At 42.0% G+C, this 124,439-nt stretch overlaps 5 protein-coding genes across 17 annotated transcripts; 3 read left to right on the forward strand and 2 right to left on the reverse strand.

The window, feature by feature from the left end:
- Positions 1–6,584: 6,584 nt before the first annotated feature.
- On the reverse strand, positions 6,585–8,293 carry HELT (helt bHLH transcription factor). Of its 2 annotated transcripts, XM_085222412.1 has the most exons (4): positions 8,034–8,293; positions 7,854–7,958; positions 7,669–7,765; positions 6,585–7,580 (listed from the first exon to the last, which is right to left on the reverse strand). In XM_085222412.1, exons 1-4 carry the CDS (start codon positions 8,058–8,060, stop codon positions 7,162–7,164), a joined length of 648 nt encoding a protein of 215 aa, XP_085078538.1. In that variant the 5' UTR covers positions 8,061–8,293; the 3' UTR covers positions 6,585–7,161. The 2 variants fall into 2 exon arrangements, with proteins under 2 accessions (XP_085078538.1, XP_085078537.1); XM_085222411.1 differs by having other exon boundaries at positions 7,854–8,198.
- Positions 8,294–43,001: 34,708 nt separating this feature from the next.
- Positions 43,002–80,716, forward strand: ACSL1 (acyl-CoA synthetase long chain family member 1). Of its 5 annotated transcripts, XM_085222407.1 has the most exons (22): positions 43,006–43,182; positions 44,077–44,178; positions 52,373–52,600; positions 59,472–59,586; positions 59,985–60,049; positions 61,025–61,126; positions 64,052–64,151; positions 64,305–64,483; positions 66,617–66,649; positions 66,833–66,884; positions 67,606–67,679; positions 68,968–69,045; positions 70,884–71,018; positions 72,584–72,718; positions 73,570–73,665; positions 74,753–74,825; positions 75,489–75,577; positions 77,252–77,368; positions 77,916–78,059; positions 78,650–78,751; positions 78,830–78,901; positions 79,089–80,716. In XM_085222407.1, the coding sequence occupies exons 3-22, from the start codon at positions 52,403–52,405 to the stop codon at positions 79,227–79,229; spliced, it is 2,100 nt and encodes a 699-aa protein (XP_085078533.1). In that variant the 5' UTR covers positions 43,006–43,182; positions 44,077–44,178; positions 52,373–52,402; the 3' UTR covers positions 79,230–80,716. The 5 variants fall into 5 exon arrangements, with proteins under 5 accessions (XP_085078536.1, XP_085078533.1, XP_085078532.1 ...); XM_085222406.1 differs by lacking the exon at positions 44,077–44,178 and having other exon boundaries at positions 43,007–43,182; XM_085222408.1 differs by lacking the exons at positions 43,006–43,182; positions 44,077–44,178 and adding an exon at positions 43,686–43,759.
- Positions 80,717–82,368: 1,652 nt separating this feature from the next.
- Positions 82,369–94,046, forward strand: CENPU (centromere protein U). Its single transcript, XM_003205516.5, has 11 exons — positions 82,369–82,609; positions 83,518–83,635; positions 84,445–84,550; positions 85,411–85,498; positions 86,603–86,675; positions 87,744–87,861; positions 88,232–88,310; positions 89,228–89,275; positions 90,524–90,585; positions 91,506–91,662; positions 92,382–94,046. Exons 1-11 carry the CDS (start codon positions 82,559–82,561, stop codon positions 92,517–92,519), a joined length of 1,038 nt encoding a protein of 345 aa, XP_003205564.1. The 5' UTR covers positions 82,369–82,558; the 3' UTR covers positions 92,520–94,046.
- PRIMPOL (primase and DNA directed polymerase) lies at positions 92,821–108,185 on the reverse strand. Of its 3 annotated transcripts, none has more exons than XM_031553069.2 (13): positions 108,039–108,185; positions 103,756–103,940; positions 102,662–102,753; positions 101,609–101,750; positions 100,226–100,373; positions 97,999–98,214; positions 96,207–96,369; positions 95,056–95,150; positions 94,461–94,547; positions 94,277–94,385; positions 93,887–93,969; positions 93,757–93,803; positions 92,821–93,510 (listed from the first exon to the last, which is right to left on the reverse strand). In XM_031553069.2, exons 2-13 carry the CDS (start codon positions 103,933–103,935, stop codon positions 93,235–93,237), a joined length of 1,638 nt encoding a protein of 545 aa, XP_031408929.1. In that variant the 5' UTR covers positions 103,936–103,940; positions 108,039–108,185; the 3' UTR covers positions 92,821–93,234. The 3 variants fall into 3 exon arrangements, with proteins under 3 accessions (XP_031408929.1, XP_003205563.1, XP_019470209.1); XM_003205515.5 differs by having other exon boundaries at positions 97,999–98,286; XM_019614664.3 differs by lacking the exons at positions 103,756–103,940; positions 108,039–108,185 and having other exon boundaries at positions 97,999–98,286; positions 101,609–101,745.
- Positions 108,186–108,219: 34 nt separating this feature from the next.
- Positions 108,220–120,100, forward strand: CASP3 (caspase 3). Of its 6 annotated transcripts, none has more exons than XM_085222424.1 (10): positions 108,433–108,631; positions 109,574–109,849; positions 111,005–111,141; positions 111,675–111,739; positions 112,560–112,652; positions 114,079–114,203; positions 114,678–114,806; positions 116,694–116,869; positions 117,318–117,435; positions 118,571–120,100. In XM_085222424.1, the coding sequence occupies exons 5-10, from the start codon at positions 112,576–112,578 to the stop codon at positions 118,795–118,797; spliced, it is 852 nt and encodes a 283-aa protein (XP_085078550.1). In that variant the 5' UTR covers positions 108,433–108,631; positions 109,574–109,849; positions 111,005–111,141; positions 111,675–111,739; positions 112,560–112,575; the 3' UTR covers positions 118,798–120,100. The 6 variants fall into 6 exon arrangements, with proteins under 6 accessions (XP_085078546.1, XP_085078549.1, XP_085078550.1 ...); XM_085222419.1 differs by having other exon boundaries at positions 111,675–111,730; XM_085222422.1 differs by having other exon boundaries at positions 109,795–109,849; positions 111,675–111,730.
- The last annotated feature ends 4,339 nt before the right edge of the window (positions 120,101–124,439 follow it).

The following is a 124,439-nucleotide window of genomic DNA, read 5'->3' on the forward strand; positions in this document are numbered from 1 at the left end:
TTGGAAGAACATACTGTTGCAACCACTATTTATTTTTTTTGCCAGTTCCTCTGAAATCCCCATGATACTGACAATTTACTTCCACCTTTTTTTTTTTTTTTTACCAGTTCCTCTGAAACCTGAGGGAGATCAGCCCTCCATAAAATCAAGCCAGCCAGATGCATAAGGCTGGATCTGTGTGCAAATCCTTGCAGGTTCCATACCACCAACTGCATTACTCTTTCTGTTGGCATAAATTCTGACCAGCTGTTAGCTTGAGTTTAGTGTAAAATAGTGTGGAAGCTATGTGACAAGGAGAAATTGTGTCCGCATGATACCAGGCAGTCTTGTTTATAACTTTTTGCATCAGTGTCCTTTCCACCCAAACCATTTAGGAGTATTCAAGCTTTCTGAATAAACTTGACACATTAGTTAAAAAGAAGCTTGAAGCTTTAGATGAAATTAACTCCTAGTGTCTCATTCAGAACACAGTGTACATTCTGTTGAAGAAATCCTGCTAAAAATAAGCTAAAACCATGCTGGATGATGCTGAAACCAATGGCAAATTTCTCCTCTACTATGTACATACTTTAAATTCAGGATTTTCTGATTTTGAGTGCAGGTTGTTCATACATGGAGTTCCTGAAGCCTTTTGTTTCTTTTTGGCCATGTGCAAGAATGGGAAGGGAGTACCATAGCTGTTGTCATGCAGGCTTCTCGGAGGAAACCAGTGCCACAGGAGCTTCTGAGTATGATATTTTGACAACCAGGCTATGGAGAAAGGTACGCTGGCTTTCACTGAGTGGCTGATGGTTTTGTTTGAAATAGTGCTTGCTGGAAGGAAGTAGTAAAAACACATTCTTTCACCCCTGAAATTCTTCCCACCTTCTCCACCTCTTCTAGCAATACATGCAACAAGTACAATAGAAATATCTGTCATAGCATAAACAGCCTCTGGGGTACCCTTAAACATTCATCAGCTGTTTCAGTTCATCAGATTCATGTGCTACACCTTCAGTCTGCATAGCAGACACACAAGAAGAGATTTTTATTTTATTTTATTATTCTTTTTAATGAGCAACAAGTCTTATAGGTGAGATAGAAAAAGGTTTTAGTTGGCAAAGTTTCTGAAGACTGAACTTGATGAAACATGGAGAAGTATAGCCCCTCTGAAATACCTGTGCAGATAAGTAAGATTACATGGCAGGTAGCAGTGAGGGTAGGATTCAGCTGCCCTGATTTTTCCCCTGCCTGTATAATGTGAATCTGACCTATTGATACTGCATTCCCTTTTGATTCAAAAGAAGGAAAGACACATGTTCCAAGGCAAACCAGCTCATTTTAAGGGAAAGTCTGAAATCAGTCTGATCAATCACCCACTGGAAAGGCCTGTTTTTCCCTCTTGACTAGAAAAAGAGCTTACAGTGATTAATTCACTCTTGCACCTCTACCTTTGAAACATTTAATGCTTGATTAAAGTCAGCTGCTCACAAGTTTTAGTACATCTTTCTATTAGCAAACCACTGAAAGGTTTTTCCTTTATGGTATGATTTTGCCTTATGACAAAATAAGTTTTCAAAGAACCTGAATGAAAAAAACCCATTGGTCTCATCCCATCCCTGTTTGTTGTTTTTTGTTTTTTTGTTTTTTTTATTTGGTAAAGAATTAAACTCGCCAGCATCCTATCTGTGTATCAGTGGACCTACAGGCATGCTATATCCTTACCTTACAATAATGCAATTCTGATGAGGTACTAAATGGAGCTTTGTGCTCTAGAATATAATTGTCATTTTCCCAAAATAATTTATCTTGTTTTTTCTTTTTCTGTTTGCAGTTATGGTGACAGGAAGACTCTCTGAAGAGCCTTTAAGAAGCTACATGTTGGCAGCTGAATTTCACTCCATCCCAAATCTCCACAGCTTCCTGCTAGAAGAGGATGAAATTGACCACATGCTCTCAAAATTCATCTCAGTCTAAAAAGGCAAGTTAATTGCAAATCCATTTCGGAAAAAAAAAAATTATGACAAACAAACTAAAAGCAAAAAAATAAATTTCAAAACTGCTACAAATTAGAATATTCCTTTGAGAAGAATAACAGCCTTTGTATTCTCCCAACTGCTTATCCTTCTAGCTACCTCACATATTTATTTCTCCTATTTATATTCCCTGTCTATTGATTGTGGGTCATATTCGATACTGTATGTTGTTTTGTGGAAAGGTGGTAGAAGCTCCTTCTGAGAGCTTAAAGCAAAGCTGAAAATAAGACAGTTACTAACTGTATGTAACATATGTTATGTGTCTAAGAAAACGAGCTCTCTGAGAAGAAGAGGCTAAGTTGCTCTATGAAGCAGCAGATTGATTTCAGAAGGTGAAATATTTAAGCTGCTTTGCTGCTGGGAGCCTCCTCACAACAGAAGAGTGTTCCTTTGGCCTCACAGAGTTAGTTTGAATCCTGCACATGCATGTAAGAGAGTAGATTATTTTGCCTAGTTGTGTCATCTTTTCTTCTTGGGGGAACAGTTCATGCCTTCAGTACAGCAGGCAGTAGGGCCTGCTCTGCAGTTGTTCTGCACATATGACTTCCCTTTCACCATCAGAGTAACTGAGTGTAAGACCAAGGTAGGTTATTTATTTTCCATGCATCTTTGCAAACACAGGGCTGTGTGGCTCAGTTAGTAAATTGAGCACCAAGAGCCACTGAAATATGGATCACTTACCTGTTTGGTAAGGTCTCTGCTGAGGCAGCTCCATCATGCCTCCTCCTCATGTAAACAGCTCTAGCTTCAGGGGTCTAAGGAGCTAAGTATTTGGTCCAGAATATACACAAGTAGGTAAATAGCTTGTTTGTTTGCTTTAATATACTGACTTTCCTGTGGACAGTAATTTGTAACCAACTTAAGCACTGGTACCCTTAAGCAACATTTAATTGGTTTTCATGCATCTTAGCCATCTAACAGGTTATATTTGGCTTTCTACAACAAAAAATTGGTCTTGTTCTTTTTCCAAATACTTCCCATCCTTCTCCAGGCATCAAAGAGAATAATGAAACTCCAATAAAAGGTGGGTTGTTTTTTTTTTTTTTTTATCTCTCTCTTTTTTTAAAGAAACGAGAAGGTAATGTATGAATGAAGTGTGTGATATAAGAAAATTATTATTACATCCTTCTATCAAAAGAGGTTTTATAGTGGAACATGCAGGACTGGTGATTTCCTTAGAACTTTCCAGTATACATTTGTGTTGTATGTAATGTATGTTGTTTCAGGTTCTCCTGAAATGTAAAAATGTGTAATCTGTGCTTGATGAATCTCATTGATCCCTGTTAGATTTTCTCTTTTTGAAAGTGAAGTCGTGTGAGGTTTGTTCTGTAGGTTTTACCGTTATTCTTTCTACACATCTCTGAAAACCCTGCAGCAGATTTGGAAGTAAATTGTTTCTATCTTATCCTTTGACAGCAAAATTCTGCATGCTAACATTCACTCACAGCTATTGTGATGTCACTGTTGTAAGTCAGTAAGGTTGTACAGGTTGACAATTTGTTTGGGGGAAAAATTAACAAAAAGATCCATCCTGTATCTTAGCCTGCAAGGGTCAGTATTTTATGGCTGATTTCTGTGAATTCATCCTCTGGAATGGCACTAATGCAGCATATGTGGGAAGTTATGAGGCTCCAGTAAACCCACATTTAAGCAAGGAATCAGCACACTCTACTAGGAAATGCTGAGAAAAACAAAACTGAATCCAACCAAATGGTGGCAGAGATCCTATATAGGCTTGATGTGTATGTAGGGCCTCCTTTCAGTATCTAAAGGGGCTGTAAGAAGGAAGGGGACAGACTCCTTAGCAGGGTCTGCTGTGATAGGACAAGGGGAAATGGTTTCAAACTAAAAGAGAATAGATTTAGATTGGATATAAGGGGGAAATGTTTTACGCTAGGGGTGGTGAGGCACTGGCACAGGTTGCCCAGAGAGGCAATGGATGCCCCATCCCTGGAGACAGCCAAGGTCAGGCTGGAGGGGCTTTGAGCACCTGATGGAGCTGTAGGTGTCCCTGTTCAGTGCAGGGAGTGGGACCAGATGGCCTTCAAAGGTTCCTTAAACTCAAATGATTCTATGATTCTGTGGTACTACTATTTGTTTGCGCAGTACCCCAAGCACATGCATGTCCAGGAGGGAAGTAAGCTGGTGTGAGGACAGTAATCCTCCCTCCCTCTTCCCTGGATGGAGAAAGGACTCCGGCCCTGTCACTGTCTGGAGCTCAACTTCATGCTTGCAATTCAAAATTGGAAGTCTGCTATTTGATGTCTTGAGCCCAAGCCTTAGTCACCTTATGCCTTTCAGAGGGCTATCTAGGGTACACTGTTTTCTTTGAATTCAACAGAAGTGGCTTCATAGAGACAGAGTGATTATGAACATGGTCTCCCAAAGAAGAGGACCCAGGTTTTAGCCTCGAAGACTTCAAGCCTGAGACTTCAGCTTCCTAGAAGAATGCCTAAGCCTAGGCTTAGGGAGAAGGAGCCACAAGTTGCTGAGCCAGTGAAGGCACTTCCTGTCATAAGCTTGGCTGGGAGGGCTTGGGTTGAGCTGCATCCTCCTCTAAATGCCTGCACCCTTCAAGGGCTGACAGTGTGGGTGTGTGCTGAGGCTCACAGCTGAGCTCAGAGCCAGTGGGTGACTGAGAGTCTTCAAATACAGAACTGCAGTGTGAGTGGGTGTAACTCCTCCCACAGGCTCTGGGTTCAGCCCTCAGCCTCCACAACGTTCACCAAATACGTAATGGCTGAGTTGTGGATCCCATCATGCATTCCCTGTTCCCTTGCAGGATGCCCTCAGTAAGGAAGGTTTTTATTATTATTATTACATACTCATTTCCTAGAAGAGGACTGCACTTTTAAGTATGTATTAGTTATGAAAAATTAAATTGCCTTTAAATTTTTGCAGCGTATCTCTGAAACTTCAACATTTTTCTAGAAAGAGTATTTATTTCAGCCCAATTAACTGCAGTACTGCTGCTGAGATACATTGCACATTTCCATCGCTGTAGTGTAAAAATGAATGTTAAAAATGTTTCATACATTCAACTGGATTTGGTATTCTGAGTTGGAATCTCCTGTTACTCCTCTTTCCTCACGTTTGATGTATGTGATGTTGCTGTCTCTCACCTTTTTTATGAGTTTTGGTTTAATGTGCCACTGTGTGGCATATGGGTAGGTATCAGAGCTTTAACCTGTGTATGTATTAAAATGCAGTTCTTTTTGCTAGAAATAAATGTGTTGATGTCAGAGGGGATGGACACAGCAGGCACATCTGTGAACTCCAATTCTTGCAGCTCCTGCTCAGCAGAACACACCTGTCAGCTGGAAGGTCTCCTTCCCACAAACCGTTTCTGCAAAGAAGTTGCTGGTAAGTGCACAGCTGCTCCAGCACTAAGGAGCTGTCTCCAAATGAGGCAGCAGGGAAAGAAGCTGCAGTGGGTAGGGAAGGCTTTGCAACCAGGTGCCGCAGACCCTGGTGTGAGCAGTGTGATCCTGGTGGAATCACAGAGCCACAGAATGGCAGGGGTTGGAAGGGACGGCAAGCGATCGTTGGGTCCAACCTCCCTGCTAAAGCAGTTCCCTGCAGTAAGTGGCACAGGTAAGGCATCCTCTGTGCTTTAGGGGAGCAGGAGTGTGGTGGCATCCCATGGAGCAGGGACACCAGGAGTCACAGACCGACCGGAGCTGTGCTGCTGTGGGACGAGGGGTCGTAGCGGTACCCAAAGTCAAATAAAAGGAACCTTGTCATCAGCTGACAAGTTATCCTGAAATTACTCTGCTTGCTTCAGTTTGGGGGCTGTAGCCTGTGGCACGGGCTCTGTGCCCGAGGGTGGGAAGCACCCAGCGTGGTACTGCAGCCGTGGCTGTGCACGAGGGCTACTGCAAAGCCATGGGAAGAAGGAAGTGCTCTGCTCTGTGTGCTATGGGCATGCTCAGCTCACAAACCTGCTCTTCACAGTGAAATAAGCATGGCACGGGAACATTCCTGCTGGTTGTGGGCCTGTTCAGAACGTAAACTCTGAATGTAGAGTGGATGGATGCAAGCTGCTTGTGCGTCTCTGTGACCTAACCGGTGACGGTTTATTCCCACAATAGCTCAAATAAATCCTTCTGATAAATCAGTGAGTTGGAGATGTTTTCAGTAACACAACGTTGCGGAGATGAGCGTAACCTCACCTACTGCCCAGGTGAGTGACAGCTGCGTCAGTGTGAAGTGCAGAGCACCCGAGGCTGCGGGCGGGGGTGAGCCCAGCGGCGGTGTGGGGCCGAGGGGCGCGTGTGCGGGGCTGCGGGAGGCTTATCGCCGGGTCATTGTGCAGCCGGAGGGGTTTATCCTCAGCGGCCAAATGAAAACGGAGAGGACAAAAAAAAACATCCCGGATAGCAACATTCGAGATACAAAGACTGTCACGGGCCAGTGCGAGTTGGCAAAATTGTATGTAAATGACGGCAGTTTTGTCCGTGGTGGCCCTCTGCTAATCCCAGAGAGAAAATCTACTTAGCCGGGGAAGTTCTGTCTGATTTGGTTAACAGTGCCCGAAATGAATCTATTAATAATTTATACGTCCAGGGAAACACTGTATCTTTAATGCTACAATGCCAAAGGGGAAGAAGGGGTCACACCCGCTCAACGCTCGGAGCACAACTCGCGCGGTGTCCCGTTAGCACGGCGAGGGCGCCCGGGGCTGCGGGCCGGAGCTGTTCCCGCACGGCCCTTCCCCGCTCCTCTGCGGCGGCACTTCGGACAGGAGGCAAGCGCTGCGCACGGCGCGTTGCGGCGGCGAACTGTCCGTCCGTCCGTTCGTCAGCCCGTTTGCCTGCGCGCTGAGGCGCGGACGGTTCACGGACTGCGGTCATCCCGCGGCGCGCCCGGCTCGCAGCCCCGCACCGGGATGCGGAGTGAGCCCCGCGGGTGGTCGGCTCTGCACCTCTCCGGCCCGCCCCGCTTCGGGCAGAGCGCCGTGCCCCCCCGCCATCTCGGGCCCCGCACCGGGCCGCGGCGCGGGCGGTGCGTGCCCAATGCGGGGCGAGGCGCCGCGCCCCGTTGCTCCGTGCCTGGGGAAGCCGAGGAAGCTCCCCACGAGACACTCGGGGCCGCGGCCGTAGCTTTCTTCCGGCGCCGTCCAGGCGGAGTCCGCGGCGTCGCGGCCCTATAGCACGGCGGGGGGGTGCTGGCCGGGAGGCAGCCCGAAGGCGCCGGGGGGCGGCGGGCCCAGCAAGCCGAGGTAGCGGCGCTCCAGGCCCTGCGCGGACGGGAGGAAGGCGGCGCGCTGCTGCCCGGGGCCACCCAGGGCCGCGGGGGCGGGCAGGGGGCCGTACGGCCACGGGAAAGGCTCGGCGGGGCCCGGCGGGCGCTCGGGGTGCGGCGGGAAGGCGGCGTCGGGCTCCGGCTGCGCGGCGAGGAGCGGCTCGGCGGCGAAGCGCGCCTTGGACTGCAGGAAGGCGAGGATGCGGGCGTACTTGGTGTCCTTGGTCTCCATCCGCTCCACCGTGGTCAGGTAGTGCACCAGGTTCTTCATGCACTCGTGGTAGCCGTAGTGGAAGTAGTTGGCGAACTCGGAGAGCAGCTCTGCGGGACGGGGCGCGGCGGGGCGCGGCTCCGCTCAGCGGGGAACTGGGCCGGGCCGCCCCGCCGCGCCCCCCGCGCCCACACCTACCCTTCTCCCTGCCGCGGGGGAAGTCGGCCGAGTGCAGCGCCCGCAGGTACTGCACCGTCATCTCCAGGATCTCCGCCTTCTCCAACTTGCCCGAGCCCTGCAACGCGCGGCGCCGTCAGCCCGGCCCCGCGCCGCGCCCCGTCCCGTCTGGTCTCCTCCCGCCCCGCCCCGCCGCCCGCACCCACCTGCTTGGCCAGCGCCAGCGGCACGGTGCGGCCGAGCTCCGCCAGGCACCGGTTGATGCGGTCCCGCCGCCGCTTCTCGATCACTTTGTGGGACACGGGCGTCCTCTGCAAAACAGGCGGCGCGTCACGGACCGCGGCGGGGACCCTCGGGGCGCGCGGTGCGGGCGGCCCGGCGCTCACCCTGCGCTCCTTGAGGCCCGAGGCCATGGCGGCAGTGCGGGGCCGCGCCGCGGGGCCGCTTATAAAGCCGCCGCGCCTGGGGGGGACGGGGCCCCCACGGGCCCCTGAGCCCAGAGGATTAGGGCGAGCCGCGCCGCGCCGGGGAATGTATGCATTAAAGATCAGGGGCGAGCGGGAAGGAAGGGGCGAGAGCGAGGGAAAGAAGGGCCGGGGGGGCCGCCGGCCCGCTCCCCCCGCGTCCCCCCCCGCCCCGGCCCGCACGTGACGCCCACGAGCAGGGCAGGGCCGGGCCGGGTCGGGCGCGGCGTGCGGGGCGCGGCACCACCTCCCCGCGGCGCCGCACCGCCCCGCCGGGCCGCGCTGACCGCCTCGTGAAGCCTGTCCAGAGTCATTACAGTAATTAAGTAAGCCCTTAATAGGCTGTTCCGCCCGACGGCGGGGAGAGTCCCCGGAGCCGGAGTGGCCCCGTTTGTTCGCCGGCTTTTCTCACGCGCCGCGGTGACACGGGCGGCTTTATGAGTGCTGGCAGCGCGGCTTTGTGCCGGCGCTCCGTGCGGCGGGGGCACCCGGCAGGTGTGGGCCCTCGGCTGGCACACGCCCCCCCGTCCCGCTCCCCCCCCCCGGGGCCGCGGGCGGCTGCGGGCGGCCTTTGGCACACGACGCCGCTTTTTGTGTCGGCGCGGCCGCGGGCCGGGCCCCCCCGCCCCGCGCTGGAGAGGCCCAATTTGTAGCCTATTATCCTATAGGAAAATGTGCCATTGAGGAGCGTGAATGGTCGCATCGGGCCGAAATTTTAATAATGCGGGGCGAAGAAAAGAGGGGCAAATAAAGCGGGGCCCGCAGCTGGCCCGGAGCGCATTGTGCGCCGTCACCTGCGAGCGGGGTCGCCGACAGACCCGCCATTCATTTGCCTAATTTTGGTCAATTTAACAAACTTCGGGAGAAATTATTGTGGCATTGTCCGCCGGAGTAAAGCTTTCTGATCGAATTAACAGCGTGTTTTGATCCGGTAAATGTCATTAGAAAGAAAGAAACAATCGCGTTTAAAGGGGGGCTCCGCGCGGACCGCGCCAAGTGGAGACGCGGCGCGCACAGCTCACAAAGGGAGCACGGAACGGCCACAGGGCACTTTTGTACGCTCACATTGCCGAGGGGTTGTACACAAAAAGGCATTATTTCATACTTGAATACGTTTAATCCAACAATTGTCTATTTTCCGCAAACATATTTTCACAGCCTTCTCGGCTCCCCTCTCCGCCGCCCGCCCGCGCCCCGCGCTGCCGAGCGCACACGGCTTCCACCTCCTCTGCCCGGCCCGGCCCGGCCCGGCCCGGCCCGACCCGACCGCGGGGCTCCCCCGCACCCCGCCCCGCCGCCGGGCCCCGCGCCGCCGCCGCCCCGCGCCCCACCGTCCTCCCCCCCCGGCCCCGCAGGCCGTGCGCCCCGCGCCGCACCCTCGCAGCCACCGGTCCGGTGCCGCGCGGCAGCGGGAGGGGCGCGCCCGACTCGCTCCGCTGCTGGAACCCGGACCCGGTTCGGGGCTTTCGGGGGTTCGGGAGCCCGCGGGGAAGTCGCGCCTTCGGGGACGGCTCCGGGGGCGGCTCGGGGGGAGCTCCGCGCGTCGCGCTGCCGGCGGCCCGCCCGGGTGCGTTGCGCTACATTCAGTGCCGTACAATGGGATTAAACGCACACCGTTATCATCCAAATTAACCAAACTCTGAATGCCAAACGGGGGGCTGGGGGGGAGAGGGGGGGTTTCCCCTCTCTCCTTTTCTCCACGAGCGAGGACGGAGTTGATCCTCTTACTGTCTGTGTTAACCGCCAGCTGCGGGCACCTGCGGGGCCGCTTGTTACCCGGGGACGCTGGTTATGGCCCGGGCCGCGGGACACGGCCGCTCCGCCCCGGGACACGGCTCCGGGACACGGCTCCGGGACACGGCTCCGGGACACGGCTCCGGGACACTGCCCCGGGAGGCGCGGCGCGGGGTCTGCAGACGGGATGCAGCCCTGGGCCCGCCCCGGGATGGAACGAGGTGGCACGTTGATGGACGTGGCACGGGGATGGACGTGACTTCCCCTTTCCCGTCCCCATGCCGGGTGCAGACGGATCTGCCCCTGGGGCTCTTGCTGGCGCTGCTGCTGGCAGGCGACGTCCACCTTCTGGAGCCTGTGTCAGCCAGGGCTGCGTGCCCTTAGGCTGAGCTGCGGTCCTGCGACCTCGAAAGCTTTCTCTAACACGTGCCTGTAATTTGTAGCATCTCCTTCGCTGCCTCTTTTGCATCAGCAATAAAATTCCTAACATAGGTATAAAGCTACCAGATAGGGAATCCTATACAAAAATGTATGGGCATTGATGAGAGCAGCCAGCACTGCCACATCCCTCAAAGCCGCGCACCGCACAACAGCTGAGGCAGCTGTTACCATCGGATCTCCTTACCTATGGCACAGCTCAGGCTGTGTGTGCTGTGTGCTGTGCTGGGAGAGGCCCTCAGTGCTGCACAGAGGGTTTCCCTGACGGCAGCGGTGCCCAGAGGAGCCTGCTCGGTGCTGCCCACGTTGTTTGTGCAGAGCACACCTAGTGCTGGTGCTGTGCTGGGAGCAGATGGGCAGCATGTGCACAGCATGCCTTGTGTTAGTAGCCATGTGGGTATGTGCAAGGGCTGCTCCGAAAGTAATGCCTCCTGTTGTACGACCTTGGCCCACAAGGCTGAAGGCAGATGTTGGTGGTATGGCAGTAAAGGCTGAACCTTCCCACCAGTACTCTATTAGTTTGTTGCTGTGTGACAGATGACAGCAGAGGGCACTCTGACAGAACGATATCTGACATGGAAGTACATGTGGAGCAAAGGGGTGTCACTGAATCCCTTTACAGAGAAGAAAATGGCACCCACTGACAGTCGTCAACACTTGCTGGACATTTCTGGAGACTAAACGGTGGATGTGAGCACAGAGAGATGGTTGGTGGTGCTTTTCAGCAGCAGTGACAGTGACGATGACTTACCTCTGCTAGTGCAAATTGTCATGAGTGCAGCATGCAGACTCTTGTTCATTTCGGTGAAAATGCAGAGCTATGGTGTCTGGGTTGAAAAAGACTGTTTTGTAGCTGAGAATTTGCTCTATTAAATAACATTATTAAGCACTTTGTTGTAGTATCCATGGAAATAAATAGGAAGCATTACTTGTGGAGCAACCTACAGAGTTTCCATGGAAATGCAATGTAAATAGGAAGCATTAATTTTGGAGCAACCCACATATAATGATAATAAAATATCTACCCGTCCACTCCAGCTGTGGGCTGCAAGGTGAGAGTTTTCCCCTCAGCACAGCCCCATAGTGCAGGCTGTGCCAGGTACACCCAAGTCTTCTGCTTGGCAGATGGATGAGAGCCATGGACACTGCCTGCTCAGCTGCCTGCTGGGCCTGCCCCGTCCCACATCTTCACTAAGGTCTGACGGTGGAGCAGAGCATATCCTTGATAAAACTAGAGGAGCAGCTGATACACCAGACGGTCTTGTTGCCATCCAGAGGGACCTGGACAGACTGGAGAACTGGGATGATGGAACTTCATGGAGCTCCACAAAAGAAGTGCAAAGTCCTGCACCCGGGGAGGAACAACTTCAGGCACCACCCATATATGCTAAGTGAGGACTGGCAGGAAATCAGAAAACGATCTGGGAGTCTCAGTGGACACCAAGTTGAACACGAGCCAATGATGTGCGCTTGCCACAAAGAATGCCAACAGTATCCTTGGCTGAGTTAGGAGGTGGAGAGAGGTGATCCTTGTCCTCTGCCAGTGCTGGGGGGACACATCTGGAGTGCTGGGCTCAGTACAAAAGAGACCTGTACATACCAGAAAGAATCCAATGAAATGCTGTGGAGGTCATTTAGGAGCTGGAGCACATTTCCTGGAGGACAGGCTGACGGAGCTGCGCCGGCTCAGCCCGGAGAAGAAGAGCCTGAGGGGGATCTCATCAATGCCCATAAATACCTGAAGGGAGGGCCCAGAGTGGACGGACTCAGGCTCTGTTCAGTGGTGCCCAGTGCCAGGAACAGAGGCAGCGGGCACAAAGTGAAGCACAGGAGGCTCCCTCTGAACATCAGGCACCGCTTCTGTGTGGGTGATGAAGCACAGGCACAGGCTGCCCACAGGCTGTGGAGTCTCCTCCTGGGAGAGCTCCCAAAGGGGCCTGAGCTCTGAGTGTCCCTGCCTGAGCAGGACTGGGGCAGATGGGCCAGAAGGCCTTGCCCACCTCAGCCATCCCGTGCTTCTGAGTTGCCCTGATGTAATTCCCTCTCAGTTTAGTTTGGCATGAAGGAAACATATTTAAAATTTTTGAAGTTACAGATTCAGCTCTTTTGCTGTACTCTGAATGGGATGTAACTCATTTAGATTCGGGGCTTCTGCACCTGTGTAAAGCAGAATAAATGGGAGGAAAGTATGGCCTTTTTGTTTATTGTGCTTCACCGCATGTTACATTATAACTTGACTCATTAAAGAGTCATTAACAACCATTACACTTCTGACTACTGTGTAAACAATGCTAATTCAATGGGAATTCAGAATCTAATTCCCTATAGAGTCTTTTATAACTCCTGCGGGTGACTTTCTTTCTAGCTGAAGTGGAATAGCGGACCCCTGTGAGAGATGTATGAATTCTGAGTATTCCACTAATTGAGAGATGCCATAGTTCAAGAAAGCCATTATTACAGCCCCTCAGCACTGAGGCTTACATGTGGGATAGAGATTTGATGGGCTTCATTTCAGCACAGCAGTACCCCGTGGGTCAGCCTTTGGCTTCTCTTGCTACCCAAAGGCTGAGCAGGTCAGTGCTGCTCCCTGCTCCGCTGCCTTCCAAAACTGTGTCAGGAAGCTGGGAAGAACAAACGTGTCCACGACACCATGTATTGTGGTGTCTTTTCTTCACAAACCTGAAAACTTCAAGGACGTTGTATACAGGTCACATATGCTGGGACCAAACCTTCCCCTGTATGGAAGCACAGCCCTGAGTGCAGTCTGTGAGCTCTGCCTAGGGCACCACTACAAACCATGGCTATTGCTATCACTTGAGGCATAGTTACTGTCCTGGAGGAGTGTGTTTTTGAGCTGTCTCATCACTTGGATGGCTTTTGGCTCCAGCTTGATTTGTCTGCCCTTTTTGTCAGTCCATTTCTATCCACTAGAAGGCCTTGGTGATGCTCTCTGAAGCCTGCTATATGTGTATCCGTGGGTAAGGTCTGAGCTTTAGAGGGCTTGAGGCAGAAGCCTCCAATCGTGCTGCTCTGATACAGGATCCAGGAAGACTACAGTTCATCTCAGTCAGGGTCTGATTTGGGATTTTTTTGTGTCAGGTAGGAAGAGGGTAAGGAGCTCTGTTAGACCATTCAAAGGAGGGATTTGGGCTTGTTCAACCTGGAGAAGAGAAGGCTCCAAGGACACCTCACTGCAGCCTTCCAGTGCTTAAAAGGAGACTATAAACAGGAGGGAGATGGACTTTCTACATGGTCTGATAGTGATAGAACAAGGGAGAAAGGCTTTAAACTACCATAAGGGTGATTTAGGTTAGATATGAGGAGGAAATTCTTTACTCAGAGGGCAGTGAAGTGCTGGCACTGCTGTCCAGAGCTATGGGTGCCCCATCCCTGGAGGTGCCCAAGGGTGGATGGGCCCTGGGCAGCCTGAGCTGGTGGGGGGCACCCAGCCAATGGCAAGGGTTGGGGCTGAGGGGGGTTTGAGGTCCCTTTCAACCCAAACTATTCTGTGATTCTATGATTTTGGCATAGTTTTGCTGAGGCAATGATATATCTGGTCTTTATATATATAAGGTATGAATTTCTGCAGTGTTGTAGACACAAACAAACAAAAAAACCTTAATGTAGAGAGGATTAACGCTCGTAGCAAACACTTGTAGGAAGATTCATATACAACAATATATGCACTTGGAAAGGCTGCTCAGCCTTGTGCTCGTGTTTAATCCTCCCAGCACTGTGTGTAGAAGTGTGGAAGCACTGTGCTGATTGCTTTAAACCTCTGGCACACACCGCTTCTCAAACAGCCTTCTGATGGATGAGCCGTCGCTGTCCCTTGCCTGCTCCGCATGTGTTGGTTTGTGGTCAAGTCTGGGGAGATTAAGGGTTGGCTACTGCCCTCTAGTGATCCAGCTCATTTCACCATAGCCTGAGGTTTCTATTTCTCCTATCCAGCTGCTAAGATTTACCGTTGTTTGTGATCAGAGTCATGAAATTCCACCCAGAGAAGTGGTGGATGCCCCATCCCTGGAAACAGCCAGGGTCGGGCTGGAGGGGCTCTGAGCACCTGATGGAGCTGAAGGTGTACTTGTTCAGTGCAGGAGGTGGAACCACATGGCCTTTAAATCCCTTTTAATTTGAGTCCAACTCAAATGGTTCTGTGATTCTATGATACTACAAATTACTCCTGAACCAGAATTCAAGAAGTCTCAGGACTTACATCAGGTAATATGTCCTTGATGCAGGCACCAAACGGTATGTATCTAAAGGTACAGCTGTTAGAACCTAAGCATGCCATGTTGAGCATTCATATTGCCACTTAGGATAGTTCTCTCCCAGTTATTTGCAAGAGAATAAGCACAGTGATTAATTTATTGCCTATACAAAAACATCTTTGGGTCGTAACTCATCGCTTTGCCTTCAGAATTCAGTGGGGCAGAGGTTACAAAAGTTCTTGGCATCTGCCATGGGGCATAGGAGGAAATCAGCAGCAGTGAAGTGTTGTGCAACCTACAGATATTTTTGGAGGTATGTCTGAGCAATAAAACATTTGCTTTATCTGCTGATGGAGTTTCTTCCTATGCAGTAAAAAATGCCCCTCTTGAAAGAGTGTTTTGGATAGACCTTTATGGGATTAAACCTTGCAAAGGTGAGAAAACGGCTTGCAAATTTACAGGTTTAGATGATTTACATAGGAACAGCCAGCCAGCAAATGCCTTTCTGTGAACATGAGACTGTCAGACAATGGTGATTCACCATTCAGCTGAGGGAAGGGGAAGAGAGAAAATATAGGGGTGGAAAAAAGGGTGAGGGAAGGGAGAGTGTGTTTCAGAGAGCGTTGTTTCCAACTGAGCATCACATACCCCAGAATGATCTCAAATGGTCCTAAAAATAGCTTGGTACTGGAGATGGCATTTTTTCCCTCAATCACCATCTGAAGCAGCAGAACCTTGAGCCAGGCTGGCGTTGTGGTACTGGGTGATGTGGCACATGCAGGGAATGCCTGGGGTCTTCTAGCACCATGCTATTCTGCTCAGGGGGCTGCAATGTAGAGGTGGTTAGGAATCTGCTATATATGTCTACATGTAAGACTGTGTGCTTTTTGATGGAATAGGTGCTCTTTCAGCTGCTTGAATTGTCTCCGTTCAGTGCTCAGCTCTACAGGCAGAGAGCTGAGCAGTTGGAGATCTGCTGCTGAGGGGTTTTTGTTTTGCTCTGGTTCTGGAAAAAGCACATGCACATGCAAGGTGAGACAAACTGATCTCTGAACACGCACTGGAGGGTAGTAAACAGCTGAGAGTACCTCCCACAGCACGAGGTTCTAAGACACGCAGACTCATAGCAGCAACACTAAGCCTAGAACAAGCAGCAAATTCAATTTTTTTCACTGTTTGACATTATTCGTAGTGTCTTTTTTCAAGCGCTGCACAGCTGCCTGTTTTAGTCTGTTGTGCAGGGAACCTGCAGCCGGAATCTCCTCTAATTCTGCAGGGAGGTGGGAGCACCTCCAGGGCTCTGTGACTGCCAGCAGTATTCGGTTCATGAGTGGCCAAACAAAAGGTGTTTGTTTCAAGCTGACATGTAAACACAGCTCTGGACTTTGTTCTTCATTCTGCATGTTGTATAAGTTCGTAGCCTAAATTACAAAGCTAAAAAGCCAACCTTCTTCCAGGGAGCAGAGGGAGGGGATGGCCCTTCTGGTAATGGCTTAGCATGCTGAAAGTGCAATAATGCTGATGCATGTGGTATGGAAATAGCTGGCACTGGTCATCTTTCCAGGGTATTCTCTGCTTTCTGTGCACTTTGGCAATGCTCGCCTTTGTACCTATACCTGATGATCATCTGCTTTCCTCTGCCATGTTATCAATTCTCTGTGCTGGCAGTGGCCGAGTTACCCTGTGTCAATGTGAGGGTTGCCTACGCTGGGCCAGACATTATCATTCCTTTCTCACGTGTTAGTTCTGCATCTCCCCCTAGCATCTTGCCTTTTTGTCTCAGATCTCAGCTATTTCTTGTTAGAGGTTCAACTGAGCTCCTCAGTCCCAGCTGTTTGTCTCCCACTGGTCACAGCTCCTCTTACAGCTTCCTCTTTCTTTTCGTACTCAATAACATGCTGCTCACAGGTCTCAATTTCATAGGGCATGTTACTCTTCATTCATTGGTATAACATTTCACAGTCTGAGGTTTCATCTGCCTCAGTTAACTGGAAGTGCCTCCAAAGCACTTTTGGGCTGCCTGTTACTAGACGTTAATCTGCTTTCTGACAGCCTTCCTCTTTGCAGGGTCTCCGAATGGTGAAGTGTAGGTGACATCTCCAAGATGACTCTCCTGGTTTTCTGTCCTTGGCTGGCAACCAAGGCTGTGATGCAGCTCTGCATTGTGGTGTACAGTTCTAGGACTGGTTTTGCAGCAGCCACCAAAGCACTGTTTCCCTGCAGGAGTGCCTTGCTGTTGCTCTCTCTGTTGTTGCTGTTGCTTAGAATTGGGTGGGCAGCCCCAGGAAAAAAGCAGAGGTGCAGTGTCTCTAGAGGACCTGGGTTTGGAAGAAGTGTGGATGGACTGATATCTTTTGGTTGGTAACGTGTGGAACTGGCAAACCATTTGGAGAAGCTTTAGTTTAAACTCTGTACTTAGCCTTCTGCTGTTCCTTAGACACGGGTGATGTATTTTGCAAGGATAATAGAGTTGATCGTGCATAAAGTGGCACGATCCCCAGCGGGATGCTCAGAGAAGGCTGTGGTTTGGGATGCGGGCTGTCAGGAGAATGTTGGTGGCACTGAGTGGCAGTGTCTTCCAAAGGCTCTGACTGGGTTGTGTAAGCCCTGCCTGAGTGGGTTGCCCTTTAGATCCGTATGGGCCCACCTACAAAACACGATGTGTATCGTAATGGCTGTGCAGGCCCTGGGCCAACAGTGAGAGGCAGGCATGGACAAGTGAGAGTGTTGAAATGTGCAGATGTGAATAGCAGTGTGCAAGAAGAAGAAGATGCACGTCCCTGCATGCTTCTCAGTAAACGCTGCACTTGTTGTATTCCTGAGAGACCTGACGTTCTGTGTTTTTTTGTGCGCTGGTGTAGAATCCCCACATGGACACCCTGTGTGCATCATGGCATCGCTGTGAAAATGGGAGTCAGCTTTCGTAACCTCCTCCCTCCTCTACCCAGTTATCTCTTGCCCCAGTCATCCTCTCCCAAATAACCTCTAATTATCTGTGCCAGTGACTGCAGTGCAATCCTATTCTGTCCCCTCAGGGTACCTCAGCATTTGTGAATGGTTAACTCAGATCTCAGATAACTCACTGCATTCTTGCAGGAAGCCCAAGCCAATGATATTATTTTAACCTTTTACCTACTGAGCTTTTCCCATAACAACTGCAATTCCCTCTGCCCTAGGCAATCTAAGCAAAAAAGCTGTCTTCCCCCCACAGTGCTCACGAGGCTGTAGATAGCGCTGCTTCAAACAGCTCCATAGCTCTTGGACGAGCGCAGATTTCTCCAAGAGGCAGTGTCACAACGGGATTGGCAAAGAATGATGGAGAGACAGAATAGACCCGGGTTGCTACAGCAATCTGTTGAAATGCTGTGGAATAAGCAGTGTTGCAAGTCAGACAGAGGTGAGAGTGGAGAGGACAAGGCCAGGCCCAGCAGAGCATCGGCTGCTGAAGCCCCAGTGAGTGGAAAGGTCACAAAGTCTGCCTGAAGTATGGGACTGCACTGTGCCTCTTACCCGTATTCTAAAGACCCAGAGGAGGGAGTCCACCTTGGTCTACTTGTGCCCGTTCAGCCTGATTTATGAGGCCACGGTACACATCAGATGTCTTCTGCTGAGTGCTATGTTTAAAATATGGCTTACATTCATGCCAAGTTTCATGGACATGACCTCGTCTGCTCACAGAAAATGAGCAGGGTCTGATGAACAGCTGTGGGAAGGGCAGCTGAAATGTCTTGGCTGCTGCACACACAGGCCAGGGGGATGTGGCTAAGTACTTGGGGGATATCACACTGCAGAAATGAACTGAGCTGGGAGCTTTCTTTAGTTAACACTCTAGTCTGTGGACAATAGGCAAGAGTAACAAGTTACTACTGCAGAATGGGCTGATAGAAGAGAGGCACCGTTCAACTCTGTTAACCAGTGTCATTGCTTTGAATGCAGTAGTTGTCTCACCCAACACCTACGCAGGTATGTGGTTCTGAACGTTTGCAGGAACATCTCCCAGCTCTGCCCCAGCAGCTTTGGGTCAGCCCTTCTGCACACAGTCTGCGTCTGTGTTCTGGTGGAGCACCACACCACCAAGGTGTGCTTACACAGGTGTATGGAATGGGAAGTTGAATGGGCCACCAGATGGCACTCAGGAATCTGCAGCAGATTCCTGGAAGAGGTGTCTTCCCTGCATGGCCAGCCCTGCCCAACGCTGGGGACTGCCAGAGCCCATGCAGTCCCTGGAAGCCCGGCTAGTTCCTGCATCGTCCCTCACCAGCAGATCTGCTCCTAGCTGTGGGCACAGCTCTTCTCTGGGAGGACTGTTTCTCCTTGGATAGATTGTCTTGTATTTCTTCACCAGCAGCTTTCAGTAACATAGACTGCTGTGGCGGGAGAACTCTAGCAATGGCATCACTGATGCTTGTGAAAGAACAATGTTAAAATATATCCATAGTGCCCAAAAACACTATACTGATATACTGGGGTAGTTGTGCTAATTATATGTAATCTTTCAGTTTGATGAGAATGGGGAAAAGATGAAGATATGAACAGTTTGGGTTTGGGTTTTTTTTTGCTGAAAGTGATCCTAGATATGTACACTGGCTGGAACAAAATGCCTTTTTGCTTTCAGTTTGTTTGGAGTTGGGTTTGGTTTGAGGGCATAGTGTGAAACAAAATGGTGAACTCTTGTGCTAGAAGGAAAAAGGAAACACTGTCATTAATGAGTGGTGAGATGGAGGCCCAGAACTGCTGATGTTGATGCAAGTTCAAGAGTGCTTTTACTGAGCTGAAGGAGAAATCACAGTGACCAGGGGTCTGAATTCTCTGTCCAGTTTGGAATTAAAGCAGTAGTTGTTGAGACAAAATTATTTACAGCATGAAGCCTGTTGCCTGCTGGGAAAAATGTCATTCTGCTTACCCATCCTAAGGTACCTGAGCAGGCTTCTCCTTTCCTGCCATTTCACCTCAGGGTCAGTAAGATAGTTAAATAAAAGATACTTAAAGACAGAATAGGAAGGAAATCTCTCCTTACTTAAAGCAGTCAAACTATGAAGCGTTTTGCCACACAGTTGTTATTGTTGTATACTGTATTGTTTTTATTAGTCATTGTAGTACCTTGAAGGTCGCTCTGAGACCAGGCGCTAGTCCTAGGCTGGAAGCACGGTCAGCCCCTGTGAAGATGGGAGATTTCCTATCTGGTGATGTGGCAGGATGAATCCTTGCTACAGGATTTCTCCTGGAGATGATCACAGAGTCAGGTGATGGGTGGCAGGAAACTACTAGGGTTAGGTTAGCTGGAGAGAAGGCTTCAGAGCAGTGAGAACTAGTGCCATGCTAATGAGAAAGTGAATGTGAAGCCATGAAGAAAGGGGTGAAGTGTAAGGATTGCTTGCAGACCAGATCTTGTAAGGTAAGGATGTGCCCCATGGAGAACACTAGGGGTTGCCACCAGCAGCTGGCAGACAAAAAGCAGCAAATCGCTAGCTGTGGAATCAGAGAGGATACAGTTTGCAAAGGATGTCTTAAACTAACACCCTTCTTTTAAACAGAAGGGTTGAAAAAAAGGCTGAGAGTGGAATGAAGCTGTGATGATAACATACAGTTGAGGGATGGGTGGCTCCTCAAGCATACAGTGACATTGCTGTGGATGACTGTGACAAATTGAGAAGACAGAGAAAGAAAATTCTTGGATCAGGAGGCTGATGTGAAAGAGCTACCTGAAGTTCAGTTAACAACACACAGAGAAGAGATTACATCAGCCTATGTCAGGAGGATGGAGATAGTGTGGATTGCAAGCAGCAGCGATACAGCAGAGACTACCCACCTCCATGAGTGTGATCTCCTCCCTTTCTTGGATTTGATCTAGGGTGAGAAGTGTAAGAAAAACTAGATACTATACAGAATTTTCAGGTGAGAGTATATTTGTGTTTGTAAGTCTAGCTGCAGTGCTTGAAGGCAGAAACCTGAAGTGTGATTGAGCCTCTCTTTCTTGTCTCATTTTTGAATGTAGTCTTATTCTTTGAGCCAAAATGAGTTGGGCTTTTGCATCATTTGGGATCATTTTGGATTTCATCCACAATGTTTGGATTCAGTTTTGACCCATGTAGTTTTATGTACTCTGAAGCTTTTCCTGTTCACTTGCAACTCCTAACAAGAACAAATACTTTCCTTTTGTCTCTCTGAAACCATTCTCCTTTGACTTCTTGGGGAAAGAAAACCAAAGAATGACAGAATCGTTTGAGTTGGAAGAGATCCCTAAAGGCCAACTCCCTGCACTGAACAGGCACACCTACAGCTCCATCAGGTGCTCAGAGCCCCTCCAGCCTGACCTGGACTGTCTCCAGGGATGGGGCATCCACCGCCTCTCTAGGCAACCTGTGCCAGTACCTCACCACCCTCAGTGTAAAACACTTCCTCCATATGTCCAATCCAAATCTCCTATCTTTTAGTGTGAAACCCTTTCCCCTTGTCCTGTCACAGCAGACCCTGCTAAAAAGTCTGTCCCCAGACCTCCTTTATATACTGAGAGGCCTCTCTCAGGTCTCCCCGGAGCCTTCTCTTCTCTGCACAGACTCAGCTCTCTCAGCCTGTCCTCGTAGGGAGGCATTCAATTTCTGGGATCATTTTTGTGGCACTCCTCTGGATGCACTCCAACAGGCCCACATCTCTCCTGCACTGAGGAGTCCCCATCTGGACACAGTGCTCTAGGTGAGGTCTCACAGCTCAGAGCAGAGGGGCAGGATCACCTCTCTGACCTGCTGACCACGCTTCTGTTGGCGCAGCCCAGCATATGGTTGGCTTTCTGGGCTGTGAGGGTGCACTGCTGGCTCATGTCAAGATGTATCCTTAAACTCTCCAGCTTGTACTGATAGCAGGGATTGCCGTGACCCAAGTGGACACTTTGAGGTTTTGCTGAACCTCATGAGTTTCTCCTGAGCCCACCACTCAGCCTGTCTGGGTCTCTCTGGATGGTATCTCATCCCTCAGGTGTGTCAACGCACCACACAGCTTGGCGTTGTTCGTGCTGGCACCTGTGTAGATGCCAACTTTAAGATAAAACATGCTTGTAGTGACATGTAGGATGGCCTTACCTTTGAAAACACATACACTGAAATGTTGCATTCAGTTTTGGAACCAAAGTAAACAAATCAGATTATGAAGTGAATTAGAATTGGTTTTGCAAGAATACCCACGTACCCACATAAACCGTTCCACAAACCTACCCGACAGCACAGAAAAGATGCAGAGAATGATAATGATCTAGCACTCCCTTTCTCTCCTCTTTCTCAACCTCTCTTGTGATCAAATCTGACTTAATAAAATTATATCTGCTGATATGTAGTAAGCCAGCTGATCTTCTTTATGTGAATGCTTTGGTACTAGTGCATGATGTGATGCCAGCCTAAGTATTCTTAAATGTTTTTTTAAATGTCCACACCGGAGAGTTGAACAGATCCACCAAATGGAACTGATTTGAAAGCTGCTTAGTATGATGAGTTTGATTTCTTTGTACAGACCAACTTTTGGTTTTCAGCAGCAGCGTGTCTGTTTACACCACACTATGTCAAAATGCCTCGATAGTGATAAGTACAAACATATGTAAGCATGAAAATAGTGTCACACCCTATCAACTACAAAGCCAATCAGTATATCAAGGAAAACAATCCCCTCTAAATAATGGAGTAAATAGATGTTGTTTCTGGAGCTGTAACCTGTTTGGCAGAATCAATTGCCCAGTGGTGGACAGATGTGTGTAGAAAATGATGTCCTGGAGAAGAGGTGAGAAGGCCAGATGATCAGGTAGGGTGACCCTCCAGCTCACAGGTTCACAGGTTACATGAGCAGTGAGCATGCAAAGAGCTGAACTAGGCCTTGATCTGCTGTTACTGGGGTCAGGGAGCTTGCTTTGGTTCAGTACCTTGAGCCTCTCCAAGGGAGCAGTGTCCAAGCTCTTCTGCCACTGCTGTAAAATTGAATTTTGACCCCTCCAATGGGGAGAGCAAAGTGTACTACTCTGCTTTATCCTCAAAGCAAGCAAAATTCAACATTGTCTAGACTGCTGAGAAGTGCTGTGCACTCAGGACTAGCTATGTGCGATTGATAAACAAGGCTGCTGGAGCAAAGTCAAATCCCTGGCTGTAGGTAAGAAGGTAACAGGATTTGCAATGCTGGACTTCAGCACTTTGCTTAGGGGTAGTAATTAGAGTGCAGATTCAGACAATCTTGGTGGAACTCGGAGGAAATAAACAACGCTTAAGGACATTGCCTTTGGGACCATTTGTAGTGAGTGATTCCACATGTTTCTAAAAGCAGACAAGGCATTCAGATGGAATGTTTCTTTTCAGAGAATATTCAAGATCAAAAAGAAGTCACAAAGCAGTGACATAATTTCATAAACAAAACAGTCCCAGAAGGTATGCAACTTATAATAAAAGGATGTCACCCCACGTAACAGAAAAGTTGTCAACAAGTGGTCATCTACTGAAGTTTAGTTTTGTTCTTGCAACAGAAGAATCCCTTGCAGCAATCAGGTTTGAGGAAAATGGGAGCAGGATTCCTGAGAGCAGGTCAGGAGAAGAGGTGGTTTCCACTCACTGCTTCTGAGAACATTAGAAGAGTGTACAGAAGTTCATGTTTTGGGAAGTGGTCTGTGCCTAATTTCATCTACTGTTAGCCAATCCAGCCACTGAAAAACTCTGTGCTGTCCTAATTCAGAGTGGACTCCTAATTCAGGGTATCTTTATCCTTCCCACTCACTAATGGGAGAGGAATTTGAAAAACGTTAGTACCCCCGTGATTGGAAATTACCACCCAGCTCATCAGTGGTCTGACGTTATTTGTCATATAAATTCACTGAGAGGCTTGTAAGGAGCAACTGGAAAGATGCTCAGACATCAGGCCCTCCCTCTGCATGGTGAATGTTGTCCATGTACAAGGGCAATTTGTTGCCTTTCCAAGAACTAGAAGATAAAGAAGACTAAAGGAGAGCAATCAAAGTCATTAATCCTTGATAATAAAATAAATATTTATTCAAAACAGTCTTTTAAGGCTCTGCACAGTGTAGCCCACCAATGTGAAAATAAGTCCATGTTATTGTAACCATTATATGCATATTAAAATACTACTTACAATTGAAAACCTGTCTGAAAAAGTAATGTCGAGCTCGATAAATACAGGAGAGAAGCAAGAATTGTTGTAAGAGCTAGGTGTCTTCTCTTGAGCCAACTGATACTATTGGAAAAAGAAATTAAGCTCTCTGACACATATGTCCTTTACAAGTGAAACACAAGCAGCAAACCTCAGGCTAATTGCAGCCCAGAAACTATTGCTCTGAGCTAACTTAACCAGAGTTATAAATTAACCTTTTATTTAAAACAGACTGTAGAACACAGAAAGCTGTTAACAAAGGAAGAAATGATAATGTCATGAGTTCATCTTGAGTAGAAGGGATCAGATGGAAATCACCTGGGATAGCAGATGGCAAAACGATGGGCTGTGAAAGCACTGCCTCTCTGATTCTGGTGTATCTAGTAGCTACTGGAGTACTTAATTTTAATTAATGCATTCATTTCTGAAGATGTGTGGTAGGTCTTTTTATAAGGTCAGGATTGAGTAGTCAGATGTGGGTGAGTTATCCTGCAAAATCTTCTTTTTGCCAGTGATTATGTATTTGTGTATTGTTTTGATGGGTTATTTCTGTACATTTTGGTTGAGCACTATGAGTTGGGTTTGTGCATGTAACCTGTAGGATAATGAAGTATATTATAGGATGTATGTTCATAGAATCAATGGATTCTGATTAATGTGTAGCGAGAGAGTGCTTTTGGAGGCAAAACATATAGCCAAGCGCAAAGTATGCTGAAAGACTTTCTTAAGAGTTTCTTCAAAGCTTGTATGATGTTCTTCACAAGATGAGGCCTGGGCAGGAGGGCAAGGAACTACCACAGCAGGGCAGTTACAGGGTACTTACAGCAAGAAGGGGTTACTTCTTGTAACCCCTGAAATCAACATGAGGTGGCAAAGCCCATACAGCGGCCCTCTGATGCAAGGTAGTTTTAATTCAATAGCAGGAGCTGTGAAACAGGATTTATTGCATTGTGAAACCAGTCTCATATCTAAGGTGGTGACAGGCTGCTCTTGTGAAAACCTCTTGAGCAGATTGTATGGGAGCAAAGATGGGAGTAACAGGTGCTCTGGTGGGTGCTGGACCTCCTCTGCATGGTATCCTGCCCATGGGAGGGATGGAGGGCACCCCCCGGTGTTGCAGGTGAGGGCAGCTGGCCTCATTCTCTGCCCCTAGCTGTGTCTGGAGTACTTCACTGCCAGCAGCAGCTGTGGAAAGTGCCCTGCAGTAGTTCTTGGTGGCTGCAAGACGGGACAGCTCTATGTGACATCTGCATTTTAAATACGTATCTGTGCAATAGGTTGTGCAAAAAGCATGGGGTGAGGTGAGAGGCTGCGGTGTCTGAGGTGTAACTGTACACCAAAGCTGCAGTGTAGGAAGAGGGAGGAAAAAATGTGCAGAGCCTCTTCAGAGCACCTTTGGGAACCAGGAGGATTGTGCTGGAAGGTGAATCTCCTATTGGTAGACAACTGATTGCAGAGGGCAGGCACCTCTAAGGCCTGCAGTACATGGATGAAGCATATATGGCTCACTCAAATGGCAAGCCAGCAATGTAATGTTGAATGAAAGGTTGCATGGCTGGTTAGAATCAATTCCACAGGCGTGCAGGAGGCACAGTGCATGCGTGGAGCTCTGGGTGCACTTGTATGCATGGGCATGCTTGGCTGGGACAGAGCTAGAGTGAGGGGCAGGAGGGGCCGCTTGATTGGATGTGAATAATGGGCTTGATTTCCAAGCTTTTCATCATGAAACCTCATCCCGTCTGAAAACCTTCCCGTTCTTCCTGTCTAAAAGCAGATTTCATGGCAAAACAATTCCAAGACTTTGGCTGTCATCCAAACGTACTTGGAGCTGTAGTATTCCAGCTGATCAGCAGGCTGCTTTAATTTTTCTGTCACGCAGCCAAGTTCTGGCTACATAAAGATAATCCCCAGTCCTGCTTCACCATCCGAGATGGATTTTCCTTAGGAGCAGCACTGTATGAAGAAGAGTGCTTGACCTTGATAAGTCTGGGCCTTCTGTAGAGTGCCAATGGAGATTACAGAAAGTCTCTCTGAATTTAATATATATCATTGTTTTGCTAATGGACAGAGTCAGCACAAAGGTCATAGACACTAAGTTAAAGAAGTGTGTTTATCTTTACTTACATTTAAAGCAGTGAGAAAATAAGTGAAATGATACAGAAAGACTAAAATAGAACAAGGCCCACCCCTAGAGGTGTTCAAGGCCAGATTGGATGGGGCCCGGGGCAGCCTGATCTAGTATGAAATGGGGAGGTTGTTGGCCCTGCATGTGGCAGGGGGGTTGGAGATTCATGATCCTTGAGGTCCCTTCCAACCCTGGCCATTCTGTGATTCTGTGAAGGCAATGCACTTAGCCATCACTACATAAGATTAACTACAGTGGTTAAGAAAGATGCATCACCAATTGCCTGAATACTTCACCATTATCCAGATCCGTAGTCATGAGGAGCCCTGGTTGTAGCAAGGATTTGGAGACCCTTTCCTTGCAACTGGGAGGTCCTACGCAGTGTGTCCACTTGGGTGAGGCCTCCAACTTCTCTACAAGAGGTCCAGCTTTTATATTGTTGAATAAATAAATTTACATGACAGTTAGGTAGAAACATCTGGTTTCATTCTCCCTCTTTGGATTCCACCTCAAACTTGGCCAGGGCTCAAGTAGGAACCAAGGCAGTTCATGTACTAGTAGACCTTGACACTATGCTTTTAAACAAGGAAAGGTTAATACATTCTCATAATGCTTTATCTAAGCTATGTCTCTTGCTAATTAGACGTTTTGTCCAAGATACATATTTTGCCAATGATCATACATATTTTGCTAATGATTGGATACTGATGACATATAATGCTTTGTTGTAAGGTTCATCTAGAGGTCAACTTTGGTTCAAGGGCCTACTGTTCAGGCCTTAGCACTTGAATCTCTCTATATATGTACATATATGTGACAATGTGTATTATGGATATCACATGTGACTGACTGTATTTATATATATACTTATGTATGCGTATATATATGACTTAATAGGAGTGTTGTAAACTGAACAGCAGCCACTTCACTTTTTGGTCTAGTCTGTATGTATCTTGGATCCATTTGCTGAGTAAGGGCACGATCCAGAAACCCTAATTCATAAAAATAATCTGCCTGCAGGCAACAGATTTTACTCCTTATAAGGGATATTGTTTGCAAGAGCAAGGTTCACATACTCTGAAATTATAGAGAAACTGAACCAGAAGTTGGGGTCTATCACAGCAGATTGGTTGGATGGTAATTTCTTTATGTATTAGCCTGTGCATTTTGAATTTGTTTGGGTCTTCTTAATGCGCCTTTTTCTGCGTCCAAAATTCCCCTGGACTAAATCACTACCTGTGTTAGAATCCTAGAGTTATTGCATCTTGCACCCATGCTTCCCGGTGAATAATACCAACGTGACCTTTATTGGTGACCTTCAAAAGATACAGGTTTTTATTTTCCCCCTCTTTCTTTTTTTCCCATCTGGCCGTGACTTGGTCACATTCAAAAATGGTTTTCTGGCTTTCTGATGATAGGTATGTGCCTGCAGCAGCAGGCATCGTTGCAGGAACAATAGGATTCTGGGCAAAATGTGGAAGAGTATGCCCTTAGATTTGAGATGTACCTGAAAAGTGCTGGGGGAGGGCAGGCAGGGAAGAGGAAAAGGAAGTCAAATGCAGTCCCGCAGGATGTAAAGAAAATGTAAGTAAATGTAAACTTGGTTCGTGCATACAGTGTTGTTTCCTGACCTGATTTGCTCACAAGCAGATTAGGAGTCATGTTCATTTTGAACTGAAATATTACTTTCTTTTTTCTAAAAAAAACAACACACAAACAAGGAACATAGTGAACTGAAAGTCTCTTTTCTTCAGAAACAGTAGACGTTCCTCCATGTTACTAATAAGGCAAGCGTGGCCAGTCCCTTGCATTCAGTGGTGATCACAGAAATCTGTAAAGTGACAGCACATGTTGAAAGTAAGCGCAGAAATTTCATGGAGGACAAAAGCTGGATGTCACCATTGGACCTGCAGGCCAGGCCCAGGCTTGTGCTCGTCAGTGTGAAGGCAAAGCCATCTCCAGAGTTCCGCGCTGTTACCTGAGGGTTTGTAGGTGCAAGGGGCAGTCCCAGTACATTCTTATTATCCCGAATTCCAACATTAGCATCTCGTCATTCAGGTGTCCTTAACTGCAGGGAGGTTTTCTCTATTTATGCAGTGTATCTGACACTTCTAACGACAGCTTGTGTTATCACTGTGGTGAGGAGCCCCTGATTGCAGATAGGGATCTTCTTCTGCAAACAGAGAGCAGAACAGGCAGTCCCTCCCAGATCAACTCTGACCTAATTTGGGCTAATCCTGGGAAGGGCGAGTTCTGCTGAAAGCTACTGGGGAGCCTCAGGAGGAAGAGGACACAGAAGAGCTTTATGTTAGGGTTTTGCTGCAAGGCAAAGCCATGCATCAGCTCAGTGCTGATGAGATGAGCTACTAGATACGCAGCCTCAGCCTCATTCCTTCACATGCCTGGTTATGTATTCATCTGCTGCTGGAGAAACGTCACATAAAACATCAGCCTCATCACATCATTCAGTGGAAAGAAACCAAAAATCCTCGGCTCCCAATCTCCTGTCCTCCCATCCATTTTTGCCTGAACATGGGTACTGTAGACCTTTTTCTTTGACAACAATTTTTGCAATTTTGGAATTAACAGATCTTAATGCTGAAGTGTTAGTACATTGGGAAAGCACAGGGGTTAAGCTGATTGTCTTGGTGTGCGCTTGAATGTGAGACCTGCTGGCCTTGCTGTGTCTGCAGTGCTGGCAGTGCCATGGTGTCACCACACCAACTGCAAGGACGTGTACAAGAAGAGAAATACTGTGTTTTTCCAACTGGGAGCAACAACAGAGTAAAAGAAGTTGTTCCTCCATTTGCAGCAGGAAAACTAGGTTTTGTTCAGACTACTGTTGTGTTAATAATCTCAGATATCACACACATTTTATGCAGTGATAAAGATCAAAACTGACAACTGCAAAGTAAACTAGAGTACTGACACTTTGAATCACTTTTATATCACTTTTTGTGTTCTTTAATGTAGTAATGGGTTAAAAAAATTTTCCAGGCACACACTTACCACTCTGGGCATGGCACGGCTCCTTCTTTTTTGGGGGTGAATTAAGTTATACCAGGTCTTTTGAGTGTCATGATATTGACATCGAGGACCCATAGTAATTGATATGGGATTGTGTTCTCAGCCACCTTTCCTTGAATTGCATCATGCAAGTATTGAAACAAAGATCTGAAGTATTGAATTTGAAATACAAGTAAAAGATCCCTGTTTTTCAGGCTTACTTTCTGGTGCCAGAGTAATAGAAAACAGGTATATACATTTATCCTGCTGCTTCTCATTGAAGCAGCGAGTCTTAGCAGCAGACACAGAGGTGTAACTGTGTCTGGGTTTTATTCATATCTTCATCATTCACTTACTGTGCGGGCAGATCCATGCACTTCTCTTTGCCCTTCTTTCTTAATCTTCAAAATGCCCGTAACACAGCTCTGGGATTTGAGATTTGGGCAATGCTGATAGGCTCAGTCCCGTGGCAGTTTCAGGAACTCGGGGGAGTCAGCATCAGTGTGACTTAGTTGGGAGCAGTCCTGGCTGGGGCTGTGTGTGTCAGCAAAAAGATGTCCTCGGGAGGGTAAGTCTGAAATGGTGACTTTTCTACTAGTGACAATAACGCAGTGAAATAGCAGCAAAGATCTGCGTTGTTACGGAAGCAGTGCTCTTGATGTAATCAAAGATGTACGTGCCTTTGGGCTGTTCCTGCAGCAGCTGTAGGAAATTAGGAAATGCAGTTGTGAAAGAATAAAAACGTTGAGAAGAGTGCTAGGAACTGATTACTGCCCACCCCCCATCCCCTCCCCCTGTCTACAGGAAGACAAGAAGTGTCTGTCTTCTCCTGAAACTTGAAATAGAATATGTCTGACTTCAAAGGGAGCAGCAGCAAGGCCTGCTTGCTCCCCCACCACTCCCTTGGGCAGATCCAGGCTGCAGGAAGGTGACAAGAAATCCGCACCAGGGCTTCTGTCCAATAGCCTCTGTCCAATAGCGGGGCTGGCGTCCCCCAGTTGCTCTCTCAGAGGAGGTGGGGCTCAGTGAGAACTGATGCATACAGCAAGGAGTAAAAACATAGTTGAAAATTCTCTCCTTTCAGATTTAAGTGACCACTTACTACACTTAAAAGGAAGTTTCTAAACACGTCAGAAGCGTGTGCGGATCCAGGGTATGTGACAACTTCCTCTTTTACTACATCCATCCCATGCATGACAGGCTGGTAATTCCTTGCACCACGCAGTGCCAGTCCCACCTTGTCTGGGCAGCCGCTCTGGGTCTATGTACAGGAGCACTGAGCCCATGTCCTTTTTTTTCAGCTGTGTCCCCACTTTTCCCCTTACTGCTGTGCACAAGGGGCCTTTGCTTCTTGCTGTCTCCATGTTTCTCTGATGGGAGTGAAAGCTTTCTCTCTCATGTGCATGTTAGCTGAGCTTACTGAGGCTTCAAGACCGGTTTGGCCTCAGTTCTACTGTGGCATGGGGTGCTGCAGCCACATCTCGCAGCCATGCCTCACCCCAGGCTCACTGAAGCACATTCCCAGATCTGCTGTCTGTAGACCCCACACCTGTGTGTGTGGATGTGAGTGGAGAACAATACAGATGAAGCTTTAAAAATCATAGAATCACTGAATCATTTGAGCTTAAGAGACCCTAAAAGCCATCTGGTCCACCTGCCCTGCAGTGAACACCTACAGCTACATGAGGTGCTCAGAGCCCCTCCAGCCTGACCTTGGCTGTTTCCAGGGACGGGGCTAACATTTTGTTGATTGATAACTGATGTGTAACACGGTCAGAATATCCCCTATTCGCCATAAGGGCCATCCAGGACCATCTGTCCTCAGATCTTACCTGCCATGATATTACTCAGTGCACGGGTTTATAACTGCTGCCTGTAAAACACTTGGATGGTAAAAGACTCCAGGCATGTGAGATACAGGTATCAGCAACAGAATTTGTCAGTCACCTAGATGCTTAGCACTAGGTATTTCCAAATGAACAAGGAAATGCATTTCCTGCAAAATGGAAGCAGAACTGGTTAAAGGAGTGAAAAATAAGGAAGCTTACCAGCAAACCTCATGCATCTATGGATTGTCCAGTCAGTGTTGTTTAATGCAAGTTGACACCGGTTTTGGATGTGCAGGTTGAATCTGACCCTTCACAAAAAGATTTGAGGAACAGAGGACAGCAAAATGTAAATTTCCATGTGAGCCAATGCTAGGGCATTTCAGAAAAATAACACTCAGTCATTTGGACTAGCAGCAGGGGATGTGTGCGAGCAGCATAGCATGCCTGTGCATGTAAGAAGTTTCAGAAATGAGGTCGATGTGCAAGTGAGGCTGGGAACAGTAGGGAAGAGCAGCCTGTTACTGCAAAGAGACACTGTGATCCCTGTATGTCTTTGGAGGCCTGGGGGCAACTGAGCTTTGCTTTGGGAGAAGAGGGGATTGCTGGACACAACTGCTGTTGATTGTAATCTTTCCTAGAATTTAAGGATTAAAACAGAAGTTTAGCCTGTGTTCTCATAAAAATGCTTGCAAGCCTAAGGAGAAAACTGCATGCTTTCTTGAAGGAACCAGAGAAAAGTAAATGCACTGATATGCACAGTTGGGCATTTGGCTGGGCCTGGAGGTATGGGACGCTGCAGGGCTGGACAATGTGAAAAGAGTACCCTGGAGCTGGATACACCTCTGCTTTTTCCTTCATGCAGAACAGTACGGACAGCAGTAATCACCTTCTTGTCTTTGAATAGCAACAGATGATAGTGAGCCGGTGAACGCAGCGCTGCTGGCCTGGAACGTGAAGTGAAGGCACACTTTCAGCTGCACTTCACTTGCAGGTAACTCAGGTTTGGATCTGCTACATTGGCTGCAGCATCACTCTCAGCAGCGGTGTTTGGAGAGCTGTGCCTGCTGTGGCACAGTGACACATGGGGACTGGAGGAAGAACCATGCTGCCTCCCCAGCTCCTAGTGACTGCTGGGAGCGAGCTGCGGCTGCTGTGCTCCTCAGGTTGTGCTTGTTCTGTGCAATGAGGCCAGATAATCGGCTATTCAGAGCCATCTGGACTGGTCTGTCTATTTAAGTGGAGTGTTGGCTCTGGACTAAGCTCATCAATTGCCTAATCGTCTTGTGCCGCTGATAGCAGCAGCTCAGAGATGGCTCTGTAGCGCTTACTCATGTGTGAGTTTTCACTACCCTTACACTTACGGCTCTTGTGTTTTAATACGTCATGTCAGGATGCATACGAGCTGCCTGCAGGCCTTGATGGAAAGACACCTTGATGGAAAGTTTCTGGGCAGATCCCTTGGGTTGGGGTTTTGTACCTAAGGCTCGGGATGGAGGCTTTGTCATGAGGATGATGACTTTCATAGCCTGCAGAAAACCATTAGTTTTCTCTCCTTCTAGTGTTGCTTAAAGAGGAGCTGCACTGAAAAGCTGTAGTCTCTGAATTCACCTTCCCTGGCTGGCAGCCATGAGGTTATCCAGCAGCACTGTGCTGTTATTGGTTACTCCCTACATAAGCCTCCATTAAAAGCTATTTTAAACACTGCATCTTTCAGCTCGGTTCACAGTTTACTAATGTACTATTGAAAATGTACAGCCCTGATAATTTCTAATTACACAGAGTGAATATTAGTTTCCAGACTGGACTGTTGTCCTGTTATGGGAGATGTAGAATGACCATTTTGGGGTGGCCGTGTGACACATGGCCATGGTGTGACATCAGTGTGCAGAGTACAGAGCCCTACAAAAACAGGATAGCAAGTAATGATTAAGGCATTAACAAATTTTCATCAAGTAATATATTTGCCTTGCCAAAGTCTTCCTATCCGCAATCCAAAGTTTTGCTGCTCCCTTTGACGTTGCTGGGAAAGCACTTTGTTATCATAATGACAAATAACCCAAAGAAGTTTAGGATAGATATACCTGCCTAGTGCTTCAGTTATGATACTAGAGCACTGATAAGGTGGGTACTCACTGTGTACTGTGCTTATTTGTGGGCCTGCTCAGACAGGGCATGATATTTTACGTTGTGCAGAGACCTTTTGATTAAACATCACTCCTTAATCTTTCTGAATTTCATGTACACTATGTACTTTGAGGTGATGTCCATATAAACGAGAATATTCCCCTCTTTTTTTATCTTTTGACAGACGTGGGTATTGATTTAACATTTTTTTCTTTCCACTCAACCCAAATATTCTTGTCACTTGTGAAATTATTACCAACTTTAATGTCATGAAATAGACAGTTTCCTAAATAAATCTCCTTCAGATTTCCCTCAGCACACACACAAATGAATGAGCAAAACAGATAAAGGAACACGATGGTCTGCAAACTGGAGTCATGCTGAAAATGAAACTTTCGTAACAGTCCTGGGGCAGAGCATTTGAGTGATAAACATATTTCTAACACTTGCAACAGCAAAGAGAATTGCTAATCCTGACTAATCTACTCAAGCAAATGCTTTTCTATGACTTGCAGGACTGAAATAAAATCCCATTTGTTTGCTTGCTTTGGAAAAGAATCAATGTTTCCGCGTGGAAGGAAGCTGGACAGAAATTTAACTGCGGGGGAAAAAAGGGGAATTTAACAGAGCTGCAAATCCCCTAGTTCTCCCCACTGACCACATCTTCTCACTCTTGGCCCTCTGTCCACCTCCCCAAAAAACCCCTAAATTCTAATATGAGATTTTATTACAAAAAAAAAACAAACACCCTAATTTGGAGGCTAGAACAGTTCTGTATTTACTGGAAGTATGAGCAGACGTACATAAAGCTAGTGAGTGTGTCTAAAACAAAGAAGAATGAACTCTTTTTTTTTTTTTTTTTTTTTTTATTAGGGATTCAAGTTTGGCTTTGGTGTTGCTGTTTCAATGAGGAAGTGTTAAACAAATTGGAGACAGTCGTTTTGTTTGCCAAACCTTGCTGTGTTGAAAGCCATGGAAATCTTGTCTTGGGTTTCAGTGGAAGTAGGGCTGGGAATGTCTGGATAATTGGGGTGCTAGGCAACAAAATTTAGTTCATTCTACAAGTTTCCTTTTCCACCATTTCTGCTGGAGTCCATTGTTGCACTTGCTGCAGTTGCTGGAAATTCCTGCTTTGGCTTTGGTTGGTGATAGTCCAGAGAGGTCTGACTGGAAAAGGTCCATTAAAGAAATGGTGGGTGTGTGTCACAGATGCCAGATAGAAAGGAAGGCAGGTATTCCTTATACCTCATAGTCCATGGCTTCCACATAATATGGCTGAAATCCTGGCTTTACATCATATTTGTTTAATCTGGGAGGAATACCATGTTATATGTGCTCTACTCCTGAAAAAACTCAGTAATCATTCTTTCTTGAAAAACTGTTTTTGTCATGAAGAGTGTGGATACTTGAAGTCTTGTAAGTGTCAGAGAAACTTTTGTCATACCCATTCACATAGGTACTCTAAAATTCTGTGAAAATCTTACATGGATGCAGAAGGGAATTTTTCACTATGTAGAGAACTTGTGTTTGAAGACATATATGTTCTTAAGTTCTAAGCATGTTTAAAATCTGATTGTACAGAGGACACATACAACTACAAGCATGGAAAAGGAGTGCCACCTTACTGCAGTTAAAAACCCCAATAGACCAGCAAACAGCAATAGGGACAATACACTGTACCTACTCTAATGATTTATATGCTAATCTAGATTGCTGAAGCCAGAGGAGAGATTTTCATCATCTCCAGGAGAAGCTGAATGAGGCTCCTAACTAGCACCAGTATTCATGTGTGGTACCACACTTAAAATTGAGTTCTTTGTAACTGGTATAGTGAAAGTAAGGGGGCTGTTACTGTATGTGGCCTGGGTTGGACTTGTTGAAAGATGTTGAAGATGGTCTCTCAATTCTTATTCAATTTTTGTGTTTCCTTTTCACAGTTCTTATCAAATTAACCTGTCAGAAATGCCCTTGTGGTAGCAACCCTTTGCTGCAGTAGGTGATGACAAATTGCAGGAAACATCTGTTGCCGTGTTTTGGCTGAGTGGAATTTCCTGAAGGTTAATAAAGTATAGTTTTTCCTTCATGTTCTCAATAGGCTGTCGGGCACTGACAGATTTCTGTGGCATTCTCCACAAGAGCAGAGTGGGAGGAAAAACTCTTTCAGCATGGGGCATACCCATGCCCAAAATTGCTTTCTGGGAATGTGATAAAGGCCCTTTCATCCCTGTGAGAGCCAGAGGTTTTTTGATGTCATGTGCTGGAGGAGAAGCAGTAGGATGCAGAGCCGATCTCCACAGCGGAGATGTGCTGAATGAACAGTTGGGAAGTTTGGAGTTGGCTGGAAGGCATGCTGGCATCTGACCAATGCACACTGTGGTTTTTGTAAAAAGAGCAGTGCACGTATTTAACCTTGTAGGTGTGCAGCGTGTGGAGTAAGCACAAAACGCTCAATCAGAAACTTCTCTGCCTGTGCTTACTAGATAATTTTCAGGTCATTGCAACTCAGTCAAGGCAAGCTGATTTCTGCTGCATTCCTCAACAATTTGTGCCAAATCATATATTTCGACCCTTACCAATTTCAACTGCAAGTCTATTTTAACCTTGCTTGTTTTTTTTTTTTTTTTCCTAATGCACTCAGCACTGCACACTAATGCCCCTGGGTCCTTACATTCCATGGTCGCTTCAGGCAAATAAAAGCTAAACAAAATCTGCCCCAAATGTGTGCTTTTTGAAATTCTGTCAGCAAATCCTCATCCAACGGGAACTGCGAGTCCAAGTAGTGCAGTGCTGGCTGGCTGCCATCTAGGTGAGATGGGAATGCGAATGGGGCATTAGACTCACTGGCCTGCAATGTGACCAGCAGGTGGACTCCCCCATGACCTTGGGGTGAGCATTGCCACCTCTTGCCCTTTATACAGAAAAGCAGTGTGTGCCAGTGAGGGAGAGCCAGCTCCGGCCTCTCCGTAGAGCAGCAGACAGAGCCCAGTAGCAAAGCAGTCCTGTTTGGAGTGTGAGAAATGCCTCTGGCTGGCACAAGAGCCCTGTTTGTCACCTTCTGTTATTGCCCCTACCAGCCCTTGTCTGCTGGCCTTTCCAGTGCTGCCTGAAGGTGTCTGCATCGAGAAGTAGTTACCCTGAGCACAAACCACAGGCAATGCTGGTGGCTCTCTGTAGGTCTTAATCTGAGGATGTGCATGCTCCTTTCACTCACCCCACTGATCTATTGATTTCTTAGCTCCTAAGTCCGTTTCTTTCTTCAGACAGGTAGAATATATATATGTTGCCATGCCTCCTTTGTATTTTTTGGGGAAAAAAAAGTTATCTAAATAGTGACTCAGCTTCTGGGGTGCTTTTACTATATAGCAGAATTTAAGCTGGTCCTGTGTTTTCAATACGGTTTTATTGTGAACGTCTGGGATTTGCTAGCCAGCTCTAATAACTCTTGTTCTGTTTCCTTAATCAATGCCTAGGAGCTCCAAAAAGGTGAGAACTGTCATCCCAATTGATTCTTTCAACAAAAAGCAGAACTCAAGTATCTAAGAACAATGAAAAAACAGTGCTGAGGAAGCTTGGGTGGGATTTTGAGATGCTGCCTTGCAAAACTAATTCAAGGCAATAAGAGATCACTCTACAGAAAATGTAGAGAAGCTGAGATGAAACAAATGGATGATGGAATATAAAAGAGTAAGTAAGATAAACCAGTGAATGTGCCTTCTTGTAGTTTAATATGGGCCAAATGAATTACAAAACCAGTGGGAAGGACTGGTAGAGCTGGACACTTGTCTTCAGATCACTTTGTCATCAGGTGACCAAGAAAGTTAAGTGGGTCAAAAGAGGCAGGGGATTAAGTTTAGGAATGAGAGAAAAGGAAATAGGAAGACGTGGTGGGCACTGTAAAAAGTTAGTGTGAGTGAATGCTGCGTGGGTAAGAATGATGACCAGCTGAGTGGTTTATAGTAAGCCTTTGATATGGAAGCACTGCAGTACTGTAGTATTGCTTGAAGACAAGTGAATTCATGTTAAATCAAAACTGCTTTTGATTTTCTTTTAAACTTTTTCAACGTGGAGCTCAATATGCCCTAGTCCCCCCAGAGGGTGAGACTAACTTTTTTTCTTAGAAAAAGGCAATAGCTGGAAAAATGGAAAGCTGGACTTAAACCTTTCTTTGTGCCTGAAGCAGAAGCAGCAACTTAAATTCAAGCTGTTCAAATGGCATATCTTTGGACGACTGCTAGTGACTCTCTGGAAATGAATTGTGCTATAGGTCATGCGCCCAAGTGCCCTGTAGCTGCTGTGACATATATGTGGCAATAACTTACAGTTCTGTTTTTCAAATAAAATATGGATCTGTATATTCACAAGCTTCCACATCCATTAGATTGCCTTAGGCTGAGCAGTCTTGTTGAAATCACTGGAAATTTCACTATCAATTGGAGCAAGGATGGGATTTCACTCAGTATCTGAGCATGCCGAGATCTTAGCTAGCTCCATCAGAATGCTGTGCTCAGGATGAAGCCTGGGTCTTCGTGAGGGATGCAGAATGTGCGTGTGCTGCAGAACTGTATTTTTGTTTTTCTTTTTATTAAAAGAGGACTGGTACTTTATGCAAATACTGAATTTTTTGTGCCTGGTAATCCTGCTGGACCAGCTGCATGAGAAATTGGCTCTTGGGATTTACAGTGTGCATTAAATTCTGTAGTAAAAGAAAGGATAAGGAAGAGATACCCAAGTAGATGATGAACTGTAAGTCTCGCTCTTGAACAAGTAGCAGAGCAGGTTCCTTCCTATTTCTTCAAGAAAAGGCTTTTCAGCCTCACTGAGAGATACATGATCAGGTATGTTTAATGTTAAGGAAGAACATGGAGTATTCCATTTAGTCATATAAATGTATGTTTTCATACAGAGGATAAATGACCTTGAAATAGGATCTGCTACTGTTGCTTAGCAGAAAATATAAGGAAAGAACTTGTTTTAGACACAGGCCAATTTAGGTTTCTTTGTCTCTAGCAGAGTTTGTTGCTATTAGATACTCCTAGACAGAGATTTTGGAAAATCAGGTCTCTTAAGTACCAATATGTAGGTGTTCATACTGTTAAGTAGAAAATAAAAAAGCTGAACACTTCAAATAATAATGTTTTATAACAGTAAGCAGTTTGTTACTTAAAATGTTTCTGAAGTTTTCCCCCAGGCCCATCTCTACGTGAGACAAATGAACCTCCTTAACAGGGTGCACAGTAAAAAGGATCAACAAAGAGGTATCAAAAGCATTCTGCACACTTAAGTTTAGGACTCTCCAGTCTAAATGATCACCTGAGTTCTGCATATTTGCACTATCCGAAACTCTGAGGTCTCTGAGGTGAGTAGGTGGGGCTGTGAATGTTGTCAGCAAGTCATCAAGATGGGATGGGGAGGCACCAAGTTGAAAGCGACAGCTTGACCCGCCTGTGCTGTTCAGGAGCAGGATAGGGAAACTCCATTTCTAAGAATGGCATGGCTTCTCATCTCTTATGCTTGGGTCCATGCATGATGCCAGGCTGCATGCTGTCCAGTGCTCATTGGCAGGGAAATTGTGTTGGTAAAGTACCCAGTAGCTGGTTTCTGTAGACAACTGGGTACATGTTCAACTTCTGGTTTGATTAAAGGTGGTTCCTGGCAAGATAGACGTGGTCAAACAATGCTCATTTTCTGCTTATTAGCATTATTCTACCGGAGAGAGGTATATTTAACCAGTTTTTCATGTCCATTTCCTATAGAAGGGAGCTTGGATGGGAAGGTTTGTTATTCAAAAGCCAGACCTATTTGTCTTACCACACAGCATACCTGGGTGAATCACACCACCGCAGAGGGAGGGTGGAATTGTTTCCACCCATCACAAGAGTCAATACAGGTAATTTATGATGAAGAGCCTTGACAAGATGCTGTTTTAATCCCCAGATTGGCATTTATCCCAAGTGAAGATGTAGTTTACTTACGCGCCTTGTTGTCAAATACTTTCATGGTTTGAATGTTGGCCATCCTGATCTTATCCATGTCTACAAACCCTTTATTAAAAATATTCCCAAGATTCACCTTCTTGACACCATATTAACCTGCACATTGCCTCTCCCTCTCACCCTTTCTCAGCACAAATTTGCAGCAAAGTGTGAAGGACACTACACCACAATCACTATATGCTAGCTCTTGCTCCCCATTAATTTTTCACATAGTCCCCTTTTGGCTCCTGCAGGTGCTTGCGTGGAGTCAGAGGAGTCTGAATGAGCCCATGCAGTGCAGTGCTGCGCTGGTAGATCTGGGGAGGGAGCACACCTTCTTCAAACATCCTTTAGAAGCAGACGTTCCTTGCTCACTCCTGGGGCTGAACTTGCACTTGTGCACGAGTGTTTCTTACAGCGGTTAGGAGAGTATGTGAAGAATGTGAAAACATGCTGTGTGCTTGGAGCTCCTTTCTAGCGGGGACCTTCAGTATACCATAGTCTTGCACTATTTTGGGCATGGTTGCTCTTTTTTGTGTTAAACATATTCCAGTGAGCTGTATCATGTACCAAGTAAAACACAATCTTTTTGTCAGCCAGAAAGGACGGTGCTCAGGATATATTCCTGAGACAGTCTTTTATTTGTTTTTGGATGGAGATTTCACTTCCCAGCTGGAGTTTAAGGATAAATAAATATTTAACTTCTGAGCTTTCTTGCTCAGTTTATCTTTGTGTAATATTTCACTTAATATTCAGACTGTGTTATGATCAATTTATGCATTTCTGTAATGTGGCTTTTCAGGCTTTACATGTTGTAGCTTCTCTGCTGAAGTAGATTTTAAAAGTAAAGAATGCAACCTTTTCTCTCCTTTGTGTGGTGCCTTCAGCCCTCGGAGACATACAGGGGGAACGGTCATTGGGAAAATATTTTATAGGAGGAAAAGTTAACAAAAGGGCACGTCTGCCTTGTTTGTATTACGCTGCCATAAACGAGCAGCAGAACATCCTTATGCTTGTGGTTTCATTTGAACGGCTCAAATCTGAAAAGCTTTCTGTTGATTGTTCATATGAGGGAAGCTGTAAACTTGGGATTAGGTACAGCCTAGGAGTGGAAGGGGTGGGGAAATGCAGCATGAAGCAAATGAACCAGCTTTAGCACAGTTGAATCTGCTGCTGGTTTATGTTTGGTTTTTCCAGATCTGTGTTTTTACCTCGGTACCTTATCACGTGAAGAAATAGCACTGTCATTAGCCTGACGTAAGCAAGCTGAAAGAGCTGTGGCCAGGGTGTCTGTTTTTTACTTAGGAGGGTGCCACTCCCCAAGATCCCACTATCTCCTTCCTTCTGGGGATTCACACTGGGCTCTGGAGGGGTCCTGTGTTCTGAGTGGGAGCCAGGCAGGGACTCTGGTAAACAAAGACAAAAACAGAAAGTGGAAGGAATAGTAGTAGGAACAGCTGGAAAATTTTTTATATGTTTGAAAGTAAAAACACAAAAACCTTGAAAGTCAACAGTACAATTACATTTTAAGAAAACATGTGTTTGCAATTTTAGATTGGTTTTCTAGTTCTGTTTCTCCTTTTTCCTCAAAATATCCTCTCTAATATTCAAGTGTGCACTTATGTATATATGCATCATGTCTCTTTTCTGCTATGCCACAGAAGTTTTACTTTTTTTTTTTTTTTTCTCTCTGTGCTTTTATACTCTGGGACTGCACTGGGACATTGCTGCTGCTGCAGTCCCCCTGGACTCCTTGCTCATCCTCCATCACCGAGGGACCTTCTTCCTATGCCCCAGCAATTGCCATTAGCATTTATAATCCATTTCCCAAGTGTATTAAACACTTACAAATGTAAAATGAAAAGTATTTCATTTCCCACTGTGGAGAGAGTTAAAGAAACATAAGGGATTATGCCTGTTCTGTGGATTCAGTAGCTCATGTTTTTTAACGGCACTATATGCTAGACATCTTGAAGTGCTTATTTACAAGAAATTTCTTTGTTTTTTCTTCCCTCGATAGTTTAAGCAAGTGTGAGCAGATGCAGTTACAACATGGTAGAGGCTTGACAGTCTGTTTGTTACATAAATTATGCACTTGGGATGATTCTCAAAGAGAAGAGACCAGATTCATATACACAGCGATATGCTCAAAGTGAAAATAATGCAGCTAAGTGATGTCTCAGTCAGATGCTTAATTTCCTTCATCCATGATAGCTAATAGATGGTACTTCAACATCAGTGTTATTGTATCAGCACTGGGGAGGCTATGGCTAACATGTTGAGTCCAGCCTGGACTTTCCAGTGCAAGAGGGACATGGGTGTCCTGGAGAGAGCCCAGTAAAGGGCCATGGATATTGGCAAAGGGATTGGAGCTTTTATCACACATAGGGAGGCTGAGAAAGCTGGAAGGGCTTAGCCTCAAGAAGGGAAAGCTTGTGATGAGGGCACATCTTGTTGGTATGCATAAACATCTATTGTGGGGGTAGAAAGAAGATGGAGATAGACTCTTTTCAGTGCTGCCCAGTGAAAGGACAAGGGACAGTGACAGCAATAGGAATATATCAATTACAGGAGCTGTTTCCTGAGCTCCTCTCCATAAGAAAGTCCAATATTGCCATTATAGATTTTATTTTCATACAGCTGCTGCTTCCATGTTTTCTTTATATGTCTTTCTAAGTAATCTGATTGAGACTAGGTCCCTTTCTTTTCTGATCAGCAGGAAAAAGCCGATTTCAAAGATAACTGTGGTCCCTGGATGTATAGTCAGGTGAGTGTCAAGTAGGAGCAGAGAGGTGTGGTGCATGGCATTAATGAGATACATATTCAAATACCACTTAGCTGGTGGTTTTGCACTTTCATGTTGATGACAGAATTGACAAAAGGATATCTACACATGATAGAGAAAGGTGGACACAGATACACCTACTAGGAACCCTCTTTCCAATGGGAGCAAGGCAAAGTTAAGTTTCTCTGAGAGGGCTGAAAAATGTGGTTTCTGTCCTTCAGAAATCCAGATGTGGGGAAGGATGCGATAATGAAGGATTAATTTGCATAGTAGATAAAATCAGTGATAGCTTTTGGTGGTTGGCAGATGGAAGCATTCGTGAAAAAAAAAAAAAGCAGAATGTGAATTCACTATTGCATGAGTTGTTTTTTTTCGTGCATCACTTGATTGATGTCTTCATCCAGAACTACGGACATGATGCAAAAATCACTTGGCAGAGGCTGGCTCTGTCTACAGGAGCCGAAGTGAACAAGTTGAACAAATCAAAGGAATGCAACTGCTGCAGAGAGCTGATGGCCATGCTGTCTGTGCCCTAGGGCTTAATTCCCATCACTTTGGCTGTGCTATGGCCTTCATGCCCATTGGCAGCTGGATGCGCTCCTGGATGACAAGTTTCCATTTCCTTTTAGGAGAAAGGAATCTATTTTGCATTTGTGAGACTCTCCACAAAGTGATCCAAGTGCAGTTAAGTGGGACTATGGGCTGATTCACAGTACGGTTCTAAGAAGTGAACGCAGGCCCTGTCCTTCTGTCACACTTCCATTTCACGGGATGTCTCCATCCTTCTGTAGTCCAGTAAAAGCTGAAGCACCAGGAAACAGGGGTCGTCTTTACATGAAATAAAAGAACATTCAATACTTTACCAAATATTATGTATGTAAAGGAATGTGTGTAGTCTTAACCTCCGTCCCCCTAAAATAACCCAGGTAACCCATTAAACACCGGAGGGTAAAAATCACATCAATAGAGCGTGTACAGAACAGTGGAACTTTGAGATTTAGGTTGATGATTTACCAATCAAGTGGGCTCATGAGGCATACAACCAAACCAGGACAGCTCTCAGCGGTTGCTGAAATGACCCGACATTCTAGTCAACAAGCGTCCAACCCACGGTCCCCTCACAAGCAATATTTAGAGTTGAGTAATGTGATTCTTGTGGTTGCCAGGAGCTCACTGTCCCTTCTGAATGCTTTCTTCATGAAACACGCATCTTTTTAGCGGAATTGCACTGGATGAAGTGTCGTTTGCAGAGGTGTAAGGAAACATTTCTCTCGCAAGCTGTCACCTTTTGTAAGGTACGAGAGATTTGTCAAGTATCAAGGGGTGCACCCTGTAACGTGTACACTTTCTCTCTTCTTTGCTTATGCATCCTCTGCAGCGTGTGCACGGCAGCACTTCCACCAGCCTTTCCAGGCTTCTGCACGGCTTGAGGCAGCGCAGCGCCGCTCTCAGCGCTGGGCAGAGCTGCAGGCGCGGAGCTGGGCAGGCCGTAAGGGCAGACAGTGCTGGCCCGCAGACCCCGGCCAGGAGGGTGGTTGGGAGGGAGGGAGTGAGAGATGAAGGCGGTCCCGTCCCTAGCGCCCGCCGGGGGGCGGTGAGGGCGGAGGGGCGGGCTCGCCACACGCACACGCCGCTCCCGCCGTGCTCCGCTTAAATAGGGCGGCGCCGGGGAAGCTGCGCGCAGCTTTGCGTGTTGTTGCCGTCGCCGTCGGGAGGTGAGAGGGGCTCGGCGGTGCAGCCGGGGTGGGGGACGAGGAGGCCGCGGGTCCGGCCGAGGGGCGGGCGGCTGTCAGGGCCGCGGGTTGCTCGGGCGGGTGGCCGCGGCGGGGCCTGCCGGGGCCCCGGCGCAGCTCTGCTCCCTCCGCGGCTCTGCTCCCTCCACCTCGGGGCCGGGTCGGCGGGCTGTCACACGGCTGGGGTTGCCGTCAGAGCTGCTTGCCGGCTGGTGGCGGCGAGGTCTGTGTCCCCGCGGAGGCAGCCTGGGAGCCGGCGCGGCGCGGGCCGGCGGGACGCGGCTTTCAGCCCGTGCCGTGAGCGCCTGCCCCGCGCTCAGTTGCCAGCTCTCCCCTCTCCAGGCTTCAGGAGGCCGTGCTTGCAGGCGTGCTGTTGAAATAATGATTTACTTATTTTTTCCTTTCTAAACACTCGAGTGCGTATGGTAATGTGGCGCGAGGCAAACTGGCTTAAAATGGAAGGCTGAGTGACTTTGTCTTTGCAGGCCTCCTTTCCCTGTGAGGTAGGAATACGGCGCTACGGGGGTTTAACCGAGTTGAACGGTGCTTTTGTTCCGAGGTGTGTACATTTCTTGTTCCTGTTGAACAGGACTGGCGACACTTGCAGCCTTCTGTATTTCTAAAGGGCACGTGTGTGAGACGTCTGGAGTGTTAGCAAATTATCTGGGGTATTAGCAGAGTGTTTGTGGACCCAGTGGCCCATCTGAGTGCTGGTCTCCGTTGGGCTGGTGTCAGAGATAAGGTGGTCAGGGCTGTGAGAGAAAACAGTGACATCGAAAGTAACTGCTGCTGGAGCCTCATGGTGCTGTGCTTGTGCCCAGGCAAGAGTTAAACCATGTGGTGGTAGCAGCTTATTTTTACCACATTGCTTTACAGGGAACGGGGCTGTCTCCTCAGCTGGCCTGTTGTGTTCACCTCCGCACTTTGGAACGTGCCCTTGGACTTGAGACCTGAAGTTTCTCAGATCAAGAGATTCAGGTCAGATTTCTTGGCTCAAGAAGCTTCAAGTGCAAGAAGGCATTGAACTTAGAGGAAAAAAATCTCTTTCCTTTTATCAGTAATATCAGTACTAATAATGCAGAAAACTAAATACAGAGTTCCTTGTGGAATTATACTGTATACTGATTCTTTGAGCCCCACCAATATTTAGCCTTTTTTGTATTGGAATAATAAAAGCAAAATACTAGCTGATTGGGGTGGGCAGGGTCTAAAGCTTGTAGTTACAAGCAGCTTGTGTACTCGATTCAAGGTCTTGAGCATGTGGCCTTAGCCTATTCTGAGGGCCACAGTGATTATACTGAATTCAGAAGGCAGCTTCTTAACTTGGTTGGTGCATTTACAACTACAAACTGGCCAGCATGAGGTTGGAAGTAGGTCATTAGTTCTTGAAGCAAGCTCTTGAGTAGCCTTTTGCTTCAAGGTCAAGCACAAGGTTGTTATCAGTGGACAAAAGTAGTGATTCAAATGGAAGGAGAGAAAGCTTTTAAAAATATTTATCTGGGTAAGTAACTCTCCTGTTTCTTTGAGAAAAGTCTCTATAACTGACTCTCCTACCTAATCACTCTACTGCAAATTAATTATGCATTGAATGTTTGGAGGAGATGAAGGTGTGTTATGTATTTTCAGATCTGGGTGCATTAATTTCCAGTGAGGAGGCATGAACTCCTCCAAGAAGATGTTTTATCTGATGTGAGCTATGGAGTGCAATAGTGTTTGTTTTGGTTTTTGTTTTGTACAGGTATTTGCAATACAGATGACTGGGGATGGGTAGACTCGAGTAAGGTTTAAAGCATCAAATTTTTCAAATACACAACAGAAGGACAGATTGTCCCTGGGAAACATAGTGAAGGGTGTACATACTGAGATAAATTGGAGTTCTGGTAGTCTGATGTGGAGCTGGCAGCTCTGTTCTATTTCCTTACTGTGCTAAATTACAAGTGAAAATGCACAATTTCTTACATTTTGTATAAACAGCGATAATGCCTCAGAAATTCCTCATAAATAGGAGGGGTGATGGTTTGACCACTGGAAAATGGCTTTGTGTGGAAGTTTTCTATGATGTGTGACTGAAGGAAGCAGTGCTGTATAGTACTGACCTTTGCAGACAGCAGTCTGAACCCTGCCTGCAGACTGGGGGCTTGCATTTCTGCAGATCCAGCCCGACTCCTGAAACAAGGATACATGAGAACACAAAGGCTGCTGCAGTCCCTCACTGCCTTTCAAGTTAGGAGTTACTTATCTGTGGAGTTAAAAATGTGATAGCAAGATATTAATTTCTGTTAGATCTGATTCTTAGTAGTACTGATACTCTGTCCAACACTGTTCAAATGGTTTTATAAAAATCTGGAGGGAAAAAAGCTTTTTTTTTTTTTGTTGCTGGACTTTCTTAAAGCTTCCTGTGAAAATGCAGGTAGCCTCGTGTTAAGAAGCTGCAGAAAAGGACTTCTGGCTTTTTATATGAATTATAGTTCTTAAAGCCAGACCTCTAAGCTTTTTTCAGCTTGATACTGCATGTGCCATGTTTTGACAGCTTGTCCTCTGCACTCAGGCTGCATTAATAGATGAGTGAGGTGGGATTTCTTTTGCAAAAGCAAGACTGACTTGCAGAAAGGAGTGCCTTATTATCTGGTATAAAGGGGCTGCTTGGCTTTTCATAGCTTTCTTATGGTGCTAGTATTGGGAAGTCACTCTGGACGAACTCCTTCTAGTAAGTACTTACTGATATGCCTGGCCTCAGTGTTACCAGTTCTGTTTATTTTTAAACTTTCTTTGAATGTAAACATTATCTGGTGTGATGCAGCATGGCTTAAGTGTGCCTGATCCAGGTTGCCCTTTGCTATGGTTGTCAGGTGACAGACGGGTGGATAAAAACCTTTCTTGCAAAGTCTCACGTGAGCACTTGAGGTGTACACAGGGCTTTCTCAATGGTAATGCTCCTGGGACAAGTAGCAGGATTAAGTTGGTGCAAGTGAGCTATTAATGCCCCAGAAAGCTGCCAGTTCAGAGCAATTGCCTCTGCAGTGCGATTTTCATCTGAACTGTGCTTGGATTGAAAGAAGTGAACACAGTGCTGTGATACACTTGCAAGCTTAAGCTTTAGGGATGCACATCTAACAGGGAGAGTAATTCAGGCATCAAAATATACTTGTAAGCATCTTTTGCGATCACTGAAGGTGGGAAAATTGTGAGATTGCTCAGTGACCTGTTCTGAGCCTTGAGTGCAGATCAAAGGAAACACTTAAGTTGGTCACTGTCTCAAGTTTTAGTAAAGCACTGATTTCCTTGAGACATGGTGATACTGAGTGCTGCTGATGCAAGCTGTGCCAAAGACACTGAACCAGGTGATGGGAATCCACTTGGTTTCTGCACTTGAACTTTAGTGACCTTACTGCCGTGCACTCAGGTTTCCTGTTGGACAGCACTAAAGGGTGGGAATCCAGGTGTCATTCCATTTTATTACAGGAGGATTGTAGCCAAATGCCTGAGGACAGGGCTGTAGCTTTACTCAGTGGGGGACAGAGCCTTCACACATCAGTGTCACATGTAATGCTTCTAGGTTGCAGCAGGAGCCTTCATTGCTTCAGTTACAGCTTATTAAGTAAGTGAGCAGGTCCTGCTGCACAGGGCTGAAACCAACTTCCTTGCAGTCATCTGCCTTGTATCAGGCTGAGCCAACAGTGCCAACCTAAAGCATTGTTTGCTCCAAGCCAGACCGGGGATGTGGGCAGGCAAGAGGTTGTGATTTGAGTGGGGGGGGAATGTGGAGTGTGAATATTAGGGACCTGCTGCTTCCTCTGTGTGCGAGGGATGGTTACCTCACTAACTTCTTGGTTCTTTCGTCTTCACTATTGTAGAAAAGTGAATCTGATAGCTAACTGCTTTAAATTGGGGGTTATAGCTTAGTCTGGTTGGATCATTGATGTGATTCTGGGTGAGATCTAGGTATTTTTAATTGGGAAAGTGGAGAGGGAGAAGGAAGGTAGAATAGTTGGTGGAACCTTGCGACAGTTCAGTAATATTTGTGTTTGGGAAAATCCTTTGTGGCTGAGGACAGAGTTGTATGTTAAGTCACATGATGAGATGCAGCATCGCAGGAGATCTCTTACTGTAGTATTTTTGTTACAGGAGACTTCAACTGAGAAATTCCCTTCAGGTTTTAATTACCTATGCTCCTTTGCTGTGTCTTGAGGGTGCTTGTGGTTTCCCTGCTGGTTATAGTTAGGCTCTGACGCTGATACTGTAAGACCTTAGTCAATGTACTGCCTTGACTGCAGGGTGGGGAGAGAATCCTGGGAGCACTTGCAGGCAGTATTTAGGGTTGCTTAAGATGTAATATTACAACTGTTCTTGCTTTCCCCAGCTGTGCTACTTTCTTCTAGGAACGAATGGCTATTCGGTCTTCAAGACAGAAGCTGATCTAGCTGAGAGCTGTCATCACTACTAACCTGTGAAAGGCCTTCTTGCTAGACCATCTCCTGGTGACTGCACCATCAGATGAGTCCATGGCCAGCTTGGTCTCTGACCAAGAAGGTTTTGGGAACATGCATCTGGGGCCAACTGAACCAAATCAAATTTAAGATGATTACAAATTGCGCCATGAGATTAGGATTATGCATCTATTCAGATGAGCAGATTTCTTTTGGTCACCAAAGCTATTTGTTGTACCCTCTTGTACTCTCTAAAGAAGTTAGAACATGATTCAACACTTGATCTCCTGAAGGATGTGTGGTGAAGAACTTCAGTGCTACAGATACATTGGGATATCTGTGGTGTAACCTCTAGCAATAAGTAAAACAAGATAATACTCAGTAGCTTTGAGACTAACTCAAAGATATATGGGAGGCTGATCACCTATTTCAGCACTTCATAGTGAAAATATCTTAGGGCCATACTGATAATGGTAAGAAACTACAAATTACTGGAGCACTTGTCCTATGAAGAAAGGTAACTGGGCTTGTTTAACTTGGAGAAGAGAAGGCTCTGGGGAAACCTCATTGTGGCCTTGAAGAGAGTGTATAAGCAGGAGGGGGAACAACTGTTTACATGGATTGACAGTGATAGGACAAGGGGGAAAGGCTTTAAACTGAGAGATTTAGGTTAGATATTAGGAGGAATTTTTTCACACAGGGGGCAGTGACACACTGGAACAGGTTGCCCAAGGAGGTTGTGGATGCCCCATCCCTGGAGGCCTGCAAGGCCAGGCTGGATGTGGCTCTGGGCAGCCTGGTCTGGTGGTTGGCAACCCTGCCCACAGCAGAAGCTGAAACTAAATGATCTTTGAGGTTCTTTTTAACCCGGGCCATTCTATGATTAAGCTGCCTTTCTGTCTGCAAGAGGCTCCAAAAATAGCGTGGCTGCTCTTTCTCTACTGTGTGGAAAGCTTGCCTTTGTCACAGGCCACCCCAGTGCTGGGGTGCTCTCAGTGTTAGGGTAGAGGGGAAGAGGCCATTGGCTCTTGGGGTTGTTTTCTTGTCACTAAAGAAGCTGACGGCTGCTCTCCTGTTCTTCCGTTGCACTCGAACGATGTCTGGCTATGGATGGACAATAGGCAGGCTGCTGCCCTCTGTAAATAGCCCATTGTGTGCCGTGAGTAGGAGCAGCAAAGAACGGCCGAGAGCTGCCAACTTGGGTTGTTGCCTTGAGATACTGGCTCCACTGTAAAGAATGGGCCTGGGGTGCTGTGGGCTGTGCATACGCACAGAGAGCTCGCTTTGTCTGAGCTGTGCAGAACTCCAGCTGAATCATTGGATCTGTTTGGAGGGATGCTTTCAGGGCTGTGTTTGGGGAACTGCTATTGCTGGAGGGGACAGGTAATTACTCTGATATGGTTAATCCTCCCTGTTATTAAAAGCACTTTCATGTATCTGGTGTTGTCTCCTAACTAAAACCGAACTAGCCAAGCTGTGCTGGTTGCATCAAGGAAAAAATGTTTGAGCTGCTTGGATGTTGTCCCTTCTATTCCATGTTTTCTGCTGCATGTAGCAACTTGAGTATCATGGACTGGTACTTCTCATCCTGGCTTTACTTCCTTTGTCACACTTCCAGCTGTGACACAGTCACTATGGACTGTCTTCCACCAAGGCCTGGTTTCACAGTCCATTATCTGCAGTCCAGACCCTATCTGGATAAGAAGGAAACGCAGTATTTGCATTTGTAGGAAAGAATGCTGTTTGTCAATATATCTTGTTGGCCTTGTATATACAATTCTGCTTCTGTGTTAGGTATCCCACGGCCAAGAAGTTCAAAGTGCTTTTCTCCAAGTGGATGACCCGTGCTGATTTTGCAGCTAAGTTAATAGCTTACTATTCATTCTGTTAGTCTTCAAATGGTTGAGGTGGAACGTGGAAGGAAAGCTTGAACTTAGAAATGTGGAGATCCATAGGTGGTAATTAGGAGTGCCCAGCCATGGGTGTGCTGCATAATTGGAAGAGTGCCTTGTAGATTAGTGCTGGAGGGTAAAAGTAACAGAGTGGATTGTATAAAGTGTTGCTAGCCTCTTTTGCTTGTCTTGAATAATCAAGCATAGCTGGGCCCTTTCTTTTCAAAAAAGATTGAAGGCCAGATCATAGCTCCACTGAAAATACACTTCTAGATACAATGGCTTTAAGCTGCTTCTTTTGGTCATGGGGAAGACCTCAGATATTGGATGCGATTGGGACATGAGCCCAGTAAATACAAAGAAGGGCACTGAAACCTGATGCCTCTTTTTGAGGGGTGTATTCAGTTGCATCTGTTTGGAGTGTATTCTCCCTCTTGCATCTGACTTTGCATTAAATACAGAAAACAAGAGTTGGTATAACCTAACAGGTAGTGTTAAAACTATGAATTGCTTAGTTGGCTGAAAACTTCCCAATCTTGTCTTTTTGTGCTGATGAAGCAGGAGATGTAACAAAGGGTTTCCTTAGAGATAAACATAAGCAGTAAAATACATTATGTAACTAACTGGGAATCTGATATAGCTGCTCAATAATACTGTATGTTGTAAATTGCTCTACAAACAACTGGTCATGGAAATTGAAAGTAGTGATGCTTTTTCTTTCTTTAGTCCTAACTCATGCCAGCTTCTTGGCTGCACTGGGACTTCTATGTGAATGAAATGAGCATGTTCACTTCTATTCCTGGTAGCTATAATGACGCAACAGCCTTTGGAAAGATAATTCTCAGACTGTGCTGCATCCCTGAATTATGCAATATGTATTCAGGACACATGACTAATGCACGGGGGAAGCAAGTATCAGTTTTTAAGACAGAGGTGTTTGTAGTGAAGCTTGCTCTTAGCCCTTCCATGATAGCCCTCTTTCTTCTTGATTTGATAATATGATGTCTAATAGGATATCTAATATTAACTTGCAGGCTAAGCCTTCCATGTTGGAAAGTCTTTATTCTTATTTTTCATCTATGTATATTTCACACTTCAGAGGGAGGTTCTGTACCTATGATGCAAATATTTGAGTGTGATCTCATGCATAAAAAGCTGTGGTGCTGTAATCCTAATTATTGAGTCAGTAATTGATTACTTTCTCTATGCTAGGGGAAGATGGAGAGATTTTTTCAATATACTGTTCTTCTTTACCTTCCATCACTACAGCTTGCTGTGTTGCAGTGGGCTGTACCCAAAGGCTGTGTGTGCCACAGTGCAGATAATGGAAAGGTAACTTCTATAATGGTGATGTGCAGCGTACCTTGTAGTGCGGTCAGGGACACAAAGGTGAGAGGAGAGGAGGGCAATGACTGCTGGCCTGGGAGTGCTGAGGTATGGGACCTGCCCAGCGATGGCATTGATCCCATCCTAACGTTGCTCCTATTCGTGACCTGATTTCACAGTGTCCTGCTATAATGTTGTGAAACTGTGGGCCCTTTGAACTGTTTTATGGCTTCTTTTTTGCTGCCTGTGGCAAATCTGAGTCCAAATACTGGACTTACGGACAAGATAACTCCTCTGCTGCCTACTTGAGTAACTGATGACAGCAATGAAAACTACAATAGTAAATTATAAATTTGAGATTTTTTTTCTATAGAAATGAGAAATCTTGACCTGGTATAGTTTTTTAGAAAAAGGAACATGTATTTAATTCTGGCCTCCTGCACTCTCTCCCTGCAGGAATGTATTGTTTCACAGCACTCCTGAACTATTCAAGCACATTTGATGTTCTGTGGGCTCTTTGCTTGCTCAGCCAAAATGAACCAAACAAAAGCATCTCTCTTCTTGAAGAAGCAGGTTGGATACAGGACAAGGCAACTCTGCTGTCTTCTCTTTCCTGGTGTAGCAGGTGATGGCTGCCACTGGTGTGGGTTGTCGTCTGCCCGCTGCTCACCTCTAACCTAGTGGGCAGGAGCTGGTGGTGGCATGTGACAGATGTCCCCGGGGACCTTGGCTGTGGAGGAGGGCACCAGCTGAGCTGGCAGCAGTGCTTTTTTCCATTGCTGGTTCTTGCTGCGAAATATCCGTGTCAGGCATGGGCTGGGAGTTGCCTCTCCTCAGCTCTCTGTATGGACGTGACGAGCAAAACGTGCTTCCTGTGCTGGTTGCTGCTGCTTGCATGCAGCTTTGTTCAGTTTTGTGGCCAACGATAAACTGCTGGTGTGACGCTGAGAGAAATGGGAAGCTGGCCAGCACAGTGCAGCCATAGGGAGATGCCTTCCATGAGCTCTTTAGCAGAGCTTTCTGTGTGTGACAGAAGGGAGATTGGAAAAGGAGAGGTTATTTGACAGAACTTCGGAGGTAGAGGATCCTTCTCTCCCTACTGCAGGGGTAGGGTGCACTCTGTTGGCTGGTGCAGGAAAGCTAGCAGCCCTGCCTCCCTCCCTGGAGTCCTGTTTGGCACTTACTCTAAAAGCAGCCTTGTAGTACAGCTACTCAACCAGTAAATGTTTACCATTTGTGAAATGCTGCCCGTCAAAACAAACAAACAAATAGTTTGTTAACATGTGGTGTCTTTTTAAATGATCTTAAAGCTCAAATTGCCTCCTGTCAGTCTCTGAACCTGATATTTCTGAACCAAAAATTGCTTGTTTACATAAGTCGGTTACAGAATTCTAAAGATATTGCCTACTTAGTGGGAGATAAAATCATTTTGATAGGGAGAAACTAGTAGCAACATATGCTTAGTCCTCTGCTACAGCAGTGTATCAAAACAACTTCAAATCTGTGCAACTTTTCTCGTGTCAACAGGTTCCAGCGTTGGGATAACTGCACTGAGCTATGATGCAAGCACATGACTTGTTTAGGCATATGCGGATTCCTGAACTTGTGGATGTCAGGCAGTATGTGCGCACCCTTCCGACAAACACCCTGGTGGGTTTTGGTGCTTTCGCAGCCCTCACAACCTACTGGTACGCAACAAGACCAAAGGCACTGAAGCCACCGTGTGACTTAGCAATGCAGTCTGTGGAAGTAGTGGTAAGTGTCATCCGATGTAGGAGAAACTTGTGAATGTTAAAATTGACCCGGTGTTGTTCTCAATAAACTGTGTGTCGATGTGATGACCTATTACATTAAATGCTGGGGTCAGATTATGTATGCTGGGGTATACTGACTGGGCTAATACTCTTCTGTTACAATATCTAGCTTATAATAGCTGTCAGATGAGACCTTATATTAGGTTACAAGCATCAAGAGGGTACTAACTGTCCTGAAATGATCTGTGGAAAGATATGAGTCCTGCCAAGACATCCCAGCCATAGAGTAAGTTGAAATTAAAGCAGTCATGTAGTAATCTCTAAATACGTTAGCTTAGCTTTGTGTTCTGATTTCAGAGGCACAGTGTTGCAGTTAAGTGGTGTTTAGTGTTGAAATCTGATATTGAAACAGCCTGACTGTTGGTCAGAAGCCCATAGAGACAATTGATTATGTGGCTAGTTTTGCAAGCAGAAGTTGTATCAATTTCCCTGTGTGGGTTTCCCTTTTTTGAAGGGAGGAGATAGCACTGGATGGTTGATCTTCAAGTGAGATGCTTACCTTATGTAGGAATACAAGGATGACAGGTTGTTTGTTTGCATTTCTTGCATTCTTCAGAAACACCAGCTGTGGATTTTTCTTGTGTATGCTTGCAACCAAGGTGTCCCATTACAGCAGATTCTGTGTCAAAGGTAGTTTACATGACTTCTTTTCAAGCTTAAGAGTAGCTGTGATTGTAAACTGATGTAAACAAATGTGGCAGCAGTTTAGATTTTATGCTATGTAAGCTTTCATGGGTTTTAGCAAAACAGACTCCTGTCATAGCCTCAAAATAGGCATTTTTTTCTCTAGTATTTGATACTGGAATTTAACAATGAAGCATTAGCTGGCCCCTCCATCCAGAAGCTTATTTAGCAGCTGTTTATTTCTTAACCTTTTTTCCATATGGTATATTGGTAAGCTAACGCACAGCTCTTGTTACTATAGTGAAAACACAGTAAATAATGATGTGCAGTTCTAATAGCAGAAAGGAAAGGAAAAACATGATCTGACGAGACAGCTACAAAAATCTCTTTGAGGAGCACATGTATACAAGGATCCAGAAACTAGAACTCACTTCTGATGACTCTTCCTAATCTGGATAGTAGCCATTTAGACACTGTGGGGAATAATCTTATGGAAAAGTGTGTTTTAGTGGCTGCAGTAAACCAGTAGTGAAAGCACTCCAGCTGTGGAATGCCTTACTACTCAGTGGAGATTATATTGGTAGCAGACTGGGAGCTTAGCATTGGAAGATAGTGGAACAGTGGCTCTAAACTGACTATAAAACCAGTGACAAATGTTTATGCTTGAGACTGGCCAGCAGGTGCAGCTCACTACCTCTACCTCTTCAAGCTAAATTGCTCATTGTTGCTAAATTCTATGATAAAAATTGTTGTTCTTTACTATGTGACCTCATTAAAATAATTAATTCACAATTATCCATATTGTGCTAATTAACATCTGCTCTCTGGTCAGAGCAAGGTAGATAGAGTAGCATTACTTCCTACTGCCTTTAAAAAAAAAAATGCATCAATAAAAAGACTCATGAGCATTAAATGGAAAACAGCTGAAGGTGTTAGCATGTTTTTGGGATAAAGAGATCAAACTTTAATATGTTGACGTAACCAAAATCTGTCTTGTTTAGTTTGAAGTTCAGATAAAACCCTTTCAATATAATGCTGTATACTGTACCAAAGTAATCAAATGAGAATGTATTTTGATGTGAGTTTAGCTGTTATAAATACTGAATGTAATGCAGTGCTTAGGATTCACTTTCTCATTGTTTGTTTAAAATTTCACTTACACATCTATTAAGAATAGAGTACATGAAGATGCATTTTTTTCCTGTTGAAAGTGACTGCTTTCAAAATATGCCTTAATACTGTGTTGCTTAATCAGAAAATGTGCTGAAAGATCTGCAGAGTCAGCTATGTGCTTCAAAAAATGGGGCAGAACACTATTCTCTTCTATTTTTTAATATCAAATCTACTTGTTCTTTACTAGTTAAAATATTTGAATTACAAATACATTTTTTAATTCTTGTATGTACATATTTTCCTGGTTTCTAATGAGGTTAAGTGAAGTCAGTAACTGGTATAGTGTTTCTATATGTTCTGATGATAAAACTTTTCCCTCCCCTAAGAAGCTAAAAACATCCTATTTATTGCTGTTCCAGGTCACTTCCAGCCTCTGAAAAGCTTTGATTTAGTAGGTCAGCATCCAGTAACCTATTCTAATTGACCCTGAGCCAACACAGTGGTTGTATGCTGAGTTGAATGAGTACAGAGTTACTGAAAGTATCTGCTTTCTTCTTGACTAATGTCCATTAAAATACATGGAGTGTAGTCCTTGAAGTATACTTGCTACAATTCCACTTCACTGACATAAAACCTGCTGTCAGAGCTCCCAACTTAATTTTTTTTTTTTTTAAGAATCTCTTTGGAGAGAAGTGAAAGTTTCTCAGGATTCACTTGAATCTGTCAACTGGAGAAGGGAAGGCAAGATTAATGAAGAGTAGTAATAAGTAACTATTATCAGACTGTATTGCTGAAACTCAGACTGAATTGTGCAGTATACTAAGAATTTCAGTGCTATAATAATGCTAGCAATGAGGCCTTGGTTGTGACCTCAGAGTCACTTACCAATATACTTTACCTTAGGAAAATGAGAATCACAGAATCACAGAATTGTAGGGGTTGGAAGGGACCTCTAGAGATCATCGAGACCAACCCCCTGCCAAAGCAGGTTCCCTACACCAGGTCGCACAGGTAGGCGTCCAGGCGAGACTTGAATATCTCCAGAGAAGGAGACTCCACAACCTCCCTGGGCAGCCTGTTCCAGTGCTCCGTCACCCTCACCGTGAAGAAGTTCTTACGCACATTCGTGCGGAACTTCCTGTGCTGCAGCTTATGTCCGTTTCCCCTCGTCCTGTCTCCACGTACCACTGAAAAGAGACTGGCCTCACCACTATGGCCGCCACACCTCAGATATTTATAAACCTGGATCAGGTCCCCTCTCAGTCGTCTTTTCTCAAGGCTAAACAGACCCAGTTCACTTAGCCTTTCTTCATAGGGGAGATGCTCCAGGCCCTTCACCATCTTTGTGGCCCTCCGCTGGACTCTTTCCAAGAGATCCCTGTCTTTTTTGAACTGGGGAGCCCAGAACTGGACACAGTACTCCAGATGAGGCCTTACCAGGGCAGAGTAGAGGGGGAGGATCACCTCCCTCGACCTGCTGGACACGCTCTTCTTAATGCACCCCAGAATGCCATTGGCCTTTTTGGCCACGAGGGCACACTGCTGGCTCATGGCCGACCTGTCGTCCACCAGGACGCCCAGGTACCTCTCTGCAGAGCTCCTCTCCAGCAGCTCATCCCCCAGCCTGTATTGGTGCATGCAATTATTCCTCCCTAGGTGTAAGACCCTACACTTGCTTTTGTTAAACCTCATCTGGTTTCTTATTGCCCAGCTCTCCAGCCTGTCCAGGTCTCGCTGAATGGCAGCACAGCCTTTAGGCGTGTCAGCCAATCCTCCCAGCTTCGTATCATCAGCAAACTTGCTGAGGGTGGCCACTATCCCCTCATCAAGGTCATTGATGAAGATGTTGAACAAGACCGAACCCAGCACAGACCCCTGGGGGACACCACTGGTTACAGGTCTCCAGCCAGACTCTGCACCGCCAACGACAACCCTCTGCGCTCTGCCAGTCAGCCAGTTCTCAACCCACCTCACTGTCCACTCATCTATCCCACACTTCCTCAGCTTTGTTGTAAGGATGTCGTGGGAGACAGTATCAAATGCCTTTCTAAAATCAAGGTAGATTACATCTACCGCTCTTCCCCCATCCACCCAGCATGTGACAGCATCATAGAAGGCCACCAAGTTGGTCGAGCACGACCTCCCCTTGGTGAACCCATGCTGACTGCTCCTGATAACCTCCTTTTCTCCCAGTTGTCTGGAGATGGTATCCAGCACAAGCTGTTCCATCACCTTTCCAGGGACAGAGGTGAGGCTGACAGGCCTATAATTACCCGAATCTTCCTTCTTGCCCTTTTTGAAGACCGGAGTGACACTGGCTGTCCTCCAGTCTTCAGGGACCTCCCCTGTTATCCAAGACCTCTCAAAAATGATGGAGAGTGGTTCGGCAATGACATCTGCCAGCTCCCTCAGCACACGTGGATGCACCCCATCAGAAAAGTGGGACTCATGCTCTGGAGCATGGTTGACACAACAGTATGTTTTGGCAGTAATGCTCATCCTAAATGGTCTGTATCAACAAGAAGTAAGCCTTTGCCTTAAAAGAGCTTTCCTAACTGTGTGCCTGTTAAGAAAGATATGTTTAATACCTGCTTAAGAAAGATATGCCTCTGTTATAGAATAAACCTGTCTACTTCAGATGCACCTATTTCAAATCTATGCCAAGGTGTAACTTTCAGCATGTGCAACTTAATGCATAATGGGTCACTTCTTGTGACAACCTGAAATGTTGCCTCAGCAAGTAATCCAAGGCTGTTCTCAGCATTAGTGAAAACTTGTTTTTTTGCTCCTAATGAACACTTTAAAATTGAGAACCTTTTTCAGCAATTCTCTCTGTGCTAGGTTAGGTATGAGATCAGCCAAACGTTCCAGTCTAGAGGCCTGGATATGAAATGCCTTTTTTTTTTTTAAGGACCTGTGCTCTGACAGACATGCTTCTTAGAAAAGCTTGCTGTGAACAAACCCTTGCCTAATAGTCTAATAGTTGCACAAATATCCTGGGTAAGGACCTCTAAACCAAAACTAGACTAATGCTATAATACTGCTTAATAACTGACTTCAAGCTGGCAGCATGAGGCGTATTCTAAACAATCTTGAAAAATGCAATGAAATACACCTTTATCTACTAAAGAATATCATTAAACTCTCAAACTCTTGTTGTCTCATGAGAAACTGTATTCTCCAGTGGAAACTGGATTTTCAGCAATCTTAGAATTTCACTTTGCTTTGGGAGGAAGAATCAAGTAAGCAGGACCTTATGTTGGTTGTGCTTCCCTTTATTGGTAGAACTTGGAACTGATGGTTCATTTCAATAGTAGTCTGTTGTAGTTTCTTTTAAAAAGGAACATTAGAGAACAGTGCAGTCAGTTCTGAATCTAAGCAGTTTGCTGTTTGATAAAGGTCCTGTGAAAACTGCTTTTGTAGTTCTAAGTAATAGGATGTATGAACTAAACAGTACTAGCTCTGATTAGAAGAAAACATTTCTTGTCTGTTGTTGAGGAATGGCTTAGGGTGTGGTATTTTGCCTGATGCATGAATTGTAGTTCCTCAAATGCGATGCCAATACATTACACCATAGATGCAGTGACATCTACAGTGAGACTGTGATTATGAACTTTGTGTCATGATCTTCCTCTGGCTAACACAAGAGGTGGTGAAACTGGGAAACATAGAAGCTGACTTTGGTTATCCATGGTCTGTTTAACATTTGAAATAAAACAAGCAGTCATGCATTTATTTTTTTTCTGGACAGAGATGTGTTTAAGTGATTGGTTCATTTCCTATAGATTAGGCACTGGTGTGAGGGCAAGTGTACTCTTGAATTTCTGATGTATGAGTGTTTAGAGGTAAGCCAGTCATTAATTTGTTCTGGGCCACGTTCAGTGTATGTTTCTGCATACAGTCAAAGGAGTGGCAAGAACTGCATTACACATAGCTTTTCTAAAACAAGTTAGACTTGTTTTTGTGTTTAAAATGTTTTTGTCTCTGGTGCACTGCTACTATGCTAGCTCCTTTTCAGGTCTGTGTGTGATATGACACACAAACCTATGTCCCTGCAGATGAAGCATGTCTTTCTAGTTTATACGTAAGTAGATGCTCTCTGTCTGTAGGGTACTTTGAAAACAAACAAAAAAATCTTTAGCCTAGGAAGTGTCAATGACTGCACATGACTAGCCTTTCGACATCATCCATGATATCACAACACAAGCATAGATTTAAGTAGTCCAAAACCTCTTAACTCCTGACTCACAGCAACCACTTATAAAGAGGATTTTTAGTGATGTTTACTTGAAACTGTTTAACCAGCTGTACTGCTTGTTAAGAATCTGCTTGTGTCTGTCATCTGAGTGGGTCTGCTTAGTACTTGCATAACTGCAATTTGTGCAACTTCAATTGATACAAAATGAGGTTATTTAATCTGCCACTATAAAATGGATTATGTTGAAATTATTCAGTTCTTTTAGGCTACAACTGACAGTATATGCAAGTGCTCATCTGCTGAGAAATGGTGGTATTATCATAAATGCCTGTTGCTAGGTCAGGAAACAACTCTTTCTGGACTCAGTTTTTATCTGGTACAAGTATTTTACTTATGAGACCACTCGTTTTGAAGTCATGCTGATCATGCCTAAAATATTTAGATTTTGAAAGCTCAGTTGAAGCATGGTTGGTTTCTAATACTAATTGGAAAATTATTAGTTGGAGATTAGGCTCTCAATGGTAACATAGCTAGAATGTTCCAAGTGAGATTGGAGTAAAATATCCCTAAAGACAAGTCCTGTCAAGAGAAAACAGTGTCAAAAGGCATTTTGTGGTACTTAAACTTGTTCTGTGCTATCTTCTGTAGATGAAGATAAATTTTTTGCCCAACACATTTGTGGTAACGTAGGGAGAAATCTGATGTATTTCAGTGATGTCCAGGGAAGCCTTGTAGATCTCTCCCTTGTGATGAAGCTCTCTTGAAGAGTTTACTAGGGCTCATGACAAAATTTTTAAAATGGATGAGAAGTTTGTTTCCTTCAGAATGTCATGTTCATCTGTGATGGAGAGTCTAACTTTCTCATTGGTTTTCATAGGGTGAAGAGAATGCTCGAAGGTCCTCTCTCCTCAACAGTGATGAGCTGATAACTTGCTACTATGATGATGTGAGAACAGCCTATGATATCTTCCAAAGGGGACTACATGTATCCAGTAAGTTGAATTTACAATGCATTTTATCAACAATGTTAAGAGCTAAAGGTCTGAGCTCTTGAAATGCAATTGAGATTGGACAGGAGAGGGTGATGTCTACCTAGCAGTAAGATGAATACATTGAATGTGAGTTATCTAGAAGGCAAATCCAATTATGACCTCTTCTGAAAAACAGGGTTTTGTGAATAAAGCCTTGTTACCAATGTATCCTTCTCTGCCTTCCTTCCCTGCTTGTTTTCAACCTCCAAAAATAAAAAACAAAACAGCGTTGTCTTCAGAAGGTATCTACAAAGAATTCACAGGATGTCAGCTTAATGCTGGTGAATGTGTAATTAGTGTAGTGTCAAGACAGAGGCAGGGATTGCATTTTGTGTAACTTTTTAAATTATTGTTTTTAGATAATGGTCCATGTCTAGGTGTAAGAAAACCAAACCAGCCATATGAGTGGATCTCCTATAAAGAGGTAAGTAGTCTTTCTCACTTAATTCTAGAACTGCTTTTGCTTGCTGGGACTATTGGTGCAACATCCAGTTTCAAAAAGTCTTAATTACTTATGGGTGTTCTTAAATTGGCATCAAAGTATTGTGGAAAGATTTTTTTAGCTCTTAATTAAGTATCTTAAAACAATAGCCTCCAAAATAAATATGAGGTGAAGAACACCACCTCCTGCACTTAGTTTACTCAGTGTTTTATTCCTGAATGTTTTTGTCTTATCTTTGCAGCTTAGTGTCTTGCTGCTGAATTGCTTAGAATTTGGATGCTGCCTCTAAAGGGTTGTGGCTTTAAAATGGTATTCAGGGATACAGACTGGTACTAGTTTTCCGGTAGAAAGAGCCCTACCTACAAATGTTACCTGTGCTTTCTGGCTGCCTGTCTCTGTAGTGTTGAAGGACACATTATAGAGTGCTACTAAATGTACTTATACCTATAAGCACACTGCTGCTTTGTCATCACTAAAAATGTCTTTAAAAATATATCTTCGTGCTAAACTTCAACAGCTCTGCACTTTCAGGCTGTTCCTGACTTAGTAAGCTGATGTCTTTAAAATTTGCATTAGCTTTATGTAGTGCATACTGCTAGGGTCACTTAAAAACCTTCAGTAGATAGCAGAGGTGACTTCCCAAGGTGATTTTGCTGGGCATCTGTTTGGTACAGCTTCATCAGCAAAGCATTTTTGGTTGAGGCAAATGACTAATGTGGATTCAGGTAATATGCTGCATGTTGGATGTAAGTGTAGTGTCTATGTTCAGTTTATAGTAATGTTACTTCAGTCTTTAGTTTCTTCAAAATTAGAGAACGTCCAAAATACTCTAGAAAGCCACTGTCTACTTCATGTCAGTTATTGTCCTTCTTGTAAGACTTAAGGGGAGAAAAGTTTATGGGTATTGTTGGAGCTTGTCTCAACTTTTCATTTGGCTTCTCTTCATTTTTCCCCCAGGTTTCAGACAGAGCAGAGTATGTGGGCTCTGCATTACTTCACCGAGGCTTCAAACCATCTCACAGCCAGTACATAGGCGTCTTTGCACAAAACAGACCTGAGGTAATTGACAGAGTTTCTATTAGTGATCTAGCTGTTATTTGAAATGGCCTACCCTTCTAAGTCTAATTATTGGCAGTGTACTGAGCTTCTGTACTAAGAGTGCTCTTGGAGTTGGGGCTAAAGGCTGAGCCATTATTGTAGACCCATAGATGTAGCATCTTTAACTAAGAATTGAAATGGATAATTGACACAATTATTGTCTTATATTCTCTTATGGTCTTGGAGCTGTATGCAGGAGACTAGAAATCATTAAGAAATCCAAATGAACTTAACTCTCTACTTCTCCCCTCAGTTGATAGAGAAGATATTTAATAGGAAGTCAGTACTGTACTTATTTGATTTAATGTTTATCACAATTTGCCTTCTCTTAAAATGGCATTGCAGTACTAAGTAACTGAAAGAGGTTGGAAGTCACAAGGTGTTTCATCCTTTAATGATGAAATGTTTGCGCAAAGTTTTGTCATCTTCATCTTGTTTTCTGTGGAAGAGGTCCTGAACATTAAGATTTTGGATTAGAAAACTAAGAAAGGCAAAAATAGAGAATTTTTTGAAACTCAAGGAGACAGACTAGAAGTAGTACAACTAAAGATCATTTAGCAAAGCCAAATCTCACAAGCCTGAGACAACTAAGGGGACGTTTAGATTGATTTATTAGTATCTATCATTGTAATCTGGCAGTGATTCTAGATTGCTGTTCTTAAAAATAGTATGGATTGATGTATGTTTGTTTATTCTTAAAACTTAATCATTGAACTGATAAGACTGTATTTCTGTAACCTGTGTTTGTGATTAATAGTGAGCTGGTACTTGCTGTGGTAGGCTAACCAAACCTGTATCAAGATGGGAGGATAGTTGATAAATTTTGTCTAAAATATGTTGACTCTTTTCAGTGAATACCAGCAACTGGATTAAGTTACTTAGGGCCACCTATAATGTTGCCATTCAAACAGTTATACAACACTTTAGATCTCTTCTGATGTTTTTTTCAGTTTGTCACTAAGCCATCCCTTCTGGCACTTAAAAACAAAACCCCCCCGGAACAAACAAAAATGCCAAAAACCATTATGACAAGTGATGTTGGTCCTTCCTCACAACTCCTTCTCTTAACTCCCACTACAAAAAAACAAACCTGTAGCCTTGTACGGACAAATAAATGCTTTTTCTGGATCTTAAATCTGGTACTTTGCTTGCATTTTCCTGCTGGAATACTGGTTCTAATTGCTACGGATTTTCCTCAGTAATAAACAAACAACTGTGTTGTCTCCAACTACGAATCTTATAGCTTATAGCATTAAGTGGGAGTTTTCCTTCTAGGAAAAAAGTGTGGAGGAGAGAGCCAGATGTTAGTGTCACACTAGACATCTGGGTGCAAAGAGAAACGATATCTCTTTTTCACCACTACTACTTTTGACCTGAAAAATAAGTTCTCTGGTGGTTTGGTCAGTGGATTTTCTGAGTAAGGGCATGAAGGTGTGGTCTGCTTAAATATCACAAAAGCCAAATGTGCTTGAGTTGCATTGCTCTGGCAGACTTTGAGTTGGATCAGAAGTGAGCTGGAAATAATCGTTTAAACCAACAATTTTAAATCTGGGACTTCCCCTACTGAAAACTCCTGAACAAGTGTTGTAACATTCAAAATAGAGTCAGTAGTCCAGGTTACGTAAAGATTTTTGTCAGTGATTCATACTTTTCAGTTCCAGGAACGATTGCTGGGAAAATCCCCTGGAGTTGGGGAGTTGAAATCCTAGCATGTTACCTCCTTAAATATCACTAGAAAAATAAACCTGGATTATTAAAATCTACTTTCTGTTGTCCAGTTACTCAAAATGAATCTTTTCTGCAAGCAAGGAAATAGTGTTATAGATTGAGAATACAGCACAGTGAAACGTGCAGTTGCCCTTAAGAGAAGATCACATCCCTACCAGGGAAGAAATTGAAACTTGTAGCCTGCTTGGAGTTTGAGAGTGAGCTGAAGTGTTGAGGTTTAATAGTTCTATTTAAATATGGTTTTAACTTCAGGAGCTAAAAAGGAAGAAAAATGTCATGGTGGTCCAGAAAATAGGATGTTGGTTGTTGTCTTGACAGTTACAGCATGCACAAATGGTTGGAGGCTATAATGGGAAGCTTTAACTGTGTGTGGCTTCCAAAGTCTGTTGCTGTAGTAGACATATCTACAGCAAAAGAACTAAAATTGAAACTGCTGTACAGCTGCCCTCTCTGGTTAAATCTATTACAAAATCAACACCTATGATTGAATCATATAATGGCTTAGGTTGGAAGGAACCTTAAATATCTAGTTCCGTGCCCCAGCTGTGGAAGATGGGGTTACACCCCATCAGATCAAGGCTGAAAGCCTTGAACATATCTAGGGATGGGGCAGATAGATGCTGTCTAAGGAAAAAAGTGTTCAATTGACCCCATTATGGCTGGTGTAGAATGTGCCTGCTTAATCTTTAATGCAGATATAAGACATACCAGTAAGTTAGCTAGAATTGTACTAATTTTATCAGATATCCCATTATCTGTAATATATAGCATGTCTGGTCATCAAATGAGATGCAGGTAATGTACAGGTGAGAACATACTATGTGTGTAGGAACTTCAGAAGTCCTTATTGATTCACAAATGATAATATTAAGTTTTGAAGGCTTCAGTGGCTTCCTTGATAACCTGAAGACAGGAAACAGTATAGTATTCCTAATCACTTTCCTACTGCTAATAGGTAAATTAAAAGGTTAAATAATGTGTTAATTGTTCTGTTAAGACTACTTAAAATTGCTCTTAAAGACAGTTCAGTTTTTTTTAGTGAGAGCTTGTCCAAATGGACTTTGTCCTAATAGCATAACATCGTAATGCCACTGTGTCTTTCTTAAAAGTTTAGGTAAACAAAGTGACTTACATCTCTTTTTTTTTTTTTTTTTGCAGTGGGTTATCATTGAACAGAGTTGCTATACGTACTCCATGGTGGTGGTGCCACTCTATGATACGCTGGGAACCGAAGCGATTACTTACATTGTGAACAAAGGTAAGGCATTTCTAATAGCTCAGCAAATCAATGTATGATGGAGCTGACTCGGAACAAATCTGTAATTGCCTTCAGAGGTCTTCCATTACTGACTTTTGTAGTATGGATCTAGTTTGAACTTGTCATGCTGATAATGTTCTTCTCCTTCATCAGCTGACTTATCGCTGGTTTTCTGCGACACACCTGAAAAGGCTAAACTTCTTCTAACTGCTGTAGAAAAGGGGGAAACTCCCATCCTCAGCACCATTGTGATCATGGAGCTTTTTGGCACAGATCTTGTGGAACGTGGCAAGAAGTGTGGAGTGGAAGTCTTCAGCATGAGGGAAATAGAGGTAAGTGTGCTCAATCTACTGCTTCAGTCTTCCATTTACTTGTGCAAGAATGAGTGTCTGCTAAACAGATCTCAGGACTGAGCAGAGTACATAGAATTAATTTCAAGATACTTAAATGCAAGAGACAGTTATACATAGTAGGAAAGTAACCTACTAGTGTTATTTCACAGTACTCAGTGTCAAAACATATATGTAAGATGATGGAAGAGCCTGTCCATGTGTAACATCAGATCTGAACATAAAGCCTTGCATGCATGGGTGGCGGAACTTGATGGTCTCTACAGGTCTCTTCCAACCTCTGCAATTCTGTGTGATTCTGTGATTAAGACTTAACTTATGCTATGATTAATACTCTAGTAGTACTAATTTCAAAGGGTTTGTGTAGGCTTTCATAATGTAATGGGGGAAAAAAGGCATCTTCTCCTGTACGGAGAATGTAGATGTTTCCTCAAGCAGGAGAATGGTAGTATTATATTCTGGGGTGTGGTTATAGTAATGTAAGGGGGGTGTGACACTGAGGTTTTAGAAGTGGAAGCTGTCTTCCTTAGCTGCTTAATGTTCAAGTCTTAGTTTTTGTTTGTTCTTGCTATTTATTAAGCCTGGATCTCTTGTGCAATTCTGTTCTGTAATGTCATTATTTTAAAGTCTCAGCTGCAAATTGTATGAAATTCATCATACTGTGAAATTGTGAAACAGGGTTTAGCCTGATTACAACTAGAGTGCTAGTGAAGACTTAGCTCACTGGGACCTGAGTATCTCCAAATAATTGTACTTTGCTTCTGCAAGAGTGTCAGGAATTCTGGAGTGTTTTTTGTTGTTTTAAAGGGAGGGGAACCACAATTTGTCTGAACTTGTTCTTATGACAGTCTTAACTGCTAATAGAGCCACCTTCTGATAATGATGCATAACTGCCAGCGTGTCATCTTGTACTTGTACAGTGTCTTAACTAACTAACCTCAGCAAGGCAGGCTGAAAGATGTGATGCAGAGTAAGTGACTTAAAATACCATGGTTCACTGGGAAAAGGGTTGTATTATATGGGGGGGAACTGCATTAATAGGTTGGTATACTAAAATCAATTTTCTCCCTTGAGTTGAGCTCTAGTTTTAGTATAGGAGGATACTTCCCACTGAATCATCTAGCTACAGAAAAAACCTAGTGGTAAATACTTAATCTAGATGCTTAGGTAACTACTTTCAACTAACATGCTAAGATCTTTACCATGCTGTTATAAGAAAACAGGTTGGGGTTAATGTAGTAATAGGTATAAAAATGTGTAGAGATTTCAGCTGTGTATCAAAAGTAAATAATGGGTCTCAGTCAGACTGTAGGGAAGTATTGAGCTGCTGGTGGTGCTTGAAATGCAGATGCTGTTTTGAGTAGACAGCTATGTTGTCATAGTGGCAGTTTTTTTTTTCTATAATGGCACTGTTTCAAAAAGGCAAGCTTACAGTTCAACTCTTTCCAAATCCTCTTTTTTCCTTAAACTTTGATGCATGTGGGTAATCTGGAGATCTAAAAACTACCCATGCACAAGGAAGGCTAGGGCTAATAAAGGAATGCATAATAATACTCTTGGGGATTTAGAATGTAAAGGCAGTCACCAAGTTAATGCATTTGCACTCTGAGGGCAAAACTATATTTAACAAGAGGTCTATTTGAAATTTACTTAAGCCCTTAAATATCAGTGTAAAAGGACTGTAAATCATCAATTCCCCTTCCTGGGGAAACCTCAGTCTTACTTGTCGCAAGCAGTGATGTAACCTGCAAGGTGCTTACTGAGATGAATACTGCTTCACTTGTTCAGTGGCACAAATCTTCTGCATGAGATGTTGGATTTTGTCATTACACTGCTTGGCCTTGAGCCTCTCTCATGAATGGCTGCTGGCTTACTAGCTAGAAGGGGGTAGGGTGAATTCTATGAATTCTAGTTATTGTTGTATTTGTAGAACACTAACTCTCCTATATCCTTTACAGCCTTTGTTCTGCTTCTGTAAGTTTAAAAAAAAAAAAAAAAGCCTTAAGAGGCAGTCTAATGATAGAATTTTATGATATTTAGTAATGTAAGTTACCAGTTTGGTCCTGTAAATTTAAAGCTCATGACTCCTGTGTCTCCCTTCTTTCCTTACTGTAGGAACTGGGAAAAGCACACAGACAAAAACCTATGGTAAGTATGCAATTAATTTAAACAACTGAATCTGAAGTTAGGGTGATTTGCTAGTTTAGTCCGTATAATGCTGTCTCCTGTAGCTCAAAAGTAACTCTATTTCAACACATATTTTAGAGTTTTATGCAAGTCTCCTTTTTTCCAGCAATCTTAACCATAGTAATACTTTCTTAATTCTTACAGCCTCCAAAGCCAGAAGATCTAGCAGTCATCTGTTTCACCAGTGGAACAACAGGTATACCTAATTACACTCTGCATGATTGATTAACTCAGGAAGCCCTCCTAGTTTGTTTTCCAAGACTTTGCTGCTGCAACCTTTTATTTTTTGGCAAGTAGCAGCTGGGGATATTTTATTATAAGTCTTCCTTCAGTTTTTCCTGATGATCAATACGGAGTTGCAATATTGTCAGACAGGAGTCTAACACTTCTGGGTTTGGAAGTAGGTATTGAAGCTGTATTACTGTTAGGCTCTGACTCTAACTTAATTGTGTTTTTATAGTAGCAGGAATTCTGTAGCTTATATGCACCGTGCTCCCCCCAGCGAAAAACTGAAATGGAAAGCCAGCTGTTTAGATAACTCACAAATGTGAAGCATATGACAATATCCAACGCTGGTAGGGAGTGAAAAGGAAGAATACGATGGTGTTAGTTACACTTCTAAAGCAGATTAAGAGCAGAATTGTCTGAGGTCTTAATAGCTGCGTCTCCACAGAAATTTTGAAAAGCTGATCTAAGAAACTTATCTGTTTCTGGAGGATTTGTTCTCTTTATTGAGTACTTACATATGAACTTAATACATCAGTTGGTAATAGTTCTCTTAAACACGTTAGTTCTGTCTTTTCTTTAATGCCCAGGATGGAACTGATTGAAATGCTATTAACTTAATTTTACCTCTGCTTGGTAACTTAAAGGATCTGAGAAATTCACTGTTGCATACTGATGTGCTTCTTCTTTAGGAAACCCCAAGGGAGCTATGATCACTCATAAAAACATAGTCAGCAATTCTTCAGCTTTTCTGAAAACTACAGAGGTAAACTGCAAAGTTAACATTGTGGGCTTACTTGCATGGAGGGGAGCAACACTAAAATTTCAATAACTTCAGTCATAACATGTAGTAAGATTGAATTGAAAATGTAACTTGTCAGCACTTAGTCCATGCTGGTTCAGAAGTCAATGTTTACCTAAGACTTCTTTCTTTTACTTCATAGGGTATGTGAGAAGCTGTGTAATGTAATTCATGTTAAACCTAAATTTTTTTTTTTAATTCCCCATGCAGAAATTAATAAATCTATAAGGCTTGAATAGTTTTAGTTGCATGGATCTTAGTTTTTTCTTCAGTAAGCTCCTCCTTAGTTTCTTATGCATGTAATAACTTCTTGTGGACCAGAAACAGCAACTGAGTATTGCTCTTGAATTAATGCAGGTCTGCTAGTTCTTCTGGGGAACGTTCATCCCTTCCCCAGCCACACTGAGCTGATACTGTGTTAGTAACTATTGGTCCAGCGCAGCTGGAGAACTCACAATCTGCTTCTAGTTGTGTAGATGTAGCAGAAGTTGGGCCAAAGGGTAGCTCTTGGACTGTTCCTCTTGGATGTTCATCAGTATGGGAAAAAGTCTAGAATAGTGTAATAGCACTGCTGCCAGAGCCCATTTTCTTTAGTTAGAAGTGGGCTGGTGTCTTCAGATGTGGTTGCTGGCATGTTGTTACATGCTGTTTTCTTCATGGGGAAACTATGGGCAGAGGACTGTATTTAGACCCCCCCCAGTGGCAAAGTTCTTCTTTACTTTGGATGTTGTAGGCCAGGAACATGGGGGGAAAAGCAGATTTCTCATGCAGAAGTTGTGGCGTATCTACTTTGCGTACACTGCATATATAATTAATTCTAAATTAAGCAACTGCTCTCATGTTTAGATCATGTGAGGTACTTCTGGTATTAGCCTTATGGCTTATAAACTGGACAAATGAACTTTGTGACCTACAGTGAACATATTTTCTTTTTTATACCCAAGGACAAACCACTTTAATCTTCATACCATCCTCTCTAGTGTGTATAATGGAACTTTATGTAGCTTCTCTTAGAACTTGTTTCTGTTCATAATCATATGTATACTGTGAAAATCTGAGCAGTTATTGTATCTAGATGTAACAATTACAGCAATGACTTCTAGTACATATAGCCTCTTTAATGAATGAGGGACAGTGAAGCTCTATTTTAAACAAAACTGTAGTGAGGGCTGTGCTCTAGAGTTCAAGTGCCTGGTTTCATTGTTTAGCTTAACAAAAATAATTCTATTTTGCTAAACACTTTCGCTTTCAGAAAACATTCATACCTACCCCTGAAGATGTTCTGATATCATTCCTGCCCTTGGCTCATATGTTCGAGAGAATTGTGGAGGTAGGCATGTTTGTTTCACAGAACTATCAAGAAGCTTATGTTTTCTTACAGAGATCTGTGATAAACAGCACTTGTTTTTGCATTTTACACATGTGAAAACTTGAGGTAAAGTTTGGAAAACATCTCAAAAATTAATTTTAGAGCTAGTGTTAGAGAGAAACTGGTTTACTAGAACAGGAGACGAGCCCTCCATATGCTTACTGCCTAGAAATTCCTTCTAATATAATCAATGCAGCACTAGAATTTGATCTGCAAAAGGTATATAAATATTAATTGTATAATGTGGTGGTCTACTGTCTTAACCGACTTTAAAATTAGTTTTGTCTAAGCTTACTACTGCTTCCAATAAACTTGAATGAGAAGAGAGGCATTTCGTTTCAGTTGAGTTTTCTTCTGGGAAATGAAAATAGTATTTGTCACTAAATGGCACTGAAAGCCAAAGTTTTCTTGAATAGTTTTTCTTGCCTGTAAGGCAAAACCTGGAGTTTCACTTCTGGGGCAGAGGGGGTTCAAGGCTGTCTCAATGCTAGCAATTTTAGTCATAGGTTGAAAGATTGTTACTAAGCAATATGCAACTGGAATAAGGTTCCTCAAATATGTTGTGTGTAATAGAGGCACACATGTTTAATCATAAACAGTAATGGTTCTACTTCAAGTTCAATTAACCTAGCTCCCTTAGATGAAATAGCAAACACGCAGTTGAAGCTGATTATTCCCTTTCATAAACTGGGAAATAAATGTCCTCCATGCAAATGTGAGAAGATGAATAGGAATAGAAATCTTTCCACAATTTCACATAGGAGCCCTGGGCTTTGTAGTGAAAGGCTTTGACCTATATATGTATGTTTTTGTGAAGACTGGGAATGGATGTAACCTAATCAAAGTTATGGAAAAATCAGCAATGATGGCGGAGTAGCAGAGTCCCAGGCTGCAGCAAGTGAGGATAAGCCCAAGTGCAGCAGCTGTGGATGCAGAAACAAAAGAAAAAAGCTGCTTACCTTTAGAAGGCTTCAGGCAGGCATGGATTTCCAGCAAGATAGCCTCGCCTCTACTGCCAGCCCTTAAATGAGGTCTGGGAAGGGGTGGATCCTGGCTCTACCCCTTCCACTCACTCAGGTACCTTGCATGCACTTGAGCTCCCCTGGGTTGGCCCTGCCTTCCACCAGGTGCTCAGTCACTGTCTGAGAATGTGACTTACCATTTCACCTTACCATTTCACTACGTAGGTGTAGTGGGTGGAGCTTCTAGACTATCAGACAGCATAGAACACTGCAGGATTAAGTCTGCCTCCATGGATGCAAGTCTAAAATGATGCAGAAATAAGAAGTGGCTCTGCTTACATTTTTCAACAAATGTAATCTTGATCACCTAATAACAAACCCTGTTCACATCCTTGTTGTGAAACAAAGGAAAACTAGAGTGCAAGAGAATACTATGCAAGCAGCACACTGCAGGAATCTGACTTTAATGCAGGATTTTCTAGTACAAATAAAGGCAAAAATTTCTAGTATATTTTTTGAATAAGCTTGTTAGATAATGCTTTGAATCTTCTGCTACCTCCGAGTTCCTGGCACTAACTTATTTGGCCAACTTCTTTTTGGGTTAGGGGCTCTTGTGCAGTATTTGTTTCTATCTCCAAGTCTTTGGTCCATGTGCAACAGATGTCTTGCCATTTATCTTTCCAGTCTCATTTAATAGTCAGAGAATGCTGCAAGACTTGTCCACATCATTGGATTCTGCACAGTCCACTCCCAATTTAAAAGAAAAAGTACTACATGTATAGTTAGGATGCATCATACGTATTGTACATTTTCAGGCATCTTACTTTTCTCTAACAGTGTGTAGTTTTGTGCCATGGAGCTCGGATAGGATTCTTTCAAGGGGATATCAGACTACTTATGGATGACCTAAAAACACTACAGCCAACTGTATTTCCAGTAGTACCACGACTGTTGAACAGAATGTTTGACAAGGTAAGTTTAAAGCTGAGTCTAGAGCTGTTCAGGGTTTTGAGGGGCTTTCTGAAGTCTGTGCTGACATAGCAGAAGTAATTGTTGTGTTCTGGGATGCCACTGAACTACTGTGTTTTTCTAAAAGGGCAGAAAGTACAGGGAGTAGTGCTGAATGTATTAAAGCATTTTCAGGCAGCCAGCACTGGCATAGAACAGTATGACTAGGAGACTTGGTTCTCTCTAGCTTTACTAAGGGCTCACTGTTTTGCTTTGAGCAAGCTGAAGTCCAGTCTACACTGTGAACTTGAGGCTTAGCATCTGCATGCTGCATTTCTAGTAGCTGACTCATGGAAGGGGACTTGCAAATCAAGGTCAGGTGTCTGCTATGTTTGCATGGACACGTACAAGTTTCCTACATAGCAGCCAGCAATTTCTAGTGAGGAACTACAAACCAGCCAGTCTGAAATGCTGGAGAGATGGTGTGTCAAGAAACCCATTCTCTCCTATGCTTGCTACTTGCCTTCTCAGTCTTCCCATCTTCTGCAATGGGAATTCAGAAGTAGGGTCTTTCTTGGCCCTTTATATGGAAGATTTTAAATGATCCTTTCTATATACAGATAGTTGATATCTCAGGGTATGGGCAGAGGAGCTGAAGTATACAAGTAGTCTGTGGCTGCCAAATAAATGGCAGACCTGTCAGCTGTCTTTTTCATGAGACTAGAAGAACAGCAAGTAATGCAGCACCTCTGTTTACCCTAAGAACAAATAGCACAACTCTGATCCCTTTGGAAGGGTAGGAAATCCCAAGACCACTTGCAGGTAGTGTTTAGAACTCTGCCCCTCATTCTGCTCCAGTATTCTCTATTGGAATTCTAGAAACAGGGATAAGGCTTGGGTCTCCCTTCTCCTTTCCCTATGTTCTCTTGTTGTCCCTGGTGCTATGATAGTTTCATACTCCCTTCTTTGGCACATTTTTGACCTCTCACAGCCCTATAATAGCCTGGCGTATAAAGTTAAAGTGGAAAATTAAGGTGGGAAGCCCCTAATTCTGAAGGGCTGCTGGGTCTGTCTTTAACTGAATATGCTAATATTGGTCTGGTGTTAACTCTGCTCTTTAGCTTTCTGGAAACAATCAGTCTTTAAAAAGATCTAAAAAGGGAACTTATATATGCAAGATAAATTGCTATTAGGATTTCTGAAGAGATTTGCCTCTTAGAAAACTCCAGGTTTTATTGAGGTGTGTATGTACTTAAGCATAATCCCTGTTATGTTCTAAACTGGCATTTCAACCAAGCTAGAATAAAAACTGATGGTTTTGCTTGCTGGTATATTAAAATATGTTTTCAATGGATTAACTTATTCATGAGAATGTTGTGTGCAGTTGACTGGGAAGAGAATTCAGTGCCAATTTAAATGAACACAAAAGGTAAAAAGGCCAAGTCACAAATATCAAAATTACTACCCTTACTAATAAGTTGTCTAATTGCTTGTTTTTTTTTTTTTACTGAGTCCTTATACATGCTACTATAAGGAGAAAAGAAGTCTCAAGACTATTGCACTCTAATGCTGTATAATCTTTTAAATAGATTTTTGGACAGGCAGATACATCATTGAAGAAGTGGATGCTGGATTTTGCTTCCAAGAGAAAAGAAGCAGAACTCAGAAGTGGTATAATTAGAAACAACAGTTTCTGGGATAAAGTTATCTTCCGAAAAATACAGGTATACTTGGAAGTCTAGATCCCTATATTATGGATATTGAACCTTTTTTTACTGTTGCATCTATGTATTCATTTTTATCTTGGAAAAAAAACTCCAAATGTGCCTGCTTTCATACAGAACAGCAGTGTGATGTGCTCAATACTGGAGTCTGAAGCATCATCGTTTACCTCATCTACTTTGTAGTTTATAGGTATCACTTTGCAGTTGCTGAATTTGATATGGATGGTTACATTGTGATGTGATATGGCTTTCCCTCACTCATTAAAGACTATCTGGCTTCTCAGAGTAAAATTGAACTCTTGTTCCATTCTTCTTGCTCTTATTGTATCAGATAACTGCATTTAGGGGAGTTACTCTAAGAGTCTGGTGCTTCCTTCTTTAAGAGTGAACACCCTCCTTTGAAGGAGAAATGCTGAATGTTAGTACTATATGTAGCCCCTACTGTTTTCTCACTGTAGGTCACTATTAAGTATGCCTGGTACTGTATCTGGTGCTCTCTTGCAATGGCCCAAACTCTGGTTGTACAACACCCCCCTGTGGCTGCTTTTATAGCATTTAGAATATATGAGAAACTAATCGAAGGCAGGCTAAAAGTAAAAACCCTCACTGCAGAGCCATAATTCTTATCAGCTTCTGGCTGAGTCTGCAATACAGTGACACCATAGCATAGCCTTTGTAGATGTTATGTATTTGAGAAGCCATTAAAGAAACTGAAGCATTTCTAAATTTTAGACCATAACATTTGTGGGTGGCACTTGTAGGTGGTTAGCAGCTGGGGGTGCAATGTAAAAAGCCTCTAGAAATATCTCTAAAATGCTTTTGGTGTCTGCAGTATCTTGTATCTGTTGTAGGCAAGTTTGGGAGGAAAAGTACGGCTAATGGTCACAGGAGCAGCACCTGTATCTGCAAGTGTACTGACCTTCCTGAGAACAGCTCTTGGCTGTCAGGTGAGTTTCCTAGCCTTAATCGAAAACCATAATGCTTTTAAGTACCTGATTAAAGTCTTAATATAAGAGCGCTTCTAGTGATCTGATTATAGGTAGCTTTCTAGCATTCTTGGAAGCTGTAAAAGTACGTGCTGTCTTCTAGAGATTCTCATATCTCTGAGACTTCTGTATTCATCTCAAAGTTTTATGATAACTGAAATATTAACATCTAAACTAAAGGGGAGAAAAAGATTCATGGGATGCTGTAATCAGTAATGAATGTTCTTGGATTAAGTTTCTGGGTCTTGCTATCCTTACAGAAGTATTCACAACAGGACCATCTCTGTACATGGCAGGGAAGTTAAATCTAGATTATCTTCATGGTCCGTTCCAACCTAAGCCATTCTATGATTCTATTGTAGAGGATCTTTTCAACATCATGTAGTATTGTTGCTTTAAAGATGAGACTGGGTAGAATTAGATTGCTCAATTGCATTTCTCTTCAAAGCCTCTTCCAAGTATGTGCTCTTCTGAAGTTAAATCTGAAGAGGTTAAGTCTAACAATGGCACAGGATGGAATAAATGTGAAATAAATTTCAGGGGTAGAAAACATTGAAATACTAAAAATTGAGGCTTCTGTGAGCTGGATTTCTTCAGTAGTGTGCTAGTATAGCAATGTTGTGCACAGAAAAGGACTTATATCTTGTATACAGTAACAACAGAGCTGTGATGAGATATAGGGATCTTATTTCTGGCTTTCTTGAGCAAACTTGTCCTTAAATAATATGAAGTCATTTCTAGTGCCTTTATTCTTAGTCTCTTCCTGTTGCACTCTGTCACTTTCAGTTCTGATCTATGCAGGTGTCACACATGGCATGTGAAATACTGTGAAATACTGAGTAAGTACTGGAACTGAGGGTGGACTATTATTACTTAAGTGTGTATTGAAAATAAAACTTCTTAATATGGCAGTATTCTTTAGCATAATCCTCAGTATATTCTAAACTCAAATTTAATCTGGTTTAGGAAGAAAGCAAAATACTTATTTTAACGAAGAAACTATAGTGGAAAGTAAGAATTATGAGTAAGTGTTGGTTTTCCTTCCTAGTTCTATGAAGGATATGGACAGACTGAATGCACAGCTGGATGCTCACTGTCAATGCCTGGTGACTGGACAGCAGGTACAGTGTCTAATGGTCTACCTGCCTGTTAAAGTTCTGATTGCTATAGAAGCCAAACTACATGATTTTTATCTATGATACACCTGTTGTGAAGAGCAAGACTAGCTTCCAAGTAATGTAAGAAAATGCTGAAAGGCTCTTATGGAGTTATTACTCTTAAATAGTTAGGAATGTTCAGTAATTCTTTTAACTTTATAAAGACTTTGCACTTTTGAGTTGAAATAGATGTAGGAGAGAAGAGATTGTAGTATTAATTTCTAGTCTTGTAGAATAGAAATCTGTTCATAAACACTGGAAATTAGAATGATGCTTTCTAGTGTTGGAACAATCTCTATTTGTTATGTTTTACTTCTAGCTCACAATCCATTATAGTCCTGATAATTAAAACTTACTATAATAGTTTTGCTAATTTAAAATGTCCACAGTCTGGTTATACTATAAACATAGTGAGCCTGGCTACACAGTTCAGTTTATAATGTTCTGGGAGTATCTGAGAATTTAATGTTTTAAACCCAACAAATTACACCAACACCAGTACAGTAATAGTTTAATGTGTTACCAGAAATTGTTTCTTCTTTTATTACTTTAGTATATAGACAGCTTATAACTTGTAGAATCTGACTAAAAATCCATTCAGGCTTTTAAAGAATTCCTGTTAAATAGGTCACGTTGGAGCACCGATGGCATGTAATATCATAAAGCTTGTTGATGTACAAGAGATGAATTACTTGGCTGCCAAAGGAGAGGGTGAGGTGAGTAACTTCAGAATGTCAAGATTTCTTGGAAAAGAAAAGGGAAAATTGCCTGAGCAAATAACTGATTTGCAGTCACAAATAACCAAGACAAACAAAAGGATTGTGCATTATTTGCTTGAGTAGAGATGAATCATTAGATCTTAATTCCCAGAAATGCTCAAGGGTTATCTTTTTGTTGGTAGAAGGGTATCTTTTGGCAAGTGGAGAACAGCATTAAGATTCTTTCCAGTTGTGTGTATGACCTAATTGCTAGCTTAAAAAGTATATCAGTTTTATCATATTAAATATGCTTTAAAAGTATATCAGTTTCTCTAACAATCATGTGTTTTCATAGTAAAAAAAAGTATAAATTTAATGTTTTTCTTCTACTCACTATTAAATTTTGCTGAATTAGGAGTGAGTTTGGACTCAAATATGGAGGTCTCCTAAAATTAAGTATCATCTTATTCTTTAGATTCAAATTTCTTCAGTGCAAACTTCTTTGGATTTAGCAGAAGTGGTATAGTTTGTTGCACAGTATGGAAATTCATAGCTGTAAATTTCCTTTGCCTAAAACAGATCTTCCTAATTTGCTCTCCAGCTACTATCAATCAGCTGGATTCAGCACTTCTAGTCCTCCTTTCTGAGAATAAGATCTCAATGTCCTTACCCTGTCAGCCTTTCTCTTCACTTTAGTCAGTTATCCACATTCAAGAAAAACTTCTAAGTAGAATTCTGTATGTTTATATACAGATGAGGTCTTAGTACCAGTTAGAAGGATATATAGATAAATGATTTGCTGTCCCTACTGGGAGAAGCTATCACCAACTGCCAGATAATGATTGAAGGAGTCATGAAGTTTGATAAAGCAGCTTTCCACTTCTTTAGGATGTGTAGACGAGAACTCTACATATCTTTCCAGGTAATCTCTGTTTTATAGCAGAAGTGACTTAGTTTTTAAAACATGACCTTGGTTTGGTCGTGAATTTGGTACTGTCCCTGCAAGGTTCTCAGGGCCCCCACTAATGCTCTGACCTTCCTCAAACTGTTGACATCTTCTGTTCACTTGTGCAGTAGTTCAGTTTGCCAGTACACCTATTTTATGCCAGGATAAGCACTAAAAATGTTTGGGATGAGTTTTTTAATTAGTTTCTGAACTATATTAGTAACTTCCTCTAATCTGTGAATTAACGGGCATTAGTCAGTTCCTTGCCTATTTTACAATTGTACTAATTCTGTAGAGTAGTAGTTGACCTAGCATTTGTCTGTCACTATTAATATTTATTACTAATTTGGCCTTGATTTAGAACTGGATTCTCTAACTATTCCAGGGTTATTCTACAGTCCTGACAACTATTAATAATAACATAATATTATAATGTTGGCACTTTTCATAACTTCATAGGCATGTTTTAATCATCAAAATTCCCTACACCCAGTTATACCCTAGGATTACTTCTAAAGCTTTCTACTTGCAAAAGTATTTATTATACTTCATACCAATGGAAAATGTCTCAATCTGTGCCTGCCCCTGCACCAAAAAAAAAAAGCCCCTACAATAAAAAAAAAAACAGTTCAATTAATACTTCATTACTGTAGTGATGATTTCTGAGAACTGTCAGAAAGTATTCCTTACAAAAAATGATTATTTTTCTTCATAGTAACATATGTCAACAAATGGCTGTCTTTCAGGTGTGTGTAAAAGGGCCAAATGTTTTCCTTGGCTATTTGAAAGATCCTGAAAAAACAGCAGAAGCTCTGGACAAAGATGGCTGGCTTCATACAGGAGATATTGGGAAATGGCTACCAGTAAGTTAATGTATATAGCTGTAAGGTATTTCTGTGGCTATTAGCAGTAACTTAACAATTAAAAATATATATATTATTAATACAATGAATTAAAAAAACAAATACTTCTCCTTATGAGGAGAATTATTATGTTTGAAACAAATCTGTACATCTGGGGCTAAATATAATAATAAAAATATATTGTGAACCTGAGACTGTTTCTAGTTCAGGTTACATGGGTGCAGAGCTTGTTTTAACCTTAGTTTGACAGTGCTCTGGGTCTACCAGTATTCTCCTGTGGTGTCTGATAATAGCTTCCATCAATAAACTGTCTTGAATTGTGCACAGCATTTAAGGTCATGTTAAGATAAAACCTCAGCAGTATTGTTTCTGGTCCTTTCTTGAAAGCTTAATAAAAGGCACTTATTTCTGAAGTAAAAATAAGTAGAGGCAAATTCTTGTTCATATACTTGAATTCTGGGGCATTATGTGATCTGTTGTGATGCATTGTGTGGACTTGTTATCACTTGAAGTGCCTGTTTTGAGTTGAAATTATTTTTGTCAACAGAATGGTACATTGAAGATCATTGACCGGAAAAAACACATATTTAAACTAGCCCAGGGAGAGTACATAGCACCAGAGAAGATAGAAAATGTGTATCTGAGAAGTGAAGCACTTGCTCAAGTGTTTGTCCATGGAGAGAGTTTGCAGGTAGGCATTCTTCTGGTAATTAAAAAAAAAATAAATGCAAGGGGGAGATGGTAGAAAAGGGTTTTCCTTTCCTCCTTCCTCCCTACCCCTTGCTTTGAGGTTAGTCTTTACACTTCCCGTAGGATCATAGAATGGTTTGAGTTGGAAGGAACCTTTCAAGATGATATAGGCCACCCTTCCCTTTGCCATGGTAAGGGACATCTTTCACTAGACCAGACTGCCCAAAGCCCCATCCAACTTCACTTTGAACACTTCTAATGTTTGGGCATCCACAGCTTCTCTGGGCAACCTGTCCTAGTGTCTCCATTTAGTGTTGCACACTTCAGTTCTCAATCCACTTTGGATTCCACCCATTACAGAATATGCTTCTGGATCTGCTGGATCTGGTTTCAGACCAGGTAGTAGAACTGGATTAATTTAATTGGTTACTAAGCACTATATATAAGCTGTCAAAAGTGTACATGGAAACTTTAAGTAAAAAAGTGTCATTGTTAAAACTGCCACCCAAAACCAGGCAGAAAACTAGTAAGAAGCAAAAAAAAAAAAAAAAAAAAAAAAAAAAAAAAAAAAGCACTTAAATTTCTTTATAGGCCTTCTTAATAGCTGTTGTGGTACCTGATCCGGAAACTTTGTGCAAGTGGGCCAAGAAAAAAGGATTTGAAGGCTCATATGAAAAGTTATGCAAAAACAAGGTGAGTAAATAGTTAAGTAAACAGCTAGCTATTCTGCATCAACTTTTTGAGCTGTACAATGTATTCTTGTATCCACAGGATGTCAAGAAGCACATCCTAGAAGACATGGTGAGAATTGGTAAAGAATCTGGTTTGAAGTCATTTGAACAGGTAAGATGCTGATTAGACTTGAGCATCTAATTCTTTAAACAATCTCTAACAATATAGTCAGACTAAGAACTGGTTTTAATTTGCGTGTGGAAATATTTTAAAGTAATAGGCTTTTTTATGGTGACTCTATTAAAAGTCTTGTGTATTCCAAAGAATGTAGCTTGGTTACTAGCTGTTTGTTTTGCAGGTTAAAGACATTATCGTGCACACAGAAATGTTTTCTATTGAGAATGGCCTGCTGACACCAACACTGAAGGCAAAGAGACCAGAACTACGAAAATATTTCCAGTCACAGATAGATGAACTCTATGCTAATACCAAAATGTAACAGTGGATTGAGTAAAGTGGCACATATTTGATGTCTGCTGTTGGTCGTCATATCTGTAATTTGACTACAGCGAATATAGGGAAGGAAACTGTGCAATCATAAACTTGTACAAAAATGGGATGGGTACTTGCCATAGGAACATTGAAGAAATGGAACACTGCCTTACTGTCAAGTTGTGTTGCATACTGTTTTTATGGTGACCTACAATTTCCAAAAAGAGCCTTAACTATAAATGGTAACTACATATAAGTTATTTAAGACTTCATTGGCCAAAAATGGGACTCTCCTTAAACAAGGAGCTAAGATTTTCTTATTGCCAGCATGTTTGCTGTCTGCAGTGTATCTTGCAGTTCTCAGTTTGGAAAAGAATTTGGCAGGTTTGAAAATGCCTCTAAGTATATTGCTGCCTCAGGAGGATTACTTAGTCTGTTGGGGGGAGGGGAGAGAAAACCCACCAACACACAACCTTACAGTTATATAGCTGATATTGCATCTTAACTGGTCCTAATGTTAACTGGGGTGAAGCGAGGGTTTCTTCCCTTCTATATCTACAGCCAGTTCTGAGGCTTACTTTTGTAAGGTAGAAGTCAGGACTCTGTACAAAGGAGACTGATTAATACAGGTTCAGGCTAAGCTTGCATTTGGTGACTCTGCACCAGAGGTGTAGATACAGTTAATTCAGCAAGTGTAGCCTTTGCTGCACTAACACAATTTCAGAGTAGTGCCTGTCCAGTTAGTGGGCAGATTCTAACTCTGGCAAGAACACTAGAGATCTAGAAATAAAAATGATCTAAGAGGCTGGGCTATGCTGACAGTCAGGTAAGTATTCCACCTGTACTAGTCATTTGTTTCCCCATGAATGAATGTGGATTTAAAATGTGTTTTTAAAAAAGTGCTAGGTCCTCTAAGCAGAACAGCTTCTGACATAACCTCCATTTTCTGTGCTTTGTGTATGAGCCACTGAGTATTCTTCATGGAATAGCAAAATAGGTCAGGTAGAATGTTTTCTGCCTGATGCTTTGCAGTAATTCGAAGCATTCAGATGTGCCAATGAATAGTGTTGGCACTGAATGGGTATTTGTTCAGGGATAAGAAACAAATTCCCAAATAAACTACAGAACTATTTACCTTTTGTTTCAGAAATCAGCAGAAATAAGCCTTATGACAACATAAGTCTTTTGCTATCCTTAACAGAGTTGGTTTTGCATTAGAACTCATTACTGTTTTTTGAAAACATGGATATATGTAAGATACAAGCACAACAAGGTTTGCACTAAGATTTGTGTGATTGTAATGCACTACTCTGTAGCATAATTTCATACCTGTGTGCAATTAAGGTACACAAATCCAAGTCAACTGTTAGAGCAGTAGTTTGTTACATTGGAATTCAAATGTTTGCTTAGTGTTGGCTATTTCTATGTTTTATAAAACCAAAACAATTTTCAAAACCAATGAAGGAAACCAAAATAAATACTTCTGCATTTCAACTCAGTGAAGTGTTTCTTTAATCAAGTGGAGATGTTGCTGACTGACAAGCTAAGGTGCAACTTGATAATTCTGATGAGCTGTAAAACTTTGTTACTACAACCATACTTGACATACTACAAGATAAATGCTGTCTGTAAATGCTTTGTTTGGAAGGTTAATCTGCTTTGATCTGGTATTTATGTGCAAGTTCTTGACCAATGTCTGTAAGAAAGATATTATGTAACTTGCCCCATCAGTATTCCTTTAATATTTTTTTTTGCCATCAGTATAGTCTTTGGCACATGATGCACTTAGCACTGTAATTTAAGTGAAATCTGTAGCTTTACCAGTCTTGTACTATTTCTGGGTGGTTGGTATCATTGTTCCCTTGTGTGTATTTATCTCCACTTTCACTGTGCATATACTGTGTATCTAGCTTTAATCTGGGGAACAATTGGAAGTCTGGATAAGAGGAGGCTCAGGGGAGACCCCATTGCACTCTACAACTTCCTGAAGGGAGGTTGGGGGGGAGAGGGGTTTGGCCTTTTCTCCCTGGCAACGAACAGGACCCGAGGAAATGGCTGCAAGTTGTATCAGAGGAGGTTTGGGTTAGGCACGAGGAAAAACCTTTTCTTTCAGAGAGTGGTCAGGCACTGGAATGGCCTGCCCAGAGAGATTGTGGAGTCACTGTCCCTGGAAGTGTTCAAGAGGCGTCTGGACGAGGAGCTGCAAGATATGCTTTAGTAGCTTGTGGTAGCAGTGGTAGTGAGAAGATGGTTGGACTAGATGATCCTATAGGTCTTTTCCAACCTTGTGATTCTATGATTCTGTGGAAAGAGTTAATGGGCAGACCACACAAACCATGGTAGATGAAGTGTCACCAAGATTGTTTATAGCTGTTCCAATGCTACTGTCCATAACCATCTGTATGTTCTGTATGAATTCTTTCCCCACTGAAGGAACTCTAAAGTGCCTTTTTGCAACAAATTCTGTACTGTGTTCAAATATGTGTATGTTGCTTGGACAGACAGTGTAGTTGTTTTACCATATCTCATAATGAAAATAGCTAAGGATCTGAGTCTATGGTTTATTTTTCTCATCCTGTCAGAGAGAGCCTTCTGTGAGAGCCAAGCAGCGCTATCGTCTGTACTATTGCTTGTTGCCTAAGGCTTATGGTCTGCCAAATGGAGCTGCTTTGCTGTACCCAACGAATTCTGAGTATAGAGATATTTCCTATTAATACTAATGTGATACTGTGAGTTTAGGCAGAAAGTGTATGGATGCAGAAGGGCATCATCGGGGATGTGTGCCACTGCAGGGAGCTGATTTGTGCAAATAGAAGGCAGCCAGTAGCTGGGGGTGCTTTGGGGAGGGGGAGGAGGGGTTAATAAAGAGGGATTCTGCCAGAATGTGTTAACAGCAAAAATAGGACAAGAGATAACATTGCTGGAGGTCTGTGACTGGGGTAACGATGAACTTTCAGCCAGCACCGAACAAAACGGGATTTGCCGCTCCGGCTGGATGCCATTTGTGGTGACGTGTTGAAAGGACATCTCTAAATTACCGAGGAAACGGGGTTAACGGGCCCGTACTGAGGGGGCGGTATTGAGGGCGGGCAGGGCTCGCCTCCAGCCAATCCCCCCAGCCGCAACTTCCCGCTGCGGGGCGGGGCGGGACGCCTCAGCCGCTTCCGCTTCCGGCGGTGCCCGCGGCTGCTTTGAATCGCAGCGGCGCGGCCGTTGGGCGCTGTGAGGTGAAGCGAGGCCTCTGGCTGCTCGTTTTAAGACGAGGAAAACACGTCTGTATTCAGGGCTGTTCTTCGGCAGCTCTGTATTCGACTGTAAGTTTAGCGGTTTAGTAAGATGTCTTCTAAGAAAAGAACGAAGAGAAACCGTACTGGAGATGAATTCAAGGTAAAATTCTCCACTCTGAACTTAATTAATCCTGTGTTGCTTTACCGTGCGCTTCTGTCGTTGGTTCCGGCTGAGTGGTGCTTCCTGTCAGTTCTTTCTCCTTATGCACAAACATCAGTGAGAAAACTTCAGCCCGTGTTTGCAGGTGAACAGAACGGTTGCAAACACGTAATGAACCGATGCCCTTCCCTTTCTGTTTGAGTTATTCTGTGGAATATTTAACTTACAAACAAATTCTAACCTCTATAAGAAGCTGTGCTAGAACTTTTCATTTTTAAATTGAAAGTATTCAGTTGGACAAACCAGGAATGTTGTGTGAATATAGAGATGAAAGGAGATGCTTTAATGCCTGAAAAGGAAAAGGCTACAGGTCATAGACAGCAAGTATCAGACAGCTCTAAGATTACTAGGTGCATGTGCTTGGCTTTACAAAATAAGATATATGTAGCACATAATTTAAGTCACAGTAGTATGCCATAGAATGGCATAGATTGGAGGGGACCTTAAAGCCCTCCTAACCCCTGCCATGGGCTGGATGCCTCCCACCAGCTCAGCCTGCCCAGGGCTCATTCAACTGTGAGCACCTCCAGAGATGGAGCACCCACAGCTCTGGGTAGCAGTGCCAGTGCCTCACCGTCCTCTGAGTAAAGAATTTCTACTTAACATCTAACCTAACCTCGCAGTATATGCTGATGTTATACCATTGCTTCCTCTAGGGGAAAAAAAAGGTTGCTCCGAATGTTTTATTTTGTAGGTTAGTAGTCAATGCAGTCCATTTTAATTTCTAATCAAACAATGCAGTCCATGTTAATTTCTAATCAAAAAAATCTTGAAATTCATTGTCATATTTAGTCTGTTGTACACTCAGTCAGTGAGATGACTGAGCTGTTAATTTTGTACCCTACCAGGAACACAAAGGCAGTTCTCATCCTCGCCGGAAATTTCTTCTCCCTGAGGAACCTGATGTCTCAAGGATATCGAAGGTTGCAGGTGTAAACCAACTCGAGGAGCTTTGTGATTCATTTGGTTAGTATGAACTTGAATGTCTGATTTTCATCAGCTAAATATCTCAGTGCTTACCTAAGAAACAGCACTTCTTTGTCTGGGGGGAAAAGGGGAAGAGTTCAGAGAAAGTAGTCAGATAAATATATAAAAGACTAATACAAACTATAGCAAAGAAAGACTTTTATTTAAAGTCTAAACCTTTGTTTACTCTATACTGCATGTACATATGTATTTGCTGAGCTTTTCATGCACCTTCACTTTCAGTTTGTTTCAGTTTCTAGCAGCATTTAGGTTGGAAAAGACCTTCAAGATCATTAAGTCTCGGTCCACTGCTAAGCCACGTCCCTGGGTACCATATCTGCTTGTCTTGTAAATCCCTCTGGGGAAAGCAACTCCACCAGCTCCCTGAGCAGCCCCTTCCAGTGCCTGACCACTCCTTCCATGAAGAAACCATTCTTGACTTGTGATCTAAAGCTGCCCAGTGCAACTTGAGGCCATTGCCTCATGTCCTGTGACTTGTCTCCTGAGAAAAAGATACCAACGCTGCCTTGCTGCAGAGCAATGAGGTCCTCTCACCCTCCTTTCCTCCAGGCTAAGCAGCACCAGTTCCTTCAGCCACTCCTCGTAGGCTTTGTTTTCCAGGCCCTACCGACAGCAGATATGAGAATAGACACTGAAACTTTTGACTACACATACCTTTCCTAACCTCCAAATGTACTTTTAACAAGTATAGCTAGAGTGAGCAAACCTCAGAAATTCTAAATGCTGAATGCTAGATACTGCTGATATACCTGTATTTATCTCAGCAGCTTCTTTTCTGTTCTTCACAGATCAGCCTTTGCACAGTACTGCTGTAGACGCTTATGCAGAGGAGCACTCAGAAAATGAATCATCTAGTCATGTTCCAGCTCCACAAAGGACAAATGTGGAAAGAAGGTCTGGTGGAAAAATTAATTGCCAGCATTTAATTTTTCTTTTTTTAGATTAAAAGGGGAAAACTTTCTATTTGTCTGGTTTCTCTAACTGCTTGTTAGACATGCTTAAAATCTCCCAGATAAGAAGAAAAAAAAAAAAGCAGTAAGAAATGCAAGGAAGGTAGATAAATAAATAAATTACTCTGCCTTCTACTGGCAATATGTTGACTTAAATAGTTACTGGATTATTTTTTTTTTTTAAAGAAAAGAATGCCTGTGTGAGATACTAATTTGTCCATTAAATCTTGGTGTCAAAGTTTGAAAAGTAGCAAAATGGTAACAACAGGTTAACAAGTAAAAACCTGTTAAACTATATGCAACAAGAAAAATAACTTAGAGCAACTTTTAATATGAGTTTTAGTACTGTTATTGTCTGCTGATGCTGATTTGGTGCCAGTCTTAGTTCAGTGAAGGTCTTATTTGAAGGAATTAATGAGACAGTAATAGTACTTGTGAGGGTATGCATTTCTCTTTTATTTCCCCCTCAGCCCTCCAGTCCCCAAAGGACTTTCTCATTCCTCCTAAAATATACCAAGTAATAGCTTTCTCACTGGTTCAAAGTTTCTTCTGAAAAAAACTTGGCTATTCCTGTGGTTGATTAGAAATGATTTCTAAACTTTTGTGAGCTTTTCTGTTGAGGGATCAGGATTCTGCCCCCTTTATATGCCATTGGAACCTTTTAGTGTAGTTTGCTTAAAGGAGTCAAACTGCACACAGCAGTGCAAAATGTTCCCCGAAAATTTTGTTGATTGTGTGTGGAAAATAATTATTCTTCTTCAGTGTATGGTTGGTTTACATGTGGATATTTTTCTTTTATTCTAGTGAAAAGATGCACTTGAAGATGCCTGAAGGCGACGTTCACAAGTTCAACCAGAGTGGTTCTGTACATGAGCCCCTTAAGGAGAATCTGGTACGGAGAAAGATGCGCAAGTGTATCGGTCAGTTTGAGTTTAGCTTTGTGCCATGCCTGCACTGGGTAATGGCAGGGAAGGAAGACCTTTCCTTTGCTTTTTTAATACTTAGTTGTGTCCCAAATAAGTAAACCTACTAATATTCTTGTGAGATGGCCTAGTGTTAGGTGAACTTGTTAAACCTGCACTGCTCACATCAGTGGGGGATGTAAAAGCCAGGGTCCTGTAGTCCATTTTATTGCTCATTTGGGAATATGTGACTTTCACTTCTTGAATTTTTCAAATAAGTTTAATTATATCTAGAATATATTTTTTCAAATGCAATGCTACATAATATATAAATTACTTATTCTTGTTTGGTACTGAAGAGCACACTTGGGAGAACTGAATTTTTTGCTGATAAAATGAATTTTGAAAACATATTAGAATTAAATAAAAGCCAGTTGATTTTTTGAATGAATGTTTTTCCACGCTCAGACCTGAATTAGTGCAAAATACTTTTAGCTAGCTTAGCTTCTGGGGGCTGTGGAAGGAGAACTACCTACCCACAGACTTGAGAAAGTAGACCTGTGATAGAAGAAGCCGTGCAGTGGTTTATGTAAAAGCTTTTCATGTACTGAAATTAATTGAGATTATTGAGATACATGTTGTAAAATTCGGGACATAGTGTTAGACTTTCATCAGTAAGCTGCACGTATGAAGAACTGTTGTAGAATTGCTGTCGTGTTACAGAAAAGCATTCAGAGTCAGAAAATAATTGGGACAGATGTAGATGAAAAGGTGAGAAGTTATTGATCAGAGAACTGGTGCCTGTTGGTTCGCACATATTGGTGCCTGTGCTGAACTGAGGGGCCTTAAGCTTCTTACAGTGTTCTTCCTGCTGTATGCCCAGTACCTGTTGTGTACCTGCTTTGTGCAGCCAGGTAACTGCATAATCACTGTGCTGTGAGTCTGGTGAAACAGACCTAAGTAAATGGCACCAACATTTCTGTCATGAAATGCTGAAATACTTCCCTGCATTCTGCCTAATTACTATCTTTCAGAATTTTAAATGAGCACACCTAGGTTCTTCTTAACAGTTAATCTGCTTCTTTATATTGCAGAACGCTCCAAATATTACTCGATCTGAGGTGAAAAAGAAGGGACCTTCAAAGAAGAGTACACCAGATCCTTCTGGTAAAGTAGACCTTTCAAAACTTTTGTATACCTCTTCCTCATTCAAGATCAATACTTCTCCATAACTCAGTGGTTTTGATTTCTGGTGTGTAGCAGCATGCTTTTCTGGGAGGTTCCAGTTTTAATCTGGGTCTTAACACTCATTAGTGATGGATAAATTGAGGAGCTGGTGTGCCACACAGTTCTGATTCCTGTGGTTTGCATCTCTGGACTTGTCTATTCCTCGCTGGAGGGATAGAGCACAGGTGGTTTGCATTACTCTTTGCATGTACTTGGTTTCCTTTAGAGAGAAACCTTGGCTCCCTGGGTATGGAGCTGTAATGTGCCCTAGTAGATCGCTCGGTCTTGGTGCCTGGAGCACCTGGGGTTCTCTAGATTTACATCAAGGACATAGTGTGAAGACCTTTGAGACAGGGAGCTTCAAGACTGTGGCATTTCTTGGTAGGAAGAAACTTTCCCAGGGGCATCTTGTACTTGAATGTAATGGGTTACAGTTCCAAGGAAGCTAGATTTACATTTAGATGTACATGAAGAAACTTCATTTTTTTTTAATAGAAGTCATTAATATTGTTGTAACAATCTTTCTTTAAACTTTGAAATATTTTGCATATTTTCAGAATATGCAATATACAGCTATATCAATAGAAAATTGATACAAATTTATAGCAATTACATACATAGCAATTCATGATTCTTTGAGTAACGCAGGCTCCCCAAACTCAGTCTGATAGTTCTTGCGGCTGGCAGTGCTTGTGTCACTTGTGAAGTTTATCAGTTGGTGTAATTAATGGACTTTCTTGAAACTTTCTTGAAATGATGAAGAATAAGTAATAAGATTATATGATTGATCATTCAAATCTTTGTGTTCTCTGATAATTTTATTGTTTTCCAAAATTATTATAATTGCTCAGCCTAAAACATGGAATTAATTAATATTTTCCTTATTAAAAAAATTATATTAAAATGTTCTTAATTCTTAGTTATTTTAATGGTGGGTACAATAACTTCTGTTACTTCAGAGCATGTATCTGAACTGTATAATGCTTGTCTTTTATTGTGCTGTTTCAGTTAACAGCCCATCTTCTGTACAACTTTGGTGTCCCAGTGAGCTGAAAAGATCATCCAGAGATATCACAGAACTGGATGTTGTTCTGAGTGAATTTGAAAAGATAGCAGCAAACTATAGGTAAACATTCTGCTTTCATTTGACTGAGTACTCAAAGGTGTATAAGTAACATACTTTTTTGCTAGTGGACTGACCCTTTAAGTAATGCAGCATTAGTTACATTCTGTATTGTTTTAATGACTGTTAGGTTTCTCTGACACTTTTTTTTTTTTGCATGTGATCCTGGGAATTTGGAATTTTTCCAAATATAAGTACAGCACATCTCAGTTGATGTTCTCCAGTGTAGAAATGAGGTTATTGCTAGCTCATGAATGATTTGCAGCTGCTTGTGCTACTAGCTGTTGGGTTGTACTTGTATTCACAAGAGTATATCTGGATTTCTCCTTCACTAAAACAAATGAGTTGTGTTTTCTCCCTCTGACTTCTCCAGACAAAGCATAGAATCAAAGATGTGCAGAAAAGCTATCAGTGCCTTTTGTTCTGCTTTTGAGGACCAAGTCACTAATCTTGTAAGTACACAGTAAAGAAAAAAAGTGGTAATGATTATAGAGCTGTGTGTTACACTGCAATACACTGCAATATTTCACTGTAGTAAAATGGTTTTACGTTGTCCCTTAAAAACTTCATGATACTTTATATTTTCTATCTCTTGTCAGGTTGAATTAAATGACTTTCATGTTATGACTTGTTGCCTCTGCGCTGACTTTTATTAGAATTGCATTTAGACAATATTGCTATCGTGGAAACACCTTGCAAAACTGCTAGTTTTTGAGAATAGGGAAGCATCTGATAATCTTGAAGTTACTGTCATAGTTACAACATTGTGCATTAAAACTGGAGAGCTGTACAATTTGACTGAGGATGCAGTTGTGGAAAATGCTTTAAAAGCTCACAGACTGTCTTTGCTACTCCTGTGTGTAGCAACCTGGCTAAAGCCTTTAACACCTTAATGAAAACCATTGTTTGTTAGTGAAGTATGAACATATCTATCAAAAATCCCACCAAACTACTGGCTTGGAAGACTAACAATTAATCTCACTAATTACAGCTAGTAAAATGAAGCCAGACTTTGCTGTGATGAGTAAAATGTATGAGTACTACAATTCTATTTCCAAGTGATTCACTGGAATGAGCAGATTTAAAATGACTAGATTAATACATTTCCTGTGAAGTAATAGAAAAAATAGTGTAGGTAGTGTTACACAGTGGAGTAATGCTAATTGGTGCAAGGTGATTAATGGTGTGCAACAGTCTTCCTCTGGCAAGGGGGAAGAGTTGATAAACAACTGAGATACCTGTCATATTCCTTTGGAAAAGTGTTTTATTAAATAGCTTCTTGGTGTGATGGCAAAGTAATTCTTACATCACTTTTTAGGAGTATAGAGATGAAATCCAGATTCATCACCAATATTCTGTTCTTCCACAGATAATAGAAGTCCAGGAATTAAAGAATATAAAGAAAAAAAATGCTAAGGTAATTACATGTCTGATATATATGCTATCACTGGAATTAGCGTGCAGAGGTGATGTTGAAAATTCAGACAGTAGGGTGGAAGAAATACTTGTACTGTACATTTTTTTATCTACAGAAACAAGAGCACAAATGCAGCATGAAGAACCCTAGAACGTTTGGAGAAAGGGACTGAAGTAGCATGGTGGAATGCAAACTGCATGTGTATGCTGTTGGACTACAGACATACATTAGGACATGCATGGTTTTCATGCATGTGAACTACTCTTTATTTCTTACATGCTCATTTATTTTTAGCAAGCACTGGTGAACCCTCTGGAGAACCAATTAAACATTGGAAACTCACCTTCCAGAAACATAAATCAGTGTAAAATTTAGAAGAAAGCAGCAAAGACCTGTGGGAATAGCACTGGATTGTTTAAATAACAGAAGTCTAAGGGAGACACGTTCTCTTAGTGCATGCAAGATTTTTGTTCAGAGGAGGCAGTTCCTCTATTTGGACTTGAAATGCAAAACAGGAAATACAGACAGTTGGAGAAACTAGTGTAGGAGCAGAGAACTGTGGAGTGGTTTCATCAGGAGAGAGGTGAATGTTCCCACAGCAGGCAGATCTGAGAACAAGTTAGGCCCTATCTTCTACTGGTACATTATAGCTACAGTTGGTCTCTCACATGAGAAGTGTCTGTAGAATTACAAGGTCCGAAGGCAGAAAGTACCTGTCTAAGTGTGAAAGGGCAGTTGGACCAGACAGAAGATTGAAATTTGTTCTTTTTCCTGAGTATCTCTTTTTATTTAATTATTAAGCAACTTAACCTACTTAGCAGCTGCAAGCAGTGTGCACAGACTAACCTCTTCAGCAAACTTTTTGATGACTAAATAGCTCTTAACCAAAAGGATATTCTGACTGGTAGCAATTAATGTGCTAAGGATGAAAAGCAATTTGAGCTCATATAGTAAATTACTCTATAAAAATGAAAATTTTAGTACGCATCCAGCATTCAGTTGTTTTGTTTTCTTATTTCGAGCTTTATACATTTGTTTAAACTCAAGTTTATAGCTCTAAAATGTAAATTTTTAGAGAATTTTTTAAAAGCATCTATTTAAGAAAGCTCTGTTATGCTTAATTTCATAGTTCCAGCAGCCATACTGAATCATACGCATTAGAGTCTCAAAGAAAAAAACAGCCTTCAATATTTGAGTTGTTTACCCATTAAGTCACAAACAAGTTCAGTTTTTCCTCATTTGTTACAGGTGGTGGCAGACATCAACAAGAAAAGGCAGCGACTGATGCAAGTCAGAGAAAAGCTAAGTAGGTATGTTTCTAATAATGCACAGTAGCAGCTTGAAAAGCTGGAGGAGGCTTTCTTTTTAAAATCTGAAGTAAAAGCAACTTTTACATTTTATTTTGGTGGAACTCTAATTCTGTTCTGTATTGTTTTGTGTTTTTTATAGAAGCTTCGGGTAACCCTTCTGTGTTTCAGATAGTAATTCTTGCAGTGTTCTCTTAGGTTACTGTAGTTGCAGTGGATGGCACTTCAGACAGTGTGTTCTAAGAAAAGCACTGTTACAATTGGAATAGTAAAAGTCATGAAGCAAAATTTAGGAAGACAGTACAGAGTTTTTTGATGGTACGAGAATTTGTCTCTAGCCCCTCTCATGGGTTGAAAGCTGTCTTCGCGTTTCTTATTTGTTTTAATCATTTGATCATTTTAAGAAAGCTTTTCTGAGGCAACACTGAAATGAAAATGGCTGCTGGGTGTTCTGTTGCCGGAGTGCTGATCATGCTTCAAACATCATTTAATAGATTGAGTCCTTCAGCTTTCTTAGGCAGAGGAGTATCTAGTTTATAGCTCCTGAGTATGTTTCAGCATAGGCCCAGAACACCCCAGCCTGTAAGCTGGTGTCTGCGGCAGCAGGTTGCATATTTAAGCAATGTCAGAGGCACGGAAGTACTTAAGAGATTTGCTGTATTGTCAGACTTTATGGTAAAGTGTGGAAAAATGATGTAAGAAGTTTAGAAGGTGAAGGGTTTTTTTGTTTGTTCTTGTGGATTTGGACCTGTACTGCAATTGAAGTAATACGCCTATTTTTCTGTTTAAATAGTATGTTATTCTAACCTATGCTTTGTATTTCTGATCAACTTTTTCCTTAATTCTTTTGCAGAGGAGATGCACTCACAATTCCTCATGTTATAAATATTCAGATATAGTGATCAAAGCATGATCTTTTTCAGAACTGAACCACAACTGATGAAACTACAAAAAGAATATGCTGAGGTAGAGGAGAGGAAATCTTCCTTGAGGCAAGTAGTTCAATTCCTTGCTGATCTAAAGGAACTACAGCACGACTACTTGAATTACAGAGAAGAAAACCCAAGAAAGAAAGTAGCAGTGAGTATATTTCTGCATGTTTTTGAACTGTTCTGGATCAGCCTCCCTTCTGGAGGCTTTTTCTTCTGGATAGACATGCGTTCCTACTTACATTTGGCTTACATTAAATAGCAGTATTCTGATAAAAACACTTCCATGGAACCAACTTGAGAGTCATTGCTCTATCAGCATCTTGCTTTTTTTCTCTCATGTTAGAAACTGACAAATTTGAGAGAGAATTGATCCCCCATTTCTATTTCCAAGAATTAGAGCACGTAAACATAACTGCTATCCTCAGGTCTAGCATTTTTTTTAATAGAAACTATAGAAATATTAAGAGTGAGAAACTGGTAATCAAATTTTTGCTTGTTCCATGTTAGGGAAGGCTCTGGTACTGACATACATGCTCTATAATGTGGTTAACGGTTGGTAAAAGCAGCACTTGTATTTTGTGACCAGATTAACTTCTCATTAGTCTTAGATCTGTCCACTCTTACTGTGGCTGTCCTCATGACCTGGTGTGCTAATCTGGACAGTGCTAGGTGCCTATCATATATAAAAAAAAAAGCAGGAACCTGTTCTTTTAGAAGACTGTCTAACTTGGCTATTTTTTGCCTTTGGAAGTTACATTGCTCTATTTCAGATAGAGGAAAAGTAAATACAGATAGGTATGTGACTTTTAATTCTTGGGGAGAAAAAAAACACCAAATATTGCCCTTTAACTTCTTCCTTCACAACAGTATGGAACTTCCAGCCTACCTGCTCTTCTGGTGGAGTCACGGAGAATTCTACAAGCAGAAAGACACTTTCAAAATATTAATAGGAAACTGGAATATGCCCTGGAGGTACAGAGAGGGAAGTTATCCAAGGAACATTAAGCTCTTTTAATAGGCTTTTTGACTATAATTGATCATTACTGTAATGGACTGTGCTTTGCTTGGCTAATTGTTGTTGGTCTTTGGTGTTTAAAAGAAGTCAGTGACTTCATCAGATAGTATCTTTCTATTGTAAAATAGCTTACCTAAGAACTTAATTCAGAATGAAATAATTCCAGTTAATATAGTAAAACTCCTTGTACTCTGTCAACAACACTTGTTTTTTTTTTTTCTTTTAATCTTTGGTTATTTAAGTAATGTGATCTTGAAAACAATATGTACTTTAAAGAGGGAATGCACTGACTTTGGATGAACCAGCGACAGACAAATCTCTTTATTAAATCTGTACCAGAAATAAGTAGTTTTCTTCCATGTCTGGATGTGAAGAAATATACTATTTGGCTTATCAGTAAAAGTTGAACAAAGAGCTAAGAAAATAGAAATTGCAAGGCAGTAAGCCTTCAAAGTCCTAAATGTCTTGAAGCAGCCTTCATGAGGAGTTTCCAGCCCAGTCGTCTTCAGCCCGTGATCTCCTTACACCCGTTTAATCTGTTCTCAGGGTTGCTTGTTTTTAGCAGTTACTAGCTTTGTTGTCTAACAGCTCTAGAAAAGTGCTTTTGAACTACATCACAGTATCTTTCACTGAAGGCATGTGATACCCACGCTGTATTAAAGCAAGCTTTGTTGCTATTAGTCTGTTTGCTAGCCAAGTCTATGGTTAGCTGTCGTCTTTGTTACAAGTGTCTTGTTTCCATGACAATTCCAAAAGAACTTCATCAGGAATTTCTTCTGTGTTGTAACCCAGGCTATCATCTGCAGCTTCTGCTAGCTCCACATCTTCAGCACTTTCTACCAGATAGGCATCATCACTTGCACTGTCCCACTGAGTGTCTTGAGATGTGTTTTCTTCTCGAGAGGCTGGGCTGTCTGACAAATCTGCTGGGTTGGAATGTGATGTTACTTTTTCTTTTGTGTTCTCCTGTTCATCTTCCTCCTTTTAGAAACAAGAACATTCTTTATTCCATATTTCTAACTGAACTCTTGCAACTGTTGCAAATAATGAATGCTACAGAAAGCTGGCCAACAAGTTGCCAATGAGTTAATTTATGGCCACACTACCCCATGGAAGCCTGTTTTAATACTAATAGGAATATGTTAGTTTTCATCAGACTAAAAGTAGTGTATTGTATACAGGTTTTTTGCTAAAGAAGGCTTAGCATATTGATAAGACAAAACGTACCTCTATGAAAAGAGAAGACAAACATATCCTAGGTGGCAATGGAAGACCTAAAATCAAAGATAAGGTGTTTAATTAAAATTAAGATTCCAAAGAGTGTTAAATACAACTGCTTGGCACACAACATACATACTTTGTGATTTGAAGTTTTTTTCCTTGCAGACCGGATCGTGGCATTTCTGATACCAGACTTCCTTTTTTAGATCTACCAGAATCCTACGGATAAAATAATAATTTTGGTTTTTACTGACATTCTGTAAAGGAAATAAATATACACAATGTTGAAACTCTGACATTAAAGGAACAGGTTTTGTTTGTCCACAAACTACTGATAATGGTTTCACACCGACATGTGGCTCTTACATCACAAAGTAAATTTAGGAGAATTGTACCCTGACAGAGTAAGAGAGCAGAAATTTTAACAGGTGATGAAAATTTAAGTATTTTTATAGAATTGCAGTTGAGTAGAAAAATATGTAATAAAGCTGATTTTAAGTGAAAATTGAATAGTTAAAGAGCATACATGATGTTGTTACTTCTGTGAGCTCTTCCAATATTTTCACACCAACGGTAACCAGAAATATCATAAACAAGTATTTCTTCCCCTGAGAAATAATTCCATTGCCTTATCCCTGAAAAAGAAAATTACTTTTTAAAAAATACTGCTGCTGAGTATATTCATCTGGAAATAATGGCACAGTCATTACCTCCTTGCACCCCATCTTTATTAATCAAAGAACGAACAAAACAATCAATCTCTGGATATGGTGAATCCTGATAGCCTTCCATGGACTCTGTTTAAAAAAAAAAAAAAGCCACATATAATTACAGAAGCATTATGTATAACATAGTAGTAATGTACTGTTATATGCTATCTTTCTTCTGATTTTTAGTGAGGTATTCTGGGGTAAAAGGGTTAGAGAAAGTTGCCGTCGCAACTTGTGCTCTCACTGTGCTATTCTGAGTATCCAGCACCTGCAACCATATGTGCAGTGGCAGCAAACTGGTGTTTGACATGGAATGGCAAGTAGAGACCTCTCCCCAACCACCATCAGTAAGAGATGGAGAACTGGGGCAGAACATGACTGCTTGGGGACAAAGAGGGAAGGTAAGTGGCATCTGGGCACTGCAAAGTGCTGGAGTTAGTACAGATCAATACATCCCTACTCTGCCTTCTGCAGAAATCTAGCTGAGGAAGAGCTCTCATACAAGCTATCGGGCGTGTAAGTCACAGCACATCTAATTTAAATGTACATTTGTTTTTGTGCCCCTTCTCTATAGAGCAGAAAAGGCTTGCAGTACCTCTGGTGCTTCTGGTGGTTTTACTTCTTAAAAAAGCAGACATCTTTATTTCCTCTTCTAGAAAGCTAGATAGAATTTTTGTGTCATCTTTGGATCTGAACAAAAGAGAGAACGCAAAGGAAAATGTATGATTCTTGCAGCACAGCACACTGTGATATAACACAGCGTAGCGTAAGAGAACATCCCAGGGCAAGCAGCTCTGGGTACCCTGCCTGAGCGGAGGGGTTGGCCTAGAAGACTTCCAGAGGCCCCTTCTAAGGTCATCCATTCTTTTACCCCCCTATAATGCCTCTTACTGTCCCTGCAGCACTTCCCTGCAGAGCTTGCCTCTGATTGCTCAGCAGAGGGCAGGGTTTACTCCTTCAAAAAAGCCAAACTTCCCTGGCAGAAATCCCAGGAGCCAGCCATTTGGAGAACTAATGGTACACATTCACAGAAATATTTGCTCTAGGTATAATATTTGAGCATTTTGAAAAGTTTCAACTTTATTTTTCTTTCCATTCTGTCTGCGCTGAACTGCCCTTCTATATTGTTAATTATGAGCCAGTTGATTACAGAAGGCTAAAATCAATGCAGCAGAACTTCTCATCCATATTTATGACACATTCAGCTATTTCTGTGATATAAATACAATATATGGTTTGTGCTATCAGGCTACTGGCATCAATTCAAGAAAATGAACGCTTAAGAAAATGGAAGCAACAGAACACTTGTTTTCATAGAATTACACAGAGATACCATTTTAACCTTCTTCCTGTAACAGTATTTTTACTGGGATCATCTTAAGCTATAAGTCACTCTAGGGCCAACCTGAGGGTTAGGTTAGAAACAAACAATTTAGATTATTATATGAGGTAGCAACCAATCTAAGGAAGTATCTGTACCAAAGGGGAAATGTGGTGTGCAAGTAAACATGTACAAAAATCTTTTAATTTGTTAGCATACTTTGGACACTTGAATGAGGGTTAAAAATGGAAACTGAGTCCCAAGATTTTTTTCTTCAAAGCTAGGGAATTCCAGGAAAAACAGCAGTGTAACAGTATTCATGGACTACCTGCTTGTTCATAGCACTTGCTCATAGTGCATAGGAGAAAAATCACTGAAATGTGTATTTTAAAATATTTAAAATTCCACTGGAATTAAACCATTACCTAACATTGCAGACCAAAGAGGAAAGAAAATACGCTTCCTCCAAAGAAATGTTCTCTTCACAGTTAGGGACAAACTTATTATCCTCTGCTATTGTCAGAATCACGTTTTTTCCTGCTTTTGATGACTTATACATCCGGAAATTTCTGTTCCTTGTGTAAACTCCTACAGGAAAACAAATACTTGATAACATAACAGTGCTTGCTAGGATTTACTGTATATTTGTAAATAAAACAATTTTTCTGAGACTCAACTGAGGCTTTAAGGAATGGATGAAAACTGAGTGGTTTCAGCTCACTTCTCACAGAAAAAATGCAGCCAACTAAGATTATGCAAACACACAAATTCTTATATCCTATATAAGACATTGAGAATTTCCACATCAGCATCATTCTGATGTTATCATTGCTGAAGGTTTCTCTTCGGCATAAAACATGATTTCACAATAATTTTGTGAAATACCACTGAGAGTACAAAGCTAGTTATTTTAATCAGATAATGACATCACACTTAGCAGAATTCCTCTGTTCTGCATAGCAGACACAACTTGTCTGAAGTGTGTATCAAGAAAATGTAGTCTCAAAACCAAACAATTAAAAAGGTAAACATCACCTAATCTGTCTCAAGCTTTATCAGACTATCAGAGGTGGGGGCTTTAGTTGTGGATTGCATTTAATTTGCATGAAGGAGGAACTAAACACTCTACAACATCATATGCCTTTCTATCACTGTAGCCTTGTGCTGTAACTCAGTACTCCAGCTAGACTGGTTTAGCTTTCCACTTTTGTGGTAAGGTGGTAGCATAAATATTAAGGATTAGTTAATTTTGGGGACTAACATCAAATCCTTAAAAGGTGGATCGAAACAGTGAACAGTCTGTTTTCCTTTAATTTCCATTCTCTAATATCTCAAAGGAATTGTAGTTAGTAGATATATAGTGATCCTGAATCAGTAATAGAGAAGCATAACAAAATACCAACTTTGGGATTATGTTTCAAAGATCAGACGTACTCAAGGTGTACTATAAAGGCTAGCAATAGAAATGATCCTGTGTATTCCATTGGAAGAATTTGAACTCAGAGGGGTTCTTCAGTGAAGTCTAAGAAAAAACACGGTAATTCTTCAGATACATAAATCACTGCAGTACAAAAGCGTGCAAAGCTATTTTCACTCAGGGCAAAGATTCCAGATTATAAGGGTGGAGGAGGGTGGCAATTTCCAATTTCAATTTGACTATGGGTGTTGTGCTCCTAAAGATTATTAACGTTTTAATGCCATGAATAGGCAAGGAACAGGTGGGGCATGAAGTGTCCAACCCTAATTTCTATTATTCTGTCATCAAAATCTAACAGCTGCCATTCCAAACAGAGGAAGACATCTCAATTCATATGTGTATAACAAAACAAAAGACCACACCTTTAATGCTTGCTCTATAATTAAGCAGTTTCTAATTCAACTGAAACGATAATAGTATGTCCCCTTTCAATCAAATAGGAGCAGTAAGTCCTTTGGAACAAAATCCATTAGAGCTGCATAGCGAGTATTTCTTCAAACTGTTGAACAAAGTAATTAAATATAGTACATATAAAAAGTTCTAAGGGCCAAGAATCTGTGATTCCTTTGAAGTACAATGTTTATGATTGTTGTTTTAGCATGGATAGTATTTGGTTTAAATTCTGAACGTTAAGAAAAAAACAAGAACAATCTTAACAATTCTGTTATCAAAGATTAAAGGCCTGATTGCTTAACTGTTGCTGCATCCTAAGCAGGTTTAAAAGCACTTCTTATACTTACCTAGATCCACAAAAAGTTGCTTATCTCCTTCTTTGTTATTTACTATTAGAAAAGAAAATTCAGAGTTTTCTCCATGGTATGATGTTTCTGTTTCGTTTCTTTGGTCAGCAATGGCTGGCCAGCCTTTGGAGGCATCTTTGACTGCAGTGAAGTTTGTAAGAGAGCCATCTAAGTCTGTTGGTGCAGGACGCTGAAAAATATATCCTGTTTCTCCTTCTGCAATGGGAGCAGTGACATTACTCTCCATTAACCTTATGGCAGGCTGCAAAATGGTTTTCACAAAGTTACCTTATAAACAAAACAAAACACAACTGTATGAGTCAAGAAAATCCTAATCACTCTTCTGCAAACATTTTCAAAACAACCAAGATGGAAGCAGGTGCAGCTGTTTGGGTTTTTTTTTCATCTCCTGGATTTTGCTAGTGAATAAGGAGCCAATGCTTGGCAAAGACTTATACCTTTTTTTTTTTTTGTTAAACATGAGAAAATAAGCAGTTGTGTGTGCATTAAATGCATCATATGGCTGCTATCTTTCCCTTTACAATTTTATTGCAGAGAAAGAGAAATGAATTGCTTTGGTAACCACCTCATTAGAAATAAAGAAAAATAATGAAACAGAAATGCGTATGCTGTCACTGCAGTTTTCCAACCCAAGATTCTGACCCAAATTCAGTCTCGGATAAAAGAGCAAAAATGAAACAAATGTCTTTTGTAACTTTCAAATATTTTCCCCTACCCATCACAACACCTGTACCGTTGCAGTTATTACACGCTGGCGGTCAGGGCCTCATTTTTAGGACATCCTTCTGTGTGTGACTCCTGACAAAATGCTTGAGAAATGATATCGAAGATGAGGTCATTCATTTTCCAGAACAACAAACTATGATAAATTTAAAAACATTTGAACATGTCTTAAAAATATATTAGCTCTTTTAGTTAAATATTAGACCAGAATCTTCCTGTCACATTGAAGGATACACATTTTTTCACGTAGATTATGTGAAGTTATTTTGTGAAACTGCATTTCTAGATATTTTCTACCACAGAGCATTTTGCACCACGTATGAAGGTAGTTTTCAGATGGGTTTATCAAATAGGTTACTAAAATGCATTAATGAAAAGTCTGGATTGTAATGTTACTGGTAACATGCGTGAGTTTAACTGACAGACTGCAATTATAAAATGCATTCATACTGCGACTTCAACATTTATTGAAAAGGCAAAGGCCTTTTTAACAAGAACATATATAATTCTCTATATATTTTAGTCTGAGAGTAAATGTCAAATTCACTTAACAGTCGAGTGACAAAACTCTTAGCTAATGAGCTAGAATAAATAGTTTAAGCTTCTACTGAAAGAACTGACTAACACAATTTAGTTATCAGGATCACAGGTTAAAATTTCTGTCATACCAAATTATTTATCATCCATGTATTACATAAGAATTTTCTAGTGGCACAGGAATTAAAGACCATACTTTTAAAATAAACATTGCAATGATCCTATTCAGCTCCTTTGCTGTTGCTATGGCGTCATGTAAGAAGTAACTGTTCTGTGTCACATTTGGGAATGGCAGCCAATATCCTAAGCAAGTTGCTAGTAAATTCAACAGTCTGTTTACTTTGCCAAGTGAGCTACCCCTCAGAGTTTTAGTGACACGGATTCCAGTGATCTTAAGAATTAAAAATGGTTCTGAGACAATCCTGACCTGGCAACTTTTGTGTGTGTGTGTTGGAATTGCTCTATCCCAGGAAATCCCAACTTCCATCAATTAAAATTGCTTTCAGCTTTCTCTGAACCATGTTTATATGCACCAGTGGCTTGAAGCCATCCTCATCTTGGCTTTCTGATGCTGTGCGGAGCCCAAACCAGTTATATTTACAGCCAGCAGCCTTAACTTTAATTGTATTATCCTTGCATTAATCTGAAAATTAACTAATTATTGTAAAATAGTTTTCAGGCCAAATAACAGTCCAGCCAGTAGTTTTATAAGTAAAACAGAAACACAAAAAGTTATGTTTTTACAAAAACAAATGATAATTATAGAAAAAGCAAGTAAAAGATGAGTTGAGGAATAATGACACTTAAATAGCAACAGTCATTTTTCTGAGATATTTGTTTCCACATACCAATTAATAAAAATAAATATTTGAATGTGAGATGGCACTGTGAAGAGTCAAAACCTTGCCATTTATTTCTAGCGCGTAAGAGAAAAGAACACACTTACCAACATGAATGTTATCCTTAAATACAGTCTTGCAGGGTAGGAATATTAAGTGCCGACTAAATTTTTCGTCAGTACTGGAATCTAAATTCAAGACATCTCTGGCTGAGCAGTTAACATCATACAGTTCTTTTAGCTTCTGGCTGACAAGCTGAAAATTATATGGACATCAGTTTGGCTATTTTCTCTAGTATTTTTAAAGTGGAGTCTGTGAAATCTAACACAAATGCAGATTATGGGTTTTTTTTGCCTGTCTTTTTCTCTCGTTTTGTGGGTACAATTAATTAACTCAAAATATACAAAAATAGAACTGTATGTTTGGTACATATTGTACCTTTTTAACTGAGCGAATCACTAGCAGCAATAAGTTGAGCAGTTTTTCAGGTCAAAATCTAATGTAGTGCCTCTATCCTCATTCCCCCCTCCTGCTGCCCCCAAAACAGTTCACACCCACAGCAATGCACACCCACTACAATCTAAACATTTTTAGATGGCATTGAGAATCGATAGGTCTGGAAGCTTAACTTTATAGCATCTCATGTCCCCCAGCAAATCCAAAGATCTCTTCCTAACCCTGGAAATCTCTAGATTTCAGAATTTATCTACAGTGGAGTACAGCCTAACAGATTCTATGTCATCTAAAGGTTATTTACAAAGGAATGGCCTCAATTATCTTTCTTTCCATTCTAGCTAGAGACACATAAGCATCAGAGGTCTTAAAAATAAACAGCCGCTGACAAAGAGGTGTTGTGTTATGATGGAACATAAGACATTCTAGGAGCCTGCTTTATTTCTCATTTTGCAGTTGCACTAGGTCTCATTTTCCAATCAAATTTGCAATAGAACAGAAATTTGCACTATTTAATAGAATTGGCAGTTAGCAAACATTTAACTTTAGGTGTCAAAACTGATGAGTGCAGTCACCTGGTTTTCTCTACATCATTATCTAAATCAACTACAATGAAGGTGCCTAAAATTAGGAGGATTTCGTCTGAGCTTTGATGTGACTGCACCCGTTAGCATAGGGAATGATCTGAAGAATATTCAAATGGAACTTTTATTGATGCTATTCTGAAGAATAACTAAAACACTCATTCACTTTTACAGCTTTGAAGTGCCAGAGCACATAAAACAATCTGCAAGCAAATTCATAACAGTAAACCTATAGTGAATACAAGTGTTCCGACAACAGTCATGCTTTAGCATGAAGCAGGCAACCTAAGCTGTAATTAAAATCTACTTTTCACTTCATTAAAAATACCCACTAACTCTGTAATTCTTCATTTTACTACAGAACAATCAAGATGAAGTGCTAAATACTTTGGTTTTATATTAAACCAAAACCAATCTCGCATTAGTCTACAGCATGACTATGTTCCAGTTTACCTCAATTAGCTTTGCAACCATATCCTTGCCATCAGCACCAGGATTTGCTGCTTTGTAGAACTCCAAATCAAAATAAAGTTTGCAAGCATCTTTTTCAGGAATTACTTCATAGCAATGCATAAGACTTGTTTTATAACCTTTGCTAAGGAAAAACAAAAACAAATCACAACTTCTCATGATAAACATTATAGATACTCATCAATTGCAAACATGAATCCCACGAGTCCTAAACATTCTTTTATTTTTTAGTCAACCACTCATATTCAAACCAGTAATGGCTCTTTAACAGTTTGAAAAAAAATGTAACTAACTTCAGAAAATTTACTGACATTTGCCTGGTCTAGAATGAGCTTAAGTTTGGAAAGTATTTCCTTTCCCACACATATCCCCCCAAGTCTTACAGTATGTGCTATCAGCAGAAATGGTGTTGAGAATTTAAGGAACGATGGAAACTACAGAAAAAAAAATCTTATCATTCATATGTTTTAAGCACAAAAAAAGGGAGGTTACATAGACTTCTTCCAACTAAATTAAATATTAAGAAAAATCAAATCTTGTTTTTAAATTGAGAAAAAAACCCTCGAGTCTACGGTTCATACAAACATTGACTCTTAGTTGTCTTTTGCTTTAAAACCAGGTACTTTAATGTAAAACAAAAATTAGAAAAAAATGTTCAGCATGTGATCCAATTGTCCATATCCGAAACTACATCATGCAAAAGCAAGACAGTTAGTAATTGGACATTTATACCAATACTAATACAATTCATGTTGAAATAGGACTAATCATTGAGATATGTTTGTGTCATTTGTTGACAAGATCCCTAAAGAAAACTGATAGTCAAATCTACTGTTTTAAGTTCAGTGGATGGAATCCTTAATTCACAGGAAATAATGGCCGACTTCAACTCAAAGGAAAATTGAAAACCACTGTAGAATAGAGATTTGTCACTATTAAGATTATTCCTATGACCAAGATCAAACCTTAGTCGTCCCATTACAGTTCTGTGATACTTCACCAGTAAAGTATAGAGTATTTTTTTCAAATACTTACGTGTAATAATGCCAGAGCTCTTTATATGTAGTCACGAGGTAAAACCTCTGTCCATTTTGTGTGTTCTTTTCCAAGGCAAATACATGAACATCCTTTTAAAATAAAAACAGAATTATTTATTAAAAATAAAAATAAATCAGAAGGCTTCAGAAGTTCCTATTCGACATTCATTTTTTGGTCAAAAGGTGGTAAATACAGGGAAATTCTAAGTATAGATCACTTATCCTTTTTCAACAGAAGTAGCAGCTGTTTTTAATTAGCGTCATCCTAATTTTATTTACATGAGTGAAAACAAGAAGCTTTTCTTTGCTGTGCATCAATATACATTCTGTAAGTCCTTTTTTCCTGATCAAGGAAGTGCAAGTGCATGTAATTGGAGGAAGGCCAGTGTCCTGACAGGATATCACTGACATGATGGCAGCATATGGCTTTAGACCCTATGCCATTTAGATCCAAAAATGGAAATCTGAAACCAAAACCAAAACATCACTGCAGCTGATACAGTGAATGTACATTCGGGAAAGCAAGAAAATCAGTATTACTTGAACACGTAACGCAGCAGAGGAAAATGATACGCTGCATTACGTTTCTTTAGAAGCAGCAATTTGAAAAGTATTAAATGCAGAGAACTGGAAAAGATACATTTTGCATAATATATTTATTTGGATCACTACTTCACAGCATCTGATCTTGTTACCCTGATGGTAGTAGAGAGTTGTATTGTTTGTCATTTTGTCTCTGACTCTTGTCATTCCCTTTTTCTTCCTCATTTTTGCTTCTTCTCCTATGCAACTCTCACTTCCTTCCCATTCTTCTGCCAAACCTGAAAGCTTCCTTCTCTTCAGAAAGAAGATATGATCACTACAAGGTTACCAAAAGCTATTTTTCCTATTAGAGGTTAATTCCAGGTATCAATTCTTATGTTCCAAGTAGTACTTCTTAGAGCTATCTCCAGAAAAATTAAAATAATGATGTATCAGGTCTGCAAAAAAGGGGATCTTGCAATGTGATAAAGATTTCGTTGTTCACCAAGTTTTTCAGTCAAGTTCAACATTAAAAGCACCGAAGAGCAGAGATATTCACTAACGATTTACCTCCTTGCAGGTTTTCACAAATCTGAAAGCTTCAGCCTGCCGACAAAATATTTTCCAAACACGGGATGGCTGAAAAGGTTTGGACAGTCTTGGTTTATAAACTGTAGGAAGAGGGTTTCTTTCATAGTAAGATGCTAGTTCTTCAACTTTCTTCACTCTTTCTTCCCATTTTCTCTTCATTTGTCCTAAAGTAATTACAAATAGATCGCTATCAATTTTTGTGATTCACTTCTAACTTCTTCGATACTCATCACTGCTTTTGATTCTTCCTCTTGTTGAGCATACTTTATTTAATGACTAGGAATAGACAATGCTCCAAATCAACACCTAACCTTGTCTACGATTCTGCTTTCAAGATTAAATACTTTCACACAGAAAATGATTTATTTTCCTATTAATATCATCAAAGATCAACTCAACAGATGTAGTAAAGGAAGACCTAGGAAGTTTCATTTTTGCTAACAAAATGGTGTTAATACATTCCTCCTGAAAAAGTATACAGAGTGGTTTAAAGCAGCTAAAAACAACACTAGTGAGGAGTGAAAAAAAACTATTACTTCTGCTTCACACTCAGATAAATAAATTATAAAATTGATTTTTGTGGGAAAAACATCACTTGGGTTCCTGATAAAGAGATTTGAGTAACTCTAGCTCTAAGCTTCTTTATTCTCAAAGTAGAAATATTTGAAATCCAAAATAAGTGCTCCATTACTTGCTGCCAACCCTTGCTATCGATTACTATTTTCATCTGCTTTACAATCTCATACTCTATATCCTTTCCTGCAGATTTAAAATAGCAATCCCATCTGTTGTCAAGAAACAGCACGTGATGCTGTAATGCTTGCTATCACACAACCTTTAAACTCATATAAAGTAATCCAAATGCTACTAAGTAAGGTAGTAAAGCAAAATAAGTACGTTACCATAACACATGTATAATTATTTTTAAATGTTATTAGCTATTTTTCTGGGAAAATCCAATGCCCCTCAGCACTCCTGCAAATGGGTAAGAGCATTACTAGGAAAATGTGAAACAACAGTGTATGGAAATTGTTAGGTCGTGGCCCGAACCAGTGACTGAGCAGCTGGTGAGGGGGTGTAGCCAGCCCAGGGAGCACAGGTGAAAGCAATTCACTTGTGTGACTGGCAGGGGGCAGACCCTGGCTCCACCTCTCCCTAACTTCATTTAAGGGCTGGCAGCCACAAGCATCTTGGAGGTCATCTCCTTTGGAGTGTTTGGTGAGCCCTGGTCCTCAGAAAGGGGGTAAGTGATTCCTTCTTTATTACCGAACTCTAATTGCTACCTTTTTTGGGTTTAAAGCAACCACGTCTGCTGCTAACTTACAAGCAGGAAGAAGAAGTAGTAAAATAGAAAAAGAAAACCAACAAAAGAAACTTGGAAGTATATTTTCTGTTCTTCCTGGCTCAATTACTATCCAGCCCTTAGATCTCATAACTACATGCCAGCTGCAATAGAAGATTTAAAAAATGAAACTAGGTATAAGCATTCAAACCTTTAACAAGATTTGTTCCCAAGGTGAGTTTACACATCTAAATATCCCTGTGGGCCTCAAAGCCCAAATGTTAGGTCTTCTGAATCCCGTTTCCATGTTTTCCATTGTAAAGTTTCCTTGTTTTGATAGCTTAGTCCACTCTAAGTAAGAGTACTAATTTCATGTATGAGGTCAAACATATCTACAGATGCTACCAGTCTGCTGTCATAATAATTTCCTCTACTCCTTTCCTTTTAAGGCTATTAGTTTCTTCTTTGGAAACAAAAAGAGAAATGCCGTCAGCATTTCTGAGAAGTAAATCTTTGGTTTCACTTTGCTGATAGCCCTGCTGTAGATGTAAATGAAGTGGGTGCCAAAGCACAACAGACATTACCCCGAATCAGAACCTTCCCACTAGGTGACCATTCAAAAGAAGAGGGGAAAAAGCTCACTCCCCTTAATTTTGCGCTCCTTTTCAGCTTCCTGTTTAGATTAGTATGCTCCCTGCCAGAAACAGCTGTTGGGGTGATATCTGAACCTGGGCAGAGGTTGATGGCTTTGAGATCCATTGCTGTTACTTCAGTCCAAACAACTCTTAACTTCTCAGCAGTCCAACATGTCATGTTTTTTTCCTAGCATGTACATTTATACCTACAGACCAGCCAGACTTCTGGGTTTATCAGGAAATTCCTGCTTTCTTATGGTCACTTCTGTCCAAGAAGTAGGAGGAAGGATTATTTTTAACTCACTTGCAAGAAAGAAATCTTCTTAGCAATGTGTGTGGTGGTTTTGATTCAGCAGAATGATAGCGAGAAGATGCTGAGAAAACATATCTGATGGGAGATGACTTAATGGATATGCTATTCCTTTTTCCCCATTTGATGAAAGACTACTTCTTTAATTGATGAGAACATTAGAGTTCTTAACTATTTATACCTTAGCCTTGTGGTGGTGTTTTTAAACAAATGAACTTGTTGTTTCAGACATGGCAATTTTCTCCTTGCTACAGAGGAAGGATATGCATAATTTTGTCATGTGTAACCATTGTTTTTGTTAAGTAAAACTCATACTCAAAATCTATTATGCTTATGGACAAAACACCCTCCACACCTGCTGGGAAATGAAGTTCAGACATGCAAATCAGCCACTGTTTAAAATAATGCCTTTTGTTTACACTGGCTTCCTGGCCTACATGACTCAAGCCGTGGAGCTCCTATCATTCAACACCAAGAAGTTCATCCAGCCTTAGAGGAATCTACTAGATAGCTTTCTCCCTAGTGATAAACTTCTTAATGTATGTGAAGAACAGCTTAATTGTCTTGATGCTGAGCTGGCCTGTGGCACACTAATGAATGCAGCTCATCTTCCCTCAGCAGTAACAAGAAATGTTACATAAAATGGCTTGAATTGAAAGGGACCTCAAGGATCATCTAGTTCCAACCCCTGTGCCACAGACAGGGCTGCTAACTGCTAGACTGAGTGCTAGATGAGGCTGCTCTGGGCAGCCTGTGCCAAGGTCTCACCACCCTCTCTGTGAAAAGCTTCCCCCAGTATCTAATCTAAATCTTCTCTCCTTTAGTTTGAAACCCTTGTCCTATCACTATGTGCCCTTGTAAAAAGTCATTTCCCTCCTGTTTATAATTCCCTTGAAGGCTGTAACAGGGTCTCCCCATTGCCTTATCTCCTCCAGATTGAACAAGCCCAGTTTCTTCAGCCCCTCTTCATGGGAGAAGTGTTCCACTTCTCTCAGCATTCTTGTGGACCTCCTCTGGACCCTCTCCAAAAGTTCCACATCTTTCCTGTGCTGGGGGCCCAAGACCTGGATGGAGTACTCCAGATGGGACCTCAGGAGGGCAGAATGCTGAGGGACAATCTCCTCCCTCCCATTGCTGGCCACTTCTCTTCTGATGGAGTCCAGGATGCTGTTGTCCTTCTGGACTTCAAGCACACACTGCTGGCTCGTGTTAAGTTTTTCATCTGTCAGTACCCCTAAGTCCTTCTCAGCAGGATTACTCTCAAGAGGTTCTTCTCCCAGTGTGTATATGTAGCTGGGATTATCCCAACCCAAATGCAAAACCTTGCTCCTTGCTTTGTTGAACCTCATTGGGTTTATATAGGCTCACCTTTCAAGTTTGTCAAGGTCCCTTTGGGTGGCATCCCTTCTGCCAAGTTGCCAACTGCACCGCTCAGCTATACTGAGTTCCTAATATGAGGAGTAGCATCTTCTACAGATAAGATTCTGGGATTTTTGCACAAAAGGCAGGATATCAGACCTGGTGATAGTACCTCGACAAGTAGGATGAGGATCTATTTTGAGAGGCTGGAAACTTCCTTTCTAACCCTAAGCTTATGCTGACTCTGGCCACTGAAGATGAAGGTATGAATAAGAAACTAAGAAGGTGACCTGCAAGGTAATGATGGAGTTGGAACTGCTGCACAGATTGCAAGTGCTATTGCAGAAGGTGGGCACTGAGATGCTCCTGGAGACGAGCTCAGCCTCCACCTGGGGATAAGCTGTACATGTTCCCAGTCTTTATCACATAACCTTGGAAGATGAACCCATGTTAAGCCACAGTCCTGCTCTGACCCACCTCAGTACTTCTATATTTATTTAGTGCCCTGAAATCGGGGCAGCCTCTCTTCGGTGAGGCTCCTTGCAAGTGCCTTAAGGCTTTAATTTTATGAGCGTCTGTTCTGACTGTCAGAAACGCAATTCCTTCCAGAAGACAGAAGCGAAGCAGAGTGGGAGGCCGCATGGCGCAGTTTCGCACACGGCCGGCACGTACTTACAGCGCAGAACCCAAACTTCGCCCGCAGGCAGCACACCCGAGCCGACGGCTCTGTCCCACCTCAGGTCCCGGCGGGGCACGCCGCACGGCTGCCTGCTACTCGCTCGCACCGAGCATTACCGCAGCGTTACTGCTCTGAAGCACGGGGACGCGGCCCGGCCGCCTCCCGCCTCTCCGCGTCCCTCGCGCCGCAGGCTTTCGAACGGCGGCCGTTGGGAGGCGGGGCCGGGGTCGCGGGGCGGGACTGCCTGCTGCCGGCCCTCCGGCTCTTCGGCGGCAGCGCGGCGGAGCGGGCAGCGCTGGAGGAGGTGAGGAGGCGAGGAGGCGCGGCGGCATAGAGCCGCCTGACCGAAGGGTGTGGCGGGAGCCGCGCAGCGCGGCCCCGCGGCGGCGGTGCGGGTTGAGGCAGGCAGGGGCGTGGCGGGGCGGGCTGCGCTTTGTTCCCAACGAGCGTTCCGCCATGGCGGCCCTGTGGCCGCAGGGAGCGTGGCTGCGGTATATGCGGGCATAAAATACCAGCTTTCGGTCTTTAGCAGTCGCATAACTGTGCGTTTGCAGTGACGCGCGGCGGAGAAGTCTGCCCTTTTGTCGCCGGTAGGACGCGTTGTACGATTGCGGTTTCTGTTTCGGGACACGCGCTTTGGTTGTGACACGGGGTGCTTTTGTAGCAGCTGGCGGGGAAGAGCTGAGCTGGCTGCCCGGCTGTGAGGGCAGCTGGAGGCGGGTCAGATATGCTTCTCTTCCTCTCTCGGAAGCTTGGCTATTCTCATTGCTGGATGGCTTGTGCGGTTCGACGTTCAAGCAAATAGTTCCTTGAAGAGAAAAGAATTTTAGAATCTTTAAGGGATCCTTAAAGGCCACCTGGTCCCGCTCCCTGCACTGTACAGGGACACCTACAGCTCCATCAGGTGCTCACAGCCCCTCAGCCTGACCTTGGCTGTCTCCAGGGATGGGCATCCACTGCCTCTCTGGGCAAACTGGGTGCTGCTTATGTGGCAGCAGTGATATAAACGAAGATCTGAGGACAGTAAGTCAATCCAGGCTGGAACAAACTAAATACATAAATTTTATCATCTCCCTATCAAAACAAAAGCATTGAAACAACTGCGTTTAGAGCAAAATATGCTTTTGGTTTTGTTGCTGTCTGGGAGATGCTGGTTGTTTCTCATAGGTTGCTGAGCTCTGTGCTTCTTTCTAGCACTGTTCTTTCCACATCGTACTGCTCGAGATCTCTGTAGGATTACCTTTACGCTCTGTATCTCCACCTCATGGTTTGTTTGCTTAGTTTGTATGGCTTGAAACAAAGATATTGTAAAACAGGTCATAAAAATAGGCTTCCTGAAATCTGCAGAACATACTCTGCAAGATTTTTTAAAAAGGCTGTTGCTTGTTCTTGCTGCTTGATTTTTTTACGTTTCCTTGTGATTGAAAGCTCTTCTTACCCAAGCTTTCAGAATAGGAGTATCAAGGAGCAGAATAAGTTCTCTATTAATTTTTTTGAAGCGTTGCCCTGATTTCTTTCCGTGTCCCTTTTAGCATGAGATCATTCTCCACAGGGAAATGTGAATTCTGCTTGACAGAATATGACATCATTGCATTAACTCGACTAGGATGAGGCAATTCCTAGCCATTTGAATCAGCGTCGTCTTGCAGGGAGCATTGCTGTCACCCTGACTGGTGCTTTAGAGCAGAAAGCATGCATTTGCGTGCCTAGCAAGGAAACAGGTCTCTCTTTGTGGATGTCTCTTGCTTTTTAGGCAAGTGCAAGTGACTTGGTGCACTAAGGCATTCAGAAACTCACAAATGTTAAAGGTGAGTTACAGATTCTGCATATGAAGTGTACATTTTTTAAATGGCTAATGTAGAATACAAGGCTTTTCTGCATAATGTCTCCAGCTTCTTTAAAGATACTTTGACAAGCTCCACTTGAGCTGCAGCTGAATGCGGTAGACTTTAATGCTTGATTAAACAATTGAAACTGTCGGTTAGAACTTAAGCTTGCATGTGCTATAGTAAGATATACTTTTGTAGTATGGTACTGCAAATTGTGTTGTGGAGCAAATAACTGTAATTCATTATAATCCAATTTGACATTGGATCGACAACAGTTAATCGGGGCTACGAAAAAGTCAAGGAGATGCCTTAATTTAAGATTACTTAGTTGTTGAATATCCTTTTTTATTCTTACTGTTTGTGGCAAGTGTTGATATCTGTGGTAGCGAAGCATTCAGTTGTTGCAGACTGTGCTAAGTCTTAAAGTTGCCTGTTGAAGTCTGCCATTTGCCAGGGTTATTCCTGTTGCTGCTTACTGAAACCAGTCCCTAATGGGATGCAGGGGTTTGTTTGGAGCAGTCTGAAGTGACCCCAGAGCAGCCTGGTAATCCACTTGCCCTCTGTAACAATCCCAAATTCACCCTGTAAGCCAAGGAGTCAATAGCTGTCCCCATACTTTGGCTGAGTCTTTCTGAAAGTAGTCCTTGGTAGCCCAGGTTGACTCAAGGTGTGACCACATCTCAGCTGGTCATATATTTGCTAGTTTACACTGCCTGGACCCAGCCCTTAAATGCTGGCACTGCAGACCTTCACAGTGCTGGAGAACTGCAGAAATACCTGGGCTGGAGCAGGGGGACATCGGGCATTCTTCTCAATGACAGCTGTTCTTGCCAGTTCCCAGCAGTCACAACCTCTACAGTTCACTGCAACTGAAAAGCAGAGAGTTCTGTACTTGTGTTACCCTTTGGAAGCATGTGTCTTTTTTTCACATAGGGAACTTCTAAGAAATTAAACTTTGTAGTTAGGCAGAGTGAATCCAGATCATGGTGCTAGACAGGTAATTTCAGCATTATCAACCGAGTTCCTGCCTCATTATATTTAAAGTATATTTCTAAAATGTGAACTGATAATGCATTTTATGAGTTTTATTTCTAAAATAACAGCTTTTTTGATGTTCTGTAATTTGGTTTTCAGGAGATCTCCAACATATGATATAGTTCTCAAGTCTGGGATTTTTTTATGAACCATATTTCTTAATTACGTCAGTGCTTCAAGATACAGGGAAACAGTATCCAGAATAACCTTGAAGATCTTTTGGAGCTACTACAATTGTAAGTAAATGTCTCTTAAGAAACAAGGAAAGAGAGAAGTTCATACATACCCAGAATAGTGCTTCTCATGTATCGGTAATTGCTGCCACAGAAAATAAGTGGTCCCAGGGATATTCCAAATAATACACCACGAATATAAGTAAGAAGATAGCAAACAATAAAATGATAGTACGAGATGGCAAGTGTAGTTGTGAGCCTCACATTAAGAACCGTTGGCCCTAACTTCAACATAGACTGAACAGTATTTCTAGTTAGCCTGGTTACTCATAAGTCCCAGTTCACCATAGGTCTGCCTGCTCAGCAAGTTTTGTTAAAGTTCTTGCCTTGTCATGCCTTGTTTTCTTCTTGAGGTCTAAGCATTTATCCACTTCTGAGTCATTATTACTTTGTCCTGTGCAATGATTTAACTTAGTCCTTTTCTGAATCCCAAGTTAAAGATAACTTGTGGTGATGGCATTAAACTAAGAGGGTAGATTTACATTAGACAATGGAAAGAAGTTGTTTGTTGTTTTTTGTGTTTTGTTTTCATTTAGAGGGTGGTGAGGCGCTGGCACTGCTGTCCAGAGCTGTGGGTGCTCCATCCCTGAAGGTACCCAAGGTTGGATGGGCCCTGGGCAGCCTGAGCTGGTGGGGGGCACCCAGCCCACAGCAGGGATTAGGGTTGGAGGGGGCTTTAAGGTTCCTTCCAAAACAAACCATCAACTGGAAGGAAGGATCATTGTTTTTAAATTGATTTCTGCCTTGATATCATTCAACACTTTTTTTTCCCTATGCACTGAATTAAGTAGCAGTCCACAGTGCAGAACTAATTCCATCAACTATTTAAAGTTGTGTTGTTGCATTTTTTACGTAATTTAAATTGCAGTTGGTTTCACTTACGCTGATGAGATTTAAATTTGGATTTCTCTATCATCGTGAGATAGAATGATCCAAATATGACACAATATCCATAGTGTTAAAATGTCAGTAAAGCATTTAGGGATATTTTTAATATTTTGGAGATTACTTTAAATTTCTTTGTCTCTATCCTGCTTTTCATGAGATCTACGCTTTTTCTTCCAAAGTTGTTTTGGAATGCAATAATTCAGAAAAATATTTACTGTTCTTCTTTACAGTACAAGATATGTCGAGATTACTGAGAAATGCTTATAGTTGCCTACTATTACTAATACCCTTAGGCTGAAGTCATTCTGTGTGACTTCTTGTTTTCTCTATAATCTTAAAAAAACAAAAATAAACAAAACAACTCTCTGTGCAGAGGTTTAAGAAAAACTAACAAAATGATGAGTTAATGGTTGGACTGGATTATTTTAGTGGTCCTTTCCAACCTTTATGATTCCGTGGAAAAAATAAGCAATCTTGAAGGTATTACGCTGCATGAAAATTTTCATATGTTTCTGTTTGCTTGTGTTTTCAAGCTGGTAATCAAGAGCCATGATGACTGACATAAAAGATGGACCACACTCAGGGGAAGATCTATCAGATGCAAAATCTTTCCCTGGTTTCAAAGGGTAAGTGAGATAATTTGGGCTTAAGTTCTCAATGTAAGTGTTGAGGAATCTTGTGCTGTAACTGAAGACAAGAGCTGTAGAAGAGATGCTATTAAAAATTAAGCTTTTAAATATGGTAAATTATGCTAATCATTGAAAAAAAAACCCATATTAAAGTTGTTGTGCTGGGCTTGAAAGTATATCATCTCTGACAAAACAGGGTATATGTATGAACAAGGAACTAAAAAGCAGGATACTTAAGGTGCAGTTAGATATGGGTTAGCGGTTACCAAGTCATTAACTGTTCTTGAAAATAAATTTCTCTGTCTTAATCCAGGCTAAATGTTCACACCTTTCCTTGAATTACTTCTAGATCTTGCTGGAACCTGCAGCAGCCAGTTCAGTCTCTTAAACTGGCCTTCTGTAGACCTACATGTGCAGAAGGACTGGCGCAAGGGGAATTTACAGCAGTGGGAAGGAAGATGAGCAGTCTTATTTTTCCTGGCGACATTGGTTGTTACATTGGTGTAGTGCTAGGATCAGATTGCACCTTCTCTGTGAAGATAATTTCCTTCTGAAGTCATTCATTCTAGTGCTTTGAGAGAGAGTCAATTTAGCAGCATTACAAACTTTTTATTTGTAAAACAAAATGTGATAGCAGGTCTTGATCTTGTAACCACTTGCCCATATGCTTAAATGAGGGAAGACAGGCAGACTTGAGCATGTGTTGACTATGTAATGTTGGAAGCAGCTTCAGAGTCACAAGAGGTGGTGTAGTTAGTGTGCACATTAAGGCAGAACTACAGCTATGTCATTTTCTAGCTTTTGAATATTTACCTGTGAAAATGTAGTGGTATTACAGCTTTTGGGTGGAATTCAGATCCAGGTTTGGTTTAGAGACTTAGAGCTGATCTTGTCTCCAGGTATGTAGCTATCAAAAGACAATAGTAAACAAACAGACTAAACCAAAAAAATCCACAACTGATTTGTTATTGGTACGATCATTGGTTTCCTTAAGTTAATGTTTTAAGTGTGAAGTTATTCTGTGCAAAAACATTATCACTTTAGAGAGTTTGTTCTTGATGCTTTGAATTTTAATCTTGCTATAAGTTGCACAGAAGGTTACAACAAATACAAATTACTTTTATTTATCTGTTTATTTGTGTATACATAGATTTAATGGAACTTGTATCAATCATATTATTTGGGAGCATAACCATACAAAGCAGTTTCATGGGTTACTTCAACCTCTGGGCAAATGTGTTTTTCATTAGTCTCACGTCAGATCTGTCCACTGATTTTTACGGGCATCACTTCCATGAATCAAATAGCAAATCTTACCACTTTCACTCGTTTTCTTAAATAGCCATTTACTTATTTAGATATTAAGAAATCAGAGAAGAGAGAACAGAAATTAATACTTGAAGCTTGTCTGATTTGTGTACAGAATGAACTTACCTGCTAGCAAGTCTGTGGACTCTGGAATTCTGCCTGATGACAGTTACAGAATGGATTACCCAGAGATGGGAGTATGTGTTATAATAAACAATAAGAACTTCCACCATGAGACTGGTACTGCTTTCAATTATTACTTTTTTTTTCTGTGTTTCAGATAAATTTGATGCATTATTCTTCAGAATTAAATATGCAGTCCAGTTTTGATTGCATTCTAAAATTAAGTGGTTTGAGTGGATTGGATTCATTTCAGTGTATTCTTCTAAATATGCACAGAGGGAATAGTGGTGAGGAAAAGTTGATTGGCAGCGTGCAAATCTGCCATGCCTTTTAGTCATGTCTTCTGTAACGTAAATAAGATAATTTTCTCAATATAGATAGGTAGGTATAAGTAATAGATAAATATATGAAATAGGTATGGGGGGGGATGGAGCATGCATGTATGATAGCACGATGTTTTTTTCTTAGAGTGGATCTGGAGTAATGGAATAATATTCTAGACTGTTGCAGATATAAGAGAGAAAATAATTTGACTCAATTAGAGTGTGCTATTTATATCAGATCAAAATAATACCTGTCTTTTGTGTCTAGGACTGTCATCTCGTTCAGGCACGGATGCAGATGCTGCAAGTGTCAGAGAAGTTTTTATGAAGCTGGGATATAAAGTCAAGCTTAACAATGATCTGTCAAGCAGAGATATTCTTAAGCTATTGAAAAATGGTAAGTTCAAGTATGATCAGAATGTGTGTTAAGTCTACTGTTTCCAAAATCATTTCTAGTACTTAAATCTCTTCTTCTGTGGTTCTTTTACAGAGTATTTCACACCTCCTTATTGCTAAAGAGAACATATATATCGTAGTTCCTATGTTAATTCATCTTTGCTGTCTCTCCGTCTCTTGTGCCATGACTGTTGTCTCAGAATCCTTTCTCATCTTCTAAAGAGGGTTGGAAAAACAGGCTGAAATTTGAATGCAGGATGATTTATTTTCTGACCTTTGAATCACAGAAACTGCGAACTGGAAAGAAACTTGCTTAATTGGGTAAAAGGGTTCTGGGCAGTGTGGTCCCAGAGGTGTTCTTATCGGGGGATCGGAACTATTGTAGTTCTGCATGTGGACTGAATTACTCTTTTAGAGAAGTGATTCATGTTTTGTTTGGCTTGTGATGCAAAACAGCTCTTTTACAAGTGAAACCTTTATACTACCTTTTGTGTTGATCTTGTTTTGTTTGGACTTAATACATCTAGACTAGTAAATTAAATGGTGCCTTGAAGTGTTCTGTTGCCCTGAAATAGTCTACTCTAGTAAACTGTTGGAAGGTTCTCTGGCACAACAGTGGCACACTCTCAGACTGTTTCTGGTCATAGTTCAGCAGTGAAAAACATTTTTAATTTTCCAGGGAGTATTCCCAACAGTAAATTAGTCTGCAGCAATCCTGTTTTTTAAATGCGTATGTTTGCTAGCGTGGATTTGGCTATTTAGTGCCAGTTAATGTTTATACCAGAGAAGATCCTTAAACATAGTTAACTTGCAGCTTGTCTGTTGACAGTAGCTGAAAGCAGAAGGTCACGTTCTCTGATTCCAGGCTTCTGTCTTTCCTGTGGTATACATATAAGGCCTCCAAATGGATGGTGTAAACTATGGCCTAACTAGAGATTTCCCCAAAACTAGCTTTTCTTTACTTTTACAGATATAGTGCTTGTCTGTAGATTATAGAAGCGCCTGAGCATGCGCATGCGCTGCTTGAGAAAAACAAAAATAGTTCAGTTTTTCCAGAATAGAAATCCAGTATTTCAGCAAGCTGTAAAACAGAAGATTTCAGCTTTTGGGACTCTGGTGTTTTCTGTCTACTAACTCTTGCTTTTTCTTGAAACTCCCACTCAAAATTCTTTTTGGATCCCTTCTCTTAAACCTTGTTTGTATCTTTTCGTACACTTAAAAGAATCATTTTGGTTATCAAGAACAATCCCCATGGTTTCAGGCAACAAAAACCAAAGTAGAATGCATTTTCTGTATCTTTACATACCACAAGATGAAAAGCTTTCTGTCTTGCTTAAAGTCTTTAAGTACAAAACTCAGAAGCCTGAAAAATCTTGCTAGACCTTGCTTCTAGAAGGCAAGAGCAAAGGGAAAGGTGTAATGTTAGTAGCTAAGTCCATCTAGCATCAACGATTTTCATATGCAGTTGCCATGTAATCCAGTGTTGAAATGTAAGAAGAAACAAGACTTCCCTGTCCTTTCCTAAAACTCAGAACTTCCCATCAGCCTGATCCTAATGACCATTGCCATATAAGTGAGGTGCATCATTTGGAATCTGAGATAGTGTGCTGAATCATTACTCCCAACTCACTTTGTCTATTCACAATGTTCATTGCCATTTTTTCCACGTGGCCACGTTCTACAATGGATAGGATTGGCCTTAAGTTTAGGATTTTCTATGTCCGACCTTACGAAGTAAAGTACTCTGGCTCCTTTTGTTAGAAGTGAAAGGTGTTTGAGGTTTCTAGACCTGGAAACAGTTGTTCTTAATGAGTTCTGTCGCATAGGAAATACACAACGTTCAAAGCTTCCTGGGGAGTGCAATAAGTTCATTCTCTTTTCTTTCAAGTTTCTGAAGAAGATCACAGCAAGCGAAGCAGTTTTGTTTGTGTGTTGCTAAGCCATGGAGATGAAGGACTCTTCTATGGTACAGATGGTCCTCTTGAACTGAAAGTACTAACGAGCCTTTTCAGAGGTGACAAGTGCAGAAGTCTAGCGGGGAAACCCAAACTCTTTTTCATTCAGGTGAGCTACACTGAACAGTGATAATCAAATCATAAGAATACTTCAAAAAAAATTGTTTCCCACAAGTTACAAGTACAAACTAGTTATTCCTAAAATTGCCTTATAGGGATTCACTTCTAGAATAAGATTCCCTTCAGGTCTAGTGTTGGAGTAGTCTGCCCTCTTAGTATTTGTAATAGCTGAACTCACCTTAATTGAAATGAGTTAAGGTGATGCAAAGTTTTTCTGAATGCTAGCCAATATCTCAGTGAGTTTCTGAATGTACTTTCATACGAATATCCCTTCTAACCAAACAGTAGTTATAAGAAAAATAACTAGTGTTTATTTATATTAAGTCTTACTAGTCTAATCATCTTCAAAGAAGAAAATATTACAATATTCTTATCATTACAGTCATTGCCTTTTTCTCATTTATTTTTTATTGTCCATTTTTCTTTCCAACAAATAGGCCTGTAGAGGGACAGAATTAGATTCTGGTATTGAAGCAGATAGTGGACCAGATGAAACTGTGTGTCAAAAAATACCTGTGGAAGCAGACTTCCTGTATGCATATTCTACTGCTCCAGGTGAGAAACTTGCAAAGAAAATCTTTGTTGCTGAAATTCTATCTGTGTATCTGCTTATACTGATACTGGCAGTTTGCAGTGTTCTCCATTCAGTGGCTGATTATTCTAAAGTTTCTGATTTTCTTTGAAGTACTTGCTACTCTCAATTCCCAGAAAAAAGCTAATTATAGGTCTTTTTCAGATGTTAATTTGCTGCAGGTTGATTTAATCTGATTGTGCAAATAATTTGCAACAGGAAAAAATATATTCTGAAAGAATAGAGCAGTTGAACATCTATATGTATTTGTGTGTGTGTATATTTATACACACAGAAATGGTGATAAGCATCTAAGTAGTATTTGGCTGTCAGCTCTATTTCATTGCAGCTTAAATGAATTAGTGGTGACAGGAACCTTACTATTCCTACTATGTTACCAGTTTTCAGAAGCAAGATCTAGTCTTCAATTCATGCTTTTAGACTTGAAGATGGTGACAATGAAATCTGTTTTGCATTTTGGCTCTCATTGTGCTGTCACTGCTCCTGCATATGTGTATTCTGTAATGAAGTAATAAATAATTAACATGTAAGAGCAGAAGATAATTGTATAATCAGTGAATATACAGATGGTATAATTAAGAAATATACAAGAGAGTTTAGTTAATTACACACACACAAAAAAAAAAATAGAGGGCTTATCCTTGTCCTGGACTTTCTGGAAAACTCCAAAAGAGGGATCTCCAGAAGAGATCCTTCCCGACTAGTAGTCAGCTCTTAAATGGGGCTAGGAAAGGTGCAGCCAGGCTCCACCTGTGCTCCCAGGGCTAATTCATTGCTCGCCTCAGGTGATCAATCAGAGGTTCAGGCCATGATTCAGCAGTCCCCATGCAATAATTCTCCTGTCTCTTGATTTTTTTTTTTTTTTTTTTTCTACCTACTTAAAATTTTCTCACATTAGATAAAAATAGATGGTTAGAAAAACCTTTTGGGTTGAAATTTGAAGGGACTATCAAATCTCAACTTTGTTGATTGGGGATTTTATTTGTTTACTTTAAGACCTTCTCTGCTCTTGGGTATGTTTGTCATTCTATAACTGCTATCCTGTCCTGTGTCAGAGGCTCCTACATCTGATCAGCTTGATCTCTTTGTCTTCCACAGGCTATTACTCCTGGAGGAACGCAGCTGAAGGCTCCTGGTTTATTCAGTCTCTGTGTCGAATGCTGAAGGAACATGCCAGAAAACTTGAACTCATGCAGATTTTAACTCGTGTAAATCGCAGAGTGGCAGAATATGAATCCTGCTCCACTCGACAGGATTTCAATGCAAAGAAACAGATTCCGTGCATTGTGTCTATGCTTACCAAAGAATTTTACTTTCCTTGCTAAAAAAAGAAAAGAAAAAAAGCACTTTACAATTTTTCACTTCAGGTTTTTATCTGTAATTTATACACTGTTAGTATGGAATACCACTTTTAAGTCTGAATTACTGTTCACTGCCATATATGGCAAAATGAACAATCTGAGAGTTGGATATGTCCGTTACTAGAAGAAACCCATGGTATGGCTAAGTTAGAAATGAAGCACAGGAAAATTTGAATATAATAAGAATTTGGAAAAATTATGAGGAGGAGACTGAAGAGAAGTCACATCACTTACAAGACCTACTTGGTGCTACATTTCACTTTGCAGAAGGAGCAGAGAAAAGAAACAGGTCTTGTAAATGTTTTGGTTTCATTTCTTTACCAGTAGAAAGAAGATTCAGAATGGGATTTGTTTGCAATTATAGTAATGTGATGGTAGTGTCATTACACATTTCTTCTTAAAAAAATCAAGTCTTTAAGCTTAGGTGATAAGGTAGCCTAAACTTCTTGTATTACTTAAGATGTAAACTGTGAAAAATGGCTTTCATTTTTTACATATGCTTAGGAGGCATCTTTAGAAGTCAGTTTGTCTTGATTATTTTATAATTTTTTATATGGAACATGAGATGAGGTAATTTTATCAACACAGTATCTGTTTCTAAGTAAATTTGTATGTTTAGCCTTGAAACTGAGTAAGTAAGGGACCAGTCTTCCCAAAGGCCTTTCTTTTGCAGCTCCTAGGGAGAGCTTTAATACTCCTGGGGCAGGTTTGAGGCCACAAGATTCAATGCAAAAGAAAATCTGCATTCTGAAAAGCCAGCTCTCCTCTTTCTGGCCCTTAAATTAGAGTGGTTCTGCTTTCTGCAGATGTATATACCACATTTGATCTTTGTGGAAACCTAAATATGGTGGTACCAGTGAAATTTCCTTGTCTGCTATCAATTGGGTTAATTGTACATGTCTTTTAAAAGAATTTAGTACGTTAATGAATAGTAAATATAAGTCTCTTAGTTTTGAGTGGAATAGGCTTTTAGAAACTTGTGAAGCATATATGCTTTTGGTGATGTTTCAGCTTGTGACAGTTTTTGATGAACAGAGGAAGGCATTGGTAAATAACCACAAGGGGCTTGCAAAACAAGACTTAAAATTCTTTATATTGTGTAGCATAAATGATGTCAGTGAATCGATGTCTTCTTCCAGAGGCGTTTGCATTTTTTAAATTAAATATTGTCACCTAAACTGTGTAATGCTTTTCTATATGTATTATTTGTTTAGGATCTGATCAATTACATCCCTTTTTCTTGAAAATAAATAAGAAAATAAATGAATCCCTTTTCTGCTTTAACACCGGAAGCTGAGAAGCTTCTTTAAAGCATTGTATACATGATAGCCAGGTAATAAGGGGAATGAGTGAGACATGGGGATTAAAGGTTCAAAAGTTATGTAGGTGAGGAGATTTTAAGCATTGTAAATGGGCGTTCTGATGACTGCTGAATAGGAGGAAACTCATCTCTCGCAGAAATGTTTTGGGAGAGAGGGTTAGTCTGTCTTAACGTTTACAGAAACCCCAAGTATGTTGTGAACTGCAACACACAGCTGTGCAATTACGTATATGAAATGACTGATAGGAATTCTGTTAATTGACTTTAAAGTAACTGGGAATAGGAATGTTCCTTGAATTCTTTGTTGTGAAAATGTCATTCATCCTGTCCTGGCTAAATCAGGATTGTTTCAAACACAGGTGAAAGAGCACTAAAGAAAGAAAAGTCTTGGCAATTGGTTTTGATCTGTCAGACATTCTGTTTACATCTGGGCAATGTTTTTCCTGCAGGGGTATTTCAGCCACATAAATACCACTCTTCCAAAATAGCTGTTTTGTCTACAGGAGTTCCTGCATCTTCAGGTCCTGAGGGTATTACAGAATTCTACTCAACTTTTGCAAGCTGGAGCTGGGATATACAGGCTCTGGGCTTGGCTCTGCTACAGTGTAGTGAAATGCTGGGTAAATCTCAACTCTGTCTTTTCCAGCTCAGTAATATTAGAACCAAGACTCACCAGCAGATGCTTCAGAATCCTTCATGAGAAACAGAAGCATTGTATTAATTCAGGTTCTGTTGCATATCAGAACTATTATTTAGTCCTGCTTTACAAGACTTAGCATGACTTAATGAGTAGTTATTACAGACAGTAATCTCACTTTGATTTTTGGTTCTTTAAAGAAAAATATGATTATATGACTTCTGGTATTTTTAAAATGGAAAAAAACTAAGCGGGAGCTCAGCTACAACAGGTGTAGGCTATTGAGGAGGATACAGATGTAGGGCTTGGGGAAAGAGTAATTTGGAAGACGTACTGTCCAACAAACTTCTGAAATATGAGGGAGACAATTGTCTTCTTGCACCTCAGAAGAAGATTCACTGGAATCTTCTGGAGCAGGCGTTCATACCACACGTTGCAGTTCTTAAGCTGACTTTGGAAAACAAGTGCTTGTGTTTTCAACTAAACATAGATATTCTCACAGGTACCTAGATCATTGGTGTAAATAGTATCTGAAAAGGCTTTCAAGAAGCCTGACCTTAGTCTTTAGCTGATTTGAAAAGCCAGCCAGAACCACAAACCTGCCTTAAATCCATGAGGAAATTAACAAAGATGACACAGGAGAGATAAAACGATGTTTGTTTACTCTAGAAAAACTGGGGAGGAAAAAAGACAACCAGCAAAACTGAAATATTCAGTGTTTGTTTTTTTTTAAATGCATTTGCTATGCAATGGAAGAGCAAAGAGAGTCAAGACCCAGGTTGAAACTGGATAGGCAATTTGTTGTGCTTGGTTTATTATAGCAGGTCAAGAACTCCGTTCTGGCAAAGCAAATCCTTATATTCAGTGCAGTTACTTTGGCCTCTCCTACATCAACCTTTGGGAGTGTATATTTTCAAATCTACCTTTATTAAAAGAAAAAATAGGTGAGTTAAAGATTGATGCCAATAAGTCCTTCTAAAGAGTCTGCCCTTGTGTTACGCATAGAACAGAACTCACACCCTTGATACTCAAAATGTCAGTTTCAGCTATGGCCACGTATGTGTCTCTGTTTTGTAGGCGTCTGACACCGTGCTTTCGGGGCAGTACCAGGAGCCTTAGGAACCTGATAAGGCTGTCTTCTTGGTAGCTGCTGGCTCATTTGTAGAAGTGGTGTTTGGAGGGAGCCTCTAGAGGGCATTTCCGGCATCCCACTCAAAGCAGCCCCATCGCCAGCATTGCAGCAGCCCAGCAGCAGTTTCCTTTAGCCAAATCCTGAAAGCCTCCAAGGATGAAAATACAACGACCTTCCTGGGCAGTATCATGTTCTGTACCATGCTGTACTACCCACCCAAGGACAGCCCTCAGAGTGTTCCCAGCACCCATCCTGAGCCTCCCAAGATGCAGCCTGTGGCCTTCTTGTAGCACTTCATCCGGATGCATCCTGTAATCTTTTCTATGGCAGATGTATTTTTATATACAATTTGTATTTTCAAATTGAATGTTACATGTGTTAATTTTCTGCTTATGGAATCACTTTCAGAAATATTAACAGGTATAGGTAGTAAGGGATAAACTACATCACAATAGGAAACTTTTCTCCTTATTTCCTGAAAGGAATTATGCTTGTTATGATGAGAAAATTCCTTTCAGTGGTGTATCTCCTCCTGTTAGTGAGGGTAAGCAGCAGGACAGTCACAGCAGAGTCTCTTGTTTTTGTGAGATAAAGGGTTCAGGGATAACTACTCTTCACCACCACGGGGTGTCACTGTAGATAGAACAATAATCTCCCAAACTCAACTCAAAAACAAAATTGAAACATCCCTGAATTAATCACCTCTTTTGCTTTGTAAGCCACGAGTCTTAAAGATCTAATTTTGTAGTGAGGCCTAGCATTTCTGATCAAATCATGCTTACTTTCTTGCTACCAACCACTGTGTTCTGTCATGAAGTTGTTGGTCATATAATTAAAGTGCCTCAAAAGAAAGATGCACAGTATTCATTTTCCAAAGTATTTTGTTTAACGTTTGGAGGCAAAGCTTGGAATTGAGCTCAGTAGGTCACCACTGCTGCACCAAAGCTGGGAGGACTCACTGGGAGCAGTGATGATGCTATGTCTGCTGAACATGGTGAGCTTCATATGGACTCAGTCAATGGAATTCAGTAGCATGGGGTGTGAGAAGACCAACCTAGACGATATAATTAGTCCTTCTGGACTAGAATTGTGTATAGAAATGGGTCATGCCGTTCTGAGTTGTCTCCTTCCCTCTAAAGGAGGATGAAGTTGCTAGTTTTCCCTCATGTGCATAAAATGGTAATATTAGCTGAGTGGTCTGAGAGGATCTGATGCAATGGTGGACCTGTGTATGAAGGGTACTAGCATAGTATTTTGTGGTCATTAAGAATGTACAGGTTCTTACTTATTTAACCATAACACCTTTAAGGAGAACAGTGGAAACAACCAGCACTCTTCTGTACAAGAACGTAAGTAAAATTAAACATTGACAGCTATCTTACAGAGAAATTTATTTCTGTAAGATTCTTTGTAACAGACACAGGCGTTTCCTCTTTCTCTCCCTTTCAATTTCCGGTGCTAAAGTGAGAATGTTTTGCCTTCCCTTTTATCCCATTCAGCTGAAAGCAGCTTCCTGTAGTCTGCACCTCTTCTGCATGGCACCATGTAACAAAGCTGGCTAAAGGGAGATACCACCTTGCTTTGTCAGCAATTGGCTTGGGGGGGTCTTGCTGGGGTTTACGGTGTGCAGACCATAACATGGGCTTCATCTGCTCAGGATGCCAGCACAGGGGGTTGAACTGCCTTTGACAGCACCTCATGGAGCCACATCCGGTGTGAGCCAGGGGAGTGGTCAGTGGGCCACCGGGAGGGAGGTGGCACATAGGAATGAGTGCGTTCTGTGAGCCCCAGGGAGGAGAGAACCTGCAGCAGTGCTTGGGCCACTCCAAGTCTTTTGAGCTGGATGTTGACCTTAGGAATGTAATCAGAGAGCTGATTATAAATAGTTGGTGCAGTTGTTGATGAGGTTAAAATGTACTGTGGCAGGCAGGCGGTTGGAGGCAGGGGTTACTCCCGTGTGAGCCCAGGATGCTGCATGCTCGTTTGTCTATGGCTGCATGTTGAGCCTGAAAAGGGAAGTGGCTGAAAAATGCTCAGAAAATGTTCCCAGGGAGGGAGAAGGAGGAAGTAATGTGGCTTACAAAAGAGGGGTGTGGGACATGGGGGAAGGGGCCAGGGAGCAGAGAATTAATAAGGAAGGAGGACAGTCACTGCAAGTGTTCAGGAAGCAAAGCCCTCAAACCAGGGGAATGCCCTGGATAACAGCGGTAAAAACCTCCAGGTAAACCACCAGTGCTGATCTGTGTTCAAATGGTGGTGTATGATGGAGCTGGGGGGAAAAGAAAGGAAAAAAGAGCAGGGAAGGAAGTGCAGGAGATGGGTAATGGAGGCAGAAATAGTATTTTATCAACGTGAAGATTTTACTAATAAGGGGATATCGTCTGGCTTTTAGTGTGATGGGAGAATTGTGTCTGGAGAGTCAGTGGTCCACCTGTCAGCGGGGCAGGAGATGGAGCTGAGTTTGTGTCTGTGGATGAGGAAATTCTGGAGGTGAGGTGTGCCAAGAGAAGGAGAAA

This window comes from Meleagris gallopavo, chromosome 4 (assembly GCF_905368555.1).
Source record: "Meleagris gallopavo chromosome 4, MGAL_WU_HG_1.1, whole genome shotgun sequence".
Classification (NCBI taxonomy): Eukaryota; Metazoa; Chordata; class Aves; order Galliformes; family Phasianidae; genus Meleagris; species Meleagris gallopavo.

Excerpts from the sequence above, each read along its gene's own strand:
- HELT (XM_085222411.1), bottom strand. The coding sequence starts at position 8,060 with ATGGCCTCGGGCCTCAAGGAGCGCAGGGTGAGCGCCGGGCCGCCCGCA. Across the intron at positions 7,766-7,853 it reads CGCTGGCGCTGGCCAAGCAG|GGCTCGGGCAAGTTGGAGAA; the intron begins GTGGGTGCGGGC and ends CGCGCGTTGCAG. Across the intron at positions 7,581-7,668 it reads CCCCCGCGGCAGGGAGAAGG|AGCTGCTCTCCGAGTTCGCC; the intron begins GTAGGTGTGGGC and ends CCCGTCCCGCAG.
- ACSL1 (XM_085222407.1), top strand. The coding sequence starts at position 52,403 with ATGATGCAAGCACATGACTTGTTTAGGCATATGCGGATTCCTGAACTT. Across the intron at positions 59,587-59,984 it reads AAGGGGACTACATGTATCCA|ATAATGGTCCATGTCTAGGT; the intron begins GTAAGTTGAATT and ends TATTGTTTTTAG. Across the intron at positions 78,060-78,649 it reads TCCATGGAGAGAGTTTGCAG|GCCTTCTTAATAGCTGTTGT; the intron begins GTAGGCATTCTT and ends ATTTCTTTATAG.
- CENPU (XM_003205516.5), top strand. The coding sequence starts at position 82,559 with ATGTCTTCTAAGAAAAGAACGAAGAGAAACCGTACTGGAGATGAATTC. Across the intron at positions 83,636-84,444 it reads GGAGCTTTGTGATTCATTTG|ATCAGCCTTTGCACAGTACT; the intron begins GTTAGTATGAAC and ends TGTTCTTCACAG. Across the intron at positions 84,551-85,410 it reads AGGACAAATGTGGAAAGAAG|TGAAAAGATGCACTTGAAGA; the intron begins GTCTGGTGGAAA and ends CTTTTATTCTAG.
- PRIMPOL (XM_003205515.5), bottom strand. The coding sequence starts at position 103,935 with ATGAAGAGAAAATGGGAAGAAAGAGTGAAGAAAGTTGAAGAACTAGCA. Across the intron at positions 94,386-94,460 it reads TAAAGATGGGGTGCAAGGAG|GGATAAGGCAATGGAATTAT; the intron begins GTAATGACTGTG and ends TTTCTTTTTCAG. Across the intron at positions 93,511-93,756 it reads TGTCTTCTCTTTTCATAGAG|GAGGAAGATGAACAGGAGAA; the intron begins GTACGTTTTGTC and ends TGTTTCTAAAAG.
- CASP3 (XM_085222420.1), top strand. The coding sequence starts at position 112,576 with ATGATGACTGACATAAAAGATGGACCACACTCAGGGGAAGATCTATCA. Across the intron at positions 114,204-114,677 it reads GAACTTCCACCATGAGACTG|GACTGTCATCTCGTTCAGGC; the intron begins GTACTGCTTTCA and ends TTTTGTGTCTAG. Across the intron at positions 117,436-118,570 it reads TGCATATTCTACTGCTCCAG|GCTATTACTCCTGGAGGAAC; the intron begins GTGAGAAACTTG and ends TGTCTTCCACAG.